Source organism: Chinchilla lanigera, unplaced genomic scaffold (genome assembly GCF_000276665.1).
Source record: "Chinchilla lanigera isolate Chin_1 unplaced genomic scaffold, ChiLan1.0 scaffold00095, whole genome shotgun sequence".
In the NCBI taxonomy this organism is placed as follows: Eukaryota; Metazoa; Chordata; class Mammalia; order Rodentia; family Chinchillidae; genus Chinchilla; species Chinchilla lanigera.
The window spans coordinates 7744901-7888509 of NW_004955496.1; the positions used below are offsets into that span (position 1 = coordinate 7744901).

Below are 143609 nucleotides of genomic sequence, written 5' to 3' on the forward strand. Positions count from 1 at the left end.
TTTGCATATATTTATTTAGTTTTTACTCTTAAAGCAAAATGTAGATGTTTTTAACAGGTTTATATAGAATTATCAATTTTTTATTGACAAGAATTAAAGGAAATCTTTAGAACTCTTATAAATTTAGGAAACAGTGTTAATGACCACACATAGACTTATTACCCAATACAAGTGTAAAGTGTGTCTCATTTATACAGTAACAAAATGCTTATTCGATTAAAGGCAATAGATATAGATCAAGCTTTTAAGAGTAAGACAAAATTTAAAGATATGTCAAAATATTTGACCACTTTGTTTAGCTTTTAAATATAGTGTAAAAGGAAGCACTTATTTGTTACTTTGCATGTACTAGACTTTTCTCTTTTAAGAGTAGGAAAATTTATTGGAGAAAAGGAATGGGGAATAGGATAGCCCTGAGAGACGGGAGGGGTCCCAAATGGGTTGACCTAAACTTTTGTTGTCTTAACTCCATATAAACTTAACTTTAAAGCTTAACACCACAGTCTCTTGATTTTTCTTATGTATGGGTAATGCCAGATATGTAGGTTGAGTCATAAACTACAACAATAGCTATTTAATAACCAATCATAAACTGATTTTTGAAAACATTTTACAGGCCAACACTTAATCTTTTTAAAACAAATTTTTCTTAGTAACCAAAAGCCTAACAATGAAAGATATAAAAACTTGGTAAAATATAGAACCTTTGCTGTTTATGTAGTTTTTAAAATTTTACCAAGAGCATCCTGATCAGAAAACCTTACTCCTAGCTGTCCTGGCTTTCTTCACAACAGCCTACCCTGTGTCCTCTAGGGGTTCTTTTATCTGTTTTTTTCCTCTTTTTCTCTGCCAAAGCTCATTCTGCAGAGCCAGTTTCTCCCCAACTCTTCACTTCTACTTTTTCAAATAAACTTTGTCACAAAGGATACCTCTTTTTGTACGCCCCATCTGTGTTGCCAAGTAAGATGTGATGGGCTGGGTCTGAGGGTCCACAAGCTGAAATATGGAATTTAACCCACCCTTTTAAATTTATATGCAGTTTTGCTGATTCTTCAAGGAAAAATAATTTTCAAAATGCGTCAGTAAATGAGGTGTGAGAAGGTTTTATCTGTGGGAGATACAGGATGCACTCAAGAGTGGAAGGCAGGTGCTCAGAGAAATGAGGCACCTAATTACTGTTATATTTGTTCTGTTCCCTTGCTTTAGTTTTCTTCTTTAAGACTGCCATTGTAAAAAGAAAAAAAAAAAAAAAGACTGCTATTGTACTTATGGTACTTATGTTGGGTCTTCTTTATCTTCAGTGTTTTGTCACTTTCACTTTTTAGTCCTTTTACTTCTTTTGAAAGTGTTAAAATTTCCAGCCTATTTCTCTTAAAGTAGTACCTATTATTTTTATAACCCTTATTTCTACTAGTTTGATCTTCCTTTCAGTGGATTTTTTTCTTTGATTTTTGATTCTTTCCCTGAGATCTGTCTCTTAACTTCTGTACAGTTTCTGGGACTGTTACAATTTTTTTTTAATAATTTTGATTTATGGTATCCTTTCATGTTATGTATCATCTCTTAAAGTATTTTAAGCTTGTTTTAAAGTATTATAGCGTTCATCTGTTAGCAGCTTTTTATACTGTGTATTCATTGTCTTTAGAGATATTTCTTTTTTCCTTATAACTGGCATGATATATGATAAAAATACAGTGAATGTTAACATTTAAAAACTTTTTTACAGTAATAGACACATTGCCGTTCATCTCTCTCACAGTCCTCCATCTCACTTTGCACTTACTTATCCCATCTTTCTTGCCACTTTTTGAAGCAGTTCGAACAAGTCTTCTTTTGTCAGTGTTTGTTATGGCAGCTTCATGTCCTGGGTTAATTCCAAGTATTTACTGTTCATGCCAGGTCAGGTAACTAAGGTGGAAGAGGACACAGCCAATGTTTTTACAAGCCTGCCTTTTTTTTTTTTTAATGTATGTGGTGCTGGAGATCAAACCCAAGGCCTTGTGCGTGCAAGGCAAGAGCTCTACCACTGAGCCATATCCCCAGCCCCAAGCCTGCCTTTTTGTCAGAGAGTACGCGGCAGCAGCATTCACTGTGGTTCTGAACACATTTCGTGAAGATTCTCATGAAAAGATTTCTAGGACTGCTCCAGAAGGTAGCAAGAATGATAGGATAAGTATGTTCAGAGGTAAGGGGAGGATCATGAGGTTTCCTGGCAATGTGACTTTTACTGTAATAAATTTTAAAAATTTAAACATTCACTGTATATTTTGATTGTACTTTATATTAGATTTGACCGGTACCATTTTCTTTTTCTCATTTTTGTGTGATACTGATTTAGTTGGCCTTTCTCAATACACAGAGACCTTTCTGTCCATGTGTAATGTGTAAGATTGTACACCTTGCTGTATGAGATCTCATTCTCTTTCTTCACTTTATTTGGAGTTTCTCTTCTCTGTCTTTTTTGGTTGTGCCTGCAACCAAAGTACTTAGACTTGAATAAAAAAAAAAAAAGGCAGGCTTGTAAAAAAATCGGCTGTGTCCTCTTCCACCTTAGTTACCTGACCTGCATGAACAGTAAATACTTGGTTGCAGGCACAACCAAATATCGTATCTCTTCAGCATGGGTCTTGTTCCCAGCAGGTTCTGCTTAGCACAGCACTGTCTGGAAGAGAGTGTGGATTAGCTCTGGGAGTCCATGGTAACCCGAGAACGTGTTCTGTAGTGACCCACCGGTGTGTGCTTGTGCTGTTCACACGTTCTCCTCAGCATTGCCTGTGGTGCTAGAGGGTCCCTGCCGGGTGTTGTGGGTGTTTTTCTGCTCTGTGGGCTGGCAAATTCCTCTTCGTGTCCTCTGCTGCTTGTCACACAGATGCTGATACTACGCAGGCCCTATTTTCTTGTGTTTGGGGATTTTGTGCGTGGAGTTTTGATGTTGCTACTTACTTGCTCTGACTTTATGAAGGAATTTGGAGAAATTTAAAGCTTAAGCTGCTATCACAGAATTCACATAGCACTTTTCAAGTTTAAATACTGTGAACACCATGCTGGTTTCCATTGCAATTGCATTAAATTTGACTAAATTTAATGCTAAAAGTTGACTATATATGTTACATTTCTCTTGTTCACAGCTAGCAGATTGTTTTCTGTATCATCTACAGCTAGATTGCTATAAAAACTAAATTTCCTCTGTCTTTGATGGCCTCTTAAATTCATTAGCCAGAGAAAATGTATGGTAGAAAGAAATTTATATAAATAATAAATACCTGCATGTTTGTAAATTTGTCAGCAGCGTTGTTGAAATTTTTAAATATGTTTAAAATAGCTTTATTGAGATATAATTCACATATCATACAATTCTTTCTGCATTTTTAAGTGCCAGGAATTGGACCAGGGCTTTGTACATGCCAGCCAAGCACTGTACCACTGAGCTGCTACTCCAGCCCTGATTCTCTCATTTCAAGTGTACAATCAGTGGGGTTTGAGTACATTTGCAGATTCACACAGCAGTTCTGACAGGTGTATAGTGGTTCTGCACTCTAGTTACAGAGAGGGCTCTAACCCTGTACCCTTGGCTATGGCCACAGTTAATCCTGCTAACTGTAGATTTACCCTTCATTCTGGACCGGTTACTTTTCTGCTTACATAACTCTATTTCATGTAAACAGAATCATGTAGCATATGGTCCTTTGTGACTAGCTACTTTTCTTTGGCATAATGTTGCCACAGTTCATCCATGCTTAGCATTATCACTATTCAGGTTTTTAAAATTGTGTCATGTATTTAGTTCTTTTGAGACAGGGTTGCATGTAGTGCAGGCTGGCCTTGGACTTGCCTGTATACACCAGGCTGGCCTCGAACTCACAGTGATCCTCCTGCCTCAGCCTCCCAAGTGCTGGGATTGCTTGAATTTATTTTTAAATTAAATTTCTAATTTGTCTCTTATTTTCAGTAATACTCTGTGGTTTGGATAATTCATGTTTTACTTACCTATTAATTAGTTGGTGGATATTTGTTTCCTTTTTATCATGAATAATGTGGCTGTTAATGTTCATGAATCAGTTTTCGTATGTTCATTTGTTGTGGGTATTTACCTTGGAATGAGATTGCTGGTCATGTGATAACTATATGTTAAATCTTTTAAGTAACCACCTAATAATTTTCTGAAGCAGAGCAGTGTTTCACATTATCACAGGCAGTGTATCAGGGCACCAGTTTCTTTGTGTGTTTGCCAACACTTTCATTGACTGTCTTTGACTACCACCACATTGCTACTAGGTATGAAATGGTATTTTGTGGTTTCGGTTTTCATTTCAGATATTCAGTAACTATTTCATGTGCTTGTTGGCCGTTTGTCCATCTCTCTCAGAGAATGCTTATTCAGATTCTTTGCCCATGTTTGTTTGTATTGTTTTTGTTCTTCTTCTTCAGACAATAAAAGGTAGGGAGTGGTTCTTGTTGTGGTACCTAAGCTGACCTCAAACTCCTGGGCTCAAGTGATCCTCCTGCTTCAGCCTCCTGAGTAGCTAGGAGTATGGTGTGCTTGGCTCTTTGTCCATGTTTTAAAATTGGATTTTTATCCTTTTCATTATTACATCATGAGAGTGGATATGTCTCTTTTACCAGATGTATATCATTACTATATATCATTCTGTGCATTGTATTTTCAATCTATAGCCAGTAGCTTTTAAAGTGCAAAAGTTTTATTTTAAAGTCAGATTTCTCTGCCTTTGTTCTTTGTACTTTCGTTGTCATGTTTAAGAATGTTTTTGCCAAACCAAGGTCACTAAAATTTACTCTTGTCTTTTCATATTAGAGTTTTATACTTTTAGCTCTTTATTTCAGTGTATGCTTCATTTTGAGTTAATTTTTAAATATCGTGTGATGAGGGATATGAACTTTTTGTTTTTGTCTTTTTGAGTCAGGGTCTCGCTATGCAGTTCAGGCTGGCCTTGAGCTGACTTTGTAACCCATACTGGTCTTGAACTTGCAACGATCCTCCTGCCTCAGCCTCCTGAGTGCTGGAATTACAGGCATGCACCATCATGTCTGGCTGACATAGTTTCTGAGATACAGTATTTTCATTTTTTTCTTTCCTCCCTTCTTTCCTCCTTCTATCTCTTTCTTTCTCTTTCTTCCCTCCCTCTCTCCTTCCCTTCTCTTTCTTTCCTTCTTTCTTTTGCGGGCCTTGAACTCACTATGTAGCCCAGGCTGACCTCTGCTTCAGGCTCCTGGGTGCTGGGGATTACAGGCATGCACCACCATCCTGGCCATTTTTATTCAAGTCTAAGATTTTTGAAACGTGAGTTGTCTAGGTTGGTGTTTTTCCTTTTTAACTCACTTGAGATTGTTTTTAGTTTCATTTGTATAATTGATTTCTTACTTGTAAATACTGTGCTCGTAGAGTGTGATGCTTGTGACATAAGTTCAGTGAGAGTTAAAGTAACTTCATGGTCGAGTGTTGTCCTTTTTCATCTCTTGCGAACCTATAAAAGATGAATACTCACCAATTGGATGTAATGTTACATTTCTTAGATCAGGCTTCAGACGTTATCCTTTATGATTATTTTTAAATCTCTTATGTTGCTAATTGCAGTGTGTTAAAACTTCTTCCCAAAGCCAATGTGCATGCCTGTTGTCTCATCTGTACAGAAGGCTGAGGCAGGAGGAGCGCTCAATTCCAGGAGTTTATGGCTAGCCTAGACAACATAATGAGACCTCAAGCCAAAAACAGAAACAAGATAAGCAGAAATACTGCCAAGATAGTGGACTTTTTCTTTGCTTTCCCTTTTTAGTTCTGTTAACTTTATGTTTTAGTTTTTAATATTGAAAGTTTCAAGCAGTATGAAGGAAAGAAAACAGCATAGTCCCCCGCCTGCACCTGTAAGTGCTCTGCATGTCTGTGGCCCTTTATTTCCTGCCTTCCCTCTGCTCCGGGCCATGGCAGAGGGGTAGCCCCTCTGTTTCACGGCTCATGCCCGCACACCCTGCAGCCTGTTGGTAGCACTGTCCCTATGTCTGTCCAAAGCATGCGCATTGTAATGTCCTCTGGGCGGGTCTTCCATTGAACACTTACGTTTGCTTGAAGATGCTTTTGTCTCTGGTACTTTCTGAGAAGTTCTTGCAGGATGCAGGTTGACAGTTAACTTTTTTCTGACATTTTCAAGACTGTGTTTCAGTGTCTTTTGGCTCTGGTTGTTGCTGTGAGAAATAAGAAGTTCTCATTTCTGTTTCTTGTGGGTAGTCTTACTGGCTGGCTGCTTTAAAGACTATCTCATTTTCTTTGGTTTTCTGCAGTTTCACTATGATATGACTAGTAAAAGTATGTCATAAGTCCTTGGATGGTAGTAATTTTGAGCATTTTGAGGTTTTTTTTTCCCATTGTTTTGGTTTTTGGTTTTTTGAGACACAGTCTCGCTTTATAGTACAGGCTGGCCTTGAACTGTGTAGCCCAGGCTGGCCTTGAACTCATTGCAATCCTCCTGCCTCAGCCTTCCCAGTGCTGGGGTTACAGGTGTGTGCCATCATGCCCGGCTTTGAGTTAAACTCTGCACTTTTTACTCCAAAATGGTGAATAATGTTCTCTAAGTAGCTGAGTACGTAAGTGAATGCTTGCTGCTTATGAAGGGCCCATGGTAGATCAGGATTTGCATATGTCTGTTCATGTCAAGAGACATGGTATCTTCTCTTCTGCAGCACTGTTGGAAGTGATTATGAAGAACGGAAGCACTGCTGGAAGCAGCCCGCACTGCCGGAAGCCTGCAGGGGGTGGGGAGCAGAGCAAAGCCAGCTGCACTAAGGATGGCGCATCTGGGGGTGCCGAGAGCGGGAAGGGCTACACCCGTGACCAGGTGGAGGGCGTTCTCAGGTAGGATCTCCGTCCAAGTGGCTTCTAGGGGAATTTTGTCAAAAAAAGTGTTTAAAATAAGACAGATATGGAGGAATTAACTCTGGATGTTTAAAAAAAAAATTTTTTTTTTTTCCAGAACTGAGGATTGAACCCCAGGCCTTTGTATGAAGCTGAATCCCCAGCCCTTTCTATTTTTTTTTATTTTGAGACAGGGTCTGAGTTGCTCAATTGCCTGGGCTGGATTAGAACTTGATCTCTGCAGAGTGCTGGGGATACAGGTGTGCAGCACCATGCCGGGGTTGTGTCTTTGTCAGGTCTTTGTGTTGGTATTGAGTCGGGGAGGGCTTGTGCATACCAGTGTGGGTGTGTTTCTGCAGTGCCCAGAGTTCCTGGCTTTGGTGGGATGTGCCCAGGCTACAATGAAGGGCGGTAGTGGTGTAGGGGTTTCGTGTGCACTGAACACGGGGGTTGTGTTGCGGCTTCACCTTTTCATGGAGTGGAGGCGAGTTGGTCTCCTGAGGAGCAGCTGAGGTTGAAGCTGACTTGTAGTGCTGAAGAGCACCCAAGTGGGAAGGTTGCTGAGTGAGATTGAGGGCCCAGTCACGATGGAGATCCTGGGGTCCTTGCGGCTGGAGGAACTAATTCAGCAAAGAGTCTGCCCAGCCCTGAATGCTGTCAGCTGCTGCAGCTGGGCACAGGGTTTGACTAGGTGCCAAAGGGGTGGCCAGGAGGAAGCAGCATCTGGGAGGCTCCAAGGTGCATCCCAGGCTCAGGGCTCTGACGCCCACAGCTGGGCGTCAGAGATTGCACCAGGTGTGAGACCAGCATGTGAGTGGAGTGGTTGTTGAGGTCAGAGAAGAGGTAAAAAGACACTAACCTTGTTGGTTGATAAGTGTTGGGTGAGATTACAAAAGATACAAATAAGTGATTGGATAATTTTATGAAGAAAGTACAGGATCTGAGTCACAGTTTTAATAAAGAGTTGGAGAGTGTGAAAAAGAAACAAGCAGAAATCTGCTGCACTCTGGGAGGCTGAGGCAGGAGGATTCCAGGTTCAAGCCCAGCCTGGGCAACTTAGTCAGACCCTGTGTCAAAAAAAAGAAAAACGAAAAACTGAAAAATGTTGGCAAAGGATGTGATCAGTCATAAGGTAGACTGTCAGAATTTGTGGATAAGGTTAATGTAGTAGATCCTTTACTCAGTGATACTCAGAAAACAGTAAGAGACAACTAGAAAGACCTAAGGATTAGGGTTAGGAAGAGAAACTCTAATAGCATACAAATTTACTCATTGAAGTCATTGTGAAACATTTCTAAATTTAGGGAATGAGATGGATACCCAGGTAAGGAAGGCATTTGGAATCTCGCTTAGACATAAGCAGAAGGGAGCTTCTCCAGGACACATCATAGTCAAGTGACAAATTCAGAATAAGGAGAGAGTGCTGAATACTATCACAGAAGAAAGCCAAATAATTTAAAACAATAAACCTATCAAAATAATAAAATTCTTAGCACAAACTTCGAAGGCCCAGAGAGTTTGGAGTGAAGTTTTTTAAGCCCTAAAAGAAAAAAGTTGCTATCCCAGTATCTTGCGGGATTATTCTTCAAAGTTGACGGAAATAAGGACCTTCCACAACAAAGAGAAACTAAAGAAATTCATGACCACCAAACCAGCATTGCAGAAATTACTTAAGAAAATCCTAAACAGCAAGGCCAGCGTCAATGAAGAGCCCAAAGGAAAGAATATGTCTAACTGCAAAAGTAGTTAAACTAAAGGAATCAGGGCTCAAAAAATAACACAGTGACAGGAACTAGTAAACACCTTTCAGCAGTCAGCCCCAAAATAAATGATCTTAACTCCCTAATCAAAAGCTGTGGACTGATAGACTGAGTCAGCAAAGAGGACCCAATGACATGTTGTCTGCAGGAGACACACCTCATCGCAGACTGAACCGGAGAGTGAAGAGAGCAATGCTGCAGGCCGCTGGGTCCTGCAAGCCAGCAGGAACAGCTGTTCTAATTGGTGACAAAGCTGACTTCAACTCAGCACATCAGAAGAGACAAAGAAAGGCTACTACGTACTGGTGAAGGGAACAGTAATAATTATAAATAGATGTGCACTCAATGTGAACATACCCAGTTTCACAAAACTAAAATTATAGGTAGACACCAATACAAGTGAGGGGGCTTTAATAATCTATCATCACAAATTGGCTGTTGAACCAGAACAACAACAAAAAAATCAACAGAGGAGTATCAGAGTTGAACCACATTATTGAACAGAGGGATTTACAGATACCTTTTAAAAGGAGAATACATACTCTCAGCAGCCCGTGAAACTTTCTCTTAAACAGATTGCATTTTAGGCCATAAAGCATGTCTGAATAAGTACAAAAGACCTGAAATAATCTCTTGCATCCTACCGTAATGGAATGAAAGTAGAAATCAATAGCAGAAGAAACCAGAAATTAAACAAACAGGACATTGAATAATACATTCTTTACAATGTACCTCTATACTTGCTTTGTTTGTTTGATTGCTTGTTTTGAGACAGGTCTCACTATGTAGCATAGGCTGGCCTTAAACTCGCTTATGTAGCCCAGGCTGGCCTTGAATTCGCGGCAAACCTCCTGCCTCAGCGTCCTGAGTGCTGGGATTACAGGCATGTGCTGTCACCCAGCAGAACTTGCCTTTTTGAATGTAGCTCCTCACTTAACCTCCAGTTTCATCCCTTTTCCTGTAGATGATACAGTTTTGTTCTTGGTGGCTGGACAGTGTGCTCCCTGAGACCTGTGAGTGATGTGGTGATTCTCTCCTGTGCCGCAGTCCTGGCATCGTGACCATGGTGTGATGTGCTGAGGTTCTTTCTGGTCTGTTTGGGGTTCCAGGTGCCTTCTGAACCAGCATATCTGTAGCTTTCCAAAAGTTTTTGCAGATTTTTTAGTGATTAATTCCTAAATTTGGTCATTTAATTGTATGTCAGTGTTCCCGGATGTTCTGTTCATAATTTCATAAAACATGGTTTTATCCTTAGAGAATGTGTTTTTTTTCAATAAGGACTGGTGAAATATCAGACATAGGTGCATAAAGCTAGTAAAATTGAAGGACATACTTTTAAAGGTGTTTATTATAAAAGCGTCCACATAAACATAAAATTAAAGAACTACCCGAGGAGCCCCCACATCCCAGTACCTGGCATCAGCCATTATCAACATTCAGTCAGTCTTGTTTCTGTTCCTCACCATCCGCATCTGTACACGCTCCATGTATTCTACCTACTCTGTCAGAGTTGTTTGAAGCAGTGTGGTGGTGCGTGCACGCCTGTAATTTTGACACTAGGGAGGCTGAGGCAGGAGAATCACTGAGTTCAAGGACAGCATGGGCTGCATAGTTTAAAACCAGCCTGAACTACCTGGTGAGATCCTGTCTCAAAAAAAAATTTTTTTTGAAGCAAATACAGCACTTCATTTAATATGCAGTGTGTGTTTGGATTTTTCTAATTTTCTTAAAAAAGTTTCTGTATTAGGGGATAAATTACATCAATTTGATTAATATTTCTTACATTTTCTTTTATTGTATCACAAGCTCCCTACCCCTTTTTTCCTTGATATATTGTTGTACAAATAGGGTCACTAGGTTGAGTTTCTGTTATACTGGATTTGGTCGTTTTCATCCTCATTCTATTTTATCCTGTTGCTGGGCATGGTGGCACACGCCTGTAATCCCAGCACTCGGGAGGCTGAGGCAGGAGGATCCTCGGGAGTTCAAGACCAGCCTGGGCTACAAAGTGAGCTCAAGGCCAGCCTGAATTGCATAGTGAGACCCTGTTTCAAAAAGACAAAAAAAAAAAAATTATCCTGTTTTATCATGTGTATTTCTTACAAATTTAAAAAAAGTCTAGATTTTTGACTAGAAAAAAAATTGGTAAGGGACCCAAATTAGAGATTGATTCCCTGAGTCAATTTTAGTGTCTTTTTATTAAATACACATATTTTTTCTTCTGGGAACTAATTATGATTGGAATATTCTTTCAAGAGAATCTCTGTATTATTCACAATCCTTACAGGTCATTGTCCTCTCAAAGAGTCGCCTAGCTGACTTGTGGAGTGCTCTCTCCGTTTGTCCTTGCAGGTATTGCTATAGTGAGGGTGCAGATCAGCAACAGACACTGCTGTGTGTTTTTGTTCTGTTACCTATACACAAGGGGCTTTTCTCAAGAAAGCACGTTACCTTGTTGATGAGCAGGGCTGCGCAAACAAACTGCCCAGTAAGGGTTTGGCTCAATGGGAGAAGCCATGCAGCAGCACCACGTTCACTGCATAAGTAGAAGCCTGCTAGCAGGAAGCTGGAGAAATTGTGTGATTTTAAAAACTGATATTCTGTAGAACTGAACTCTATTTGTTGTCTTTGAGTTGGAATGTATTAAAAAATAATTGAGGAAACTGTTGTCATAGCCTCACTTGAAGAAGTTTCTAATGCTTCACTGAGAAAAGGCCTGTCTCGTATTTTAAGAACACAGAAATGAGTGTGAAGTTGTTAACTGGGTGGTTACTATTTTTATCGCCTAGGAGTGTCCCAGGGACAGCTGGTGACTTGTCTGAATTGGGAGGATTTGAACTGAAGATACAATGTAACCTGCATGTCTTTTTTTTTCAGACAAGGTCTCACTGGTTACCTTGCTTGACCAGGTTGGCTTGAAGTTATCATCCTGCCCCAGCCTCCTTAGTAACTGGGTTCCAGGTCTTTAAATAAAAGGAAGATAAATCATTTTACTAAATGTAAAAATCCTTTGTCTCAGAACTATTTCCCTAAACATCAGTTAACTTTTGGGTCTGTTTAAATAGTCAGCCATCGTCCTTCCTCTCCTACCCACTGTGCTTTTCGTTTTGTTTTTTTGAGACAAGATCTTGCCATGAACCCAGGCTAGCCTTGAACTCCTTGCGATCCTCTTGCCTTAGCCTCCTGAGTGCTGAGACTACAGGCTTGTGCCACCACGCCTGACCTGCTGTGCTTCTCTGTCATGAGGCTACTACCAGGGCTGGACTGCTTGCTCTTCCATTATTGAGTTCCAGATGTGTCTCTTTGGCTTTGCTGTATAACATCCCTTTCTGTGATGAGTTTCCCCTGTTGTCTACTATTTTGTTGTAAAGATAAGAGGTTGGTGTAGGTTGGTGGTTGTGCCCAAGCTTGAGGGGCTGTCTGCTGGTGGCCTTCTTGCTGGCCGAGCCCCACAGCAGCACAGCGCATCACACAGCAAGAGACAAGGAGAAGAGAGTCCGTATCTTCTTTCAGAAATTTCTTGGTAAGGCTGAGGCAGGCTTGACTCTTTGGGAAGGAGCAGACTGTGCAGTATGTGACAGGTGCGTACACCGGGGCTGTAGGGTATGATGAGTGGCTGTGGATTGAATTAGAGATGTGTGGTGATTTCTCACTCACGTGTGGCCTCCTCGATGAATGAATGTGTTTGAAGCATGACTTAAAATCTGTAGTCTTTAGCTTGTCCATGAGGGGTGATGACTTTATAGCTGTCTGCTGTCTTTTCAAGATTTTTCCCTCTAAGGTGTCACAAAAAACTCTGAGCAGGGAAGACGTGGCAGAGCGGGAGCATCTAAGAATTAGTGAAGTGACTGTTTTTCCTATCTGGTCTTCTTTCTCTCTGCCAGTTCTGAGCACTCTGAAGTAAGCTAGCGCATGGAGGATTCTGGTTTGCCTTCCCTGTATTATCTAGTAACCCTGTCCTAAGCCGCTCGTCTTTTATGCTCAGGAAATATCTGTGAACCACTTTTAGAGGCTTAATCTGGAATAGTAACATCTGTCCAGTCAAGTAAAATAGTAATGGCTTTGGGATTGTTCGCTGTTCAGTTCATCACTGCTTTTCTGCATTCAGATAATGCCTGCTCTGTGCTCACATCTGGTGCTTGTCTCATGGTCTGTATTTAGTTCTCTTCTATTTCAAATTAATTTTGATGTCCCTGCATATCCTCATCATGGCATTCATCACCTTGGGTCTGAACATGTCTTACTGTGTCTTCCCTCAGCCTGGAGCCATCATCTGTCCAACACACATGGTAAACAGCACACAGTTCTGCCTTCAGAGAGCCTGCAATCCAGGAGAGTAATCAGACAACTAAACTGGCTGTCCGTAAGGGAGGAGGCTTACGTTTAGAGGGCTTTGGAAGTATACAAGAGAGGCTTTGGGCTTGGATGGAAAGAGGAGCTAAGCTGAGGTCTGAAGAAGTTGTAGCAGCCAGCTGGCAAACCAGGAGCATCGGCACACACCTCAGAGGGAAGGGGGTGTGTCAGTCCTGATCGTAGGAAGGGAATGGAGAGGGGTGCTGCCACTGTGGGCTGACAGCTCCCTGTCGAGTTCTGAGACAGCAGGGTGCTCAAATCAGATGAGCAGAGGTTTGAATCCTTATTACTTTGAGGCTTCCTGATCACCGTGTTTAAAATGGCAGCTCTGTTCTCAATTCTGTTCTCTGTTGATTTTTTTTATTCACCATTGCAGCATCTGAAACAGTGCCTAGCAGAAAGACAGTAAACTACTGTTGAAGAAATAAGTTCCAATTCCCATTTGTTATTGGTCATGTGACTTTAGGCAATTTATGTAAGCATTCAGAGCCTTGATTTCCTAGTTGGTCAAACAGCAATAAAACCTACCCAGTAAGGAGTGAATGAGTGCTTTGTATAAAATAATCAGCAAGATCAAGTCTGCAGTTCTCTATGTGAAGTCTTTGTGACCAGATATAGTTTGGTATTTGGAATTCTCCATCTTTAGAAAGTTGATATTATTAGACATGATCGCCATTAACTTAGCAGGGTCTAGGGCAGCAAACCATAACCAAGCAGTAGGATTTGGGCAGCAAAATAAACTCAAAAAAAAATGGATTAAGTGAAGACCATGATAGCTTTGTTTCCTTTTGGGCCAGATTTTACCTTTGAAAGCTCAAGTTGGGTTTTAGAATAACTCATTTTTCAGAGCTTTCTGGGTGCTGAGCACGATATGGGCTTGCAGAGCTCTGCCCGATGCAGTTGGTACTCTGTCAGTGCTGCTGTCCCTTGTACTTAGTTCTCTTTTACAGTCACCTGTGTCTAACCATCTCACAGAGAGAGGCTCTAACGGTGAGGATTTCTGTTTTGTTTGCTGTTCTGTTTCAGGTGCTACAAGAATACTGGGGCATAGTTGATGTTCACTGTTTCTGACTGAATAAATGTCATGTTGTTAAAATAAAACTGATTTGTGTTCATGTTTTTTTAAAGTACCTAAAGTAGCAAAAAATTCAATTTTAATTAATTGTTACTAGTTTTAGCTGGGCATGGTGGCACACACCTGTTATCCCAGAACTCTGGGAGGCTGAGGCAGGAGGATCAAAAGTTTGAGTCCAGCCTGGGCAACATAGTGAGATCCTGTCTCAAAAATTAAAACTATAAAAATAAAAGGGCTGGAAATAAAGGTCAGTGCAAAGGCCCTAGGTTCAATCCCCAGTCCTTAGGGGAAAAACAAACAAACAAACAAAGCTAAATTTTGAAAGATGGTATAATGAATTTTTGTTGATGTGATTATAAGAAAATTCTGTACATTTCTACAGTCTTATATAATTCTTTCACTTTTTCCTTCTAGTTCATATAACAAATAGTGAATGCTTCCATCATGAAAGGAGAGCTAAGGCTCATTCATTCCAAAAATATTTCCTGAGCATCTATCCTGTACCAAGCACTATGATGGCTCAGGTTCAGTACTTAAAAAGAAAACTGTTAGATTATTTCACCTGTCTCCACTCTTGTTATCAGGATGCCAAGCCATGATTCACTACTAAGGCCACAAAGTTCAGTGCTGTAAACAGTGCTGAGACTGCTGGGAGTGAACCTAAAGGCTCTTGGGGCACCATGTTTCTGCCATTCGGGGACGCCCTGCACCATGGCTTCTATGATGCCAGGGTAGGAGGCTGTGGCAGAAGTTGGCATCCTAGAGAACTTCCTGTTCTCTGCTCCATTTGGAATAGTTTTCTGTTCCTAATATATTTTAAATCCTCTAGGCTTAACTCTGTTTCATCTTTAAAGTACAAATGGAGATTGGGTTTAATAAACATCTTTGGGTCCTATATTATATTTTATTATACTTTTTTATAAAGGACCTGGGATCTTGCAAAGAATGACTCAGATAAATACCCATTCACAAAATGGTGCTAAGTTAATTTGTCTTGACATTTAAACCATTGGGTATTGGAATAGTGCTGCATACACTAAACTGTTGCTTTGGTACTCAGTTGGATCAACATTATATAAGAATTCTTAGCTCTGACATGCTCTTGAGAAATTTTTGAAATTTTCAGTCACTTACGAGTATTGTTTCCATTTGCCATGTTAGTTACAGTGAATGTGCTGTCCTTCATCTGCAGTTCCTGTGGGCTTTGCTTGACTCCTCAGTAGTTGTGATAAATTGCACGAAGGACCTTCCTCGTGGCTTACTCTCTTAGACTGGGAAAAGGCTGGAGGAGTGGTCTGCAACCACAGCACAGTAAGGCAAGCTACCCTGAAAGGAGGAGCTGGCATTCAGTTTTGAAAAAACAGTCCACAGATAGTTCATTATACTATTCTGAAAAATTAAAAAGTAAAGATGTTCCGTGCCATTCTTCCTTGAAATTTACACAACATGCTTTCTGTTTACAGCATAAACAAATGTAAAAATTACTACGAAGTACTTGGAGTTACAAAAGACGCAGGTGATGAAGATTTGAAAAAAGCTTACCGAAAGCTTGCTTTGAAGTTTCATCCAGACAAAAACCTCGCACCTGGAGCAACAGATGCATTTAAAAGTAAACTTTTTTTAAAGTAAATTCTTTAAAGCTGCTTTACTAAGCTCTTTTTAGAATTCATTTTGCAAGGTTTTGAAATACTAAATTCTGCCTTTGGAGTGGTGCATTTAAAAACCAGTATGCGCAAGAGCCTATGAAGTCCTTTAAAATTTTAGTACTAACATGTTTTGTCCAGACCCAGACCAGTGCTTTTGGCTTCACGCAAGCAGCTGCCTGTTTGATGGTCTTACATCTCTGTTCTAGGGACTCTTCCTGCATGCTGTCTCCCACTGAGAAGTGTGGGTTGATGATGTTGCATGATTCCTAGCATGTTCTGTCTGCTTCTAAGTCACACTAAAAGTACAGTTTTTTTGAGGTTTTTTGCTAGAGACTGTATAGAACTGGGATGTTAGAATAGCAGTCTGCCAGGGTTCTTTTTATATTTCTGTTAAACCTGGCCACTTTTGCATTTTTCACATGTAATTCTGACTAGCGTGATGTTTTTTTCTTTTTAAAAGTTGGTTTCTTTTCTCCTGCCTAATACTCATTTTTCTTTATTTTCTTTCTCAGTATTCTTTTAGTCTTTTGCCACTTAATAAATAAATGTTGGAGAACTCATCTTATAACTTCATATTTTGTTATAATTTATTTGTAATACTTCTAGTTCAGAGTAGAACACTTAGCTTTGTGATTGGTTGTTCCTGTGAATCAGACACTCATACCGGCTGTGCAAAGCACTGGGGTCTTGAAATAGAACAGGAACAACACACTCACTTTAATACTGTTTCAGAAAGATAGACTGAATTGGTCCCACATACAAATAATATTAAAATTGTTTACAAAATGTTTTTGTTTCTTGGAGGAAGTTGCCAAGCAGTATACATTTGGGAATTCCTAATGTATTCCAGTAACAGTACTGTCAAAGCAGTTCTGGTGAATGAAGGTAAAATACCACCTTTGACAGTGACAGCTTTTTCAGTTCCTTAATGAAAAGTGACACATTTAAAGTACAGAAAAGCTACCTTATCCAAAAACATGGACTTACAAATCACATTGCTGTCAGTTCATCATTTTGAGAAACGCTTCTAGAAAACAGGGCCATTATTTTTTGTCTTTCAGTACACAAATCCAGAATCTAACAAAACTGACACATGTAATAGCACTTAAGTAAATTTCTAATTTATTATTCAAAAAGTTAGGACATTCTGGTAAAATTTTTCAGATAGAATAAATATATTTAATTTGTTTCATTGCCAGTATATAACTTCTATGAAGAATTATAAACTTCAATGAATGCAAAATGTTTTTCATGTGTGCAGTCACAAAGTTACTTGTCTTGGGATAATCCTAAGTGTATGCATGTAGACTGATGTCGCTGCATTTCTAAGAGGGGAGCAGTGTTTGTGTCTCCTCAGGAAGCCAGCTGGACGCTCTGTGGGGTTTCACAAAGGTGGTTGTATATGGTATGGTACATTTCAGAGATTCATGCTCTGCTTTGCAGAATGAGAAACAGCGCTTACCAGTCTGCTAGAAGGTGATTTATCTCTCTCAGAGAGGCTCACATTACTCAATACACAAGAGAGTGTCTGTAATCAGAATGCCTGTTTATTAGTCCCAAAGAGGACTAGAATTGGGAATTGGTTGATGAGCCCATTCTTCATTGAGTGGAAACTAAATAGAAAACCCAGGTTGTAATCACAGACACTTGGTGAGCAAGTGCAGTGGGAAAATCTTGCAGCGAGTGTCATCACACAGAAGGGCAGGTTTCATTCTTGCAGCACACAGCATGTTTTTCATACTTTCTGAATCATTTCGTATTTAACCAATTTTTCTTGTGTTTATCTCTAAGCACTGTTAATATTTTGGTCTTTTATACAAAAGGTGAAAAGTATAGATTGATTATAATTACTGAGTCATTATTTTATAGAAAATGGAAACCACTTGCTTTTTATTTTCTCCAAGAATACAAAAGGAAGAGGTAACTGGTTTAGGGAATTAAATTAGATAGATGTTTCCTATGTGTGTTTATAGTTTTAAAAATAAAAGATTACATTCAAGGACAGTGAACTAAATGTTGCTATTTCCTCTTTTGGGATTATAAGTTTTTCAAAGCAGGAAAAATTATATTTACATATAGAGTAACTTCCACAATATATCTAAGCACATTTAAAAATATTCTAATGAAACGGCTCCCTTCCGTTCCTGTCAGCATAGGTGACACTAAAGTACCAGGGTGGGATGCAGCTCAGATGGAGAGCTGGCCTCGCATGCATAGTGGCTAGGCTTGATCCTCAGCTCCACAAAAACAGACAAAGAAACAAACGAACCAGCAGTTACATCATCTTCACAGCGTTTCAGAGTGAGTGGTACCATGCCTGTGGGCATGGCTATGCAGGTGGTAGAGACCAGCAGTTTGTTTGTGGATAAGGTACTGTGCCTATGTTAGGTCTGCTAGTTAAATATTAACATCTAGAGTTTAGGTCTAAGAAAAAAGGAGTTCTATATTTTGGCCTTGTTCTTACAGAGAAATGGCAGGGAAACAAGTTGATTTATCCCTTCCTCATAGACCTTATAATTCATAAAGGGGACTCAAATTTCACACAAAACATTTGGAATATAGTAATCCCTAACATCTAACAAACATTTTGTAGTTTTTCATTCCTGTTTTTTAATTTAATACTTACTTACTAAAAATTGAAGGCATCAAGGGACCAATGTCATCCTCAGTTGAGACTCAGATCAACTGACCCAGTTTCTCCTAAAAGATTGACTGTAACCCAATACCCAAACATAGAAGAATGTCTGGGAACAAAGTAAAATAGAAGCGGTAGCAGTAAGATCAGAGTCAGTGGAGAGGCCATCACAGGGCAGGTGCGAGTGAGACTTCTCCAGAGGTGAGGGTGATTGCTTGCTGAAAGGAAAAGAGGGTACTGGAAGCTTGGAAGTGGAGATGAGCAGTGGCTTCAAAGTCAGCAGGGTTCCACTTTCAGGAGGGCAGAATAGGCACACTGTGCCTCTTTATTCCTCCTACTAAGTATAACTGAGAAACCTGAACATTATATAGTGAACAAGTAAGATGAATATCAGAAGACTCTGCAAGGTGGAAAAAAAGGGTGGACTGGTTATGGGTTAGGTACCTCGGAACAACATGGTAGAATGAGTTGTTTATGCAGTTTATTTTTGTTTTGCCTAACGTACTCCAGATTAGGTGGTGGAGGAGCAGGCAACCCAAAACACCAGTGGCACAAACAAAATGAAAAGTCTGTTTTCTTTAGCTAAACAACCAGGAAAGGGACAGCCTAAAAAAAAAAACAGAAAAATAATTGCTACTCTGCTGCAGTGAAATACTACAGACCCAAATTGGCCTCACCTTGACCCATCCCAGCAAAGGCTCCAGAGAGAGCCTGGACTGCCCAACCCTCTGTGTAAAGAGAGGGTTGGATTTTTAAGAAAGGTTCCTTCCTTTTTTCTTCCCTTTTCACTCTTTCTCCCCTGTCACAGTGTCAGAGGAGATAATGTGGGGAGCCTAGACTTCTTCCCCAACCTGGAGATTACAGAGATGACTGCTCTCCTCACTAGAGGGGCCTGGTGAAGCATTAGGCCCTTTGCCACCACCCAAGGTGACAAACTCCTGTCTGTAGTGTTGGTGCACCTCCACAGAGCCGTCCCTTCTAGCCTGGGAATTGTAAGTGCAGTCCTGAGGGGAAGCTGGGAATCTCATCTCTGCCCAGGAATAATGAGAGTCTCCTACTCCTGCTTGATCGTCACCAAAGTCCAAGGAGAAAACCTGAACTGCTGTTTGTACTGGAAGTGATGAGGTACTCTGCCCCCTTACTCTATTAGAGAGGTGTCGCAGGAAAAAAATTAAAACAGAAGGTTTAAATAAGGCCCAGAATCTCATGATAGTCCAGATAAGTTTCAATTGAAAATTACTTGCCGTTTTTGCAAGAGCTAGGAACTTCTCAAGCTGAATTGAAAAAGTCAATCAATAGATGCCCATATGACAGAAAATTTAGAATTGCTTAGCAAAGATTTTTTAAAGTAACTATCATAAAAACGACTCAATGAGCAAGTATGGATATGCTGGAAACTAAAAAATAAGATTCTCAGCAAAGAAAGAGAAAGCCTGAACAAAAAAAATAGAAGCTATTAAGGACAAAATGGAAATTTTACAACTAAAACTTTTAAAAATGTAAAGCAGCAAAGGCAAATCATGCTTAACCTACAGAGCAAAAGCAGTTTGAATTATGGGAAGTTCATGTCAGAAATGATGGCAGCAGAAGAAAGTTGCATATTTTTCAGATACTGAAGTAAAAGAAACCATCAACCCACAATCTTCTACTTGGCAAAGATACACCTTAAGGAGAAGGAAAAAAATCAAACATTTTAAGATAAAGGAAAAATAAGAAAGTTTGTCATTAGTGAACATGCCCTAAAAGAGTAGCTGAAGGAGGTTCTCTCAGCAAAAGGAAACAATAAGAGAGTGAATCTTAAAATGGTACCATGGTCTCATTTGTGCCCACCTCCCCGACATGGGTACGTTGAATCCTCATTGCCAATGTGAGGGATCCTTGGATGGGAGACACCATCAGGCACCAAGAAGCAAGCCCTCCTCAGACACCAGGCTCTCAGGGCTTTGGTTCCAGATTTCAGAATTATAAGAAATACAGTTCTATTTATAAACTACCCAGTTTGTGGGTACAATATATTTGATTTTCTTCTTGAACTTCTAAATTATGGTTGACATTTGAAGCAAAAATTGTAACTCTGGCTGATGTGGCTCTAAACTAATGTTAACGAAATATATAAGGCAATTACACTACAAATGTGGGAATATAACAAGAAGTAAAGGGAGTAAGGATTCTGTACTTCAGCTGTGAAGATGATGTCAAAATAATATCAATAGGCTGTCATAAGTTATGTATATATAATGTAATACCTAGAGCAACTACTAAAGAGATATTCAGAAAACACTATAGATAAACCAAACTGGAGTTCTAAAAAGTGGTTCAAATAAATTACAGGAACTTAGGAAAAGGAATACAAATGAAAAGAGGGAAAGAGTGTAAATGCAGAAATAAACTCTTACCCATAATTATATTAAATGTAAACGATCTAAATATAACAGTTTGAGATTAGGTTGATAGTGATATAAGACACAATTTCATTGCATGTTGTTTGCAAGAAAATTACCTCATTTATAACAGTACAGAGAGGCTTAAAAGTAAAGATAATAAAAACTGTATGTGAGATATGATTAAAAAAATATAGATAATCCTTATTTATGACCCAACTCTTGAATGACTGTTCAGTCACCACTGAGGTGCACTGTTCAGGCTTATGACTCATCTTTTTTTGTTTGTTTTTGATAAAATTCTGTACATCTTGTTTATAGATCTTCAATGTCTTTCTTGTACAGTATGCCTTTTTTATACAGTACCATAATTTTTGCTGATTGTACAGTACTGTAGTTTTATGTTCTTAAAGTACTTCACATAAGAGTTACGCAAATAAAGGCAAAGTCATCAAGTTGGAGTTTCCTTTGACCATTCCTTTGTTCTTAATATTGTAGTGTACACACTATATACTGTTTCTCATTTAGTCACCAATTCATTTAATGATATAAGTAGCAGGACCATATCTTGGTCATCAAAGTAGGAGTGTCTGTGGTGTCTGTACTTTTTAAAAAGTAGTATAATAAAAGGTACATTTCTATTAATCTCCATCAGAATACTGGCTTGAAACTATACCATTTTTAAATTTATTTATTTATTTATTTATTTTTAATTTTTTTGAGACAGGGTCTTGCTATGTAGTCCATGCTGACCTTGAACTCACTATGTAGTCCAGCCTGGCCTTGAACTCACTATGTAGTCCAGGTTGGCCTGCAACTCTCAGTGATCTTGTGTCAGCCTCTAGAGTGCTGGGATTACAGACTACCTGTGTCCCATCGTTCTTGCCACTTTGTTTTATTTGTTTTGTTTTTTGAGACAGGGTCGTCTGTGTAATCCAGGCTGATCTTGAACTCACTGTGCAGCCCAGGCTGGCCTCAAACTCATGGCAATCGCCCTGCCTTAGCCTCCCGAGTGATGAGATTATAGGTGTGCACTACCGTGCCTGGCCCTTGGCACTTTGTAAAGCAGTTCTGAAAGTCCTTGTTAGTGAGTTCCTTTAGTTGCACTGTTGTAGTTGCTTTAATGTCCTGAATTGATTCAAAACATGTACTTGTCATAGTCATTTGACTTTGTGGAAGAGGCAGAAATTGCACGTGGCCAGATCCGGTGAATGAGGTGGATGAGGACGCAGGGTTGTGGTTTTACAAGCTTGCCTTTCCGTTGGATGGCACTCAGCAGCATCATTCACTGTGTTAGATCACACCTTGCAAAGACAGGAAAGAAGACTTCTAGAACTGCTTCCAAATATACTAATGGTAATGGAATAAGTGTGTCTGAAGTGAGGGGGGAGTGTTTCGAGGTAGATTAATTGCAATATGTCTTTTACTATAATAAATTTTTAAAATATAAACATTTACCCTTTATTTTGATCACCTCTTGTATCATGTAAACATTAATTAAAAGAAAGTAGGAGTTCCAGTATTAAAGTAGATTTTAGAGTAAAACGTTAATCAGAGAAATACATTATGATAAAAGAGTCAATCTGCCAAGAAGACATAATGTAAATGTGTATGCCCCCAAATACAAAACTGCAAAATATGTAAAGAAAACCTCGATAGAACTAGGAGGAGAAGAAGACACATTCATAGTTGTAGTATCAGTTTCCTATCGCAGAGACAAAATGCCTGATACCCACAACTTGAAGGAAGAAAGGTTTATTTTGGCTCAATTTCAGCGGGTCCAACCCATGTGTGCTCACCTTGCTTCAGAGCAGAAAAGGCCTGGCGAGGAAAGGCTTCTGGACCCACGGCAGCCAGGAAGCAGAGAGGGAGAGTAGAGCTGGGGATGAGAATGCACCCTTCCAGGTCAGCTCCCAGCAACCCAGTTCTGCTGAGCGGGTCCCGCCTCTCGACAGCACACTCGGCTATGAATCCTCAGTGGATTAATCAACGGGTTGATCAGTGTCCCACTGAATCCAGTCACTTTCCAAAAGCCCCACTTCTGAACTATCTAAACAGCATTCTGCCCCAGCCCCTAAAAGGCTTATGTCCATCTCAGTATGCAAAGTATATTTAGTCCATCTCTGAGAATCACCAGAGTTTCAACATTCTCAGTAGTGCTGGAAAATACAAGTCCAAAGTCTCTGAGCCTCTGAGCCTGTTGTCAGAACCAGTGGCTCATGGGCCACAGTGAGCTGTCTGTATCATTGGAAGCTCTGAAAGGCTAGCATCACTGCCCTAAGCAAACTCTCAGCTGTGAGCCACTATAAAAAGAAAAAAAGAACATTATTTTTCAGTGTACAATGGCATAAAGTAAACGTTCCCATTCCAAAAGGGAGGAATAGTGGGATAGAAAGGAATTGGGCCAGAAGGAAACTCAGCAGGGCAAACAGAACCCTACTGCTCCATGTCCAGCACCCAGCATATGTGGTGAGATAGAAATTCCTGGCTTCAAGGCAGAAGGAAGTGGCATGGTGTAAGGGCATGGATAAGAGCTGCTCAGCTGTGACAGTCAGGAAGCGGAGAAAGAGAATGGAGGCCCAGAGAGACCCACGCCTAACAGCACACTCAGCTGTGAGCTCGTCAGAGCACCCGCCAGTCCACTGTTGAGCAGTGCCCCATGACCAGTCACTCTGCAGGAGCCTCACCTCCGGACACAAGTGTTTCTGGGGAACATTTTATTAGATCGAAACCATAACAAAAATTATAGTTGGAGACCTCAGTGCCTCTCAATAATTGATGGATAATTTAAAAATTAGCCAGCATGTAGACCTAAATATTGCTATCACCCAACATGATCCTATTTATAAAGCACCTAACAATAGCTGATACTCTTTTTCAAGTGTCCTTTGAACATAGCAAGGTAAACTTTTTTCAGTCATAAAATAATCTCCAGTAATTTAAAATACTGAGGTTATATGAGTGTTCTCTGGTCCCAGTAGAGTCAAAGTAAAAATAACAAAAATAATAGGAAAATGTCACATTACTTGGAAACAATAACACATTTCTAAGTCTGTGGGTCAAAGAAGAAGTTTGAAAGGGACTGTAAAAAATGTGTTGAGCTGAATAAAAATAAAAATACAACACAACACTCCCAAAGAAAGCAGTGCTCCCAAAGAAATCTCCAAGCTCAAATGCTTTTTCTGGAAAATTCTAACAAACTTCTAAAGAAGAATTAAAAGCAGTTCTAAGTAATTTCTCCCCACCCAAAATAGAAGAGAAACATTCCTCAGCCAGGCATGGTGGCTCATAGCTGTAATCCCAGTGCTCAAGAGGCTGAGGCAGGAGGATCACCAAGAGTTTGAGGCCAGCCTGAACTACACAGTGAGAGCTGTCTAAACAAAATGAAAAAAAACCTAAAAATATTTCTCAGTTCATTTTATCCTACCATCAAAACCAAACACATTACAAAAGGAGAAATCTAAAGGCCAGAATCATTTCTGGAGTAAACACAAGTATACTTAACAAAATATGAGAATGTTGCAATATATTAAAAAAAGTGTATACCCTACCCAAATTCCAAGACTTGTCTGAGGTGGTTCTGAATATTAGTACAACAAGTATATAAGGCAATTGAATTTTGTTCACCAATTGGATATTCGTGTAATCCATTGTATTAATGGGCCAAAGAAGGCAGAAGCCCATGATTATATCAATCAGTGCAGTAAGAGCTTTTGAAAAATTTTAGCACTCATTCATGATAAAACTGTTAGAAAAATAGGAATAGAAGGAAACTGCCTCATCTTGATAAAGAGGAATGATAGAGCGAGGAGTGATGGCGCACATCTGTGATCCTAGCACTTGGGAGGCTGAGGCAGGAGGATCCATGTGTATTTGAAGCCAGCATGAACTACGTAGTGAGACCCCATCTCAAAAAAGAAGTAATGACAGAATACTTACAACTAGTGTTATATTTAATGATGAAAGACTAGATTAAGAAAGAACAAAGCAAAAATCTCCCCTCAAACTCAATGCTGAAAGTTACAGCCACTGGCTTAAGGTGAGAAAAAGAAATACAAGGTACATAGAGAAGAGAGGAAAATTCCTACCCTATGGAATCTACAGCAGTCTAATAAGTGAATTCCATAAGATTGCAGGACATAAAATACACATACAAAAATCAAGTCCATGTCTCTATATTAGCAATAAACATATAGACACTGAAATTAAAAACACATTAACATTTACTATAATTAAAAAACAAATTTAACAATAGTTTTGAAAAACTTCTGTACATTTATTAGTGTATATTTTACAGAATAATGCATATTTTGTCATTTTCATACGTACCTTTAGCACAGTTTGGTTGTATAAGATTTTTATGCCAACAGCTACACAATGCGACAAAAACATCAGAAAAGATATAAATGAATGGAGCAAAATACTGTACATCATTACAAGAGCTCATAATGAGGATGTCAGGTCACAACTGGATGAAATGCAGATTTAGCAATTGCCGTCCTAACCCTAGTGAGACTTACAGTTTCATTCTAAAATGTGTATGAAAGGCAGAGGACCCTCGGTAGCTATACAGTATTAGAACAGTGGGAATAATCAGTGGCTTGAGGCCTTGATGCGAAGCTATAGTAATCCAAAGTGTGGTTTTGGCTGAGGCACAGACGTTCAGACCAACAGAACAGGACAGGGAATCCAGGAATAGACCCATTGGACTGCGCTCAATTCACCTTTGGTACTGAGGATTGCTCCCTGAGCCTTTGTACTGAGTTGCATCCCCAGCACCCTCGCCCACACACTTTTTTTCTTAATTTTACATTTTGAGAAACGGCCTTGCAGAGTCACTAGTTGCCCACTGGACTCAAGCTTGCCTCAGCCTTCCAGACTGCTTGAATTATAAGCATGCCCCACTATGCCCAGCTTACTCAAGTGATTTTTAACAAAGGTGCAAAAGTAATTCAAGGGGGCTGGGGATTTAGCTCAGCAGCAAAAGCGCCTGCCTGGCAAGTGCAAGGTCGTGAGTTCGGTTCCTGGTACCAGAGGAAAAAAAAAAGCAATTCAATAGGGAAAAACAGCCATTTCAAAAATTGATTTTAGTGTAATTGGATACTGATGGGCAAAAGTAACTAACCAAAGTCTCATGCTTTATCTAATTTTATTTTCTTTTAAAAAAAAACTCTCAAAATGGATCACATGTAGATATACAAAAATGACACTTTTAACTTTTAGAAAAAAATCAGGGAACAAATCTTTAGGGTGTAGGGTTAGGCAATTACTTCTTAAGATCTAATGTCATTTCATAGAAGGAAAAGTTGGTAAGTTTGAAGTTTGCTGTACTCTTTTGAGAGGATGAAAAGCCAAGCTACAGGATGAGAAAATATTTGCCAACCACATATATGACAAAGGACTAACATCTTGAGTACAGAAAAAACTCTTAAAACTTGAAAGAGTCAAAGATACTTCATGAAGATGATACACAGATGGCAAGGAGGCACCTAGAAAGATTTCCAGTATCCTTCATTAGCCATTAGGGAAATTCACAGTGGAGCTAAGATGCAATACCACTACCCATGTATCCTAATGCCTAGAGAAATAAGGTCACCTCTGAGCCCTGTTGTGGAGGCAAAGCTTGGTGTGCTCTGCCTTGTCAATGGAGCATCCAACTGTACAATGTAGCGATGCACTCCAGGACATTTATCCCAGAGAAATGAAAGTTGATGCTTACATATAGACCATTTTGTTTGTAATGGCTCAAAACTAGAAACACCCAAGTGTGGTAGAATGATGAATGGTTAAGGAAACAATGCACTGTCCACACCCTGGCAGACTACTCAGTCATCCCGTAGCTGACCTCCTGACATAGGTCGGCCTGCAGCAGTCTCTGAGCGGTGCTGACTGGGAAAGTCAAGTTTCCACTCATATCCCATGACCCCATTCCAGTATTACTCAATTTATATATATTTGAAACAACAGAATTACCAAAATGGAGAATAGTTGTCAGTGGTTAGGGACAGGTGCTGGGGAAGTGAGAGTTCTGAAAGGGCAGTGTAAAGTGGTGAAAATCTTCCACTTCCGGACTCTATCTGTCTGTTTGGAATGTTGTACTATAACCTTCTGTGATACTACCATTGGGGAAAGTTAGGTAAAAAGATCTCTGTATTGTTACAATTGTATGTGATTCTATAGTTGCCTCAAAATTTAAAAAAAAAAAAATTAAGGAAAAATGGATGAGGTAGAAGGCATTTTTGGTGAGATAAGTGACAGGTATTGTGTAAGTCTTTTGAACACCAAAATTAAAAGTTGGATTTAAGTCTTTAGATTACAAGAAACTACAAAAAAAAGAAAGAGCTGGGTGTGGTGTCACATGCCTGTAATCCCAGCACTTGGGAGGCTGAGGCAAGTTCACGACCAGCCAGTGCTACAGAGTGAGCTCAAGGCCAGCCTGAACTGCATAGTGAGACTTTTCTCAAAAAGACAAAAAAAAAAAAAAAAAATCCTGACTGCAGCTATAACACAAAACAAATGGATAGAAAATTACTCTGTTTACAACACACTGAGTAAATTGTTTTACAGATAATATTATATATAGCTTGTGATAGTCTTTCAGCAATGTAAAATATCTTTGTGCTTGGAAATTAATTGGAAATTAATTAGTTTTAAAGAAAGAAAGCCTTAAAATAGAATTGAGTTGCCTGTACATTAATGCTTTTAAAAGTAATCACATTACAAAACTACATGAAATAGCCTAGTTTATTGATGTTAAACCCTAAAACTGATCCTATCACAGGAACCACAACTTCAGCACAGAATGATAGGCTTTTTTTAAAAAAAGATACAAGTTAATGCCGTGGTATTGCTTGTAAGTACATTTTCTTGATCTCTGCTTATAGTTTCCCATTGAAATAACATTGTAAATAGTGGCTATATTTCTAAGTCACAGATCTTTTGAGAATCTGAAGAACATTTGAGACCATATATCCTCAGGTAGATGAACCACCTACCATATGTTTTCAAAGAACAAGATTCACAAACCACTTGAAAGCTGTCATCTCTGAATTCCAATTTTAGAGAAGTCTCATCAGAAGTTCCAGTTTATCTGTATATAATTAAATTCAGTGTAATGTGTAATCTTCTAACACCAAGTACTTAACGATCATCTGTTTGCTTGGATAGTACCTATGGCGCCCATCACGTGGAATCAAAAAAGGATTTTTAAAAATATCCCATATTCGTTACAAGAGCCTTATAGTCTAGTTTAAGATGTAAGCTGTATTTATGAAATAATAAATTATTAGAAGTTCAGAAACAAGGCAGTTTCTGCTTTTAGATGGAGGGTATTACAGCTTTTATACATCGCTCAAGAGGACATTCTCATAGCCAGTTGTGCCAAGCTCCTTTGGATATGGGACTAAGAAGAAATAAGCTTCTTTATGAATAAATATCATAAAATAACAAAGTGAGATAGGTAAACTGAGGACATGTGTCATTAAAAAACTAATTCAGACTTTATGACGGACCCAGCATAATAGAGGGAAAACAGACACAGTCCGTACTTCCATGCAGCTTACTGTCTTAAGCAGAGTAAATGTTGCAGAACTAGAACAGCTCACTGTGGCACTGGTATGCAAATCTAGGTTTTATGGTAGGTGCATGGAATAGTAGGGTATATTTATTGTGCCAAGTTACTTAGCCATTTTGAGCCTCAGTTCTCAGCTGTGGACTGGGGATATTAACAGATCATGTGATAAGATATTGCATGCAAAATTAGTAGGAACACCATAGATTATTGGTTATTAGTTTGAACAATCTTGGTGAATTAGGATCTCCAAGCAGAAGTTTTAATGGATAGAGCACAGTATTAAGAAAGAATAGATGGACATTCCTTTCTCTTGAGATGGTAGGACTTGCCTGATCAGGGTAAAAAGTTGCACTGACAAATAATATGTGCAACTGCAGTTCACATCTTTTTAAATGTGCAGTTGACATCTTTTTAAAAATTGTCACTATTTTATAATTTTCTTGATTAGTTTCAAATGATTTTTTAAGTGATAATAGAGAGCAATCTTGTAGAAAATAGAAACTTTGCTCACTGACTTCTACTCATTACCTTACAGAGATTGGAAATGCTTATGCTGTTTTAAGTAATCCAGAGAAACGAAAACAGTATGACCTCACTGGCAGTGAAGAGCAAGCTTGTAATAACCAGAGCAATGGCAGGTTCAACTTCCACAGAGGTTGTGAGGCGGACATAACCCCAGAAGACCTGTTCAATATATTTTTTGGTGGTGGATTTCCTTCAGGTACTTTCATATTAATTAAATACCACATTTTGTGCCGGTAAAAAGACCCTTGCTCCTGTTGACTCTTTAGAGATACCTTTCCTTTTTCCCTTGTACTTCTCACTGGTTAGGGTCCTGCTGTGCCTTCCCTGGAAGCGAGGAGAAAAGTGATAGTGTTGTTACTTTTTCTGTAGTTTACCCTTTTCTAGAACATGTTTTAATTAAAAAATAGTTGAAGCACACAGATATTCTGTATTTTACCTAACACTGAAGAAAGGAAGTCTAAGCTGGAAATCCAGTGCTATGTCTTAGGTAAATAAATGCTGCTACAATCATGTGACCTCCCCTACACCCAGATGGCTGATAGGGGTTCTCCAATCCTTGTAAACATTTTATTAACGACACTGGTTTGTTTGTTTTTTAATTAATGACACTCTTGATTGCTTTTTCAGATAGATGTGGAAGTCCTCGTGTTTCTAATGAAATAGTGAAAAATCTCACTTATAGTTAATAAAGTTTTGGGATTCTCTTGTTATATTAAGAAAGATATAATTACTTGCACTAGGCTATCACAGCAGTAATGCAGTGACATCCCTGAATGACTTGCATGGTACCAGCATCAGTAGCTTTTAAATCGACGTGCATTTACTGTGACTATTATAAACACCCATACTGTGTTTATAAGTAATTTTCTTTGGGAGTAGCACCTCTACAGTAGTTAAGATTATAGTCCCAGGCTTTACTTAAGGTAGTGAGTTACACATGCTGTTCAAAGTTAGGAGGATCTTTATGAATGAGAATACAATTTGGCCTAGGGGCCCTTCCTGAATATTAATGAGGATTGCAATCATTGATGGGACATAATGTATAATCCTTGAAGGAAAGAGGATATATAATGTAAATTAATGATTGAAACTGTAATCTGAGCTATGATGTATTCAAATACATAATTATCATAAAAATTATTAAAACTAGTGATTTTGACAGAGAGTATGCTAGGAACAATCAGAAATCTTCCAGGCAATAGTGAATCATTTTTTTTCTGATGATTGCTCTGCTGTCCTTTGCTTGTTATAACATAGCTTACTTTGTCAGTAGTGACCATTTTTGGTTTGTCAGCTTACCTGAAATCGAATATCCATCAGCAAGAGAATGTTTGAATAAATTGTAGTCCACCCATACTGTGGTATAATAGATAGCTTTACAAAATGAACTAGAGTGCTATCTTTTGATTTTTAGAGATGTTTGTGATTGATCTAAGTGCAGAAAGCAAAGCTGCAGATGAAGCACGGAAGGTTTGTAAGCACAGGAAAGGCCTCTGTGTGTGCAGTGCTGCCGAGGCACTCTCAAGTCTCCCCAAGGGAGGAACTGTACCTTGCTGAAAAGGACAGCATGTCCAGGAGGCATCATCCTCTGTCTGTCCACCTTTCCCACTCAGAGAGGACAGTTAACATTCACTACTTAAAGTGCACATCTGTTATTTTAATAATTTGTTAAAAGTGTTAAAGAAAACGCAACTTTTCTGACCACAGTTACTCCCCCAACTTAACCTTGCTTTTAATTTTGATTTGTAGGTAGCGTACATTCATTTTCAAATGGCCGAGCTGGTTATAGCCATCAACATCAGCATCGACATAGTGGACATGAAAGAGAAGAAGAAAGAGGAGACGTATGTTTATGTTATGATTAGAAATCACAGCATGTTAGCTTTCAGCCCACAAAAAAGTTACAGTTGTCTAAAGCGGGGGACAAGTTGTTTTAGGACTAATGAGCTTCCTTTAGCAGTGGAGACTAGAAACCCCTTAAGGATGGGAGGTACAGATCACTGAGGAGGGCTGGGCAGCATGACAGGAGATTTGGTATTCTGGATTCTAGTGAAGACACACCTGTACTCTGTGTGTGTTGAGGTACTTTTTAATCCTAAAATGAGAGAATACTGAAATTTTAAATTAGAAGTAATGTTGCTTTGTTCTAACATGGTGGGTACTCACTTGCTGTAGGCATGAGGTGGAAAGACAGCGAGAAAGGGTGCTAGACTAGAAATTAGAAGGTTGGGCTTCTCCTCACCCCACCTCCCACCTCCCACCTCCGACCTCCCACCTCCCAGCCAGCAGAAAGCAGCATGACAAGGGTGGCACATTGGTAGCTTCTCTGATACTGGAGAGGACGACCTCCGAGTGTGCAGAACAGGGTCTGCTTGCAGAAGGGCTCTCAAGTCAGTCAGGCAGCGTGCCTGGAACCCTGCACTCTTAGGAGCTACCTCAGGAGCCTGGCAGGCAGATTTGAGAGCACTGAACTGACTGGATGATCCCAGTCTCCCCTTCTTGTGTCTAAAAATATATGACAACTATTGCATTATTGACAGTTGTGGTTATATTACAATTTATTATTCTTTGATGATTTTTTTATAGGGAGGTTTTTCTGTGTTTATCCAGCTGATGCCCATAATTGTATTGATCCTCGTGTCATTATTAAGCCACTTGATGGTGTCTAATCCTCCTTATTCTTTATATCCCAGATCGTAAGTAGCTAAGTGAAGTTTTATAAAAATTAATTGTTGCTGTTCCTTGTCTAGCTTCCTTTAAAGGGCCTGTACTCTTTTATACTTTTAAATGCCAAATCTTTTAGTAGGTGTGTGCCAAATTTAAAAATCTCTTAATTTTTAAAACAGCTACATAGTGATAAATGTGTTTTATGTTATTACTTTATATTTTCTGCTTGTGTAAGGACAGAAATGCTATATTTGAACTTGAATTTAATGTGGTAGGTATTGTATTGACATTAAAGACAAAAACTACTTTAAAAGACAAAAGTACTTTAATGACTAAAAGGATAATAATTGATCTTACACAGCTTTGTGTCATTAAGTGGGAAATGACTTCACTGAGAGGTCAGGACATAAAGGAAATTTAATGCAACAACTTTAAGACAGTGCACATGAAGGAAACTGTAAAATCATATTGGCAATGATTTTACAGTATTAAAAACAGCATTCCCTAAAGTTAGCATAAATTTTTATTTTTTCCAAATAAAATTTTTATTAGCTAAAAATTGAGAGAACTTTTGAACATACTTATATTAAAAGTATGTTTTTTAATGACCTGAAATTCTGGTTTTAAGCAATTTGAGACAATGTAAATATTACTAACTTTTTAATTATTTTTATCTTGTACCTTAGTTTGTGGTAGAATATTAAAAAGTCTAACTTTAACTAAAAATAATCATGCATCTTTTTCACAGTGGATCAGGGCAAACTATTAAAATGCAGACAGAAAACTTGGGAGTGGTTTATTATGTCAACAAGGACTTTAAAAATGAATACAAAGGAATGTTACTACAAAAGGTAGAAAAGAGTGTGGAAGAAGATTATGTGACTAATATTCGAAATAATTGCTGGAAAGAAAGACAACAAAGTAAGTTGGTCAAATGTTAAGCTTATTCGTAGTCTTTGGCATTGATTACTGTAGACTTCTCTCCTCAGCGGATGTTCTGGAATTATGTGGGATGCAATCAAAGCTCAGGCCTTCTTACAGCCAGCCTCTTTCTGAGGCTTCCTCCCTCCCGCATGGATTTAGCCAGTCACCGACAGGAAATATTTAGAGGGAAATAGTGTTTGTCCTGAAAATGTACAGACTTTTTTTCTCTTTTTCTTGTCAGGGTTCTCCAAACAGTGCAGTAAAACAACTAACAGCATATGTAATATTAGTATAACTAATACATAGCTAGAATATACCAAACACTATGCCTTTTTATGTAAGGTATTTAAACATCATGGGATTTCTTTTTAATCCTAGGAGGCCCTCGGGCCAATGTCTTGTGGCTCCTGAGGGATATCTGTAATAGATTTTATGTGCATGTGGTCTCACAGCAGATGGCACATAGTAAGGACTTAGAGAACTATCAGGTAGTTCTACAGCTATCATAGTAAGGACTTAATGACTCCTGTGTCACTGCTGGCATTAGCATGTATTTGGTTGATAAGTGAATATCATGGTTAAAGTGCAAGCTCTAGAATTGCCACACAAGGTCCTGACTCTAAGGATACATTGCCTAAATTTCAGTTCCCTTGTCACTAAAACGTAGATCATGACAGAGAATATGTGGAAACTGGATGTGGTGGCACATGCCTGTAATCCTAGCATTTGGAAGGCTGAGGCAGGAGGATCGCCAGAAGCTCAGGGCCAGCCTTGGGCTACAAAGGGAGTTCAAGGCCAGCCTGGACTACATAGCCAGATCCTGCCTCAGGAAAAACCAAACCAAACCCAGATACTAAGCACTTAGATGTCTTATGCTAGAAGTATTCAATATTAGTATTTATTATAATTATGATTTTTAATTGCAGTCTGGGCAAGTGTTTTTGTTTGGGATGATCTAGTTTAATACTTCAGCTATCTGGCAAGGTCAGTATTAATAGATTTCATGGACCCTTTGAACCTGCTCTGTTCATACAGCAGGTTATCCACAATTAAATTGTACACGTGTATGTGTCTTTTAAAGTTTCTACCACAAATTTTCATTGTTTTTAATCATTCATGTACAAAATAGCTTGCTTACATTACAAAATATCAGTGAAACCAAAGACACAGTTCTTTGAGACTAAAGGAGAGGAAAGAGCGGAGAGCAGAGCGTCATCCCTCATTGGCTCCTTACAGGGAGCGGGGCGGGGAGCCCGTCACAGCCTCACCCAGACCCAGGCGGTGAGTGACATGAGCAGTGAGCCCACTAGGCAGACCTCTACCTGACAGTTCTCTAAAAGACTGTGCATATTTGAGGGAAACATGACTATATATTAGGAATGTAAAGTCAATATCTGCACCTCATCCTCAACTCTGCAAACATAACAATAGTAACAGTCTTGCTTAGGGATAGAGAGCTAGAACAATTGGTAAAAAATGTGGAGAACAGTCAAACATGGTAAAGAATTTTAGGGTGTTCATTGTGTTATTCTTAATTTTTGTGTAGTTTTGAAATTTTTCAAAATAAAGTTCAACAAATTCAGTACTTCTCTGGGATAGGGTCATGAAGGGTCACTTCATGTGTCAGTGCATTGACTGGATATTTTCTCTGTGGGTTAGGGTGTGATTTTCCCCTTTTATCTTCTTTGTTGTGCTGGAGATTGAACCAAGGGCATTGCACCGCTAGGGAAGTTCTAAATCACTGAGCTACACCTCCTAGCCCTGAAATTATCTTGTTTCATAAATTAAAGTTATAAAATGATAGTTGATCAATGCATATTCTTTTGCCAGGGTTTTTCTGTTTTGGAGTTACTTCTAACATTCCCTAATGTATAGACTAGAAAATCAGTGGTTTATAAAGTTACAAGCAGTAATTTGAAATACATGAATGGAAAGTCAGGGTAAGAATTGCACAATAGGATTTGGACCTAGACTCTGATTTATTAGCAGTGTGAACCTTGGTTTATTAACACTAAGATTTTGGAGTCACTGGCAAATGTATTTTTACAAGTGCATTATTTGTAAGTAAAAGTGTAGAGTAATATTGATTAAATTGTTAATCCTAGCCCAAAAGATTGAATAAAGATGGTTTCTGGAGATGGAATACTACACTTTTACCTGTGAGTAAATTTTAAACGTGGTCCTGACTGACACATATAAACCAGATGGCTTCTCCTTTGGCCATTGTTTTCTAGAAAGTAACTTATTCTTTCCTTTTTTCATTTTCTTCTCTAAGTACCCCCACCCTTTAGAAGTGTTAGTAAACAGTAGAAGGCCTTCTAAACTTCCCTAAAGAGTTGGGGTTGTTCGTTTGATTTTTCTTCTTTTGAGACAGCATCTCCCTATGCAGTTCAGGCTGGCCTTGAACTCACTGTGTAGCCCAGGCCAGCTTGAACTCACAGTGGTCCTCGTGCTTCAGCCTCCCAAGTGCTGGGTTTACAGGTAAATATGCACCGTCACACCCACCTAAGAGTTGTTTTTTGTTTTTTTGGAGGTTTTTGTGTGTGTGTGTCTTTTTGAGACAGGTTTCACTATGCAGTTCAGGCTGGCCTTGAGCTCACTTTGTAGCCTAGGCTGGTTTTGAACTTGCAAAGATCTTCCTGCCTCAGCCTCCCAAGTGCTGCGATTACAGGCATGCACCACTATACTGCTAAGAGTTTTGATTTATACTCCATGTATTTCTTTTAGTAACTAAAGGAAGCCTGAAAGGTGCTTCTTTGCAGAATAACACTGTTATGATTGCATAGCAAGTATTTTCCTGTGTTCCTTCAGAAACTATAGATAGACAGATATAGAGTAATGTCATTTTTCAAAGTTCAGATAAACTCAGACCAATATTTTAAATTTTTATATTTAAGTTGGGGATTTTCTGAAACCTTAACAAAAAATTGCAGCAGGCTCATCCCTGGTAGCATGACTAGCATATGGTACTGTAGGGTAGAAGGCTGAGGTGATGCTTCAGAGCACTGACTTTTAAACCACTGGCTCAGGAGCTAAGGAGAAGGGTTCTAGTGTGAGTTGACAGATTCTACCCTGGCTTCTTCTCTGTGTTTGTTTTATATGTGCTGCTTCAAGTAACATTTTCACGTAAAGAGAAGGTTTTCTAGCTAGGAGTGGTGGTACAGGCCTTTAATCTTAGCTACTTGAGAGGCTGAGGCAGGAGGGCAGGAAATTTAGGCTGGCCTGGGCAGCTGAATGAGATCCTGTCTCAAGAAAGGGTTGGGATGCTGCTCAGTGGTGAGCGCTTGCTTGTTCAGTGTTTACAAAGCCCCGAGTTACCCAAGAGTCTTTTAGACGTAGGACTTGGGTTTCTTTTCTTTTTTAAAAGTCACTTAACAGAAATACACTGAAGATCTTCTATGAAGCATCATTTGAATTTAAACAGCTAGGTGATATAAAAGATTATTTATGTAGCAAAATATTTTCGTTAACAGAAACAGATATGCAGTATGCCGCAAAGGTATACCGAGACGATCGCCTCCGGAGGAAGGCGGATGCCCTGAGCATGGACAACTGTAAGGAACTGGAGCGGCTGACCAGTCTGTACAAAGGAGGCTGAGCGGCTTGCGTCTGTGCCTGTTAGCACACTCCTGATCTCTTCTGTAAATTTAGTTTCATCACAAGAGCTGAAGAAAAGATTTGATATGAGAAACTGAACTGAATAGTTGGTTTCTGAAATCTTGGGCTGTTTCTGACCTCCTGGTTCCTTTAAACAGTAAGAACTGAAAACTAAACTTAATATTTTAGTTGTGCTTCTACAGTTACTTTCATTTTAAAAGCTTATATGATTCCTAACTAAAAATGTCTTGAGAAGGGATTATCACACCTGTAGCGATTTCTACTTTTAGTAATTCTCCATTTGTCCCTTGTCATGTAAATATTTATGGAATGAACATTTTGTGTACATACAGGTTATTGCCTTTTTATTTAAGTTATTTTAGTGTTTAGCTCAATGACACACTTCTTTTAAGGTGATGGAATAAAGGTTGTGTGACACAATTATGTTTTCCCTATCAGGTCAAGTATGTAGAGTTTAAACAATGAAACTTTTTCAAATGGAAAAAGAAAACAAAAACCAAAAACTATTTAAGTTTCTGTAAACTCTTATAGACTTATCAACTTAGAAGGAATTAATATTTTTAATATTTGCTATTATATTCCAAAATATGTACTGAGATAAATGAACTGGTGTAGAATATCAGTTTGCTATTTAGTTTATTGCATTGCTAAGCCATATGTAGAAATGAAATGCTATACTGATAAAAAAGAAAATATGAGGAAATGGCTATAAATATTAAATTAAGAGGGTCTTCAGTAGTAAATTATAGTTATGCATTTGCAATCCTAATAATTAAAAGAACCGAAGTGTTCATTTATATGTCTTGGAAGGCTGCTAGTATTTATGAAGAAGACACCTAATTGTCTACCCATAGAAATTTGCATTTTCTTAGTGATCATTTAAACAGGATCCAAAGGTAGATAGATTCTTCTACAAACAATAAGAAAAATTATTAAGTACAGCTTTGTGCCTTTTAACCCTACTGCCAACTCCTAAATGTATACATAGGTTCCCGTTCATTTATTGATCAGGATCTGTTTGGCCACATGCAACAGTGAGCAGAAATAGAGCAGCAGGTAGAATAGTGAATGATATAGCAAGTCATGCGATAAAAATCCTAAGACACAATCTCTTCACCTTTGAGTAACTCAATTAATCCTGTAGGAATAAGCTCCTTATAATTAAATCCTTAATATAAATTAGAAAAACAGCAGCTGGAAATTGAAGTTTTTGGTGCCTATGAGTATGGAATTATTTGATTTCTAGTCTTCTGTGCTAGTAATATTTTAATGATTTTGCTTCAACCCAGTGGAACATGAACATAATTTTGGCAGTTCTTCTGTGAGCAGGGTAGAGTGGTTTTGTTACTTTTGTTTAAGGATGGGGGGTGTGGTTGATTTATAACACCTGTCAAATAAAATTGCTGACAATGTTCTCTTGTATCCTCTTCCTAAATAAATATGTAAAAACACCTAATTGAATTCAAGGTTAAAATAAACATATTGTCATAGGAATCCTGAAAGCTTAACCAATTTCTTTTGGAAATGTGACCTTTACAAGAAAAGTAATGCTTCAAATAAGCTTTAAATATTTTTTTGAGCCTGTAGAAAAGGTTTTTTTAAAATGTCATAGCATTCTAATTAATTATGAAAGTTCATATATATCAAAAGATTTATAAAAACTTGAAAAATTCATCTGTTTATTTTTCCAATTTTAGTAGGAAATTTTCACTATTATGGTTAATTCTTACGTGAACTAAACCTTTCTGTTCACTGATTCTTTTTTCCCTTAAATCCCTGCTTTAAAAGGATAGGTGAAATTATCAAATTAAGTGAAGTTATGCCAGGCATGGTGGCCCACGCCTGTAATCCCAGCACTTGGGAGGCTGAGGCAGGAGGATCATTGTGAGTTCCAGGACAGCCTGGGCTACAAAGTGAGTTCAAGACCAGCCTGAACTACATGGTGAGACCCTATCTCAAAAAGACAAAAAAAAAGTGAAGTTACATGTTATAAAGCCAGACGTGGCTTTTGGACAGTGTTATATTTCAGGTTTATTCCTGCATTCCATTACATTTCATAATTTGTTAGGAAAATATGTTTGATAAAATAAAATTTTCAAACACCTGTGAGAAAGGATTGATTTGAGTGACTGACAATTTGAGGCATGTAGACAGTATGCAAGTAAAGATTGAGTTCTTCATGTCCCCTATAACGTGGTGCAAAGGTAGGGACCGTCTTGTACTTTAGGTCAGTTGTACACAGTGATAAGACTTCAACTATCTTAGGTGTAAGATTTTCATATTTATTACCCTTTCATGATTAAAAATCCCAAGATTTTGCCGTTTTCTTTTTTAGCTACATGAGCTTTCAACCTCACCTGATGATTTTATTTCCTACCTAAAGGGCTTTGGCTTCAACTAGCTTCTCTTAACTGGTATTTTGGAAATTTGACAGCAGTCATATTTATTCAAGCTTTGTATGTTTTATCCCTTTTTATGTTCACACACAGACACCGTTGTTCTAGTGAAGGTTTGGGGGAATGGAAATAGTACCTTTTTCCTTTTTTGAAAGTTTCTTAGTTTCTTAATGACTGGTGCTAGTCATTTAGTCATCTGTAAGCCTTGGAACTTACTTTGATCAAATAAATTGAATTCTTGACAATGAGAAATTTTAAGCTATCCATCCCATAAGTAATTAAGTGAAAATAACATATTTTGGGAACAGATTGTCTTTGGCTGCTTGTTTCATAATCATTACATGCATATTCACTGTTTACAAAGACTTGGTGGAGAAAGGTCAAGTCCTAGAAGCATCTCCATGCTTTGCAGTACTCTGCTGTGTATCAGTTCAGGTGTCAGCAGGAACAGGAATGTGGAGTACTGGCCCTTAAGTTTAATTGCACTTTTATGCTTCATTTTGCTTTCTGATAAATCTTCTTTTGCAGTAGATATAGAATGAAATTATCATTTGATTTCCCTTCTGTTGGATCTGTGATATTTTCAAATGCAGTTATTTAACACCTATGACATGCTAATGTTAGTTAATGTATTTCTACATATTTCATTTAAAAATATCTTCTGCCTTGTTTAGACAGTGGAATATTTCTGGATGGATGTAAGGACCAAAGGAGCCACTTTTCTAGTTAAGCAAGTATTATGGCAAAGGACCAAATGATTTAAGAGTGCATAGATTTGCCTCGTTGTGAAGTGTGGACTTGGTGGGTTCAGTACCACCTGTATTACCATTGATCTTCACACTGAGTGAAGCAACCTAGAAGGGAATTTAATAAATCACTTTTTTCCCTTATCTGAATAGAAAAAATAATAAAAATGAACAATCAATTTGAATTTTAATCTTCACTAAGTAGCTGAGAAATCTTGTCTATTGGACATGTTAGACTACTGCCTAGTTAAAATGCCTAACATTCTGCAAAAACCAATGAAGAAGAAAAAAGTAGGGACGAGGGATATAGCTCAGTGGCACAGAGCCTGCCTGTCAAATGCAAGGTCCTGAGTTCAGTTCCCAGTACCAAAAAAAAAAGAAAGAAAGAAAAATACTCAGGCAGTAATTTCAAAATTTTGCTAAGTTCTGATTTTCATTTACAAACAAGTGGATAGAATGTCGCTGTTCAAAGAATTCTTGCACCAATCTGGCAGGCAACACAGTCCTAGAATTCAGGCTTCATTTTGGTTTCATTGCTATTAAAAACTACTTTCATATAAATGGTAAAATTTTTCCTCAAAACATATTCCTTATATTAAGGATTATGTAATGAAATTTTTGTAAATTCCCTGTGTGTAACGTTTTCCTGTTGGTATGTGATCCTTTTCATTTGATTTGATTATTTGCTGGTGTTGGGGCCAATAGATCTGTGAATATTCTGTGGATGTGTACAAGTGTAAGTATACATATGCATTTTTTCCAGCTAATACCTCAGATGTGTGATTATTTAATATGTACCACACTATGTTTGCACAGAGCAGGGCTTCCATTAGCAATGGATATTTTTATTTCCAAATTTGAAAATCAGTCCACAGAATTTCATTGGTGTGAATTCTTTCTGTTGATCTTTGTTTTAATATACATTCCTATTTAAGGCCCACACTTCAAAAGTAACTGTGTCTTTCTAAGTCTGGCAATCTGGAACTACATAAGGGTAAGAAGTGTTTCTGGGAGTGTCTTAGTTCATAAATGACTAAGAATTTGATGACTGGCTGTGCAGATAGTGAGCTGTGGAGCAGATGCCACCTGGCAGGCAGGCAGTGGATGAGTGTTGTCCATGTCCACTGGAGTTCAGCCTCCCACTCACAAGCACTGTGCGAACAGTGGCACTGGGGTGTTCCAGCCATTACTTTTGAGAGGATTGTTTTTGAGTTAGATGACTATAATGATTAGAAGAAAAAAGTTGATATTGTATAATTCATTTGCATTAAGAAATGCTTCTTACCTTTTTCTTTTTGGTTTTTAAATTGCATTGTAAGACTCTGTCCATTTAAAGTTTAGTTTTAGTTTACATGTTTTAAAAAGCTACAGGAAATTTTCAAGGCGTGATGGAATTTTAATGGAAGCCTTGTATAAGCTAAATGAAGTGAAACATAAAGGAGATCTTACTTTGTCTATAGTGCATTCAAGATTATATAATTAGGTTTAAAAATGAAATGTCTGATTTGTAAACTAACGTTATATCAGAGTTATATAAAATAAAATTTCCTGTGTGAGAACTCTTAAAGAAAATGCATTTGATTTTTAATGAATGTTCTGAATGATTTATGATGAATTTTTGTCTTTCAGTCTCTGTACTTTATCTTAATATATTAATAAAAAGGTTTGTTCTCACTGTAAAAGTTTTATTGTATTGTATATTCATGATATTTTTATTCTTTCTTTTATTCAGCCATTCAACAAATGTGTAAGTGCCTGCCATATTCCAAGTAATGCAATGCGCTTGTACTGGGAATGAATCACTGAACAAGACAAAAACTCTTAGGAAGTTTACATCTAGCAAACAAAGTAAATGTCAAGTAAATAACTAGTTACAATTTTGACAACTGAGACAAAATTACAAGGTGCATTGAGAGTATAGATCTAGGAGACCTACGCTATTCTGGAAGGGTTGGGAAAGGTTTCCCTGAGAAACTGAGCTTAAGCTGAAACCCAAAAGATTAGCAGGAGTAAGGTGAACCCTAGGGAAATATTTCAGACAGAGTGGCCAAACTGGTCGTTGTAAAAACTATGGAAGTGAAAACACATAATCCTAGCGTAAGGATCCCAAGGTGGGTAAGAGAACAAAACTAGGAGCCAGGTCCTCATAAGATCATATGTACCCACAGTGATAACACTGTATGTTATCCTGTCAGTGGTCAGAACCCAACTGGGTGTGGTGGTGCATACTGGTGATCTCAGTTTTGGGGACACTGAGGCAGGACAATCGAGTTCAAGGCCAGCCTGGGTTACATATTGAATTCAAGGTGTGCCTGGATTATGTAACATAAAGACCCCCTCTCAAAGTAAAAATATTTAAGATTTTTAAGGGAAGAGTTACATGATGAAATTTAGGTTTTTAAAATACCATTTAAGTTGCTGTTTGAAGAATAGAGGGCAGAAGTGAAAGTTTAGAAAGATAAGTTATTGTCAAAGGAGAGATGATCATGGCATGGACCAGGTCAGGGCTATAGTGAAAGATATAGTGAATGATCTTCAGAGACATTCAGAACGTAGACTCACGATCTCTTTGGATTGGATTTTGGTATGTGGTAGCAGCAATTAAAAACCAGGCTAAAGATTTCCAAAAATTTGGTTATGAAAAGGAAAAAAGGTTAGTAGCTGAAAGAGAATATGATTTCTACAGAAGGCTTTTTTTCAGTTATTGTTTATTACATGAGAGCCCTTACTAATTTTTTTATATAGATGGAAAGAAGCAACAATGAAAGATGGTAAAAACAGAGATGACAGCATTGAACCCCTGATGTATCCAAAGGACATATAGATCCCTTCGCAGATATGTAAAAATTACTTTGACCAAGAGACACTAACAGCATTCTTTGAAAAAGGAATGGACAGAGGATTGATTTAAGTACAGGCAGATTTGTCTTTAGTGAGGTGCAATTTTCTGGTCTCCAGTTATTGACCTCTGCAGTTTATATAAGTGAGGGAACAGGGAAAGAATAAAGAACAAAAGCTTAGAATGAAGGTAATTTGAAGGAATCATTTTCACAGCTAACAAAAAAAGGATTTTTATGGTTCTCTAGTTGGTGACAGATTTACAGTGTTTAGTTATGTGAATTTTCTGCATACCCAGCAGCTGGGCCTGAGCACAGGGGAAGTTAAAAGTCATGTTGGTGAAGTCATCAATTGGGTTATGATAGAGAATCCTGATTAGAATGCGTTCACAAGCAAAACAATGATATATTGGGCTCACATTATAAACTGTCAGCTTTATCATTGACTATTGGTATTGTACAAAAGGTTTGTGAGCAAGTAGTAATACGCATTGTTTTAGCAAGTACTGTATGCTGTTATTCATTTGTGCTGTAGTCTGCCCAAAGGTCTGTGTCATAAAGGTATGGTCCTCGCCACAGTCCTTTTGGTAGGTGGGTACAATGGGATATCATCATGTCACCAGATATCATTTAAAGGGGATTGATGGACCCCGGTCTCTTACTTTCTCTTTTTGCTTCCTGTTCATAAGGCCCCTAGTTTTGCTTTACACATGCCCAAAGTAATGGGAACAATTCATCATGGAATGAAACTTATAAAACTGAGCCAAAATAAACCTTTTTCCTTTATAAGTTGACTTTCATATTTGTTCAACTGATGGAAAGTTACAGGGGCTGCTGATTGGTCTTGCTGTACAGAAACAATCGTTCAATCAGGAAGTAAAAAAATATAAACGCAAAAATCATTGTTAGGGTGACGCATGGAAGGAAAAATAGCAAATATGATTCATGAAGGTTAGAACCATGGCGTGAATAGGGACATTAGGGGAGTGGTTTGGTTAAGATTTAATGCATGTCTTTATAGCTTTTTAATTAGAGCTAACAGGAAGAAATATATGAAGATATCCAACCTCCAATGATTCGAAAATGATAAACAGAACACCCAGAAAAGTACATGCTTACACATTCTCACGGCATCTTGGAAAAACAGTGAAAACAGGCAAGAAATGCCATCATTTTAAGAGGACAGGGTAGTGAATGGGGACCTGTGACAAGTAATGTATAGTCCTAGAGGTAACAAACATAAGGGACTACAGGGCTCTGCCTGCCGCCTTGGTACCACCAGTGGTACATGCATGACTGTCCCATCCTCACGGCTTGTATCACTGTTGGTAGAGTGGTAATGTCTGGGACAGTCATGTATGTACCACTGGTGGTTCAAGCTGCACAGCAGCGAGACATAAATTAGACCCCCATCGTGAACATGCTAAAAAAGCAGTAAGCTGTAATTTACATTTTCATCCTATCAAAAGATAGCCATAGGAAAATAATTCTTCAGTGTTTTGGATTAGAATTAGTTCCTTTTGCACTCTTTAGGGATTGGAAACTAAGATCAGAGTAAAGATTCCACAGATCTCATCTTTCAAGAGATTTTACTGGTTCAAACAAAGATTCTTAAGAAATCTGCAACAAAAGCCATGAACTTCAGGTGAGTCCATCCATCCCCCTAAGGATTTTCGACTGCTCCTGGACTCTAGAGCCTAAAGGCTCAACACTGCAGGACATCCTAGGATGGATGCATAGAGAAGCTCCATGACAAACAAAAATGGCCCGGTGAAGGTGAGGACTCCCAGAAGCCAAACCCTGTTGTCCTCCTGCTCCCTCCAGCAGTAGGCACTCCTCGAATGCGCAAACAAGGCACCAACCAAAACCGGCACTGGAAATCCTCACACCGCAAGGTGCGCATCTGGCCTAGCGAAGAAAGGCGCTGACGCCCGCACTTGCTGAGCAGCGGCTGGCAGTGTACGCAGCTCCTGCGCCTATGCAGCTACATCCGTAGACCAGAAAAGGTTGGAAACTCTAGGCTGGGGGTTCGGATTACAGATAGTCCGATTTGTGCTGTTCCATCAAACACAACCGCCTCAAATATCTTCATTAGCAAGAAAAGAGTGAAGTAAACATCCCCCCTCAACGCAAACTGCGCCGGTGACACTCAGGCACGACAAGGAACGGCGCGCAGGCGTAGGAGGAGCGGTACGCAGGCGCAGGAGGCTCGGAGCCTAGTAAGCACTGGAAGGAGGCAGTCACGACGGGGCAACGTGAGGCAGGACGCGCAGGCGCAGCAGGTAGCTGCGCTCGCTCTTTCCGCCCGGTCCCCCGGAAGTCCCTCTCACTCCCTGTCATGGGTTTAGCAAGAGCTTCCGGAAGCGCAGATCCGGTCGCTGGTTAGGTGACGGCGCTGGCCGAGTAAACTGTGTTTGAAGCTGTTGCTGGAGGGCCGTGGGAGACAGTCGGACAACGGAGAAGGGCAGGTAGTAGGAGCCTCCTCTCCTGGTGTCCGGGCGCGGGCGATGGGGTGGTGAGTCTGAGGGAGAGGTTGTGTGTTCCAGGCGGGTCACGACCTATAGTGGCTGGGCGGGGCGCGGCCGGCCCGCACTCATGGCGGCTTTGTGTTGCAGGCGCCGAGGCCCGAGCTGCGCGCCATGGCGGACGTGAGTTGCCCTAGCCCCGGGGACGGGCTGTCGGCGGAGGGGTTCCCGGCGGGGTCGTCAGGGGGCCGTCGGGGTGGAGTCCAGGTCCCTACAGAAGCCGAGGGCACCGGGTCATTGCGGCGAACTGAGGGCTCCCGCAGACGGCTTCGACTGGTGGCGGGGAGCGAACGGTCGGCGGGCTTGAGCGGCGGGACCGGGAGGTGCGGGATGTCAGGCGTTAGGTCCCGCCGGGTAGAGAGAGCGTACTTGGCCACTGTGCCACCTGCGACATCCCCAGGTGAAGCCTGACCCGGCACCCTCATCCTTACGGAGGGCCTGGGACTTAGGGAAGTGAGCTTGCAGAGGATCGGGGACGAGGCGGGAGGCCGTGGGTCTGAGCGGTCTGCACCCTCCCCGGCGCGCACCGCGCCTCCGGCAGTAGGACCCGGAAGGTCGGATATGAGGACAGACGTGTTTCTGTGTCCCGTTTCCAAGCACAGTAATGAACCAGGTAGCTCTCTGACTATTCCTACTCAGTAGACAGTGAAGTGGAAGCTGAGAGGTTTCCTTGCTCCAGCTGTAGGACTGGCATCAAAATCAGAAATGCAGCGGTAAGACACCAGCAAGAGAAGTTCAGCGTGAGGACTTGAGGTCCCTGAAAGGTGGGAAGGACAGGTCTGCAAAAGCAGTGCAAGGCATATTATTTTGTAATGTTCTTTTTCAGGACTTAAAGCGGTTCCTATATAAGAAGTTACCAAGGTAAAATTTAATGCTGTGGAATAAATTCTGCATGCCATGTTAATTTTATGATATGTTTTGCTTCCCCCTTTTTTTAGACTAATATTACGCCAGTTTGTTATCACTTTAAGTAGTTAGCATAATCCTCATCATGACTAGCGATGTCCTTTGAGTTTGCAGATGATGACCTGAGTCCTGAACAAGTCTGTGACTAACTTTTAGTAGGTGTTGGGGGCCAGAGCTCAGATTTCTTGCCACTTTTGAGTTCTATTAAATAAACTGTCATACCAGTTGGGTGGATTATACTTGGAAATTTTTATAGTCACTTTAAGGGGAAAAATCCTAAGAACTTGGCTTTACTTTTATTTTGTTATTAAAACCAAATTGCTCAGTCTACATAACCCAAGAGGCTCAGACAGTAGTTCATACATGAAAAGTCATAAGGCTTTTTGCCTATGCATTGTCCATTCGGTATAGCATTATATGTAACTTAAGCCCTTGTATTAAGGTTAACAAACTTCCTTTTAGATATTTAGATTATAAAACTTGCATTTAATTTCATGTAAAATGAGGTCTTCAACAAGTGCCTTCTTCTACACTCACAATTATACCAGAATTCATGAGAGTTTAGGGAATGAGAGAGGAATATGACTGGAGCCATTCATTATCACATTCTAGAATAAAGTGAATAATCTTTGAGGTCATACAGTAGAATATGTGGCGAGATCCTTTTTTCTTACCTGCCAAGTCTGAAATCAAAAGGCTTTGGATGTCAGGTTTTATATTTAGGAAACAAAACTTGTTTGGATTTTATTTTGAATTGTTTGCCATGACCTATTCTCTCTTGCCTTTAACTATTTGATTACAGTTTACTGCAAGTTGGTAACTATTTTCTGGCTTTGAGTTTATCTGTTATATTTTTCTTTTGTGTTCAGGTGTTAAATAATTTTTACCACTTCATGTTAATGAAATGCTTAAATTCATCTGTAGTCTCTTCTGTTGGCAAATTAGAGACAAGTCACTGATACTGTTCCAACTAATGATTATCAGTACAGGAAATCCTATGGTTGCATGCTAATACAGGATTATAGCAGTTAGTAAACAAGCTGGCACTGTGCAAAGAAATTTTAGAAATCAGTAGAAAAAAATAATTATTTTGTGATTTTTCTGGTTTTTCTTTTTAGAACATTAGGACTTTTTATTGTTAGTTACAAGTATTTAGAGAAATGATACCAAATATTAAAATGAGATTGCTTATTATGCTAATTTAAAACATCAGTAATAACTGAGAATTAAAGTGTTTTACTTCTTTGCAAAAAAAACTTACCAAGAGTAGTTTGAACAGTGTTTAACTGCTTTCTCCATATAACTTAGTATAAGGAGCAGGTCGTTTTCATACACCTTGCTGAATTGTCATAATCCATTCTGAATTGGGATCAGCTTTCCACATTTTAATCCTTCACATTTTCCAGTGCTGGGAAGTATCTGAGATTTCCTTTGATTTGAGATTTTTTTTATCAGTGTCACCTTCTCTGGGATATTTTCATCACAGCCACTTTGTTCACTTACGACAGGGGAGTCACTATCACCTGAGCACTTCTGGGTTGTGAAACTAGAGTTTCACATATTCTACGTAGGACCTCAAAGATTATTCACTAAAATCACTTTACTAAACCTAGTGTATCCACCTAGAAGTGCTATTAGTTTATAATCTTGTTTTAACTGTTACCATCTCTTGCTGAAGGAACAACAAAAAAGTTGTATTTAATGTTCTCAAGTTGTAAAGCCACCATTAAGATGCTCACATTCCCCTGAAGATTTAATAAGTAAATAAAGCAGTAATTAATTCAAATTACATGGTGTATGATTATTAGTAAAAGAATTATTTCAGCTGGTGAAGGTCTTGCTTTGATAAATTGGTGTACTCTGAAAGTCATGCTGTGTGATACTGGATAAGTGAAACTATGTAAAATTGTTTTGTTTTAAGCAGGGAAGGTTTAATAGCTCATAGGTTGTAGAAGTTTCACTTCATAGTTGGCTGGCTCCAAGGCACAGTGGCATGGGTGAAGGGCATAGCAAAGGAGTAACGATCCACGGCCAATTAGGGAAGGCAGAAGGCAGCAAGTGACAAGCAAAGACTCCTTTTTTTTTTTCTTTTTTTTTTTTTAGTACTTTTTTGGGGGGTACTTTTTATTTATTTTTGTCATTTTGAGACAGGATCTCACTGTGCAGTTCAGGCTGGCCTTGAACTCACTTTGTAACCCATGCTGGCCTCAGACTCGCAGAGATCCTCCTGTCTCAGCCTCCCAAGTGCTGGGATTACAGGCTTGGGGGGTACATTCTAGATATACCTAATGGTAACATTCATCATAGGAAATTTCAACCTGTATATGATATATCATGCTGCTGTTTTTTTCCCTATTCCTTTCCCTTTCAACCACTCTTCGCCTCCTTATTTACAAAAGCTTTGTTTCCATTTTTTTCTTTTTATTCTTTTTTCTTCTTCTTTCTTCCTTTCCCCCTGCCCCTTCCTGTGTTCCCATTCTTATTTGAACATTTTCTTCCCATTTCCCCATATCTATTACTATACGTTTTGGTTCATATTTACACTTTCATTTTCTCACACCAGAGAAACGATGTGATATTTAAACATGCACGTCCAGTTTATCCATTTAGCTACATATATCTCAAGCTTATCCTTCTTGGTGGCAGAGTAGTGCTCCATTGCATTTTAAAAAAACCCATGTCTTCATTCATTAGTTGATGGACATTTGAGAATGTTTCCAAGATTTAGCTATGTACAAACTGGACTGCTATAAACGTGGGTATGCATATATGACTGCGGTGTGATTTTTTTTTTTAATGCTTTTGGGAAGATATCAAAAAGGGAATAGCTGAGTGAAATGGAACCTCTAGTTTTAGATTTTTTTAACCTATAGTTTTAGGGTTTTAGATTTTTGATGATTTGCACAGTGGTTGCTCCAGTCTACCCTCCCACTAACAGTGCAGAAGAGATCTTGTTTCTCCACAGCCCCACCCACATTTGTTATTGGTTGATTTCTTGGTAACAGCCATCCTTTCTGGAATGAGGTAGGATCTAAGCATTGTTATGATTTGCATTTCTTGAATGACCAGTGCTGTTGAACATTTTTTCGTATGTTTCCTTGCCGTTTTTATTTCTTTTTTTGTTTCTTTTTTTTTGAGACAGGGTCTCACTATGCAGTTCAAACTGGTCTTGAGCTCACTTTGTAGCCCAGGCTGGTCTCGAACTTGCAACGATCCTCCTGCCTCAGCCTCCTGAGTGCTGGAATTACAGGCATGTACCAGCATGCCCAGCTCCATTTTTACTTCTTCATCTGAGAAATGTCTGTTCATTTCAGATACCCATTTATGGTTTGGGTCTTTAAATTTGAAGGGTCTGATTTTTTTTTTTAAGTTCTTTATATATTCTAGATAGTAGTCCTTTGAAGAATTGCTGGCAAAAAATTTTCCCACACTGGGGTTGTCTCTACTCTATAGATAGTTTTTTTAAAAATACAAGGTCCCAGTTGTTGATTCTTTGTGATATTTGCTGTGCAACTTGGGTTTTGTTCATACATAAAGTTTTTGCCTATGCCAATGTCTTCAAGAGTTCTACTTACTGTATCTTACAGCAGATTTAGGACTTCTGTTTTACTAATTTAGTTTTGTTGTGTTTTTTTGGTACCGGAAATCAAACTCAGGACCTTGTGCTTGCCAGCCAGGCACTTGTGCCGCTGAGCTACATCCCTGGCTGTGTTTTAATAATTTAGATCGTCTGTCTATTTCAAGTTTAGTTTAGTGCATAGTGAGAGATATGGCTCTAGTGTACTCTTTGGCCAGTTTTTCCTGCACCATTTATTAAAGAGGCTATTTTTCTTTCAGTGAAGGTGTTTGGTTCCTTTGTGAAAGGTAAGGTAATTGTGTTGGTTTGGGGGATATTTTGCAAGGGGAACAGTATAATACAGGACACATATTTTATAAGATTATTTATAATAGTCGCCCAAAGAATGATATACAAAAGAGTGCAGGAAATCTGTCCATACACTAAGACCAAGGAAAGTAGCCGAGGGCCTGGATCCCACGGAAATGTCGTACATAAGTCCAGCTGAAGACCTAGACCTTATAACAGTGCCTTGCACAAGTACAACTGGAGGTCTGGAGCCCGTAACAATATCTCATGCAGGCCCATTTTATGGATCTGCACTGGGAAGGCCCAAAGGTCAGTGGTAGAATCTAGGAAGTCTGTGCCAGCTGGATGAAGGATCTGTGCTAGCAGGCTGATGGATCTACAGTGGAGCAGGAAGTGACATGCAAAGAAAGAATTAGAGCTCCTCTGAAAAGTACCACAACCGTCTTCAGCAACAGTGAGGGCCTGAGCTCCTCCAGTGGCGAACACAGCTGAGTTCCTGTTAGGAAAGCAAGAAAGCCAGTGCAGCAGGCTTCTCCATCTTCCCCTCTGGAGACAGGAAGTGATGCTCAAAGTAAGGACTAGAGCTTCCCCAAGGTGAACCGAAGCTATTCTTAGTGCCAGCAAGGTCCCAAGCTCCTTGGAGGATGAAAACAGCCAAGCTCATCAGGAGAGCCAGCATGACAAGCTCCTCCAGAGGAACCAACAGCTCCCTCCCTACAGCTCCTACCAGCTCCCAACAGCCTAACTTCTTCTCCAGTTCTGTGTCCTAGGCTGCTGGACACAATCTTCAGGTGGACCTCCTACACCCAGCACCAGCACACTTACTCAGTTCAGCTGGAAGGGGTTATAAGTTGACCACCAGTTGTCAATCCACCACAGTAGTTGAGTGTGTTTATAGTTGTTTCTTGATCTTCTAATATGTTCCCATGATCCTCAGGTCTGTTTTTGCTAGCACCATGCTGTTGTTTTTTTCTTTTTTAAATCACAGTAGCTTTGTAAAATACTTTCAAGTCAGGGATTGTGATACCCCCTGCCTTGCCTTTGTTGCCTAGGATTGATTTTGCTATTTTAGGTCTCTTCTGGTTTTTTTCTTTAATTATGTGAGATTACACTATTGGTATTTTGATTGGGATTGCATTAAATCTGTATAGTAATTTTGGAAGTATGGTCATTTTCACTATATTGGTTCTTCCTACCCAAGAATAAGGGATATCGTTCCATTTTCTGATAGCCTTTTCAATCTCCTTTTTCAGAGTACTGCAGTTTTCATTGTAAAAGTTTTTTTACTTCCTTAGATTTATTCCTAGGTATTTCATTTTTTTGGATGCTAATGTGAAAGGTGTAGTTGCTCTAATTTCTCTCTTAGTGAGTTATTTGTGTACAGGAGTACTATTGATTTTTGAGCAAAGTATACTAATGATATTTTGATCAGTATTGCATTAAGTCTGTATAACAATTTTGGGAGTATGGCCATTTTTATTATGTTGGTTCTTCCTACCCAAGAGCAAGGAATATCTTTCCATTTTCTGATATACTCTTCCATCTCCTTTTTCAGAGTATTGTAATTTTCAATACATAGATCTTTTACTTGCTTTGTTAGATTGGTTCCTAAGTATTTCTTTTGGTTTTTTTTTTTTGGATGCTATTGTGGAAGGTGTTTTTTCCCTCTGTTTGTACAGGAATGTTACTGATTTTTATTTTATTTTATTTTATTTATTTTATTCTGTCTTTTTGAGACAGGGTCTTGCTATGCAGTTCAGGCCTACCTTGAGCTCACTTTTTTAGCCCAGGCTGACCTCAAACTCGCAACGATCCTCTTGCCTCTCAGCCTCCCAAGTGCTGGGATTACAGGCTTGAGCCACCATGCCCGGCTTTGATTTTTGAATATTGACTTTGTTTTTGTTTGTTTTTTATTTTGTTTTGTTTTGTTTTGTTTTTGTCTTTTTGAGACAGGGTTTTGCTGTGTACTTCCTACTGGACTTGCACTTACTTTGTAGCCAAGGCTGGCCTCGAACTCACAGCGATCCTCCTGCCTCAGCTGCTCCAGTGTGAATATTAACTTTGTATCCAGCTACACTACTTAATTTGGTTAATAAATCTAGAAGTCTTTTGGTGAAGTTTTTGGGGTCTTCTGTATAGAATATCATGTTGTCAGCAAATACAATTTAACTTCTTCCTTTTCTATCCTTGTTCCTTTTGTTTCGTTCTCTTTTCTAATTATTCTGGCTGTTTCCTGAACTGTATTGATTAAGAGTGGTGACAGTGGACATCTTTGTCATGTTCCTGATTTTAGAGTAAAAACTTTTTGTTTTTGTCCATTTAGTATGATATTAGCTGTTGGTTTGTCATAGGTGGCTTTTATTAGATTGAGATAAAGACCCTCTATTCCAATTTTCTGTAGGATTTTTATCATGAATGGGTGTTGGACTTCGTCTAATGCTTTTTCTGCACCTATTGAGATACTCATATGGTTTTAGTCTTTGGCTCTGTTGATATGGTATATTACATTTATTGATTTGCATATGTTCAACCATCCCTGCCTCCCTGGGATGAATTCTTCTTAGTCATGGTATATAATCTTCTTGATGATTTGCTGCATTGTTTGCCAGTATGTTACTGAGGATTTTTGTGTCTGTGTTCGTTAGGGAGATTGGCCTGTAGTTCTCTTTTTTGATTGGCTCCTTTCCTGGTTTTGGTGTCAGGATAATGCTTATTTCAAGGAATGATTTTGGGAGTGTTGCTTCCCTTTCAATTTCATTAAAGAGTTTGAGAAATAGCTGCATTAGATCTTCTAAGTTTCATGTATAATTGAGCAGTGAATTTGTCAGGGGCTGGGCTTTTTGGTAGTTTTTTTGGCGGGGGGCTTGTTTGTTTGTTTTTTGAGACAGAATTTCAGTATGTAGTTCTGGCTTTGAACTCACAGTGATCCTTATGCCTTAGCCTCCACAGTCTGGGATTTCAGGTGTGTGCCACTGTATGCAACTGTTAGTATATTTTTAAGGATTTTTATATCTTTTGAATTCAGCTTTGGTAATTAATATATTTCTAGTAATCTGTCCTTTCTGTGTTTTCTATCTTAATAGAACACAAATTCTTTTGGTTTTTGTTTTGTTTTTTTCCCGGTACCGGGAATCGAACTCATGACCTTACACTTGCCAGGAAGGTGCTGTGCCGCTGAGCTAAACCCCCAGCCCCCAGAACACAAATTCTTAAAGTAGGTATTGATCAAGTTCTGGATTTTTGCAGGATCTATTGTTTTCACCCTTTTCATTCTTGAATCTCCTGATCCGTAGTCAGATGCGTTACCCATTTCACCACTGGCCCTATGCTACTGATTCCATGGATTTGAGTCTTTTCTTTCCTTTTTAGCTAAGGTTGGCTAAAGACTTGAGATTTTTTTTTTTAAACTTTCAAAGAACCAACTCTGATTCGTTGATTCTTTGTCTTGTTTTCTTAGTCTACACTGCATGTATCTGTGCTCTGATTTTATAAGTTCCTCCCATGTGCAAGATTTGGGCTTGACTTGCTCTTTTCTGGAAGCTTGAGGTTCAAAATGAGGTTGTTTATTTGAGTTCAGTCTGTTTTTCTGATGTGGGAGTTCACCACTATAAATTTCCCACGTAGGACTGCTTTCATTGCATCCCATAAGTTCCCCGCTATGTTGTATTGGTATTACTGTTTAATTGTAGAAACTAATTTCTTCTTTAATTTCACCTGTGATCCATTGGATGTTCAGGAGAGTGTTATTTAATTTCCATGTGTTTATGAAGTTTTTGTGGTTTCTTTTGCCATTGATTTCCAATTTTGTTGCACTATGGTCTGATAATACGCATGGGATAATTTCAGTTCCCTTGCATTTACTTAAGCATGTTCTGTGGGCTAGTATATGGTCTATTTTGAAGAATGTCCTGTGTGCAGCTAAGAAGAATGTGTATTCTGATGTATGGGATGGAAAACCCTATAAACATCTACTAAGTCCATTTGTTCAAAAGTTTAGTTCAGTTCTGATGTTTCTTCATTAATTTTTTTATCTAGTTGATATGTCTTGTTTGTTGTGGTGGGGTATTAAGGTCCCCCATTACAATTGTATTAGTATTTATTTGACTTTTCAAGTCTGTTAATACTTGCTTTATGTAGTTGGGAGCCCTGGTATGTGGTGCATGTATATTTATGATTGTTATCTCTTCATCTTGGATTGTTTCCTTTACAACAATATAATGACCTTCTTTTTCTCTCTGAAACAGTCTTTGCTTGAAGTCCACTTTGTCTGAAAATAGAATAGCTAGCTTTGCTTTTTTCAGGTTCCTGTCACATGGAGTATTGTTTTCCATCCTTTGACTTTCAGTCCATGAATTTCATTTTGAATTAAATGTTTCTTGTGTGCAGCACATTGTTGGGTCTTGCTTCTTGATCCATTTTGCTAGTCTGTTTCTTTTGATTGGTGAATTGAAACTATTAACATTGGTGGTTGTAACTGATATGTATTGAATTATCTTGTCATGTTATTTTCCTGTTGGTTGCTTTTCTCTCCTCTCTGTTTGTTTGCCTTGCTTGGTGGATTCATTCTTTTGGAGATTATGGAGTTGTACTCTGTATGTCAAATTTTTTTTCCTGCCAAGGAAGTGTTTGCCGTGATGCTTGTGAACAGATTTTTTTGTCATATGCACTATCTCCTGCATTTTCATTGACTCTGATCAGTCTTACATTGTTCTGCTTTGCATGATCTAGAAGCTGCTGGATTGATTCGTCATGGTTCCTTGCTATTTTTAGGAAATTTTCGTGATCAATAACTACAATCCTGTCTTCTGTATCTGAGATGCTATCTTTATGTTGTGTCATTATGGTTTTATGTAAGAAAATCTAAAGCAAACCAGAAAATTTTATGTAGTAAGTATGCTGTCAGTATTGTGATTTTACCCTTAGGGAAGAAAATTTAAAAGAAATTTTAAAAAAAATAGAGAAATTGTGGAAGAGATCAGAAGCAAGACTGGAGGACAAAGGATGATTACTCAAAACTTCAGGAAATTTGTGAGGAAGACTAGAGGGAAATGGAAGAATAAAAATAACTGAATAACAATAAAAGGATGGGAAATAATGTTTATCCTTATGTAACAAAAGAACAGATAATCAAGAGAAAAAGAAAACAAAATAAAATAAAGAAGAAAAATGTCTGCTTAACAGGATGTCTCTGCTGTCATTGGTAGACTGAGTGGGCAGACTGAGCCCAGGTCCTTGTTACTTAATTCCAGCAAGATAGCCATAGTGCCTGGATGTCCCCCCAAAGCCTCATGTGGTCCTGAGGGGTGGACCTTTCAGAGGCAGCTGAATCTAGAGTTCGTGATTGGTTCATTGTCTGTTGCTAGGATTGGAAGTGTGAGTGCTACCCCCTCCCTAGGGCAGGTAGCCTGCATACACTCTAAGGGAGGAAAAGAGGCTTGCTTCCTCCCTTTTGTTCTTGCTACTTTTGTTGTCTTCTGCTGCCATGATCTGTGACCCTTGTGCCATGCCTCCCTGTTTTGGAGCCAGCTGACTGTGGACTGAAACCTCTACAAACTGTGAGCTAAATAAACCTTTCCCCCTTTAAAGTTTGGGTGTCGAGTATATTGTCCCAGCAAGGAGAGAAAAGTAATTAATACATGGATAATCCTAGGAAGCCTGTACCTTTAATTCTACTGAAGTCCAGCCTAGTTTCTGAGTGTGAGGCTGGATCCTGATTCAGCCTACAGCACTAGCAGTCTGTGTGCCTCCTGCTGGCTTAAACTCAAAACCCTGCTGCATGAACTCGGCTCCTTGGCCTCCTGCTGACTTGAACTCAGTTCTGTCTCATCCCAACACGAGGAGCCAGTCTGTAGCTGCTCTGAGTTCTGTACTCAGTTGGCCCCTCTCCAAGTTGGCTACTGGCCAACTTGGAGTCACTGTAGTCCACTGCTCCATTCCACTGGTATGTTTCTCTATGGAGGCCTCTGGGGTCGCCAGTAATTACCATGTGTCTGCAGGTTAGAGCTGCCCCTCCCATGCAGAGTCAAGGCTCAGGGAGAAAGTGCCACATGGTACCTCCTTCTGTGTTGAAGTCTCTCTCTTTGCTCTCTCTGTGGACTTCAATTCAGGCTTCAGCTCCTTACTGTGTCCTGGGGAACCATTTCTTTCCTTTTTCTCTTTACATGGCTGTATTCCGCTGTCTGGACAGCAGATTTCAGAGAGGGTGTTTCTGCTGTTCACCATTGTATCATCTTACCTGTAAAATAGTTCAAGAATAACTCAGAATGTGTTCATTGTATTACTGCATAACTCTAGTGGTGTTCAGAATAGCTGAAAAGTAAATACCTAATTCTTTGAATTCTGACATCTTTAATCTTTTAAACAAAGGGAATTATCACTAGTAGTGCTCGTCAAAGAGATGCATTCAATTTAAAGTATGTGGAAAACACAGTAGAAATCTTTCCATAATGGCAAGATGCTGTGTCCAGCACAGCTCTCAAAATTCTCAGGGGGAAGAGTGGTGGAAGCTGAAGAAATAAAGACAAGAGTCATAAAACAGAAAGCTGAGGTCAGGTGGAGCCCTCTCTGGATGGGAGAAAAGGAACTGCTCAATGACCAACCACAGTGAATTTATACATTCAGCAGGTTGATGTCATGTGACACCCTTCTGCCTAGCAACCTGATTTGCTTCTGATTTATTGCTCGATGTATAGGTGGATACAGGCATCCTAGCCTCTCAACAACCAAGCCAGACAGATACTAACAGAAAGTATCTTTTTAAAATTTTTCTGTTAAAGATTTTTGTGTTTGCATTTTAAAAACTAGTGAATAAGAGAGGCCTCAGGCTTTAATAATCTCAGCTTTTTATGTTTTGATTTTGAGATTGGTGTGTTTATTTGTTTTGAGACCATCTTCCTGTGTAGTGCAGATATGCCTTAAACTTACCTGTAGCCCAGGCAGGCCTCAAACTTGCCCTGATTCTCCTGCCTTAGCCTCCCAAGTGTTGGGATTACAGGTGTGTGCACCATGCCTGGTTTTACATTTTAAAATAACCAAATATTTCATAGTGCATGAAAAAGCAAATATTTCATGATTTATAAAAAAGCTAATTATGGTGTCTTCGGGTTAGGCCTGCTGGGTCCTAGAGGTTGAACCCTGGCTCTGTGGTGCTGAGCATGTCCTCCATAGTTCCACCACCTTGTTGCACCCAGTCCCAGGATGAGGATATCTATGATTACTCATGGTACATTTGTTTTTTAGACTAAAAGTGGTTATTTTAGAAGGCCTTAAAGTTTTGTAGAATATTTCATATAATTTATATATAAAAATACAGTATGCTAATTAATCCATTATTTTTATTTTACAGTAAAATTTTTTTATATTACCTTTGTCTACTGTGAATAAAATTGAACAGAACTTTTATATTTGTGACCTGGTTTCTGAAAGTGGGTAAAGGGTGTAATTATTCTACTTTGGAGGACTTCTGTGTCTGAATTTACAGTCTCTTCAGAAGAAAATCCTTTTATTTCTACCTCTCCTTTGGTGCATTAGTTACTATTTAGTTACTGTGGAATTTAGAAAAAAAAAACAAGCTCCATTGGAGGCATACATTCCTAACAATTCTGCAGGGCTCTTTCTGTTGTTAATTTGCTTGTGTTTTGGGTAGGTGATGTAACCATTATCCGCAACACTCAAGGTGCAAAAGTCAGCAGATGCCAGAGTCATCTTCTGGTCATGCCCTCTGTTACAGTTACCTGCCAGAGGCAGTGCTGTCTCCAGAGAGGCTTTTATATGCCCAGCATAAACATGAGTGTGCTTATACATGCAGACTCAGTTACATGTTTTGTTACATCACCTGTTTCTGCATATTCTGTTCAAAACTGCTTATTTTTTCCCTTAACAAAATAACTTTCAAGAAGTCCCTCTAGGTCATGAAGACCTTCCTCTTTTTTGTGTCTTCAGAGTCTGTTCTAATTGTTCACTTTCCTTTGTAGAGAGTTGGGGCTGTAATCTCTTTCTATTTGAAGTGATATTGATAACTGCACAAAGTGATCATGTGTACAGTAACCTGTAGGATTCTTTCTTATATAACGAAGTTCTTTTTTTTTTTTTTTTTTGGTTTGGTACTGGGAATAGAACTCAGGACCTTGTGCTTGCCTGGCAGGCACCTGTGCTGCTGAGCTATATCACCAGCCCCCTATAACGAAGTTCTTGATGTACAAGAATATATTTTACTTAGTAATCTTTTGTTAACTTTCTGGAATATATTTTAATTCATCTGTGTATCAGTCAGGGTTTTACTAGAGAAACAGATATAACACAAACGTATAAATTACAAGATTGGCTTATGACAGTCAGCCACAGAATTGGATGAGGAAGCTTGCAGAGAGTGTCTACACACTTGAGACTGAAGGATTCAGACCAAGGTCTGGAGTTCACTGCAGTGTTCCATGGAGGTCTGTATCAGGAGACCTATGGGTCTGAGACAGAAGGCTGTAGGATCCAAGGCAGAAGCCTAAGAGTGCACTGGAAGCCAGGAGACAACGTCTAAGCTGAAGGCAAAGACGAGCTCCTCGGAAGAATTGAAGCCCCTCTGTCCTTCCTCATTTGCCTTTTATATCATCTAGGTGATGAGCCACCCTAGGGTGACTCCTCTACACCCTAAGGTATAGAATTGCTGAGCCAATTTAGTTAAGCTTCTAAACTTCTCAAGTTGACATAATCAGTCAACCACTACAATAGGTAATTTCAGGATTGAATGACAGTAGGAAAGTAGTATGAAATAGTAAGTCTTTTGTACCTAATTGTTTCATCATTCTTTTTTATAATGTGAGGAATCAGCTAATTTTGTTTATAACATTTTTTCATTTCAATTTCAATAAAAAATTTGGACTTAAAAGTTTTTTAGAATAGGATTTTGCAAAATATAATTTCACTTAGGTTAATGAGAGTATATTTCATTCCTCACTTAAAACATTAAGTCTAATACAGTGGAATGGGTACTTCTAGGTTATAGTTGGAGCATTAAAAATATCTGAGTTGCACTTTACAGATTTTGTAATATAGTTACAGGGCAGTAGGTTTTGTGTTATAGTTTCAAAAGATTTTGTTTGTTGAAAGTTTGGTGCTGTCTCCACATTATGATTTTTAACATACTACTTTTGTGCTGTAGAACGTGTCTGTCTTAACTGCTAATTCCCAGATGCTTAAACTGCAGTGATAAATTACATCATCGTCAGTATGCATAATTGACACCATTGTATTAATTAGTCATCTTTTTGAATGTTAGCTCTGTACTAGTTTATGTTTTACAAGTGTTATTTTATTAAATTTCACAATAGCTGAACAAGTACAATTATTCTCATTTTCAGATTGTTAAACTGAAGTTTACCAGGGTTTTACAGTGGGCTAAAGGTAGTGTAAGCAGCAGAGCTGGACTGGAACTCAAGCCACTCTGGAGCTGTGACTTTGACTCCTCTGCTTACTGCCTCTTGTGTAGGCTGGGCTGAGTGCGGCCTTCATTCTCTCCACCCTGTTGGGTCAGCCTAGAATGGTCTCTGTTCTTCAGTTACCGTGTGCTGTACCATCTCAGTTGAACGACCCTTCTCAGTCACCAGCACCTTCTGTGCCATGAGTGTGGGCTTTGCTGTCCCCTGGGGATCCCCTGGGATGCTTGCCATAGGTCTTAGCTGTTGTTAATATGACATTTTATTAGGAACCTCTTGGCTTAGTTGTGAGCTTCTAGAAGTCAATGACTGCTTGTTTTTGCCTATGATATTTCATAATGTATTCAGTACCAGGTTAAGGCACTCAGTACTGGAAAGAATGAGAGAAAGGGAAAAGATTCTCTTTTTGTGACTAACCACTGCTCATAACCTTTTTTGCTTGTGCATATCATGGACTGATACTACATTAGCAGTTTTAGTGAAAAATAAGCTATTTTAGATGCTTACCAAAAATTGTATGAATTTGTAAAAATTATAATGATGTCAGTAATTCACATTGAATTTCTGGAAGTGTTGGCAAACATAACAGGGAACAAGGTATCAAAAATTGAACTCAGTGTTTTTTCAGAAATACCCTTAAGAATTATCATTATCATTTCCAGGTATATATTTTGAAAAAGAAATTTTTATAATATTTAATTTTCCTTCTTTCCAGTGTTGAAGGGCTCCATGCTATTGTTGTATCCGATAGAGATGGAGTACCTGTTATTAAAGGTAAAGCTTCATACTTAAATGCAAATCTCATGTTTGCTTTTTACTAAAAATGTATGTATTTTAACTTCTGAGTAATGCAGAAGGCAAATACATAAAACTTATTTGAGCAGATTGACAAGAGACCCTCATTTGTGTTAGCAGAATGATTTATATGTGTGTGCACATATGTTTCAGTCAGTGTTGCTGTAGGTTTTAGAACAACACCCTGAATTAGTCACTTTCCATTGCTGAGACACAGTTCCTGACACCTGCAATTTAGGGTGAGGGTTTGGTCCAAGCTTGGCTGGTTCCAGGGCAGAACAGGATGGTGGAATGTCTGCTGTGTAGGAATGCTGCTCACATCCTGGCCTGTCATCTTACATTCCTGATATCTACCTTAAGATACAGATTAATCAGTATATTTTTGTAAATAGTATTCTGGTTATCTGAGACCCATCCTAGGACAAAATAATGAAGAAACCTAAGAATCTTTGCTTTCATAACATGCACAGTAGTACTGTTATAGACATTAATTATCCTGCAGCTGGCTACATTTTTGTGGTACTTGAGTAGTAAGGTGACAGTGTAAATAATTAAAATAGTAAAAGTGAGAGCCAGCATTTCTTCCTTTAGTTACGATCACTGAATTTCTGATAGAGCAATTTTCCCATGTAAATTGATGAGACCTGATTAGTGGCTTGGTTTTAGTATTGAACTTAACTTTTATGATCAATTTTTTATGGGTTTCTTCTTTTTTTTTTTTTTGGTGCCGGGAACCAAACTCATGACCTAGTGCTTGCCAGGCAGGTGCTGTGCCACTGAGCTATATCCCCAACCCCAGGTTTCTATTTTTTAAAAAGGTGCCATAAACATTCTCTCTCCATATCCACTATGGATTTTTTACTTTCTCTTCCAGTGGCCAATGACAATGCCCCGGAGCATGCTTTGAGGCCTGGCTTCTTGTCTACTTTTGCCCTGGCAACAGACCAAGGAAGCAAACTGGGACTTTCAAAAAATAAAAGCATCATCTGTTACTACAATACCTACCAGGTTGGTCCATGGTTATCAAATGGTTTGCTGATGCTGTGCTTTTTGTGTTTCATGTAAAAGACCTGGTGTTAGGATTCTGTGTTTGCTTTTAAGGGCATGAAAGTTTTTAAGTTCTTAGCTTTTAAATTGGTTATGTTAAAACTAGTAATGTTCTTTACATTGTTATACCAGGGAATAAGTACTATGGAGGAATATTTAAAAGACTTAAAAATAAAACACATCTTAAAAATTATATCACTGTTAACTCCAGTAGATGGTGCCGTTGACTAACCAACTGATTTCTCAGCCTACAGTTTTTGTTGTTGTGATAGGTAGATGAAAGTCACATAAGTTACTTACATTTGTCGTAGTTGCTCATCCTTTCATTTTGTTTGAAGTACCTGTGTAAAGAGTGAGGTTACTGTCTGTGGGAAGAGAATTTCATCAATATGAATGAGGTTGAAGCTACATGTTTTAAAGGTGATTAAAGATAATGTAAATTTAAAATGACTTAAATTGCAGTGATAGCAAGAGGAGAAGTTACAAAGGGGAAACTGTGCAGCTCTCCTTTGTCCACGGGGGACTCAGCCCAAGGACCAAGGGTATCTGTAACTGCAGAGCAGTGAGGCTCATGTGCACAGACTTAGGATAAGGTTAACGTATGAAGTAGGCATAGAAAGAAATAATGATGGCTGGACATGGTGGCACATGCCTGTAATGTCAGCCCTTGGAAGGCTGATACAGGTGGGTCGCCTCAAGTTCAAGGCCACCCTGGGCTACATAGTTCAAGGCCAGCCTACACTACAAAGTGAGATGCTGTCTCAAAAAACAAAATAAAACAAGAAAACAGTGATGACATGCTGTAGATCTTAGCAACCTTAGCATATGACTTTTTCTTTTTTTATTGAGAACTATTATCTTTTCACCTAGAGGAAGCTCTGTATGCTTTTCTTTGGCATATTCTAAATTGCCAGCATCACTCCTTGGCTTTGGGCCATTATTAAGAAAAATAAGGGCCACTTAATTAAAGCCAAACACTGCAGTAGTATGGCAGTCTGTCTGATAAGTGGGGTGGTTAGTGGGTGACTTAACAGCTAGTGGGTGACTAATGTAGGTGGTAGCTTGTATAGTGTGGGGGTCCTTGGGCAGAGGGTGATCCTGTCCAGAGTGGACTAGCATAGCTTAGCAACCCATCATGTCATTAGACTGGTGAGCAATTTAAAACTGAGGGATTGTTTATTTCTGGAATTTTCTGTGTTAATATTTTTAAACTATGATTGAGCTTGAGTAACTGAATCCTTAGAAAGCAAAACCACAGATAAGGGCAACGACATTATGGTACTTGAATGACATAGAAATTTCCACTATTTTCCATTGAATTGCCAACTGTTTATTGAACCTGTAATGGGACACATGGGCTTTAGAAATAAAAAGATGAAGACATATTTCCACCTTGAAGACTTTCAGGCTAAGTGGTGTTATTGTCTCTAAGATAGGTCTGTTTATGAAGCCCTTTTCTCTTAGCTCCTTCATATTCCATGATGTAATACCAGGGTGTTATGCTAATAACATTGACCGTTTAAAAATTTTTGAAAGATTAAATATTTCTGTTGAGTTATATTACCTTTTCACAGTATATCATTGTATTTGATCTTACTTTCTTTGCAGGTAGTTCAGTTCAATCGTTTACCTTTGGTGGTGAGTTTCATAGCAAGCAGTAATGCCAATACAGGTGTGTTTTAATTACAACTTTTAATTCTTTATATCACCATATCTGTGCAGTATAGATGAGAGGTTTATTTTATTTTTTTTTTGTTTTGTTTTTTTTCTGGTACCGGGAATGGAACTCATGACCTTGTGCTTGCCAGGCAGGCGCTGTGCCACTGAGCTAAATCCCCAGCCCCTAGATGAGAGGTTTAGATTTGATGATCTGTTAGGTCTCTTCTATTTCTAAACATTTTGAAGTTCTCAAATACTATGTAAAAATACTTCGCCTTGTGGGATAGTTGATGTCAGTATTTTAAGTGTACTAAACGCCAGTTTTTATGTCAGCAGTCATCACATACCAAATCATCAGTTCTTATATATTGTGATAATGTACAAACTTAGATTTTAATGCTTTTCCTTGAGACTACAGATACTTTTAATATTCCATAAAACAGAGGAAGATATTTGTGTGAACAGAAAATAAGCACCAAGGCACCTAACCTTCCCTTTGGTAAACTAAGAAGCAAGATGTATAATTTCTAAATGCTTTTGTCTCTCAGATTCATTATTGACCATCAGTTTGAACAATGTGAATGTGTTTTCTATTATACCATTCATCTTTAAAGTATTTTTTTTTCCATGTGAAATACACTGCTATTCTTTGGTTTTATTAAACTTACAAAATAAACTTCTAATTTCCTTTGCTCAATATTGAAGCAGCCTATTTACCTCTTTTGATATAATGTGCAAATTTGTTCAGGAAGAAAAAAATGTACTTTCTTTTGTGAAAATCATGTGAATGATTTGGAGTTAATGCAAATTTGGAAACCAGGTATAAATTAAGGGTTTTTTTTCCTTTAAAATTTCAGTGACTAACTATGATGCATATAATTCATTTTATATGTACCTACACAGATTTTTTTCATCCATCTGCTTAATAGTTGATGATGAAAATGTGCTATTCAAAAACATTTTGCTGTGTGGGATAGTATGATGTCAATATTTTAAGTGTTCTAAGCTTCAATTTCAGTATCACAGTAGTGCAAATGGAATTTTTGGTTACTTTATTCAGAATTATGGTATTTAGTTTTAGTTATCGTTTACTTTTTAGTAACTAGATTTTAGACAAGAGTGAATTTTTTGTTATCAAAAGTGAATTTAAGTTAATAAAATTTAAGAATATTTTTCTAACAATATAATTTTTTAAATCTTTTTGTTTTAGGACTGATTGTCAGCTTAGAAAAGGAACTTGCTCCATTATTTGAAGAACTGATAAAAGTTGTGGAAGTTTCTTAATCTTAACTGTGGTTTCAGTGTGCACCTTGTTCTCATTGTAACAACACAGTATCAATCCAGCAATCTTTAGACCACAGTCATCCTTTTATCCAGGTACTCAAAAAAGGGCCCTCTTTCCACCTCCTACTAAAGAAAGAACCTACAGACAGATGGTTGCATTTTCTTGTATAAGCTCTTTTCTTGTTTAGTGAGATCAGAGGCAACCACAGAAGTGGTTCTGTCTACACAGCTCCCATGGAGTTAGTCTGGTGTCCAGGTTAGGGTGAGAGCCTCCTCGTGGGTCTGAATCACAGCAGCACATAATCCAGGCGAGGCGCCGTGCTCGCCTTGTACAGCACTCCTGGGCCTTTGCGTGTCAGGAACAAATGAGGGCATCTTTTTCTTCAGATTATGCTTTATTTCTTTAAATTGAGTGTAAGGCTTAGTAAAAGTAATAAAATCAGTACAATCACTAACTTTCCTTTGTACATATTATTTGGCAATGTGGGTGAATATTACTAATTGATTTGGTTCTCAGAGGATGCTGCTCTTTAATAAAAGAAAAATTATACCATATGTTTTTTCTTCCTATTCTGCTTTCTATAACCAATCAGTGTTTTAATGTTTATGTGTTCTTTATAAAATTTAAATATGATTTTAAACTGAATTGTTTCCAATATAAGGATGTATGTAAACATGATAGTATAGCCATTTTTTTCATACATGAGTATGAATAAAGTAATTTTTTAAAAATACAGTTTGAGCAATATGTAAGTCTTTTTTTACCCACATTTGTTCCAAAAGCTTATGAAGAACATAATTAAGTGAACTGCTGTTTCCACCCCATGAGTCACTGAGGATGTTTCTTCTGGGTACTGGTTTCGGTTGGAGATTTTTTTTGCCTATTACTGTCTCGCAGAAAATGAACCTCATCCATGACAGAAATACCTCAGTTCTTGAGCGTGCCTTTGTAGATTCAGGAATGCTGCCCATCACTCACGTCGTCCTTTTCTCCTTAATTCTTTGACATCTTGTCATTCATGTAAGTCAGTACATAGGCATTGAACACCTGGGCCTGTCAGTCACCAGGGCCACCACTGTGCAGTACTGAGAAGCCCCGCTCAGTGACAGTGCTGTGAGGAAGCTGTACAGGCAGGTCCTGTAGAGTCACAGCAGGGGCCCTGAACCTCATGAGAACAAAGCTGCATGGGAAGCAAAGAGCGATTTACCTGCAGAGTGCTGTACACAGCTAATTGCTGTGACCTAATGAAATACTAGACATTCCTGTAAAATACGGGATTCTTGTTATCTAAATTATTACTTAATGGCCATGAAATCTTTTCCAGTGAAATGATATGTGAAACAAGGTCTCCTACAAATGAAGTGGCCCTATTTTTATTTGCAGGTAATAATTATGTGTCTAAAAATGCAGAAAAAAACTATAATAATCAGAGATAAATAATCTTTGCATTTCCAGTATTGGTACTATTCTGTTTTGATCTGAGGGGCAAAATAAATTATTCTACAGTCCATCTGGAAAAATTGGCATACATAAAAGTTGCTAAAAACTGTAGAAGGTAGTATAAAACCATGTGTACAACCCAGAAACTGACTCTTCTAGGTCATACAAATGAAATACAACATAAGGATGACAGCTTAAGTTAATGGGGAAGGACTATCTGATAGTGGTAGTATAATTTATTCTAATAAATTGTTATACCCCTTAAATACAACAAGTCAGTCACTATCAAGCTTTCTTATACACGTGACCTTTGGTCTAGCAGTTCTAGCATTTTTATTTTTTGAAGTTTTTCTTGGGAATAGGAAGAGCTCCCAGCTTTCCAGGAGGGGCTGAGTTGGTGACCACAAGGCCCCTTAGTCAGAGCTAACTATAGACAGCGCAGGAATTGTTCAGCTGTTTAGAGCCACCTATGCCATGGCGCTCGGTGTCTTTAAAATGGCCAGTAGGAACTCAGGCTCTTTAACCAAGTTCCTAGGCATGTAAGGTTTAAAGGCAATGGGTTTTAGAGAAAAACTGGTTATTTTGCATTTCAAGTTCACAGATGCTGGAGTATAGTAGGGCATGGCTGCAACTCCCTGTAGTAAGTAGTGGGTAGTGTTCCATGTTGCCTGAGGAAATCTATCCTTGATCCAAAGCCCCAATTCACTGCCTGTCTTTATTTTAATTCTTGTCAATATTGCTAATTACCCAACTCTTTTTTTGTTTGTTTGTTTTTTTGTTTTTTTCCAGTACCGGGAATCGAACTCACGACTTGAGCTTGCCAGGCAGGTGCTGCGCTGCTGAGCTAAATCCCCAGCCCCATTACCCAACTCTTGCAGGCCCTCTGTTGCTGGGTGCCTTATTCATAAGCTTAACTCTTTAATTTCTCCCACTCCCCAAGAAGTAGCCCTTATTGCCTTTGGGAGGAGTGAAGATTGGATCTAACTTCAAGCTAAGAAGGGTTGGTATAGGAAACAGCAGTCCAGAGGGCTTTTTCCAGAGAGTTAATGTAAGGGGCTTGGATAGAAGTCGTGTTGGGGTTTAGTAGTTACATGTGGACTCTTCAGAGAGTCAGTCTAGTGGATCTTGATAAAAGGATTTTGCCATGTTCATTGTTGGCTCTATCTGCATGACCATTTGGAGTTTGACATAAGCAGCTTTAGCTCGAGTCATCAGTGTAAGGTGTTTCTCTAAGTCTGCATCTTTGACGGCCTGTACGCTCAGTTAATCTCAGACCTCAGTGTGACCTCCAGTGATGTTAGACAAACCGAGCTCGTGGTCATTCTCAACCAAGTCAAGGAATGAAATCGAAAACTGAAAGAGTTTTTATTGGAAATAAGAATGGCTTCTGGATTTCTAGATGATGTCCACATCGCTGACCACACCTGCCTTTCCCTCAGATGCATCTCTTCTGGAAAGGCTTCCTGATCCTTCTACCCGAGAATCAGTTGAATCTGTTGTACCTGGTGTGTGGCCCACAAACTGGGCCCTTCTGCATGCAGCATGTTAACAGGATACTCACAGAAGGTAGGAGTTAGTGCCTAGAAACTGACAGCATTCCAGCCAGGCGTGGAGGTGCACGCCTATAATCCCAGCGCTCTGGAGGCTGAGGCAGGAGCATCACCAGTTCAGCTTGGGCAACTTAACAAGTTCCAGGGCGGCCTAAACTATGTGGTGAAGCCCTGTCTCAATCAATCAGTAAACTTATACCAGTTTGATATAACTTGAATCTGATAAAAAATTGGGGTTGTAGTTTTTTTGCTGTTCTGAGGGTCAAACCTAGGGTGCTGGACCATTGAGCCCCATCCTCAGCCCTCTTAATTTTTTTCACATTTTTCATTTTATAAAAAAAATTTTATAACAAAGTAGAGAATAACAATCCACTGTGTGTGAGACACTCTTCCTAAATTCTCCAGGCTGCCCTCAAACTCCTGGTCCGCCTACCTCAGCCTCCTGAGCACCTGGGATGATAGGCCTATGCCACCATACCCAGCATGATACTATATTTTCAATTTCATTTTTCTAATCATCTCAAAATGGAATTTTTCGAAATCTCAATCTGTAAGATTTTTTTTTTTTTGTCTTTTTGAGACAGGGTCTCGCTTTGCAGTTCAGGCTAGCTTTGAGCTCACTTTGTAGCCCAGGCTGGTCTCGAATTCACAGTGATCCTCCTGCTTCAGCCTCCCGAGTGCAGGGATTACAAGCATGTGCCACCCTGCCCTGCTAGATCAGTTATTTTTAAGAAAGTGCATCTGATCACCACTGATGGTTTTAGAAACTGCACAAAGTCACAGCCAGGCCCCCATGCCCACTGAGCACAGGGGTCCTACACTGAGTCCCTAGCTGGGGCTGCAGCTCTGAAATAGCTCCGGGAGAGCATGGGACAGGGACAGCACGCAGGAGAGGTCAGGAAGGCAGAGCCCCCTTGTGTGGCCACGGCCGCTGAGGAAGCTGTACTCAACCTGACTCCACTTCCCTAGGCACTGAGGCTCTGTGGACAGCACCTACCCCTGCAGAGGCCTGGCAGAGCCTCCAGCTCCCTTCAGCCCTGGTGCAGCATCCCCTGCAGTAGATGAGGACCGTGCCCAGGCCCCATCCCTTGGGGTGCAGGTGGAGCTCGGCTGGTCCTAGGGACCCTGGGGAACAGTGTGTGTTAGCTGTAGCCTCCAGCAGCCTGCAGCTCTGTTTTGAGCAAGGCCCCATCACCACCTCACACCTGCCCTGCCTCCTGTCGCACCCTGCACTGCCTGAGTGTCCATCATCTTCCACCCCTGCATGGCCCGGCTCTTCACTGGGCTGACGCATCATTGTAGTTGTATTTCCCCTAAGTCACAAATTCTGAAACACATTTTAATAACAAAATAATACACAGCAAAGTCATATTCTTTTTAATAACAAAACCAAAGACTATAAATAAACATGTTTTGCAAAAAGTTAAAGCAGTATTACATACACAGAGAAACACCCTTGTTTCTAAGAAAACCAAACCACACACTTTAGTGAGGGCACAGTGGCGACTTCTGACTGCAAGCCTGACGCAGCACATTTTCACTTGAGATTGACCTTATCCTGTGTAAGACAGACACAAAGCTTATTAAATGTGCTGTAACCTCAACCTCCGATGTCTGTCCAGCCAGGACTCACATAACAAGATGCCCCTTTGGACCACAAGCACAGCGCTACAGCTTTGCACCATGCTCATTTTCTGGTTCTTCAGCTATTTCTGTTCCCCTTCAAGCGTCTATCTCAGCGAGCAGTGTTAATAAAGATAACAGAAGGAGCAAGGACCTGTGGATGTCCTCTGGATACCTGTATCTCATTACTGTTTCATTCCTCTTGTTTCAGTGTGAAGCTGCACTTTGACATTATATATGACATGGGGATTTAGTGTTACTCCCTGAGTGGCAATATAAGCCGTTCTTTAATAAGGTGCAGAGTGCTTAGAGGGTGAATCCTGCACAGCTCCTTCTACGGGTGGGATTGTTAGAACACGCTCTTGGAGAAGTATCCTTCAGCACAGCTGCAGAAATGTCTGCTAAAGGTGCCTTAGTGCTTACAGATGCCCTATGATATAGTTACAACAGTAATAGTTGTAGTTACTATTGTTTTTTTTTTTTTTTTTTTTTTTTTTTTTTCTGGTTTTTCTCCGGTACCAGGAACCGAACTCACGACCTTGCGCTTGCCAGGCAGGCGCTTTTGCCGCTGAGCTAAATCCCCAGCCCCTGTAGTTACTATTGTTAAACTACAAGTTACTTTTTATTACCCTTCCTCCTTATATTTTCTTTTTCAGACATTTCCCCCAAAATGGTTACAAGAGATGTTTTAAAGATTGCACCTTCATTTCCCTTTGTTGTCTTACCCATAGGACATTCCTTGATAGTTTTATTAGAAGAAAAGGACCACTAAATCTCTAAGACTTTTAAAAGGAGAAATAATCATGGCAAACATTTTACATTTTTGGTTTTGGAAACTTTTGTATAAAGAAAAAGCAACTCATGACCCCTCCTTCAAGTCTGCCATGCTTGCTACTGGATTTGCATTGTGAGGAGTATCTGTCCTAAGTCTCCTGGAACCTTGTGATCACAGCACAGCTGGAGGCTGGGAACTTGACCAGGCAATTCAGAAGGGGGCCCGGATGACAGTGTCTGCGGCCTGGGATGCCTTGGGGATGCTGTCCTTTCCCTGTGTGTCCTGAGCCAGCAGACCCGGGCGGGGGCAGCAGCAGCAGCAGCAGCGGTGGTGTTATGGAGGAAGTGGGGTTCCATGGGTCTGCAGCCACACAACATGGGTCCCAGGCCGCAGCTGCTCCCCTCGGCTGTTGCCTAAGCCTGCCAGGGATCCGTGTCAGGCAGGCAGCACCTCACCCTGCTCGCGGATCGGTGCTCTTTGGCAGAAAGGCCTACTGAAAGATGAATGACCGGGATCGGATAGTGCCATCTCCCTGGTTGAGCTGTCTCCTTATTTGTGACTGTAATAAAACACATGTGCATCTGTTAGTGATTTAAGAGACTGAACTCTGAAATATTAAATAATATCCACTGATTAGTAAGGAAGCCATGCAACTATAAGCTAATTATCACCCCCAGTTCTAATCTGATTTTTGTATTTTTCTCAGGAGACGTCATAAAGGGGTTTCCAACACGTGCAATTGGGGAACTGATCTAATACAGTAAACCATAAAATTTAATACTCTTCAATAAATCAAAAGGTAGACACATATTGATGTGGAAAATTGTTTGTAATATATTAAGTGAAATAAGCAGGCAAAGAACACCTGAATATTTTTTTTTTCAGCCAATTTCTTATTAGTACATGTTTGCATTCATCATGGGGAGCTGGTACATGTACATGTCACGTGTTTGTCCTGTGTTCTTCCCCTTCTCCCATTCCCTCCTCTCCCTTCTTCCCTAGATCCCTTTCCCGTCTGCAAGAGGTCTCCCTCCCTGTTTCTTGATGATTGCCATTCTTTCTGGAGTAAGATAGAATCTCAGTGTTGTTTTAATTTGCATTTCTTGACTGGCCAGAGGTTGAATATTTTTTCATATACTGCCCATTTGTACTTTTTCTGAGAAGTATCCATTCACTGCTCTGATCTTTACAATTTCTTTCCTTAATTTCAGAATTAGATTGCTCTTGTTTTTTAGGACCTTGAGATGGCTCATTAGACTATTTATTTGAGATTGCCCAATTATTTTAATGTGTGCATTCATAGCTATAAACTTCCCTCTAAGAGCTGCTTTCACTGTGTCCTATAGGTTTTGGCATGTTGTGCTTCCACTGTCATTTGATTCTAGGAATTTTTTAATCTCTTCCCTGACTTCGTCTGTGATCTATTGATTATTCATAATGTGCTGTTTAGTCTCCATGTGTTTGTATAATTTCTGTGGTTTATTTTGCTTTTGCTTTCTAATTTCATTCCACTATGATCCAATAGCATGCAGGGGATTATTTCAATTCTTTCATATTTATTTAAGCATATATATTTGTTTAAGCCATATATGGCCTAAGACAAAGTCTATTTTGGAAAAAGTTCTGTGGATGCTGAGAAAAATGTGTATTCCAATATTGTTGGGTGAAACACTTCTGTAGATATGTCCATTTATTCCCTGGTGCGGTTTAACTCCAATATTTGTTGTTTGTCTGGTTGACCTGATTGAGAGTGGTATGTTGAAGCCACCCACTATGACTATATTTGTATCTATCTCTCCTTTTATGTCCTGTAATTTTTGTTTTATGGAGTTTACTGTGCCAACATTCTATATGTAGTTATTTATAATTGTTATCTCTTCCTATTGAATTACTCATTTTTTCAGTATGGAATGACCATCTTCATCTCTTCTGACCATTTTTGGCTTGAAATTTGCTGTGCCTAAGAATAAGATAGATATTCTTGCTTACTTTCAGGTTCCAGTTGTATAGAGTATCATTTTCTATCTTTTCACTTTTAGTCTCTGAACTTTCTTTTGAATGAGATGTCTCTTGCAGGCAGTATAGGGTTGTATTTTGTTTTTCAATCAAATTTGACAGTATGTGTCTTTAGATTAGGGAGTTCAGGCTATTGACATTGACAGTTATTATTATAAGGTATTTTCTGAATCTTCTCATTGCATTATTGTACTAGTGCTGATTCCCTTACTTATTTATTTTTGTTGAATTGTTCTCCCAGCTAGATGTATACTTTCCTCTGGGCTCTTTGGTCCTCCTGGCCTCTCTGTTTCTGTTTAGGATTCCCTTGAGTATTTTCTGTAGGGCTGGTTTAGTGGTCATGTATTTCTTTAGGACTTTTTTGTTATGGGAAGTCTTTACTTTGTCAGTTTTGAAGGTTCATTTTGTAGGATATAGAAATCTTGGTTGACAGTTATGTTCTTCTAGGGCTTTCAAAACTTTGCTTCAATCTCTCCTGGCCTTTAAGATTTGTACTGAGAAATCCACTGTAATTCTGTGAGCTCACCTTTATGAGTAACTTGCTGCTTCTCTAACAGCTTTCAATATATTCTCCTTTTGTTGAATTTGTGGAATTTTTTGTATGATGTATTATGGAGAGGTTCTTTTCTGGTCATGGCTGTTTCGGGTTCCATATGCTTGTTGTACTTGAATATTGAGTTGTTTCCTTAGATTTGGGAAATTTTCTGCTATGATTTTAGTGAATAAATTATTTTGTACCTTTAGAGTCATCTTTTAATTTTTCCTTTTTTGTATAATTCTGATTTTTTTTTTTGAGTTATCTAACAGCTATTGGATCCAGCTTGCATGGTGACATCATTTTTAGGGTATGACTGAGTTTATGATCTACTGCATCCACTTTGTCTTTAATTTCTGACATTCTGTCTTTATATTGGCTGAATCTGCTAGTCATGCTTTCCATTGACTTTTTCATACCATGTATTTCTGCTTGCTTTTCATAATTTCTAATTCTCTACCACATGGTCATTCTTATTTTATTTTGTTTTGTCTAACTCATGTAGTTTGTTTCTTTAAACTCATGGAACATTTTATTAGTAAAATCTTTTCTCTGTTAAATAAAACGTTCAAGCTCATATCTTTTAAAGTTGCTTATGTGCTTCCTCTTTGAGTTCTTCAAACATTCTATTTGTCTTTTGCATTTTTTGCCTGTAACTTCCACTTCAGTGTCTGCAAGATCAGCTTTGGAGGGGGCTGCTTCGGAGCATCTTATTGCCTTGCTTTCTCATATGTCTATTGTTTTGGGGCTGCAGGTTGAAGATCAGTTAGGGTAAAGAAACTCTGTCCTTTTAGTTAGACTCTGTCTCCCTTGATGTGTTCTTATGTTTGGGTGTTTGCACTGCTTTTCAGTCCCCACAGCGTATTTTTTGAGGGTCTTCGAAGTGTCTGAGCTGCTTCTGGGGCTTGTGTTTACAGAGACAGCACCTCCTCTCTAAGAGCTGGAGTTAGCATTCCAAACTGTTTTGCTCTTTGTCATGTGTTGTCTTCAGTTTCTTCAGTTGCTCTGTGATTTCTACTTTTCCTGTCAATTCTTTCATGATTTCTGGAGCTGTTCTTTTTCTCTTTGCTAAGCTATTTTCCAGGTATGTAGATTCCATGTCCTGGAGAGACTGACATGCTGTTGATCCACTCTGAATTTTGTTTTTAAATATTATTTGTATGAGGAATCTATAAGTGTGTACATTTAATTTCTTTTTACTTTAATTTTTCTGTGTATGTGTTATTTAATTATAAAACAGAAAATGAGAATCATATCTAGCAAGGTTTCATATGGGAAAGTATGTCCTCCCTGAACGTCAAATACATTGGAACCCTCTCAGAATAAGTGGTATATTAATTTGCATTTCAAACTGAAAAGATGACTGAGAACAAAGGTCTCAGTATCTAGAAAGGAATATTCAACAAAATTCAGAGCTTCCTTTCTTTCTTTGAGGAGGAAGAGTGTGTTGCAGATGGAACCCAAGACCCCCTACCACTGAGCGTCGTCCCCAGACCTAAGAGTCTCCATTTTGAGGAAGTACCTATATATCAGATAATTTCACCAAAAAAAAAAACTAAGAAAAAGATGTTTTGCTTTTGAAAACATCAAGGGTTTCACAGTGCCCAGCCATGTTTGGATGTGTTTGACTGTCATCCTCAGGATCCACAGATGAAGCCTGGTCCCCAGGTGGGGTATTGGCAGGTGATTTCAGAGGTTGTTTGCTGGAGGTCCTTTGGTGATGAGGTGCTGACCCAGAAGGGATGCTGGTTTCCCAGAGTGCACACTCAAGAAAGTATGTTGAAATCTTAAGCCTGACTGGCTGATTTGCTGTCTGAATTCTGGCTTGAGAATGTGACTTGTCCATCTTGAGCGTCCTTTTCCCACCATGAGGTCCTCACCAGACCTAGGCTAGCACTGCCGCTATGCAGTTGAACCTTGCAGCAACTAGATAAACTTCTTTTCTTCATAAGCAGCCTGCCTCAGGTGTTTTGTTATAGCAATAGAAATCAACTAATATATGGTATTTATAGATTTTAGTAACCATTAGGGACAAATTCTTGCCTAGCAACTAACTTTCAAACACATCCAAAAAGTATTTGAGGTGGTAAAGAGATATAAACACTGTGCATTCCTCCTGTCAGATCACAAAAAGCAGAGCAAATCAACCACCTGGGCCTTTGAGTCGTACAAAGTGCTGCTTGCTCTGGAAAATAAGCTGAGTTCTCCTGGCAAACATTCTTCCCTAACAGTTTAAAGGCTTTCAACTGAAGGAATCTGTCTGTTTTCATCTGTGGTGCGTTCTGGCCCCAGTCCCCACTCCAGACAATGTGAACCAACCTGTACACCTTCAAGGAGGACTGGCAGGTGCTTGGGCCAGAGGCTGGGAGCTAAACACCCAGCCATTCTGTCTTTTTACAATACTGTCTCCAACCCTCTTCATGTCCCAAAAGAATGAATAGACTACTCTCCAAAGTGGTCTAACTCCCCAGAAATATGTCAGACTATCAGCATGTTATTTCTCAAGACCAGACATTTGAAGACATGACTCACCAATTTCCATCGCAATATCTTGATCCATTCATCAGCTTCTACTCCTGTCTTCGCACAGAGATAAAAAGTCCTGAATGGAAATACTAAGCTGACAAGACAAGAGAAAGAATGTAAGATGCTCCAGATGAATGGAACACTAGTTAGAGTGTCCCAAGGGAGAAACATTTAAGAAGTCTACGGGTAAGTAGTAACTTGAAGAACTGGCATATACAGTAAACTGTAGAAATGTCTAGGAAATCAAGACTCATGTTACTATAAGCAAGATTTATATTCTGTAGTGAGATTTTGGGAAGAAAAGAACCTGTACAGGAACCTCCTGTGTTCTTTATGAATATGTCTTAGGCTGAGGACAACACTTACATGTTCACTCAGCTGAACTCAACTCAGAACTTGAGCTATGTTTCAAAGACTACACAAGAAGAGAAGAAAGTTTTCTGAAAGAACTCACTTGTGTTTGCTTCCTTGAGGACAAGTGTGCCTTCTGTGGATGCAGGCAGACACTAACCGAGACAATAAAGCTCCTCAGCTATTACTTGGCACATTTCTGGCCATGGAAAGAAAATGAACTTTCCTACTGGAGTGAAGGTTCTTAGTACCATGTCACCTGATCTCTGATTACAGGTCAAAGTCATGAATGATGAGGTCAGAAACAGCTCATGTCCTGAACATTTTTCTGTGCTTACAGTTCTGATGCAAAACACTAAGTTTTTTTCCTTTCCTGAAAAAAATCCCTTAACTAAAACTCTGAAGTTCAGAAGGTTTTCTGTTATCCTAAAGCCTAAGCAGCACATTTGTTGGCCCCAGTCAATGTTGGATAGAGAAGCAGAAGTCCTGTGTTGGGGAGGTGAAACCTCGAGTTAGAGGCACAAGGGCGAGGAGCCCAAGCAGGTAGTGAAGAGAGCTGGCGTGCCCCACGCTGCAGTTTCTGCAGGGGTTGCCACCAGGAGCTCCTGGGAGACACTGTTCGCTGTCTATTAACACAGGTAAATCTCCCTTTCGTGTTAACAGAATCCCAGGCAAGAGCCATGAAGTGGCTAAGCCACTACCACTGTCCCATCCTCTTTGCTCCTGGGGACAGCACTGTCAGTCGTGGCCAGCAGGACACGGAAAATCCATAGGGGCTCCAGGAAACACTGGCTTTCCTGACAAGGAACGGGCTTGTCCAGCACCTTCCCTACGTCTTCATGCCTGTGGACACCCAGGGCCTGAGCTGGGAGAGGAGCAGCCACTTGGACCTGAGCAGCCAGGAGGGGAGATGTTGGGTGGCCCTGGCAGGGAGCCCCTGGCTCTGGGCTCCCTGTCCTGTGAGAAAGATGAAAGTCTGCAGCTCACAAGGCACCTCCATGCGAGTGTCAAGAGGATACTGTGTTGGCTGATAGAGAACTAATGCAGATTTCCTCAGGTGTAGTAATGACACCTTGTTCTACAGCTAATGCTGACATTAGGAAAGACTCAGATAGACATGATGTTCGCAACCCACTTTCACTCAATGAGAAAGCAACGGGGAGCCATAAAGACAAAATATGGCAACACACGGGAGCACCTAAGTGAGGAGTATTTGTCTTCCAACTTGTCTACACCTGATAGACTAAAGTAACACTTGGGAAATTTGTCACGGCTTTCCCAAAACACTTCACTTCTCCCAGTCAGAAGGGTTTCACAGTGTACTGATAATGTTTGAACAAAGCCCTTTCGTGCCATCTGCCAGAAATTGTAGCAATATAAATCAGCCATGATTGGAGTAAAAAACTTATAACTAAAATGGGGAGGGGCTCAGAGAGATAAAGCTCTCTGTAAATGGCGGAGTGTGTGTCCTGCTCGTGCGGTGTGCAGCCTGACTCCAGCCCCACCTTCCTGTGTCACATGCCACTGAAGCACCACTAACATGCTGGCCCTGTGCAGCAGTGAAGTCCACGTCCCTCAGATCGTGCATGTGTAGACACTAAGACATGCAGCTTTAGCCTGAGCCAAAAAAAGTAGATGGCAAGGTTTTAAAAGCATTTCTTTTACAAAGTCAACTTACCAAAAACAGTTTACCCTTTCCTGCGAATAATCAAATTGGACGGCAGAACATTCTGTGAGGTCTAGGATCCGAATTGGTTCTGGTGACTGAAAGAGGAAAAAAGCAACCTATGTCATCCTAAAAGGAACATATAAATCCATCTGTCATCTGTGCCCCGACAAGTCTTCCACTATGTGAAACTGTCACTCTTCCATCAGTTGGAGGCCTGGAACTGGAAAAGCTTAGTAAGGGAGGTCACAACTGCAGCTGTGGGAATCAGCCTTCAGGACACCGAGCACTGGGACATTGCCTTCATCAGGTCACATGGGATGGAGGTGGACGTAACACATGGGAAGGTGTCCTTTTCTCTTACCTATTCCAGCTTTTACCTTCTCAGAGATTTTGTATAAGGAAAGTGATAAGAAATAAAATACTTTATGTTGGCATAGTAAAACAGGCATGGGTGATAGATATATTTTTAAGAAAGGGGGGAATTGCTACAGAAAGATAGTTAATACATTATGGTAAAAGAAAATGAATTCCCCTAAACAGAAGGAATTAGGAGTCCTGGAGAGGTGCAGTTTAGTGAGCTTCAGGGAGATACATCTCATTTTAGAAAATGAATTCTGCTCATATTAAGAATTAGAAACTCATATCTCCAGTAATATATTGTTTCAAGGGGACATAAGGAAAGTCCAATTTTAAAGGCAGATGTGGCCTGTAAGAAAATGTGATATGTATACACAATGGAGTACTACTCAGCCATAAAGAGCGATAAACTTGAGTCATTTGTAGGAAAATGGATGCAGCTTGAGACCTCAATGTTAAGTGAAATAAATCAGATACAGAAGGTTAAATATTGCATGATTTCTATGAGAACTCCAAAGTATGAATAAAGAGCAAAATAAAATATAGGTAACAGGAAACAGGGAGATCAATCATTTATAAATGGGGAGGCGACCGAGAGATGGAGGGAGGGGGATGGGCAAGAGAAGGGAGAGAAAAAGAACTGAGATGTGTTATGTATACACACCAACCCGCTCATTATGTACTGCAAACATATGCTAATAAAAAATTTTAAATTTTTTTTTAAAAAACAGATGCTCCTTTCATCTAGAGAGCTGATTTTAAGGTGAAAATGCAGAATCACATTCCTCACCATCTGATCTTTGAAGTATTTCAGTTCGTTTCTGTGCAGAGTGAACCATCTTGTTTTCCAGGTCTGAGAAAAAAACATTAAAACACACAGGTTATGAATACAAGAACACAGTATTTGAACGAGGTGATTTGTTTTGGAAGTATGTAAAAGATTAGACAAAATAAGTCAGAAAATATTTCTTTTCAAATTTCAAGATATGTACAAAATTTAAAATGATTCCATACATTAAGTTTATAATGGTAACAGAAATACTGTTAATTAGCTCATTTAAACAAATAAAAAGATACAGTCTATCATAAAAATTCAAGATGATTTATAACAAATTACTATAATTTCTACTTTGCTAGCTCTATAATAAAAATAGACGTCACTTCTGAGCACCTACTGGGAGCTACAAACTCTACTTGGAAATATGTTTTTATATATTTATTTATATACATTCTTGGAAGTACATTTATTGTTTATTTATATTTACATTTACGTTATAGCTGGTCCTCACATAACAATACCAAATATTACTTTTGTCTTACAAATACATCCAAGCACACTGTCTTCTAACCCTTGCCAGAGACCCCACGGTGCATGGCACAAACAGTTGCCTGTGTCACCTTCTCGGTGCCAGCAGAGCCTGATCTACCCTGGGGCAGTGTACCAGTGTGAGGGGTGTTGGGGATCTGAGCTCAAATCCGCTGTGAAAGTGAGTGCTGCCTGCCCTGGGAGCACCCAGTGTGGTGGGAACTGGGATACCTGATCTAGCTGGGACTCAAGGGTGGCGAGCACACTGGCCCAGGCACAGCAAGGCATGGACAGCTGGGAGGTGTCACAGCCGCGGAGATGGAGCCCCGGGGACAGCTGGGGAGAGGGGTGGCTGAACACACTCGGCTTGCAAAATCCCACAGCATGTTTTCCTCAGGATATTATAGCTTCATCTTATTAGCATCAAGGATGTTCCCAGCTGACCTGTAAGCAAACCTTTTACACAATCCTGACCTCTTTGTTTAAAAGGGAAAAAGCACAGCACAGACGGCTCTCAGGCAGACTCGCTGCCCTGGGCTTCAGCCTTCCCTAACTGCACACATGTTCTTACTGCTGCCAGCGCCTGCAGAGCTCTGCCCAAGATTCAGTCACACTGCTTTCCCGGGTTCTGACGAAGCATCATAAAAGCGACTCTTGAAATAAACACATTTTCTGAGTGGGTCGAAATGAGTTGGCAGCAAGGCTTTTAACAAAAACACCGTCCACTGGAGAACAAAGAACTGCTTCTCCGGCTGTGGAGAAATGCTCACTGCTCACCTTGACCAGGCCGCCCTGCTTGGTGAGGTAGCCCTCCTTGGTGCCCAGCTGCAAGAGAAAGAAGCCCCGTGAGTCCAGCAGAGTCACAGCACAACACCTGCCTGCCTGCTCTCATCCTACTTTAAAAGGGACAGCAAGGGGGCCTCAACTTTTCCAGGGTCGGCTCTGTTCTTCACCTGGCCCTGTCCATGGGTCCTCGGCTGTCCTTCTGCACTGATGGCCTTGACCAAAGGGCTCCCTGCTGACCACAGCGAGCGGCCTACAGACAGTGGACCATGCCACCCTTCTAAGTCTGTGTTTGTGAAAGTTCTGTGTGTGAGCGGCAGCTGGACAGATGCAGCCATGTCACAAATGTCCAGGCCAACACATCTCAGCCGCCTGTCCACAGCCCTGCATCCTCGACCCAACAAACCACAGGCAGAGAGTTTTGGAAAAAGCTATTGTGAAGACATGTAGATGCGTTCTTGTCACTGCACCTTAACGCAGCCCAGTCATGAATTACACCACCCTGACAGAACATCGAGTGTCATACGTCCCCTAGAGAGAGACTGGACAGGCTGTGCCCAGGGACCTGGGTATCTCAGGATTGGTACTGCCGGGGCCTGAGCCTCCTGCCCCGCAGACACCAGGGTGCTCTGTGTTTGGAAAGCTGGATTCAGGGAATGGAAAGGATTCTGTGACCTTGGGGTGTCCCAGAGCTGCACTGGGCAACATGCTCTGCGTGTTTCCAGCGGGTCCTCAGAAGGAGCAGCCCCTGCCCTTCCTAGCACACATGTGCTCAGAATCCAGATTCTACACAGAGTGCAGATTCATCCACATCTCACGTAGCCAAGGGGACTTGAGGGCTGTGACCAGTTTTTCTAAACAATCTCAGCAGCAGGACCTCTGGGGACAAGGAGGCTGTGTGAAGAGAGTGTCTTGCAATAAGAAGCCTAAGTCAAGAGGTACATGATCTCATAAACTTCTGAAGAGACCAAATTGCAGGTAGGATGTTTTATTCTGATATGATCTCATAATATGCCTTACATTGGTAAGAAAAAAAAGAATGAAAACTGGGAAATGACTTGGATGACGTTAGGTTCTTGTCCTGGGAGTTTCCAGTGTGTTTCTTCCTGAGGTGAATGCTCTCTACCAGTAAAAAGAGGAACCAGTGCCACCACATGGAGAATCCGGGCAGGAAGTGGCACAGCTGTCCACACGGAGCTCTGGGTATAAACGTCAGGCACCTCCCAGAGGCTCATGTCAACAAGGCTGATCTGGTGACCAATATCACAAATCAGCCTCATTATTCTGATGCTGAAGAATTGAATTTAGGTATCAAATAATGACAATGGCAACATTATCACACTGGATTGCTGAGGTTAATGTCTATAGAGAAGCAATAATTCAGAGCATTTATAATACAAAAGCCCTGGTAGAATTATTCACTGAGGAGAAACGCTCTCCATTGGCAGTACACTACAGGTTAGTGTTAGGGATTTTGTATGGTTCTGATGCCTGGCAGCTTATGAGAGGGAAGAGCAGAGAACACTCATTTTATCCAGGATCTCAGGATGTAAGAAATGAAATAATTAGATACAGATTCATCTTCTTCTTTTGTTTGTGGTACTGGAAATCAAACTCACAACCTCACACTTAGCCAGGCAGCTGCTGTGCCGCTGAGCTATATCCCCAGCCCTGAGATTCATCTTCTAAAAATGTATGTATGATTGGTAACAAGAAAAACATTGGTAAGAGCCCAGGTTGGAGCCTCCCTGGCTGCTGCTGCCTTTGCCATGGCTGAAAGCTTGTAGTAAAGGAGGTGAGGAGTGTGAGAGGTCATCTGCATGGACAGCACCAGTGACAGTGACAGGGGTGGTGGCAGCAGGGCAGTGGCAGGGATGGGGCAGGAGGTGGCTCTGCTCAAGGACAGGGTACTGGGGTAGCAGGGCCTGGGGCTGGTGTGAGCCAAGCTGGGCAGCAGGCAGCAGGCTGGGGGCACGAGGCAGGAGCAGCAACTGGAGCCCACTCCATTCAGTCGGTCCAGGAGCACACGCGATGGGGTAATGGAGGCTGTGAGCCTCACAAAAATGGGAAGGGAAACCCAAAATGAGCCGTGTGGCACTGGACTAGCATAGGGGTATTGTGAGCCAAGGAGGTGTGGACAGAGGGACAAATAGAAAGGTGGATGAGTCCATAGATAGGTAGATCAGTAGATTGATAGGTAGACAGACAGACAGGCATAACACAGGCATATGTATGGGCCCCTATGCAGCTGCATGGATATTTTCTCTGACCCTGTTCACTAATTGGGTGGGACATGACATCCCAGTAAAAATAAGTATACAGTCTCAGGTGCTAATGTCTAAAGTGCCACTTTGCAGAAAAAAAGAGCATAGATGATTCCAGAATTGGGCAAAGGAAAATACGAGAAAGCACAGAGCATCTTGTTCCATCGGAAAGTAAGGACATTATCAAAGCATTCAGGGCCCACAGGGACACAGCAGCCATGTTGCACAGCCAAGTCTGTGAAATTTTGAAGAATCAAAATAAGTAATGATAGTCCTGGTTGTAACCCACTAGTACAAAAATAAAAGAGTGGATCAGTGTTGACGATAACAAGCTTTTCCTTGCTGTAGATGACAATAAATACACATAAAGGAACAGGAGAATCGGAGGCTGTTTGCAGCAATCATGGTAAGGACCAAAACGGTGAAGAGAACTCTATCAGCGCCAACACTGGTGGGCAAAGGTCCACGAGGAGCAGGACACTTATGAAGTCTCCTGGAGCTTCTCCAAGCACTTATGAAGTGGCACTGTGGCACAAGACCCACAGTGGAGAAGGCTGGCACGGGAGACACCGCCCTGGGACAAACTGCAACCAGACCAGGACCAGAAGAGGCCCAGATGGACACCTGGGCTTCTTGAGCCCCACATCAGGTCTGCTCAGGACCTACTGCCGGATGAGCCAAGGCTGAGGAAAGGCCACTCAGTAAGCATCTTGGACCTGAGGAAGGGCCAGAGCATGGGGTCAGGAGAGACTAAGGTGGGGTCCCTGGGAGGTGGCCCAGAGGCAGCACAGGAAGTGTGAACTGTGGAGGGGAGTGTGCTTTCTGCTTCTCAAACAAGGATATCGTGGGGACACTGGTGAAACCCGAGGGATCTATGGGTAAGGCGTGAATAGCTCAGGGCTAATTTCTGACTGAGCACAGTGTAGCTGCCTGGAAAACGTTCTGGTTTGGAGGAAAACAGACCCCAGTGTCAGAGTGAGCACAGCAGGAGGCCGGCAACTCTCAGGTGGCTCAGGAAAAAGAAGTTTTTCATGCTATTACTCTGTAAAATTGAAATTTTAAAAAATAAGAATAGAATGCAAAAACGTAATTGAGGGTTTTCTAAGTAAATTGATTGGTTCAAATAATGGACTGCTGGGAAATTTGCTTCATGGTGTTTTAGAAAACTATGTAATAACACAGACAATGTTCACCATGCATCATTAGTGAACACAGAGCTCATTCTATGTACATCACTGTGCATATGGTGGAAGCTTGTTGTGTATTATACGTCACACATACAAACATGGAAGAACAACGGGAACTGAGGGGCACTTCAAAGACAGAACATTGGGAAATGCCCCCGTGTCAGGGCAGCGTGCAAGAACAGACACTGAGCCTGTGTCAGAGATCAGAGATGGACAGGGAAGGTGCTCCACAAGCAAAGGAAATGGTTTCAGAAGAAAACTGTCAAATACACAAAAGGAAGTTAAGACAGCTCACATTTTCAATGTGAAAATTTCTGCATTGGGAATTTGAAGTAGATGAGTGCACTGAATCTCTCCCAGTGTAAATGCTTGGTGTTCCCATTCGACGTGTTCAAAACTGAGTCCTTTCTCCTGTCCCCAGCCCCTCCTGCAGCCCTCGGCAGGCGCTGGCCTCTGTACCTGCTGCTCTTCTTTCTGTGACCACACCCAGCCCGGCAGCGCCTTTCTTCCGCCCCGAGATGCGCCCTGGTGCCAACCAGTCCTTGCCCTTCCTTCCTCCTCTTTCGGCAGCTTCTGTCCCCAGCTGTCCCGAAGCCTGCTGTGGGCCCCATCCCACTCACCACCCAGCAGTGAGAAGGAACTTCTTCAACACTGAAAACCTAAACAAAGTGTGCTCTTCAAACCCACTTGTAGTTTCTCATCCACAACCACACAGACACCCCTTTTTGTGCTCTAGGAGCTTCTTCTGCGTTGTGTAAAGTGGGTACAATCGCCTTTTTATTAATTCAGCACCACACACCTTAGTGTCTGGAGTGCATGGCCCGTGCTGAGAGCCTTGGAGGTAGAAACCTTTACACAGCGATCAACACCAGGGAACCCGCGACAGCGTTTCCAGATGTTTAGAAGGGAACAGTTTGCTTGCTGTCGCTCCCTTCTTTCCTCTCCTTCCCTACATGTCCCTAAGCGTGAGTGACCACACAGTGACGGGACATCCCAGTTCCTGAGGACGCCAGGAGGTCGCCGCAAGAGGGCGCTCCGGGTCGGGTCGGGCCGGGGGTCATAGAGCCAGGGCGGCCTGAGATGAAGGCGGGAGCTCCCAGGAGCCGCCCGAGGGGGCCACATAGTGAGTTCAAGGCCAGCGTGAACTGCGTAGTAAAACCCTGCCTCGAAATAAAAACAAAACAAAAACAAAAGCAGAAGAGAAACGTGCACACTGAATCCCTGCCGCCAGGCAGGTCTGGAGGCAGCACGGGGAGGGAGGACTTGAGGCTGGGACTGCTGGGCTGCACCCCACTCTCTGTCCAGTCCATAGATTGCATGGCACGGGGAGCACTCAGGCCCTGGCCTCACGCTGGACCCCACCCGTGTCCGGGAACCCTGGGAAGCCCTGTGGCCTGGCTCCTCACACAGCCGCGGCTGTCCTGTGCTGCAGAACGTTTAGCTGCTGCGCCACTCTGCCTCTGGGGCCAAGTTTCACAGCTTCTCATGTTTCTTTGTCTCAGAGTGAGCCTGATGTCTGTGGTTACAAACCCACTCTTATTTTTTATTTTATTTTAAAGAGAAAAAAACAAAAACAAAATAACTAAAACAAAGACAATTTAAAAAACACAAAAACTATAAAAACGATACAGAATTTCAAAACAAGATGATACAAAATCAACAATGGTTGGTGTATACTTATTGTTATCTTCAAAGTAGTTGCTCACATTACCAGGTATAGGTATGCAAGATTGAGCAAACAAACATTAAATGTTCCTTTCGATAAATCAATAGAAACTAGTAGTACAATTATCTTAGCTGTCATGTGTGTATATTTCCCTTCCTTCTTTCTTTTCTTCTTTCCCTCATTAACTTTCCCTTTCACAATATCTATTGTACCTTTTAGTTTCATTTATTCTTTCAGGTTCTTACACGAGGGAGACAATATGGTGTTTACACATGGGGGTCAGATTTATTTCGCTTATGAGTATGGTCTCCAGTTGCATTCATTTACTTATAACAGCCTCGACTCTTATCTTTCTTCATAGCTGAGTAATACTCCATTGTATAAAACCACCACATTTTTCTTATCCTTTCCTCATTTGATGGGCTGTTTCCAAGATTTAGCTATGACAAATTGTGCTGCTAAAAACATGGGTGCACATATATTGCTGTGGTCTGATGTTTCTAATCCTTTTGAGAAAGTACACAGAAGGGGAATATCTGGGTTGAATGGGACCTCTAATCCTAGTTTACTGAGGAATCTCCACACTGACTTCCAAAGTGGTTGCACCAGTCTAGAGTCATCCTTCGCTATATTACGGTTCACTCATTGTGGCTTCAATTTATTGTGAGTTTTTAAAAAAAGTTTATCTAATTCTGTATCATAGAGTTTTTGCTATATCACAGGATTTTGCAGTATATAGGTATTTATACAACATTATGATTTTAATTATTTTTGCCTAAAATTTTTTTTAAAATATAAAAATGTTAATTCAAACATATTAAAAGAATATTGTCGAAATAAAATACTGTGCAGTATGTATTTTATCAGTGGATAAATAACGAACTGTACACAATGGAAATACAAGTATTCCACTACTGCCAGCCTGAGCCCAGCAGAGCCACTTGGCTGGAGGAGGGGACCCGCACAGGGTGGGCGCTGCATATAGGCTAGGACGCACGTCGCTGCCCCAGCCTCCGCCCATGCTACGGGCCGGCCTGGGTGAGGCGGGCAGTGCAGGCCAGGTGTTGGGCTTGGCTGCGGCTGGGCTGGGTCTTATGCACCCTGCTCCCCCGCCCGCTCCTGCCTTCTATTCCCACCTGCCCTGTCCTCCCCTCCTGCCCTTGGAGCTGAGACACCGATTCACCCAGGTGTCCCAGGCACTGTACCAGCTGGAAGCGGAGGCTTTGGAAAGAAGAGTCTCCCCGGAAAGGCGTGCAGGCAGGCGTGCAGGCGAGCAAGGGTTTATAGGAGTGTGGGAAGGGTTTATAAAGCCTTAAAATACATATAAATAATAAAATAAATATAACACCGCTACTTCGTGGATTTTCACCTATTGGGGGGGTGCTCCTCTGGAATGTAACTGCCGTGATAGGTAAGAGATCACTCACTGTACATTGCCATCAACAGTGGAGAAGAGTTCCTTTTTCCCCATAGCCCCTCCAGCATTCGCTGTTGGTTGATTTTTTTGATGGTAGCCATTCGTACTGGGATGAGATGAAATCTCAGTGTTTTAATTTGCATCTCTAAATGACCAATGATGTTGAACATTTTTCATGTATTTATTTGCCATTTATATTTCTTCATCTGAGAAGTGCATAGTCATCTCAGATGCCCAATTTGGGATTGGGTCTTTGAATTTGGGAGGGAGGTTGAGCTTTTTCAGTTCTTTCTATATTCTAGATATATGTCCTTTGTCTGAGGGACAGTTAGCTAAAATGTTTTCCCATTCTGTGGATTGTCTTTTCACTCTATTGGTGATTTCTTTTGAACTACAAAAGCTTTTTAATAGGATGGGATCCCAGTTGTTGATTCTTTGAAGTGTTTTCTGTACAGTGTGTGTTTTGTTCATGAAGGCTGTGTCTACCTCTGTGTGTTCAAGATTTTGACCTACTTTCTCTTCCAGTAGATTTAGTGTTTCTGCTTTAATATTTAAATCTTTGGTCACTTTGACTTTAGTTTAGTGCATGATGATAGGCATGGGTCTAGTTTTAGTCCTTGGTATGTAGAGAGCCAGTTTTTTCAGCACCATTTATTAAAGAAGCTATCTTTCTTCCAGTGAACATGTTTGACCCCTTTGTCAAACATAAGGTAGCTGAGTGTGTTCGATGCTTTACATAGAAGACCCCCAAAAACTCCACCAAAAGACTTCTGGAGTTAGTAACTAAATTCAGTTGCATGGCTGGATACAAAGTCAGTACTCAAAAATCAACAGCATTCTTGTACACAAACAACAAACTTACTGAGAGAGAAATTGGGGAGACCACACCCTTCACAATAGCATCCAAAAAAATGAAATACTTAGGAATCAATCTAAAGAGAAAGTAAAAGATTTACTTATTGAAAATTACTGTACTCTGTAAAAGGAGACTGAAGAGGATATCAGAAAATGGAAAGATATCCCTTGCTCATGGATAGGAAGAATGAACATAGTGAAAATGGCCATACTCCCAAAATTGTTATACAGATTTAATGCAATCCCGATACCATTAGCATACCTCACAGATCTAGAGAAAATACTTCTAAAATTCATATGGAACCAGAAGAGACCTAGAATAGCAAGGGCAATCCTGGGCAACAAAAACAAGTCAGGAGGCATCACAATCCCTGACTGGAAATTATGCTACAAAATTACTGTAATAAAATCAGCATGGTACTCGCAACAAAATAGACCTAAAGACTATTGGAACAGATTAGAAGATGCAGACACAACTATGGACCAACTTTTAAAGCATGTGTGTGGAGTAACAACCACAGAAGATAGAAATAATGTCTCCCTCCAGACCAGAGCACAGACATGGTTGGCATCGACTATGAAAGATTAGGATCAGCTGGGCACAGTGGTGCATGCTTGCAATCCAGCACTCGGGGAGATTGGAGCAGGAGGATCACAAGTTCAAGTGTGGCCCAGGCAACTTAGTGCCTTAGCAAGACCTCATGTCAAAATAAAATATTAAAAGGTGGACTGTGTAGCTCAGTGTAAAGGCTCTGGGTTCGCTCCCCAGTACTCAAAAAAAAAATTAGGTTCCCAAAAAATTTGGGTTCCTCTCCTCCAACACAACCCTTGAACGTTGCCCTCTGGGAGCCAGAACACCGCTAGGGACGCAGCCTATGCGCCACATTCTGAGGCCTGCTCCTACTGTGACAACCTGTGTGGCCCCTGACCGGAAGTCTTCTGGTAGGCAAGCTGATAGGGCTGTCTGTGGGTGAGGCCCCTGACTGACTGTCCCTGTTTTTGGCAGCAAGCTGGCGGTGTCCCAAAGCACAGCGATGGCCAGACACTTGTGCATGCCACTCAAGAGGCCCACCCCACACCATTCCCAGAGGGCCCACTTCCCTGGCCTAGTAGTCCTCACTGCACTGCCCTGCCCACCTGAACGCTCAGGAGCCCCAGGCGGGGTGGGTGCACACTGTCCCTGTCTGCAGCCCATCCACACCACCCTTCCAGAGTCTCTGCTCAAATGTTGCCACCAGGCCATCTTGAGAGGGAGCTTGACACACCAGCTTCCAAGGGTTGATGATACTACCCTGGAAGCACAGTGGTGTGTGCACACACATGTGCATGCATTTGTGTGTGTGTGTGTGTGTGTGTGTGTGTGTGTGTGTGTGTGTATGCCTGTGCCCAAGCTCTGAATCTTTCTGATTTACCCTGGAGCAGAAGACCCAAGTCACAGCTTTGAGCACTGTGTCTTCTCTAAGTTTTGTGTCCCAAGCTAGAATTCTCCTGTGCACAAATTGACTTTAACTCTCCCTGTGCTTGGATAGAGGCAAAGCCTGCGGTCAGAGTGTCAGTCACTTACGGAGGGCGCAGTAGGCATGAGGTCGCTCTCTGTCCTCCCTGTCTGCATCGCCGTGTGGACCCGGACGGACTCATAGATGGCTGGCTCCTCCACATCCTTGGGATAGGGGTGTTTGAGCACGATCAGGGTGCCTGCATGAAGATAGAAGGTGTCAGTGCGCTGAAGGGGACGGGTAGCTGCTGCAGGCTCACAGCCCTGTGCATTTGCTCTTTCATGCCCAGCATTTGTGGAGTGGAACCTTAGCCGGACACTGGGGCAGTGACAAGTCCTTTGTCCTTGTGCTTGCAGCATAACTGGATGCAGTCACCTGAATGACCGTGTGAGATCCATGGCCATCAAGAGAACACAGCCCGAGGACAGGACCTGGGCGGGGACACCTGGGGTCACTTCACCCAAAGGCAGCCTGGCCTGGACCTTGCACAGTGGCCCTGGAGAGGCACCTGGGCTGGAGGACCCAGGCCCTGTGCTCCTTCCTTGGACTGGAGAGTAAGCCGCAGCCCTGTGGGGCTCACAGCATGGGACACCCCCCGCCCACGCTCTGCCCCCATGCCAAGGAAACAGAAGGGAGCTTTGCTCTTTCTCCTGAGCACAGGGTGCAGGGCTGAGCTCCCCATCACGGCCTCCACCTCCACATCCATCTCCAGGAGGAGCTCCTCCCCTCCATCAGTGAATCAGAAACTAGAAACTGTGCCTACAAGAAGAGTAAGCACGAGGGGTTTTCCTCCTTGATATAGTTCCTGCCTTTTATTTCATGAGAGTGTTTGCTACAGCAGGTCCAGGGCTGCATTTGATGTGGTGGAAAAGTAAGAACTCAGTCAGTCAGTCAGTCAGTCAGTCAGTCAGTCTGTCAGCATACACCCCAGGGCTCTGCCAGGCGTTCATGTGGGCAAGAACAGTAGCAAACGTAAGCAACCTGCTCTTCAGGAAAATGTGCCTCCTAGGTCGGGAACCAGAACTGTGTCAAGGAGCATTCAGTTGTAAGGAAGAATAATGGAATAATGGAATGAGGCACAAGAGGACCATGGGGAGTGTGGACTTCTCAAATGCAGTTTGAGAAGTCCTAGGGAGCAGAGGCCTGTCTCTGACAGACTTGCACTAGGTGAATGAATCTGCACACGATGCTCTACGTGGCGTGAACGCACAGGGCCCGGGTTATGACTATGAACCTGAAGCAGGCTGCTGCTAGCCAAACCCCCCGACCAGGGGGGGCCTCTGAGAGGCACAGGGCTCTGCAAGCTCTGCGGCCACGGCAGCTGCTGGGTCCAACCAGGCACCTCTTGGAGTCTAAGCCCAAGGGACAGTGGCCCTGGGCAGATCCCAGACACACTGAGGAGCTTAATGGCTGGCTGTGGCTCACCCAAGACCTGGGCCCCCTGATGCTGCCTTCTCAGGCTGCTGAAGCCTTGAGGAGATAGTGTGAGGAGAGGAGATAACGGGAGCTAGTATTTCCTCTTGGGACAGAGCGTTTTCAAATAGCAATGACTGCTCTGCTGAGGACATGGACTAAAATGCTAAGTTACAATAGACCCAGGCGCCACGTTCTGGTGTCACTTGGCCACCAGCAGTGACACAGCTCTGAGCGGGAGGAGAGGGGCGAAGCCCTTCTGGGCAGCCCAGAAGTCAAGGGTGCTTTCAAATCCCAAGTCTTGTCTTCAGAGTCAGTGCTGAGTGCTCCTGGTTTTCCCTGACGTACCATGAAGATGACCCTTCAGACGACCCTGGGGACAGACCTGCTGGCATTACCAGCAGCGCCAACATTCCTGCCTCTCAGGGTAAACAGCTGCAGAGCTGGTGGCTCAGGACAACTCTGCTGTGGCATCGTGCAGCCCTGGAGGTTGCAGTCTGGCCTGGGCTGCTCTCATCTAACTGGGTGTGAGCAGGGCCGCTCTCCTCTGCGTGTCCTGGTGGGGGCAGCCCGCACTTGGACATGTGGCACTTTCCTCCCACCTTTGAAGCCCATGCCGGGACTTCCCTCTGGTTCTCCTGCTTTGCCTTGACTGTTACCCTAGAAACGCTGTGAGCACCATGGCTCTGGCTAGGCGGTGTGTTAGTGTCCTCCCCAAGGCCTCTCACCCCGGCCTTCTCCCCATCTGCAACCCTAATGCCCTTTTGCTGTACAACATCTGCGGGTGCAGGTTGATTTGTTTGAGGCTCATAGCTACAGTCTCTGGGGGACAGGTGTGTGGCAGAGGTCACCAGCAGGCCACCACGCTTCCCTTTCTGAGAGCCCCTTCTGAGCAGGCCTGGGGTCAGCTTTGTCTTTGTTTACCTCCTGATGGCTAAGAACCTCTGACAGACGAAGGCCTAAGGAGGAATGAATGAACAAATGGATGAATGAGTGCCACAGCAGTTCAAGTCCAGCTCAAGTCCGGCCTGGGGCATGGACAGGGGACAGGATGACCTCAGGCCTGACTCTTCAAGTCTGGTCTGAAGGGGGAAATCTAGATTCAATCTGAAACCTCTTCTCCAATGTAACCCAAGTTAGGCTGGGAGACCAGAGTGACTGCAGATGTGATCGGTTAAGCTGCACAGCCCAGCAGGAGGCCAGACTGATGGGTGATGGAAACAGAAGCGACCTGTAAAGGGGGAGCGCCCAGGGAAAGGCATCTGTGCCTCGAGGAAAAGCCAATTCCGTCTTGGCACAGTTGCCAGGTGACCTCGACCACCTTTTGGGAGAGACAGTCCCAGCCCAGGACACAAAGATGGAGCCTGGGCCCTGGCCCCCCACCATGGCCTGAACCCCAAGCTCCAGCACTCCAGTTCCCTACCTGCCTGCACACAGCTGCTTCTGTGGAGAAAAGGCCACCAACTCGTGTGTGCACTGCTGGAGTGGACAGTCAGTTCCTGCCTTTGACAGGAACCTGGACTCAGAAATGCTCTGTGCAGGAACATTTTGAGATGAGCAGAAGTGGACCGTGATTTTTCAATGCACCTGAAGCCTGCGGGTTGTCATGGTTACCAAGCTGCTTCTTTATCTTCACTGGGTTGTTTGCTTGCTTTTAAATTCTGGGAGGATGTATTCATACATTCATCCTGTGCACATATTTTTGTTTTTGATTCAGTGAACCAGGGTCAGTTTCTGTATTTGCAATCAAAAGAAACACCTTTAATGCAGCCACTGAAGATTCATAATCTCCACATGGCCCTAGGATGTCAGTGGGGCCCCAGCGAGGAATTCTGGGAGAGAGGCATTCACACCAGTGAGCTCCAGGAGCTGGAGAAAGGCTGAGAGGAAGCAGCGGTGGGAGAAGAAGAGGAAGGTGGAGCATCAGTGCTCCAGCCTCGGAAATGGGGCCGCATGCGAGTTTCAGTTCAGCTTCTGAGTTGCATGAAGGCAGCAGTTTCCTGCCTCTGCCCAAAGCCCGGTTTCACCTGTGCCTCTGAGGGGCCCACTTTTTTGAAGAGCAGGGCTAGCCCAAGGCAGGCACCCCACGGCTGCAGCTGGACAGATGTTCATGACTCCACTTGCCAAGGTGCTGAGGACACCGGGGATGACCACCTGTGCTCGACAGGAACCAAGGAAGGAGGAAGTGGGGCTCTGTGGTGGCTGAGAGTGGGGTGCATGTGGCTTCCAGTGGGGGACTCTGTTGAACGTTTCCTTGAGGCCAGGGGTTGGCGCTGGCTCTCCTCCCCAAGAGTACTGAAAGGGGCTGGGACCACATGGCTCCACTTCTGCTCTGCATCACAGTCACTCATGGAGCCCAAGGCTGGTCAGTGCCCAGCACCTATTTGTTAAGGTGGAGACCACACTGTCCACATTTCCTCACTGCCCTCAGGCTCAGAAAACAAGTCTGCAGCTGCCCCACTGGCTCGGTCTCCTCTTGATGTGGGAAGCAGCTTTCTTGCGGCACCTCTGAGAACATCCACCTCTGCCTTCTCTGTTGCCAGCAGCTCTGCAGATGGACTCTAAGCCCCGCCCATTCCCCCCCCCCCAGAGCTCCAGGATTTAGTTTCCAGCCTCCCAGGGGAAACTGAGTCTCACAGTGCAACTGAGTCTGCTGTCATCCACATCTACCCAAAGAGGGAGCAGCCCAGCGGCCAGGACAGGCGATGGCTCTAATATCCAGTCGGGCTGAGGGCAGGGAGGAAATAGGCAGCGAGATGGGAAGCTGTGATTTTACACCATCATCTCAAGATGCAGTGTCACCTGAGCACCTTCCACTTAGGCCCGTTTCGCCTCATGTGCCCCTCCTAAACCCTGAGAGGCTTGAATATGTCCTCAAGGCCATATATTTGGGCTGTGTTTAACTCAGACCTGCAAACCTATGAATTTCAGGGACTTCCACCGTTAAAGAGACAGGACCATTGGGAACCATGTTGCTAAATTCAAGCACCTGCAGACAGTTGGCATTTCATCTGTGCTGGCCGAGCCTGGTCCTGGGTTAGCCCATGACGAGCGACTGCCCTTAGGAAACAGACACCAAGCAAATGACAAACAGTACAAATCCCCAGTCATCATCTTGGGGCACCAGTGACCATGTAAATACCCCAGTCCACATCGACACCCTGAGACCACACGTGTACCCTGGAGACACCACGCTGTGCCTCACCACCAGTGCGTGGAACCTTCCTGAGTCTGTCCTTCTTTGATTCTGCTTTATAAACCTGTCTGCATCTCTCACTGAGCCAATCTGAAATTCTTTTTTGGATAAGAGTCAGGAACCCAGCCCAGGGCACATGGAGGTTGCCATGTCCTCCCTGGGGGACCTTGCCTGGGTCCCTTCTGTGGCAGGGTCACTCTCTTTGGAGTGGTCCTTGGTTCCACCCCCAATATGAATCCACTGTGGACTGGCCTGAGATCTGAGAAGGATGTCACCATCTTCTGATGAGCACATATTCTGGTCCCTAAAGGACAGTTCATGACAGCAAAGTGCTTCTGGCTCTTGCCTGGAGCCTGATAGACTTCATTATAGTCACAACCACAGAGCTCATGGCCTACTGAGCACCATGCCAAATGCCTCAATTCAGTCACCATAACAAGACATCATAGCACAAACTCTAAGCATCCACTCACCTATATGAGAGCATGAAACCAAGCTCAGAGCGGTCTATAACTTGACTGAGGATGCAGAGCTGGCAAAGCGGGAACTCCAGGGTCATTCATAGAGTCACATGGAAGTCTCCGGGGTATGTGAAAAGCCACGCTCTCCGTGGGTGAGAGTTCACACACACACACAAACCGGGTCTGCAAACACGGACCCACCAGGAGATGTGAGGCCTTGCTCTCGCCTTTCACACCAGGCCTGTTTCTTCCACTGTGAAGGAGAATTGAAATGGCCCCAGCTTCCCCCAGCTCTACTGGCCTGGAGCTCTGGTTAAATCTGCTGAGCCAAGTCAGGGAGGAGCAATGCCAGGAAGCCTGGCTCCACACTGCACAGCTCCTTGTGAACACACGGTCCTGTCTCTGCCTCCACAGTTGCCCACACCTGATGCGTGCTTAGCCTTAGACATCACTCCACCACCCTGCACGTCAAAACAAAAACAGAAGTGGAAATTTGGCATTTATGAGGGTGCTGTTTATATAGGAGTTTATATAGGAGACATCACTCCACCTCCCATTAAGCCACGCAGGCTTAATGGGCTCTCTGGACAGCCATGCACGTGTTGGGCCTGCGTGTTTGATGGCCGATGTCCTCTAGTGTGCTTTCCTCAAAGTAATTCTGTGACTTGGTCAGAAGAGTGACAATAGAGAGACACATACTAAGCCACTCTACTGTGCAGAGGATGAGGGTGGGCTGGGCCTGGCTTGTGCTCCAGTGTCCCACAAGCTGTCACAGTGCAGAGTGGATTCCACTCAGACAAAGCTACAGAGGCCCCATGGTTCCACGATCTAAGCCCTGTGCAGTCACAGCAACCCAGCTGCAAGCGGCAAGAGGAGCTCAGCCCGGTGCCCGGATGTGCAGCCTGGGAAATAACTTAAACCACTAGCACACTATTTCCCCATGGAAGGGGAGACCACACACAGCGCTGGGCATCTGAGGAGTGTAATCTGGTATCTCTGAGGACATTGGATGCAGGTCTGGAACTCAGCCGACACCCACAATGGCCATTCCATCCCTCACTTGTCTCCTTTTCTTTTTCAAACATATCTCATCTGCAAACTAGGAGCTTCCACCTTCACCACACATGAGCTAAAGAAGCAATTCCTGGCTGTGGCTTGGCAGCATTCTGAGTGGTCACTCATTTGCAGAAGTGCCACATAGTTCTTAAATTAAGATGGATTTGACTCATTTTAAAATGCTACCTGAGAAACATGGCTGGTGTCACAAAAGAAAGTAGTAATAACTGTAGCCACTGTGAAAAATTGGGAATCCCCATGTCAAAACAAAAACAGAAGTGGAAATTTGGCATTTATGAGGGTGCTGTTTATATAGGATCTTCAGACCTGACAGGCAGCTGCCCTAACGGGCAAACACACATGTTAGACGTGGACAGAGTTCCCTGCAGTCACCACACCATGGGGCAAGTTGTACAGGACAATTTCACATAACCAAGTATTGCAATGCGAACAGAAGATAATGCTTGTTCTAACAGTGTTTGTTTTTTAAATAGGGTTTTACTATGCAGTCAGTGCTGGCCTTGAACTCATTATGGAGTCCAGACTGGCCTCAACTCTCGGCAATCCTCCTGCCTCAGCCTTTAGAGTGCTGGGATTATATGCACATGCCACCATGTCCGGCTTACTTTCACCATCTCAAGAGCAAAGATTTTCCTATGACCCAGAATAAGTATTCTGGTTTCATACTTGTTATGGCTTGTGTCTAGATGTCCCTGCAAAGCCTCATGTAGTTGTGGGTGGGGACTCTTCAGAGGTGGCTGGATCTAGAATGTGTGATGCTGAGATTAAGGGTGTGTGATTAGTAAATTAGTCCGATGCTTGGTTTGGCATAGTTCTGGCTAGGTTTAAGGGTGTGATTGTTATGCCCACCCTAGGGCAAGTAACCTGCATACAATATAAGGGGTGAGGAGAGGCTTGTCTTGTCCTTTGCATGCTTTGGTACCTTCCACTGCCATGAACTGTTACCCTTCTGCCATGTGCCACCCTGCCTTGAAGCCAGCCGAGTATGGACTGAAACCTCCACAGACTGTGAGCTAAATAAACCTTTTCTCTTTTAACTTTGGGTATCAGGTATTTCGTCTCATCAATGGGAAAAAGTTACTATAATAATACTGGCAACAGAATATACAACTGGCAGACAAAGAGTGAGCCTTTGGTTATTTGGCCATGCTCACTGTGGCCACAGAGTGAGGCCTGGCCTGGCCCTGGCTGGTCAGAGTGGCCAGAAGTATCCAGTGTTACTCCTTTTCACTCTGGTAGTCTGGTAGGAGGCTGAGGCAGCACCTCCTCATGGGGTGGATTAGTCTTGCCATGGTGGTTTAGTCAAACATGAACCATGAGAAGGACCTATGTTCATCTTAGCATGCACAGGAGATCCTCTGCTCCAGCACTCCTGGTCACTGCAAGCCAATGCCAGGAGCCAGTTCTAAAATTACCAAGAGAAAGGACTATTTTGAGAACATTCACCATAACCTGCAGGCCCCAGCAGTGACTCTGAGAGCCTGGCGTGACATCTACTGTGACCCAGCACATTATCTTATTTCCTGAGACACTGGCTTCCCCGGGGACCGGAATGCTGATCTGTCACGCACTCTGCTCTGGGCCCTCATTTGGCCGGGACAGATAAGAGGAGCACGAGATCAGAATCTAAATGCAAGGGCTGAAGCCAGGGAGTCCGGCACAGGACCGGCAGCATCAGTGCCTGGAGCGGTGTCCAGGCAGCAGCGAGCTCATTGCTGGAGAGTGAGAACAGGGAGAGGCAGAGGGCAGCAAGACCATCCTACTCCTGAGTTCTCCTGGGATGCATAAAATAGCCATTATAGTAATATGTGAGAAGTTTTGGTTTTGGAGAAATTACTGTTAAAGCCCAGATCATAAATCTTTACAACCCTGCTTGCGCTAATCGGAAGCCTTCTTCAGTCAAAATCAGGTATTTTCAGGAAAGTTGTCCGCGTGCCAATACTCTGGAGGAGCCTTCAGTGACCCACTGGTCTGGGGCTGGACCAGGTAAGGATGGTCCAACTAGAACATGCAACCCTGACTTCAGTTTCAACTACTCTGAACTCTGTCAGTGGGCACAGAAGGTCCCTTTCCTGGTCCCTGAGGAGCTCCAGGAAGGAGCCTGGGACTGATAAGAGCGACTGAAATAGAGTCCAGGAAGAGAGTTCCAAACAGGGAACTGAAGGGAAGGTAGAAAGGAACTGTGGTGGGTTTGGAGGTCCCCTTGTAGTCATCCGTGCATCCATTATTCATCACCCCAAGAGGCCCCCCTGGACCAGGGCCTGCAGGGGGAAAGAAGAATAAGAATCCAGGTGGTCAAGGCAAAGCCCTGGTTTCAAAAATCTCTTCATTTCCAGTGACTCAGAACTGAATGAAATCCAAAGTGGGGCTGGACAGAAGTTGGAGCTAACCGGGCAGTGAAGGGCTTGGGACTGTGAAATGCGTGGCACGGCCAAGGCAACAATGGCCAATCTAACCCTCCCTGCCATTGTGTATGAGACCAACTACTGGCTAAGCAGGGAAGTAATTTTGGGGGCTGACTGAGAGAATTTTCACTTAAAAAAAGATTATAGCTTCAATTTTACAGTTGAGAATATTCTATCATAAAGCTGGTGTTATTGGTACAAAGCAAAACAACCATGCTATACTTTCCACTGACTTTTTCTCTGTTAGATACCATATGATTCTGTATGACTGGGGTCTACCCAGGCCACACGAGGAGAGGAAAGGCACAGCCGATGATGGCATCTCTTCCCTCCACACTAAAGTTAGCAGAAAGCCCACCAGAGGTGTACCAAGAAAACAAGCAATAGCAACTCATGCTAACAGGCGTGCTATGAAGTGCAAGTTCCCTGGGGGCTGAGGTTCTTGGACCTGCTCAGTCTTCCATTAACTGAGCTTTATCAACATTTATTAAATGGACAACCTGGGTAACTCTGGTTCCAGGACAGTGTGTGCCACGCTTTGGACTTAGAAGGACCCTCGCAGGCCTGTGTGTTCACACCTTGGCCCTTTTAGGCAGCAAGGGAAGCTTTAGGAGCTGAGGGCTAGCAGGTGAAGGAAGTTAGGTCACAGACCATCCTCTGGACCAGTTTTCCTGCCCTCTCTTTGCTTTCTGGCTGCCTAAGGTAAACAACTTCCCCACTACACACTCCTGCCACAGCCCAGCGGCAGTGGGGCCAAAGACCATGGACCAGAGCCTCTGAAATCTCAAGGCAAAAAGACCATTTCTCCTTATGAGCTGACCATCTCAGGTTTGCTTATAGTGATGGAGAGCTAACGAACACAGTGTCTTACTCACTTTCTTGCTAGTAGAGCAAACTACTTGATACCTGCAACATACAGGGAAGGTTTATTTGGATTCACAGTTACAGTCCATGGTCTGTCAGCATGGTCGAGGGGCCTAGCAGATGAAAGCTGCTCACTTCCTGGCAGCCAGGAAGTGGAGAGAAGGGAGGAGCCAGGAAGGAGGTAGACGCTCCCCATTCCTTCCCCCAGTGTCCTCCTCTTCCAAGCAGGCCCACTTCGTAAGAGCACATTCAGCTCTGAATTCAGCCACTCGTGAATAGCATCTGCTGTGAATCACCTTCCAAAAGCCCCACCTCTGGACAGATGAGGCTTTCAGGGGAAAAACCTGGATCTAAACCATAACATTCTGGCCCCCAAAAGATTTATGCTCATTTCATAATGCAAAATGAATTTAGTCCATCTCTGAGAGTCGCCAAAGTCGACAGTTTCAGCATTGCTGAAAAGTCGAAGTCCAAAGTTTCCTCTGAGACTGAAGGCAAACTCTTAACTATGAGCCCCTGTAAAATTTTAAAAGTTGAACATTACCAACATACAGTGGTGCACAGATGGGTCATACTTATGTGGGTGATGGGTTGACTGGTTCTTGTGTCACAAGAGCTGCTTGATGGACTCTCCCCCATGTCCCATCTCTTACCACATGACACCCTCCCTGACCCAGCAGAGAATCAGTCGATGCTGAGCAAAGCCAGCACCATGCTCTTGGGCTTTCAGAACTATGAACTAAATAAGCACTTTATTTGTATAAACCAGTCAGCCCTAGGTATTAAGTTATAGCAACAGAAAATGGACAAGGACAGCTTACCTGTTTCACTTCCAATTAAAGGCTGGTTTGCAAAATGCTTGACAAAATCCTTTAGAGATGAGTATTCATTAAATCCAAATTTAAATGAATATCCACTGTATTCAACATGAAAGTGCTTAACAGAATCTTTGGCTCTGAAAGGGAAAAAGAAGTGCTTAATGTGATTTAACTTTGTTTTTGAGTCAGTGTCTCTCTGTTCTTCAGGATTACCTTGAACTCACTATGTAGCTCAAGCTGGCCTTGGACTCAGCAGTCCTCCTGCCTCAGCTTCCAGAGTGCTGGGATTAAAGGTTTACAAATTACTCCAGTCCACTCCGTTCAGACTTCGGAGGTGGAAAGTGTGAGGTGATCAGCCCATGTTGATTTAAACCCCAGTGTGGTTTGGAAACATGCTCTTTGCAGGGGAATGAATCCTGGAGGCCCCAGCCTGGAGCCAGGTAAATGCAGGTGTTTGATCTTGGTCTTTACACTCTGGTGTTCAGAGAAACGCTTTCTTAGCAGCTCTGTGCCCCATCAGAGAAAGGAGAGGAAAAACAACCCAGAATAAACAAGCTGTGGGTGATGGCTGAGAAGGAGGGTCAGACAGCAGAGGGGACAGTGACACTGCCCAGTGCTGTGGATGCTCCTGTAAGATCCTGAGAGACCTGTGTGCCTCCACCAGGATGGCCACCTGGTGAGCATAGCTTGAGGTTGAAGAGTGGCAGGGGAAACCCTGGGAGTCCTCCCTCCCCAGGAGGCCACAGGGCCAGGCAGATTCCCTGCCTGTCCCAGAACCCAGCCAAGTCGGAGTGAGAGGCTGGTGAGCAGCAGTCCCTCCCTAACTGTCACCCGTTGAGAACGCTGGCTGCAGAGGCACCAAGCCTGGACGTCACCTGGATGGCACCGTCATCATCTCACCTCTGGGGAATGAACTCAGAAAAGAAGCCACCCTCACAAGAACAAGTTCAGCTGCCTGCTTGGCCTTGCAACTGTGGACTCTGCAGCCACAGCTGGACCTGGCCTCTGAAGGACAGAGGACACAAGCTGTGCACTGGAGTTGGGCTCAGATGCTTTCTCAGCCAAGGGAGGCGAGGCACACTCCTCCCTGCTTCTCTGGCTTTGGCTCCTCCCAGCAGATGGGGAGCAGGGGCTGTCTTTAGGTTTTGGGGATGGCGAGGCACCTGAGAGGGGAGGATGGGTCAGCAGGTAGCAGTGAACCTTGGGCCCCCCTTCCACACCTACCGCACAGACAGGGAGTACTGGCCCGGTTGCTCGTGGCTGTCTCTCAGGAGGTAGCTGCCATCACGCCCGTTGGACAGGAGCAGGGCCTCTGCTGCATGCCGCGTGAGGTCACCATGGTACCACCTGGAGGGAGGACAGCACTTTCACTGGGGCTGTGGATGTCCCCCAGGCTTCCCTTCCAGAGCACTTCACGGGGCTCCAGGCCCAGCCCTGGGGGAGAGTGTGGTCACCAGCTGCGGCTCCCTGGGGTTAAGTCTCCACTACCTTAGCATCGGGTCCAAGGCCCTGAGTAATGTGACTCCAGCTGGATGCCTGGGACAGGAAGTCAGGTTGAGACCCTGCTCCGGAGCAGCCTCCTGGGCTTGGACAGTGCCAGGCCAGGCAAGGCTGGGCAGAACCTTCCTTATGGCCAGGGAGGGGCCCTCGCTGACACCTAACACCTGCTGGGCACCCTGGACGTAATTTCAGGCTTCTGTGGGTGAAGCCGCCTGTGTGGGCAGGGCTGGGGCCCTTCCCTGGGAATAGAAAGCTTTCAAACATCTACTCCAGAATGGGTCCTGAGAATAGGCTTTGGCCAGTTTTCTCCCTTCTTCTGGTCTCTGTTATGTTTCCTTTCACAGGTCTGGGGCCATTTCACAGGAAAGCACTGAGCCATGATCATGTGTGAAAGGAAACGACTTGCAAAAATCTCTTTGCACACTGAGTGCAGGTCCATCTGGGATTGATTCAAACTTACAAAAGTCTGAAGAGCCAAGAACGTCCCGAGGAGAGTCAGATTGATCTTTGTGTTTTAGAACTGATCATTGTGCTTTAGAAAGGTAACACACATGCACATGCCTGTAATCCCAGCACTCTGGGAGGCTGAGGCAGGAGAACAGCAAGTTCAAGCCCAGGCCAGGCAGTTTAGTGAGACCCTCTCAAATAGGCAACAAAACAAAAGAGGTGCCTGAGGGTGCATGAATGGTGCAGGAGGACTCTCATTTCCAAATCACTCTTTTTTTTTTTTACACAAAAGAGAGAAAAACAATGATACAGTGTTTTAAAACAAGATAATAGATTAACAATGGTTAATATATTGCCTATTATTATCTTCAAAGTAGTTGCTCAGATTACAAGACATAGGCATGAAAGATTAATCAAACAATGTCCAAATCACTCTTGCACACAAGTCTGAGCTCCCAATGGCTTTCCTTCCCAGAGCGCTTTAAGGAGCACCTCCTCCTAGGCTGAATGAAGACCCAGAGACCTGGGGAGTCCTGGCAGGGCGCGTCCCCCTCCGACTGGGATAGCCACACCTGCTCCACACCATTGAAGCTACACACAGGTGACCTGGGTGGGTTCCCATAGTGACCCCTCCCCTCCCCAAGCACTGCTTCAACTGTGGGACCTGCAAAGGGAGCAGGAAGGGAGGAGCCCAGGCTCCCTGAAAGCAGCTGATGCCCAGTCAGGAAGACAGGTGGCACTGGGACTGTGCCAGAGGGGTGGACATGGGGGTGGGCATGGGGACAGACACAGGGGAAGACATGGAGAGGTGGGCATGGGGAGGTGCTCAAGGCGCACAGGCCGGGCCAGTCCCCCGGGGAGCCTGCCCTAGTCATACCTCCTGATACTCAAGCTGCTCTTCAATGTGTATTTTTTCTGATTATAAAGCACATAGAGAAAATGTGAAACATACATATAAGAAACAGCGCATGAAAGCCCTTCATGGAACAGAAATGGTAAACTTCCTACTCACAGCCTCACTAATGATGGGGGGATGTAAACGAAAACTACAGCGTGTGTTTTTCTTTATCCACCGGCTCAGGAGCATAGAGAAATGAGACAGTAGGAAGTATTGAGGAATTTGGGGGTGACGGGGCTGCCATCTACAGTCAGGGGAGGGGTTGGAGGACGCTGGGCACCCGGAGATGAAATCCCACTTGTGGCGCCCACTGGGGATGCACCAGCGTGGATGGAGGGACAGAGGCATCCACTGTGGAGACTCCTGTGAGAGGGAACATTTGGAGCTGAGAAATGCTGCACATCACAGAATGGAGAACAATAACTTAATTTCATGACATAATGTTGAAACACCCCTCTAACTTTCTGCTATACTTTTGCTGTAGTCTGATCATTTCTTTGCATAAGTACAACTGAGTAATATAATTTTCCAGGGACAAAAATTCAGTGTTTCATCTAAAACACTTTTTAAACTATTGAAAAAATACAATGTAGAAGTGCCAGTTTCTTTCTCATAGTGTGATACTGGTCAAGAAGCTTTTAGGATTGCTGGTAGCTTGGGTCCTCCGTCAGGCTTCTTTCCTACGTGAGCTGTGAGGGTCCACTCGGTGTTAGCCACTGAGCATGGGGAGGGACTGTAAACCCTGTCCTAGTGATGTTCCCTCACTGCGGGCTTCAGTCTGCGTGGAGGACACCTGAAGCTGAACTTTGCTGGCTTCACCGAAAGCCTGCTGCTGATGGTCACAAAAGCTATATATGTTCTTCATTTTTAAAAAAATTGAACAAAAATGCTTAACTTTGTAGATAAAAGCCATGTATTATTCCTTACTACAAAGAAAATCATAGCCAGCAGCTTGACCTATAATCTTTTCCATTTCTGTAGTGTTTATACTATTCTGTGACTCCAAGATTTGCTTCTGGTCTTCCCCTACCTGTTTCCAGGGATGGGCAGCTCACTCTGCCCTCCCTGACCGCTGGGCAGAAACCTGCAGGCACCGGTGCTGCTCCCCACTGTGTCAGCTCAGCAGGGCCCCCAGGGCTTCTGGTGGACTCGGTGGATGGTGTACAGGATGCAGAACATCCACTCATCTCTCTCCATCCTTCCCAGCTTCACTTCTGTGACAGCGCTTGGGCCCTTTACCGCCCAGCACCCTCAGACCCTCCGACTGCTGCCCATGCTTTCCACCTGGGCTCCATAGAGCCAGGCAGGGCCGCCTCTTGCCCTGGTGGCTGAGCACACCGCAGCCCCAGCTGCTCTGGGTTCTTCACAGTCATGTCCCTGGCTGATACACCTGGGCCTGCTCTTGACTGAAGCTCCCGTCAGGCCCCTGTAAAGGGTGGTGCTTCAGAGGAAGTGTTATGAGAAACCAACTGACCGCTGGGAAATGCCAAACTGGCACCACCTTGGGCCTTTCCTGATGGGAGGACAGCTGCCTCTTTGTCTTCCCCAGCCGTCCAGCTGCCTGGCCACCTCCAAGCTGGAGGACCCACACATGGTGCAGGTCGGTGTCCTCATCTATCAGTGATGGGGGAGGCCTGTGCTCCTGTCTGGAACACCGTGCTCTGCACGTGGAGATCTTTCAGCTTCTGCAGATGAGAACCACAGCCTCTGCTAAACTACACGGTACATTAAGAATAAGCCAGACACCGTGTTAGGTGCTAGGGATCTGTGTTTGTGCCAGCTGCAATAAAGTTGATTTTCCTGAAGCTAAAAAAAGAAAACAAAAGTTTGGTCTTTCTTTCCCTGAAGAAATGGAAAAAAGCAGGAAACTACTCTTTCTAGTCATATTCTACTTTTTTTCCCAAGGCCTACACCATTCACCAGCAAGGCTCAAGGTTAAAAAGTCCACAGAGCAGAGACAACCGGGCTTCCAGAGAACCTTCACACTGGGCTTCAAGCCATCAGACTGTGCAGATGTCAGAGGATGTGGCTGTGTTCCTGCTGCTCCGAGCCCTGGAGCCCACCAGAAGCTGCTCCACACATCCAGAGCTCTGAGGTTTCCTTCCCAGTGGGTTTTATTATCTTAACCACTTGCTAATTTAAAAGTCGGATCACATTTGCTTCGTTCTTTGGAGGTGAGCCTTTCAGACTTTCCGAACTGACTCAGTACAAAATGTATCTTAGATCATTCTCTACGTTCACAGACACACACACAAGCCAGAAAACTACACAAACAGTGTTCATCCTCCCCGGTGCGATTTAGCTGGCTTTCTACTTATTGTGAATAGACACAGATGTGATCCACTGAATTCACGACGAGAGCACAAACAGGCTGCACATGGTATTTGGAAAGCACGATAGGGCTGGCGGAGCTCCTTGTTCCCTGCTTGTGGGAGCTCCAGGCTGGGCCTCGCATGGCTAGGAATAGCAGTCACCAGGGTCTTGCTAGAAATGTAGCTCTGGGGCCACCCCAGCCTGCCAAGCCTGGTAATTGCAAAATGGCTTAGACTGCGAGAATGTAATGGGCCCTGGTGGATCTGTCTCCATCTAGGTGGAGACCCTGGCATGGCCTCACTGTCCTGATCACCAGGGTGCTGGGCCTTGTGTCAACTCTGAAGAGCTCGCCATCCTGAGCATGGTGGTTAGGCCACTGCAGCCGCCTGGCTGTGCCCACCTCATCCCTGTTCCTGTGCTCCCTGCGGTGGTGCCAGGTGCTTCCCGGTGTGGGAGAGGAAGCTCTCAGCCCTTCATGTCATCTGAAACCCTGGGCTGGGGATAGGGAGCTATCTCATTTAGCTCAAGTAGTTCCTTGCTGCAATGTGCATTACAGTTGGGCTCTATCTAACAAGAGAAGTCACGTTATCTTTCCACTGACCAAGGCGGTGGCCCCTGCCCAGCAGAGGAAACTAGCAAAGCCTTTGCAAAGGGACAGGGAAGTCTGCATGAGCCTCAGACAGGCAGTGGCCAAGAGGAGATTCTGCTCTGGCCAGCAGGGAGCGTCCAGGGTAGGGATGAGAAGGCACTGGCTTTGCTTGCTGCTGGTCAGAGAACGCCCACATTCACACTGCCACCAGCCAGGAGAAGCATGCGCCTGCTGTGCAGCTTTGGGAAACAGACTCGAATGACGACACGTGGCTGTGTGAACATCTCAGCCTCCCATGGGTTACAGGTGGGTCCCGAGTTTCCGGTGGGTGTTAAGGTGCAGCCCAAGGAAAAAGTACTGGGGAGAGAAGAAAATCTGGGGGCTGGAGGCCAGGACTCACACCTGGTCTTGAAGGTGCATGAAAAGTGAGGCCAGAAGTTCTGGGGCACAGAAACACAGAGAGAGAGATTTGGACATTCAGTGACACAGAGTGGCACAATAGCCGGAGAAATAAAAGACATCCAGCTGTGGACAGAGTGATGGGAGATAGAGACAAAGGCCCACCACTCAAAGACAGCCAGCAGCACTCAGACAGGGACACCCAAGGGTGCTGCAGGACACAGGAGCACCCATATGACACCAGGAAGAAGACACAGAGGATCCCAGAGCTGACACTTGGAGAGGGACTGAGGGACTGACAGGAGGTGCATCTCATCCCCGGGGGTCCCACAGATACCTGCCCCCAGGTTGGGGTGCGGGAAGCACTGGAATTGACATCCTGTGTCTGAGAGCTAGGAGCTGAGTAGGGTTGGGTTCTCAGAAGCCCAGAGTGTATAGTCCTTTCTCCTGTCCATACTTCTTGAAGGGCTGGCTTGGGGTTAATTATCTTGAGCTGTGGCTGCCAGGAGTGACCACCATTGTGGGTCAGTACAGAAGACAGACAGGGCTGCCTTGAGGAAGCTATATTTGTAGGGGACATGGTCCCGGACACAAGGGAATATGGAAAACACAGGCAGACCTGTTTCATCAGCTGTCTCTTTTTCGTTCCATGGTTTATGTCCCCCCGCCTCTATTGACAGCACAGGGATGAAAGGTGAGTGTGGGTGATGAGCATGTCACCAGGTGCACGGCAGGGACTGTGGCTGTGTCTGCTCAACTTGGGCAACTCAACCAACACTTGATGACCACTCTTTGTCAAGCTGTGGACTTCGATGAACAAGACAGATGAAGAGCTTACAGCTCTGCTCCTAAGGAGCTCTTTCAAAAGCAGAGAGGAGCCAGGTAGCCAGACTCCTTTACTTTGGAGGACTGATATCTGTGAAATGATTACCTGTTGAGTCAACCCACACTGATACACAGTATGACAAAAAAATCCAGTGAATATTTAAATAAAAATTTTTGCTACAGTAGAAGACACACTGTTATGAGTCCCCCTCAAGTTACTCCCCCTTGCTTGGAATACACAGATACCATCATTCTTGACACTTTCTGCTGCAGTTCTGGAGTCCTCTTTCCTGAGGGTCTTTATGTCCTGAAGCCATTCAAACATTGAGCTTTCATGGTTATTTTGGTTTGGGGGAAGAACTAGGAGTCACAGGGTGCCACATCCAGTGAATAAGGTAGATGAGGACACAGTGTTATGTTTTCATGAGCCTGACTCTCTCACAGATGGCACAAGGCAACAGCATTCACTGTATTTTTGTCACACCTTGCAAAGACACTCATGAAAGAGGACCTGCAGAACTGCTACAGAAAGTGTCAAGAACAATGGGATGAGTGTGTTTGAAAGGAGGACGCATGCTGAGGGTTGTCAATGGCAGTGTATCTGTCACTGTGCTAAGTTTCTTATGCAGGAATCCAGCCTATCTTTTGCTCATCTCTCATAAGCTACAGGTGGTCAGAACAGCTGAAACAGTAACATGAGGCCCAAACTGCCTGAGACATTCACAATGGTGATGCAAAGGAAAAGCAAAGAATATGAGACATTAAAGTTTACAGAATGTGTTGGGTTCCATTTTGAACACCGTTTTTTTTTTTTTTTTTTGGTACCGGGAATCAAACTCTAGACCTTGCACTTGCCAGGCAGGCGCTTGTGCCCCTGAGCTATATCTTTAGCCCTTGAGTTTCATTTTGAAAAATACACAAATGCAGCAGAACTAGTTTTACTTGGATGTGTGTCACTGCTGACGTTTAACACAAGGGAGTTACTGGATTCTGCCCCTGCTCCTTCCGCACTGCTCCAGGTCACCATGGATTTCTCAGTTACCACTCTGTGAGCCATCTAATTAGTCACTGTCACCCACCATACCTGGCTACCCAGCTCATTCACCTAACAACCAGACCTGGTGACCATGAGACCCACATTCCTCCTTTCAGAGGTCCCACACCACACAGTGACCACGCCTGCCCCAGCACTCTGGGGTCTGGGCCAACCTGAGCTTCAGAATTTAACATGGGCCACAGGCTACTGGACCACACCAGCTAGGAGAAAGACAGAAGAAGAGGCAAGGGGAAATGCTGCCTGCAACCAGGAGCTAAACCATGTGTACTCAGAGTCTCAATTCTCATACACACACACACATGCACACACACACATGCATGCACATGTATGCATCCGTGTGTGTGACTACAAAAATATTTTTACAAGACTTGAAAAAGTTGGAGCAGTATATCTTAGGTGGTAGAACATGGCTGATATCTTTGGTGCTTTTTCTTTATTTCCCCAATTTTCAACCAAAATAGATATATTTCTATGCCTTTTAATTGTTTATTATGAGTAACTTGAGACAGACAGGAAAGTAGGAAATAGTACAAATGCTCATAGAAGCAATGCCTGAGCTTAAGTAATACCCATACTTCAGGTGATTGGTGGTGGACCCAGGGCCTGGGGGTCTGAGGCCACTCGAGCTTTTAGAAATTCTCACACCCTATCTCCCCGCATTCACTCCTTCATGGGTGCCTTTTTCTGCAGAGAATGCCACCTTTCCTGGCTGAACTATGAGTATCCTGGGCTCCCAGGCCCTTCCCCAGATCAGTGTTCTCTGCTGCCTCAGTGCCTCTGTGACTGCCCCACTGCCTTGTGTGAGGCCCCACTTAGCCAGTGCACTCATGAATGAGAACTTGGTGGAGCAGGCGGAAGAGGAGCAGGACACACAGCCTGGGCGAGCAAGCTGAGGGAGACCTGGGAGCTCCACGCACCGGTGTCACTCTGCCCGACAACAGGGTGTGGCAAACGAGGAAGAGTGTCCTGCTCTTTCCTTGGGTGCTGCCTCTGTGCAGAGCTCCCCTTGAACGTCTGCCCTTATGCTTTGCTCACCCTGCTTAATTTCTCTGGTCCAGAGAATGGAATCCATGCACGGTGCAGGGAGGCTGGTTAACTGGGATATTGCCTGCTGTGTGAGTCCAGGCACTGTGTGTGGAATGCAGACAGCCATGCCTTTGGTATGAGCTGTGCTGCTCTATAGTAATCATAGAACTTTCTTTTCTTCCCTCAGTTCACACAACCACTGAGAATTTGTATCAGTTTAATAAAAAGAGAAGTTTGACGAAATTCAGGAAGTTACGCCAGTGGTTGGGGCTCTGAATCTGAATGCGTGCAAACTCAGGCTTTTTCTCTTTTTCTTTCTCTTTTACTGCCCTGGGGGCTAGGGTCCGTGCACCGGAGAGAAGTGCGTGTTTACAGAGCTGTGCCCCAGCCCAGGACGGTACAGTGGCTCTATCCAAGTGACATTGCCACTCCTCTTGGCAATGTGGGAGTTCTGTGAGAGCTGTACACACAGGACCTGGACAGAGCTGGTCACAGCCAGCATGCAGCGCCTGCCCCGAGGCTGCCTTGAACGAGCCTGTGCAAGCACTGTGCAGGCAGGGAGCCTGGTGGTGCCTCTCCTGGACACAGCATCTTTGACAGTGCAGGCTGAGTGACCGCACAGGTGCCAATGGCCTGGTGTCTGTGTGAGAGCAGCCAGCAGCGCCTGCTTCCCCTGTCCACACACCGGACCCTGCTGCTGCTCTGCCTCCCATCCCCAGCTCCACAGCAAAGGACACTGCGCCTCAGCTTTGGGAACATGGATGTGCTTAGGCAAAAGCTAGCAGGTGCTTTTGGACTGGCTCTCTATAAATACAACACGAAAGTATGTCTGACTCCCTTCCGTCTTACCTCCCTCCCTTTCTTCCTTTTTGCTGTACTGGGCATTGAATGCTTTACCCTGAACTACAGCCCCATTATTTCTCCCTCCCTCCCTCTTTCTAAGGCTGGGCTTGAATTTACAATCCTCCTGCCTCGGTTTCCCAGATTGCTGGGATTACAGATGTCTGGCGCTATCACATTTGGCAGAATTTCTTGATTTAGATACCTTGGAGAATAATAGTCCTGTACTCTGAGCAAGAGATGTGTGTCCTGGACAGGCAAATGACAAGTGCACTGCAGTTCAGGTTCAGGTTCTGCCCTGACAGACAGAACTTACATCCTCTAGAGCCTGAAGAGACACAGGGACCCAAGAGCTGAGACTAGTACTCTCTAATTTAACCAGTACACAAGCTGCTTATATCTATCAAGATATAAGAACTTCCTAACTATTCAAGATATAAGAACTATTTCTAACTATTCTAATAACCTACTAAAATCACTTGAAATAAAGTCATTAAGATCAGCCATGTTTTACCCTCAATCACATTAGATTATTTTGTCTTTATGGAGCTTTTAAAAAACTAAATTGGGCAGGAAGTTTGGTATAGGTCAGACCTCACCAGTGAGTTGGATGTTCAAGGAACAAGCTTCATTCATACTCAAAACCATGCCAGAGGCATCAAGTCCTTGCCAAGATTTCCCAAATTATTACACATAAAAATCAGAACAGCAGTGCTCTCAAGGGGAAGGTGCTGGCTCAAACTGATTACTAAAGATTCAGTTTGCAAGGTAGGTGTAACAACTTCTGTAGTTTAAAGTTTTCCATTCCTTGGTGGAGGCCAGAAAATACTAGGAAAACAGACAAATTCTGGAAATTAGGGAAGGCCAGTGAGCATACATAAATAGGGGAGCGGAAAAGGTTCTAAACCTGAAACTTTGTGATACTGTATCATTCCTTAAAGTGACAAAAAGGTATGAATGCTACATGTGAAATGGGTTAATTTCATGCTCTGCAAATATACATTAGTGAAGATGTTAACCAAAATTCCTCAAACGAACAAACAAGATGTCAACATTTGCTAATGGTTTTGAGAGTTGGGTATACACCCAGCAGACTTACAAGAGTAAGAAAGCCTCCAGCCCCCTATGTGTTTAGTAATGCATTCTGGGTGGTGACCAAATCTCAGGCACACTGTAGAATCGAGTGGGGGCTTATAAGAAAGCCTCACCCATAGATGCGGATGTTCAGGTGTAGTGTGGATAGGGCAGAGGGATTCTTCATACTGCTGGGTTTTCTAGCACAAAGCATGATGTGGTATTTGGTAGTCACCCACGGCTGTGGAGTAGACCTATGTGTTGCATACCTTTTGGGGTTCTGAGACAAAGAAGTCTGATTTCAGGGTTCACTGCTGTTGGTGGCTCAGGGATGTCTGCTCTTTACAGGGAGAGATGTGTGGGGCGCATGGAGGGGGCACCACCCCGGGCACAGAGTGCTGTCTTGTTCATCATTGCCACCTGAGTGTGTGCCCATGGGACTCCTGCTGCGACCGGGCTTAGGGGAATTCTTGAAGGGCCAGAAAAATTCTTTCCTGTTTCTCTGCTCTTCTAGGTTTCTAACTACAGATAACTGAGAAGATTGAAGACAAAATACACATAGCCTTGAGCTTAATGATTCAGCAAAGCTCTGGTCAAGAGCCCAAGTCATTTCTAGGGTGTGTGCTGTCTGGGTGTCCCAGAAGGAGGCTCAGTGCAGAGGCATGAGGCTGGGGTGTGGCTCGACCAGCAGGAACACTGGGGTCTACCCCACACCTCCCCCACACAGGCAGCAAAGACAGATTCTAGGGCACTGAGTCCCTAAGGAGGGGTTTGCCCTTGAACCTCCCAGCAGTCAATCTGATTTGCAGCATAAAGGCACTGTTCAGCTCCAAGACCCAGTGCTAAAATCCAGGGGTTGGAATTCCTGAGGGGTCTCCAGGGAGAGGTACTTGCTGCCCCAGCACCACGTCTTGGTTCAGTTTCCTCTGGTTAAGAGCACATCTCCTGGCAGCCCAGTGTTCTTGCAATGTGTGACAGAAAGACCACCCTGCAGACCCGTTTGGTGCCATGTCTTGGGTGGAGGGCACTGTGAGCTCCTTATTTACGAAGGCTTGAGTGCACTGGGAAGGACAGGTGTCACTACCTGCCCAGCCGGTGCTCCCAGTGCGTTGGGGAGGCCAGTTTCTCTGGAATGCCTGGTCCTCTTTGTGTAATGATGGCTTCTTTCACCAGAGGCCCTGACGGTGCTGTCATTCATGGCAGTCTTAAAGACAGGGGTCTAAAGACCCCCATCGGAACTGTCTGACGGCTGGTGTTCGGAGGCTTGTAGTCACTCCTCCAACTGTACCACAGGAAGGAGCCCCAGGCCACACCAGAAGGAAGGAACTAGAGGCAAAACTGGTGCGGAAACTTCCTCCTTTGTTCCCATCTGAGAAGGTCTCTTTGCTTTCCTTTACCTCATGGCACAAACTCTGACCACCCATTCATCAGTGAGGGTATGCTGGGCAACCCCAGCACAGGTCCCGACAGAGGATATCTATCATCTGATTTCTGTCCCATTTTCTCCATCTGCTGGTTCTCACAGCTGATAGAATGACCTGTGCTTTTACAATGGAATTAGCCCCGGAAGAAAGACACCAAGGCAGCAAGACAGAACAGAGTGGCCAGTCCAGAAGATGGGAGTGTGGAAAAAGGAAAGGTCTGGAAAATCACCGGCCATAGCAAGCTCTGTGGGGGTGTGGGGTGAGGTCCCCTCAAAAGGGGCCGGGGCTTCTGTGCTCTTACCCCAGGTCCTGGAGCAGCTCGCCATCCCTGTCCGGTCGACTCCACAGGTCTGAGGGCACCCGGGCACTCATGCTTGCTCCCAGAGGCTCTGCTCTGCCCATCCGCCTGTTGGCTTTGCTCCCGGCCAGGTGCAGGGGAAGGGAGGGCCGGTTTAGCTGTCTTCACTCTCCCAGAGCCTGTCTGGCTGGGAGTCCCCAGCCAGCAAGGAAGTGAAACCTGGACTCCTCCCACAGCCCACAGCCGCCCGCCCTGGCCCGGGCCCCATACAAGAGCTGTCAGCCAGGAAATATGCACACTGAGGCCGCCCACTCTGCTTACCAAGGGCTCTTGCTGTCAGAGGATGCAGAGAGCCACCACCTGGACCTGGACACTGCCCGGATGCTGCCCAAAGTGCCCCTTTGAAGATCCTGTGTCCCATCACAAACACAGGAGCAAGGAGGAGCTTCTGCACCCAGAGCACCTGCAGGGTGAAGAAATTGGGCCCAAGCCCCTAGCTCGTCCTTCAGTTTGCTTCCCAGCCCTGTCTCAGGGGTCTCCACGGCCATCCAAGATTCCCAGCACAGCGGAGGCTCAGGCTGAGACAGTGCTGTCCTTCCTGGAGGAGGGACTAGGGAGGAGAAGATCAGGTGTCCTGTGCCCACCTGATGGAGCTCCACCCCCTGGCCTCTGCTATGTGTCCAGAATCCCCTGTGGAGGAGGGCCTCACCTGTCCCATTGTTCTTCAGGGAGTGCCTGTGACTCTGAACCTGGGAGTGGAGCCCTGTGCAACAGGGCGTGAGGAAGAGCTTGCTGGGAGGTGCGCCCATTCCTCTCCCTAACTCTACAGACCAAGGGTCCCCAGGGTGACCTGAGAGGGCTTCTTTGCTGGTGGCTCAAGGCTCAGCTGCCCTGGCCCAGAGCTCCTCAAGGTGGACAGGACTGTGCTACAGGAGCCCACCCGTCAAGCCTGGCCTTGGGGCCTCAGCCCACACCTGCTTCGGTCTGTCCCCAGGTCCTTCCCTCAACTCTGCCTCTGGCTAAGCAGGAGAGGCAGCTGGGGGGGGGGCGAGCTCCGACTGCGCAGCGAGGAGCTGAGGGGGCACGGAGCAGAAGCTGGGCAGGCCACGAGAGGCACAGCCTGGGCACCAATTTCCTCTTCCTGCTTGGTAGCCCTTTGTTCAGTGCTTCAATTTCTCCTTTGTTCCCGTTTTAGCAAATTCTGTTTTTTAAATTTTCTTCACTGGTTTTGGGGGTGGGGGAGCAGCAGCATTTGCCTAGAGGACCTCTTCTGACCTTGTCATCCTTCCGAACCTCTCCCTTCTCCCTCTGCTCTCCAAGCTATGGCCTCCTCCTCCCCCACGTAAAGCTTCGATCTGTCACTCATTCCCTGTTCCGAGCGGCACGTGTGCGCATGCGGGGTGTCCGCCGCAACCCAACCCCGGGCTTCACAGCACACTGGGAGGTCAGCAGGTGCTTGGTGCCGTGCTGCACACCCAACCGTCCAGATGTTATGTTTTCAGTACTTCCCCAAACCTCCCCAAGCTATATTTTTAAAAACCTTCCTAATTTGTTTACTTATTTCACTGCTCTGTCTTCAGTGCCGTTGGTTCACAGTACTGAATCTTTTCCGCACTGGCCCTGACAGAAGCGGACACAATCAAGCTAGTTTTAACAACTTGGGAAAATTTCATTCTTTGTTAAATTATACACTACTATATTTATTTATATCTAATGCAACATATTTTTAAGCAAAATATATTTGCATATGCATACATATATACTTAAGTGAGAATATATACTTTATTTTTTTTACACGTGTTCTGGAATGCTATGTACGGATGAAACCCAATGCCTCCTGGGGACTGAGGCCTGTATTTAGGCAAGTGTGCTCGCCCAAGCCTCACCCCCAGCCTTTATTTATCAGCTACCCAGGCTCTGGTATGTTACAGTGGTCCAAACTGGTGAAGAATCGTGGTTTCCTGCATGACTTAAAATCCTGAAAGAATAAGCTCAGGAGACCCATGGCCTAAGCCCCCAGATACTCAGTAAATATTTCGTAAAGATTTTTCAAAATTAATTTTATTGGTACATTTTTGACATAGATAATGATCACATTCATCCGGGAATTTGTACCTGTATATATTATATCTTAATTCTTTCTTTCCCGTTCACTTCCCTTCCCTTCAGTCCTTCCCCTCTCCATTTATAAAACTTTGTTTCTGTTGTTTTTCTTCAATTAAAACAAAGTTCTTAAATCCCTGTGCCCTTCCTTCCCTCCTCCGCTCTTGTTCCCCTTCTCATTTAAACAGGTTCTTCCTACTTCCCAGCATCTATCCTCCATTTTGCTCCTGATTTACCCTTTGAGTTTCTCACACAAGAGAAATAATGCAGTATTTAATCTTGGGTTCAATTTATTTCACTTAAAAGTATGGTCCCAAGAGGCACCCATTTACCTAAAAATGTCTCAAGTTTATCCTTCTTTCTGGCAGAGCAGTGCTCCACTGTGTATAAAAACCACATTTGCATTATCTCATTCATGTGTTGATGGGCATGTGGGCTCTTTCCAAGATTTAGCTATTACAAATTGTGCTGCTATAAACATGGATGTGCATATGTCCCTGTGGTATGATGCTTTTAACTCTTTCAGGAAGATACCTAAAAGGAGAATAGCTGGGTCAAATAGACCCTCTAGTCCTCATTTTTTGAGGAATATCTACACTGATTTCCACAGTGTTTGTACCAGTCTGCACTCTCACTAAGAATGGAGAAGTGTTCCTTTTCCCCCACAGCCTCACCAGCATTTGTTGTTGTTGATTTCTTGATGGTAGCCATTCTTTCTGGGGTGAGACGGAATGTCAGTGTTGTTTTAAGTTGCATTTCTCAAATGACCAGTGAGCAGTTTTTCATATATTTATTTGCTGTTTGTATTTCTTCATCTGAGAAATGTCCACTGCTTTCAGATGCCCATTTATGGATTGGGTCTTTAAATCTGGAGGGTCTGATTTTTTTAAGTTCTTTATATATTCTAGATATTAGTTGTTTGTCTGAGGAGTAGCTGGTTAAATTTTGTCCCATACTGTGGGTTGTCTTTTCACTCTATTGGTCATTTCTTTTGCTATGCAAAAACTTTTTAGTAAGATGAGACCCCAATTCATTCTTTGTAAAGATTTCAATCACTGAGAAATGCAAGACAGTTGAGTGGAGAGGCCAGCTGCTCCAGTGGATGTACAAGTGGTGGTGAGAGGCGCTGTGAGCCTTTGGAGTCATACCTGGTCACAGGCCTCTGCATCTGGTCACCCCACTGTTTTGGCAGCTGTCCTCACCACTGTTTGGGTTCATTCTGCCCAAGAGCACTGGCTCTTGGGCCAGTGCATTTGGGTCCTGTGGGATACAGACCTGTTCTCAGTCTCTGGCATGTGCTCTTCTTCACTACTCCATGTGGAACTCCACAACCACCTCGTTCTCTATCCACACCAATAACAGATTGGCACCAAATGGCTGCAGCCAATACTCAGTGTATGTTTGTGTTGGAGTGCCTTTCTAGGGATAGTTATTTGTCTCCTGTGCATTGTTCTTATTTATCTCCAGGTCTCTGTGCCTACTCACTCTGAGGGTATAGAGTGGGAACATGAGTAGTTTGGAGGTTCACAGGTTGGAGGTGACTCACCTTTTGAAATGAGAGTTATAGGCGCATACAGACAAGATGAACACACTACCTGCAGGGAGCTGGGTGGGGCTGGGTGGAAATTCCTTGCATTCTCTCTCGACCTCTCCCTAGGTCCCACTGTGGTGTTATGTGGTGTTATGGGTTAGATCGAGAATGTCTCCCAAGAGCCTCATTTGTACCTAGGCAGGGCTGTTGGAAGAAGACTGGAGGTGGGGGCGCTAAGCTGCCCTGCTGTTAGGAGTTGGTAAGAAAACGTGGCTACCGGGGGGTGTGACCTGGAAGGGTGCGTATTCCTCCCTGCTCCTCCCTTCTCTCACTGCTTCATGGTGGCCATGAGGTGAGCTGCTTTCCTCTGCCCAGCCCTTCTGCTGTGCCATATCTGTGTTTAACTCTGCTGAACATGGACTGAGACCTCTGAACCATAAGCCAAAATAAACCTCTCCTCTTTTTAAGTTGTAGAAGTTGGGTATTTTGTCCCAACAAAAAGGAAAGTGACTAAGGCAGGAGGGGGTCATATCAGACTCCTTCCCTACTTCGAATATATTCTTTCAGTGACGATTTTTAAGCAGAGAATTCTGGTGAATTCCTCAGACCATCAGTCATGGGTGCCTATGTCTAAATCCCAACATCAAACATGTTTTAAAATCCTGTGCAAAAGGAGGAGTGAGTCTAATAGGGCAAGAAATAGGGTAGGAGGCTGAAGAATGAGGTCTTTGTACTCTGCAGTGATTCTGCAGGTCTAGAACAATGCAAGACCACTTCCCAGAAGCTATGTGTCCATGTCATCCCCTTGCTTCTTCCCCAAGGTTCACAAGAATAAAGATCAGATTGAGTTTGGTTTGGTAAAAAGTAAATGTACTCTTAGGCACCTTCCCTGTGCTCTGCAGGACAACACCTTCAATTTCCTGACTCAGTGCAAAGTTGGCCTCTTCTTGGGGTATGTTTTCTTTTGTGTCTTGAGTTAGGTGACTTTCTGTGCTGCTACACATCTCTCCTCCTGTGATGTACATTGCCCTGTCTTGATTACAATATTTTTGCACTGTATTGACATACAACACCTTTTCTGTGATGTGTTCCTCAAGATGGGACTTTGTTGGACTGAAAGGGCACCATTCAACCTCCGTCACCCACAAAAGATCCCTTGCACTTGTTTTCAGAATATATATTTTGAATACTGCTTTTGTTTAGCTTTACGTGAGATTCTATGAAATATTTCTTTATCTTGTGGCAATTTGTATCATCTGTCTCTATCCATGCATCTGCTTCCCACACTCTTCTGTTCTGCTCTGTGTCTTGTCTACTTCCCACCAAGAGGAGGGCTAGATTTCCCTCCTCTGCATCAACCCTGGCATCCACTACTTCCCTGCAAAGTGTGGGGAGGCCACCTTGTTTGAAGTTCAGAGCTGGGTCAGAGGAGCGCTTTTCACTCTGTTATGCTCTCCCGGGATGGCCCCTCTCTGGGACTCCCCCTGGAGTTCCCTTCTGGAAGCTTGGGTGACCCAAGAAACCAGGCCTTGTGGAGTATTCCTGTGTACTGTGTTGAAGTCTCTGATGAACCCTGCTCAGACCTCCTAACTGGGGACTGCACTGGCCAGATTGTTGCTGCCACTCAGGCATCCTCTCTTCCCCTGAATCCAAACCACATGCACAGAGTCAAATGTTTGCTGTCTTATGCCAGTTTGGGGGTCTGTTGCCCTGTAATAGGCAGCTAAAGCACTTATCAAATGAATCATTGCCTAGACCAATGGTGGTGAAGCTATCGCACACATGTGTCAATGGGCATGCAGAGCCCCCTCTGTTGGCACAAGAGACCAATTGCCCCAGCATTTCTCCAGCAGCTGAGCATTGGATAACAGCACACAAAGGGGCTATGTGCACGCTTGGAAAGGAATAGTGGCACCAGGCAATGATGTCATGAGTAGTTTGTGCACTCAGTCTCTAAAAAGTTTGCGATCACTGACCTAGACTGTGGGCTCCAGGAGGCAGAAAGTTTGGAGCTTTGAATACTTGATCTGTGATCATTATATTTCTCTATACCAACTTGGCTGGACTACAGACTGCCCAGATATTTGATGAAACACTGTTCTGGATGTTTCTGTAATAGTGTTTTTCAATAAGATGAACACTTGCATCAGAATAAAGCAGATCTTCATAATATGGGTCAGTCTTCTGAAGATTTTAGCAGAACAGAAGGACGAGCCTTGCCAAGTAGGATTATTCTCCAGGAGATGACTTCAGACTTCACCGGCAACACCAGTGCTTCCTGACTCTACAGCAGGCAGCCTCCAGACTCTAGACTTTGGACCTCTTGGCCTCCAGCCTTCCAGGCTCCTGCAGTATTGGACTTGCCAGCCTCCATAACTGAACCAGCCAACTTCCCATCATAAATCAGTCAATCTATCTATCTATCTATCTATCTATCTATCTATCTATATCTATCTATCTACCTACCTAACCTAACCATCCACTGTCATCTCTATCTTGTCAATCTATCTCAATGTACACATCTCTTTGGCTCTGTTTCTTTGGAGAACTTGACCAGTATAATTTCCATAGGATTTGAAACAGTGACCGTCAGTAGGGGGTCAGTCTTGTCCTCCACTGTGACATTTTGGGTGTCACAACTTGGCATGTCATGTATAGTACAACTGAGCTTCTTTTTAGCACATAGGATGGTCCCCACATGAGGAAATACCAGAAGGGCTTGTCTGGTTTTCCTCAAGCACATTTTCCCTCATTCCAAGACTATTTTAAAAACAATGATACCATAAATTCATTGAGGGTAACTGTGTAAAGTCACTTGTCTAAAGAGAGTGCTGAAATGAAACCAAAAGCCAGCTCTTTCCAGAAGTAACTGGGGAGGATCTGAGGCCAGGACTGAGGTGCTGCTTCTTTTAAGAGAGGCCTGGGAGTGAGTGAATACAAGTCAAGGAACATCAGCCTGCGGCATGAGGACCACCATTCATCTGTGTCCACCGTGGATCCTGTGTCCAAACCTTTTGCTGGTGTCCATCGTTTCCTCAGGAAGCCAAGCAATGGGTTTTTGGTGATATTTCCAACAGGTAGTGTTGAAACAACAGAAGCTTTGCCCTTGAGTAAGAGTAACCCTCTATAGTTATGAAGAAACAGCTCTCTCTCTTAGCAGTAGGTTATAACAGTATTTTTCAAAAGAAGAAATAACTAATACATCTGACTGGATCAGGATTTACAAATAGGTAAGAGGCTCTGGAAAGTCTAGTAAGAGAAATACTTGACCAGCAAGAGGAAATTTATCTAGGATCCCTCCCAATTATATCTACGAATTACATACAGTATATTCATGGTACAGAACAGATATTATTATTATTTTTTTAATAAATGAGGAAGTTGGAACTCAGAAGTGTTAAAGAACTTGCTAGTAATTAGCAGCACCAGGAAGAGAATTTATGCGTCAACCAAACATAATCAGGACACTTCTGGAACCTGCAGCCACCTGCCATAGCTGCCCCTCCTGTTAGAGGCCTACCCAAAGCAAGAAGAAGAAAAAAGTTTTTCCAATCTCCAGTCTCCCAGTTGCCAAATTCTTTCTGGGAGGCCACTGACAAGTGAATCAGCAAAATGTAGTCTGTGGGCTTCCAGCCCTTGCACTGGAAAAGTGAGGAAAGGCCGGGGGGGAGCTGTGGACAGGTGAGTACCTGACCCAGGACTTTCCATCCTAGGTTCTGCTGCCCATCTTCACTTTCTCCTGTGTTGGTCAGGGTGTGCTGAAGTTTTACTTCTGGTGACCTAAGGGTTAATCATCCAATACCGGGGAAATGTCTTTCTTATTCCCATACTGTCTAGCACGTTTGTTTGGGCCAATGGGGACAACTTGCCAACATAGTCCTTTAAAAGCCAAGCTGACACTGCCTGCGTCATCCTTAACACATGAGTTTCTAAGTGGTTCTGAGTTTCATAAATCCAGTCCGCAGAAGTTTTTATGAGTCAGGCCAATAAGAGACACATGTAAATATTCACATTTCTCCCAGGGCAGCTCATTCGTACGGCTAGACCCCGCTGCACGAGGGGCTGAGAAATGTGACTGGGCTGATGCCAGGAAGAGAGGAGGGGACTCTGGGTCTCTTAATGGTGTCTGCCAGCTCCCATGCACATGAAGACTTGGGGAACTTCAAATCAGTCCCTCAAGCACAGAGTAGAGGGGTCAGAGATGAGTTTATGTAAAAAACAGTTGGAAGTTTTGATTGTTTTTTGTTCACTATGAAACATTAGTGAAATCCGACAGACAGAAGACTGGGGACATTGTAGGTAACCTGAGCAGAAACAAATAGCACCAACAGTTCAGAGTCCATCTGATTCTCCGAGGCTGTGGCTTGGTTGTTGTATTTCTTTACACAACTGCTTCAGAGGAGCAATGCGTGTCAGGTGCAGCAGTGTTTGTACAGCGTTTGGATCACATGTAGGTGTGGCTGTGCTTTACATGCACCTGGTATCTAGATCTGCAGGGGGCTTTGTTAGTAGGTAATGCAAATGGATGAAGTGGTGCTATGCTCCCCTCCACCACACCTTTATATTTTCAATTTAAGACATTTTGTCTTAAAAAGGTACAAATATGTGCATTCGGGGTCAGTCTGACAAGTGCTGCTTGTGTTGGTGGACTGAGGCACCATCTGTGTGGAAAGGACATAATGGATCGATGTCACAGATTGTGACAGATTGTGAAAGCACAGACCAAAGTAAAACCAGCTCTGCTGGGAAATGTGTTTATCACTGACAGTGTTTGGAACTGCTGGTTTCTAGGATTATGAAAACAGACAGACATCTCTCAATCTCATTATTGCTTTTCAGTTCTTACTGTGTAAACTCTTCCTACTGACATTTGTGGGTCACTGAGGAAGAAATACCTGCTTTCATTTGGAGGAAAGTTATCCTAAAGTACTTTTCATTCTTTTTAACTGGAGCTAATGCAACTGTTTTGAAGCTCTCCCACACATACGGGTGGATGGGGTGGGAAACGAACACCTGCCCAGGCTTCTTCTGTGGCTGGGGAGGGGGATCCCCGCATCTGAACCAGTGAGCTGCTTTCCTTCCTGACTCCAGTGGCACCACAGTCAGCAAACTCTGCTGTCTTTTCATAAAGCAATGCTGTTAAATTCAATAACAAAATTCATTTATAATAGTATGTGTGTGTAGTACGTAAAGTTTACATGCATCTTAAGGAGTAGGTCCATGTACATAACACAGACCAATCCTTTTTTAATTCCCTTCCACTTCCTACCCACCTCCCTCCCTCTGTCTCTAAATCCTCTTGTCCCATTTTCATTATTATTGTTTCTAGTTCATATTTGTTACATATAGTGTTTGTATTCATTGTGGCGATTTCCCACATACATAGAACACATCTTACCTTTTTACCTTCCCTTTCCCTCCCCCCCCCCTTGCTCTTGGTCTCCTGGTCCCTTCCCATTTACAAACGATCTATCTCTCTGCTTCCTTCTATCCATCTTATGTTTTGTTGTTTATTTGCACTTTGCCTTACACAAGTGAGAGCTACCTTAGAAATTTATTGCAATCAATGCTCACATCAAGAAAACAGAGTGAGCTCAGATAAATAACCTAATGAGGAACCTCAAGATACTTGAGAAACAACAACAGTTCAAGTACAAAACAAAACTAAGAAGGGATATCATAAAGAGCAGAGCAGAAATTAATGAAATTGAGAATAAAAAATATAAAGAATCAACAAATTGAAGAGCTCCTTCAATTGGTCCTTTAAAAGAATAAACAAAATAGATAAACCCTTAGCCAAACTCACCAAAAGAGAGAAAAGACCCATGCTAATGCAATTAGAAATGAGAAAGGTGAAATCGTAACAGACAACACAGAAATCAAGAAGATACAGTAAAAACTACTTCCATTTTTTTTTTTTACCTGTTACTGTCTTTGATTATTTAATCAATCTTACATTCTTATGTCTGCTGGACTGAGCAACCTAGTTGAAGATAACAGTATATAATGTAGCAACCATTGTTAATTCCTATCATTTTGTTTTGAGGTGAGGTATTGTTTTTGTTGTTTTTGTGTTGTTTTAATTTTGTTTTTGTTGTTGTTAGTTTTTTTAATCTTTAAAATAAAAAATAGGAAAAAAATTATATTCCAACCACTTGGAAAACCTTGAGGAAATGGATAGGTTCTCATATAAATTACCAAAACTAACCCAAGAAGACACAAAAAATGTTGAGCAGCCCAATAAACAGCATGAAATTAAGGAAATCATTAAAAAAAAAACTTATCAATTAAAAACATCCCAGGACCTCATGGTTTCACTGCTGTGTTCTCCAAAACCCTTAAGGACCAGTACTCCTCACCGATACTGCTCAAACTCTTCAATGCAGCTGAAAGGGATGTTTCTACACTCATTTCTGGAAGCCAGCATCATTCTGAGCCAAAAACCAGACAAAGACACAACTGAAAAAGAAAACCACAGGCCAATCTCCTCAGTGAATATAGATGTAAAGATCTTCAGCGCTTTTTTAAAAATCACAACATGCTCTGTTTTTCTTGCAAATCTGAAGCTCAGCTCTAGGTTATTTGCCTCCTTGGAGCCTGCATGTGACAGACTGTGCAAGAGCACACCCAGGCCTGTGTGCCTCTGAAGGACCCTGAGAGCACAGCGAGCACACATTTCTGCAACAGTGTTGCAGACAGCATCATTACAGAAAGTGCGCTCTCGCCACCCGCTGGCCCTAGTCTGTCGGTCAGCGATGCATCCTCCTCTGACCCCGCCCAGGCGGACCCCGCCATGAGGATGCGGCCGCGAGGGGGCAGCCGAGCCACCCAGCCGGTGACCAGCTACCCAGTACCCTCCAGGGCATACAGTTCCTCAACCATGGAGCTGGATGATGTCAGATCTACCCTGCACACATGGAATACACCATGCCAACCTTTAAATGATGCAGCTCTTTTCCCTTTAACACTTTGAGATCTCAGCTAAAAGAATTTAAATGACTATGGTGTGAATCTGACATTCCTATTTTATTCCTAAAGAATGACTATTGTCCCTGCAAATGCAGTATATTTTAAGGACTTGCTTTTTTCTTAATCTGTTTAGTGAAGGTGAACCTTCACATCACTTCAAGTCTTACTAAACATGGAGTATAGGCAATAACAAGCCTACTAATGCAGAATTCTGGCATTTAATGGTGGCAGGGAACAGGGTCCTTGGAACTGCAATGGAAACAGTTTGGGACTAGGTTCCTCTTTACAGGGAAAACCCTCCAGCCATGACAACAGTTTTAAAGTAGATTTTGTCAGGGTTCCTTGCTGGCCCATGGTCTGAGATTTTTCTGTTAAACATGGAAATCTGGGGTCTTTGGCATTTTAAATACTTTACAAGTGGTTAAAGAGAAGTTTCTCTTAACCCATAAGGGTTTTCTTGTTTTGCTTTTGGTCTCTGTGCAGGAAGGCACTACAAAAGTGACACCCCCATAATGTCAGGTGAGAGGTGAAGAGGAGAAAGGGCAGAATTAAGAGCTAGAAGAGGTTTGCAGGAAGGGCACTGTAACGGGAGCAGGGAAATGGAGAGAGGACTGACTAGATGGTGGCACCAAGGGCAGAGATGGATGTGCGGAAGCAAAAGGATGGACCCTCCTCAAGGGAAGAATCTGCACATGTGGGGGCAAAAAGAAAAGCTTCAGGAGAACCTGGAGGGGGGACTTTGATTCAGCACCCAGAGAGCCAAGGGTGGAGACCAAGTTCAGGGGTGAAAGCAGGCCCTCCCAGGGTGATCTGAAGGCTACCAGCATGGTACTGAGGGTAGAACTCTGGACATCACAGTGCCTAGCAGTGCTCTGCCCTGAGCCTGGGGGATCACCATGGAATCTGAGTCTTTGAAGGTTTCCTGGGTTTGCCTGGGCTGGGAAGGCAGTGTAGGAGCCTGCAGATCCCTGGGCATGAGGATGGGCATGTGGGCTCCAGGAACTGGTGTGAGGTGTTGGCCTAGAAACCAAGCCCTGGGGACCTAGCCAGAGGTGTGTGCTCATCCCAGCTGCCTCATCCACACCAAAGACTGCTCAGCTGCTGGAGCCAGGGGCAGGGGAGCTGGGAGCTCAAGGGAGGAAGGGCTGCATCTCTCATCTCTTCCCTCGGAGCCTCGCATGCCTGCCTCTGTGAAAGGTGCTGCAGCTCAGGGCCCTGCTGATGCAGCACATAGCAGCTCCATGGGACCCTCTTGGGGGCGGGAACTTTTCCTTAGCTCTGAGAACCTGCCGTTCCAGAGGGTCTTGAACTTGATCTAGGCTCAGAGATCACAAGGGGAGCCAGGCTGATGGTGCAGGCATGTGAAAGGGATGGGATGGACTCTAGGGGTAATGAGGAGGGTCTCTCAGGGTAAGGATGCCAGCCTCAAGGCCAGGAAGTCTGGCAGAGGGCATGGCTGTTCCTGGGCACATATCCTGGGACCTTGCTGACCCTCCAGCCAGCTTTTATGTCCCAGAAGGGAAGAGCACAGTTATTTCTTCCCAAGTGATTTCCTTCAACCGCTGAGGTCATCTTTTCCTTTAATTATTAGAAATAAAAATAATTATTCCAGGTCCCCATCCCACATGCCATGGCAAATGCAGCAATGGATAATCCAGTGCCGTCTCCATGAATCGTGGGGCACATATGCAATGCTTTTTACCTCTCAACTTCCAGCAGCCACTGAAATCCAGGTCACTGCTGAGATGCACTCTCCTCACCTACACCAACCAGCTCTACTCTATCAAAGCTTCACCAAAGACTTGCTGATGGCAGACTTTCCCCAAGTGCTTGGTAGTGGGAGGAAGCCCACACTATGGTACAGCTTAGAGAAAATTCACTGCTGCAGCCCAGACCCCTGGAGCTCATTTTCATCTTCAGCACTGCCCAGAGCATTGCCTGACCATTAGCCTCCCCCTACCGTGGGACAGGCATCCTTTCCTCTTGACTGTTGCCCTCTTGGCAGCTCTAGAGCTGAGGTGGCACTTGAAGGGAACGTTCTCATCTGCCAGGTGGGTGACACTGATGACCTTGAAGCAGAGGCAGACCCCCAGGTGACAGCTGTCTCATTCTGTGGTGCTGTCTGCAGTGGCATTACAGTTTGGAGACCTGAGGCAGAGGCGGCCAGAGAACATAACAGCAGAGCTGTAGAGAAGGCCTGAGGGTCCTCATGGGTTCCTGTCCCTACAGGGACTTCTGGACACACCTGGCCACAGGGAGGGAAATAGCTGCACCTGCATCCAGAGGAGCAAACAGTGACTCTAGACTGACGGGCCCTGGGAATTTTCATCTAAACCTGCTAAGGAATGGAATGAGGTATAGTTGTGGGGGCCCATGCATCTTGTCTCCATCTCCAGAATATCTCTGGGAGCTTCTTAAACTTTAATTTGCACGTTTGTCATGTGGGAGATTGTCAGAGTGGACTCTCAGGTAGGAGGTGGGGCCTCAAGTCCTCAAGGATAACTAGGTACCCTCAGGGGTGAAAGTGCCCTCAGGGATAAAGATGCGCTGAGGATAAAGGCCAGTGGGCCCTAGCACTCTGATGCGCTAGCATAAGCAACATGTGCTCCCCCTGTGTTCCCCTGGTTCCACCTTCACAAATGAGAGCAAACCACAGGCGCTTTCAGACAAGGGGGCAACTGTTGGTGGGAGACTACAGGCTTTGTGCTGGAGAGGGAAAAAGACCACAAAGGAGCGGAGAGGGGGCCACCCGAAGGCTCCTTATTGGATGTCTAGAGATCCACCTTGTCCTCCTTGGGCCAGCACAATAGCAAAATGCAAACATGTGCCCTGCACAGAGTCCTTCGAGGCCCAGCTGTCTGTATCTCCTCAGTGCAGCACCCTGAGGTCGATGACCCCATGTAAACGGACTCACTGCACATTCCCAGAGGCTTCAGACTCCAGACTTAAACTTGTAATTATAGAGTGAAGGGTTGGACTGATTTCAGACAACAAACCGGGATTATTTGGGAGTCTCTTAAGTGCCCCTCACTAGAGGGACCGAGGATGGTCCTGTGAGTACCTTCACCTTCCTGCCAGGCCCTTGAGCATCCCAAGAAACAGAACCTACATCAGGACACTCCTTTGCCCCAGGATTCAGCTGCCCCAGACTCAGTGACCTTTGTGTATCACCCTTGCTGGCTGGAGGCTGCCACCTCCTAGCTCTTTCTGCAGAGCCCTTGGCTGGGGTATGGAAGAGCTTCAACAGCTGGGGAACAGAATTCACACACTCAAGTCTGCAGCCCTGCTTCTGGAGACCTAAGTGTCACAGAGGAAAACTTTTTAAAGCTGGGTTTGAAGGGAAGAAGGCCACAAAGGAGTCTACTTGGACTGAGGGGAAACCAGTCAAACAGAAATGGGACAAACTAGTGGCTGTGTGTGCACACTGGGGATTGTGTTTGAATCTGAAGACACAGCCCGGGAACCCCCGCCGGCCCTGCCTTCTCTGAGTCTCTCTGGGAAAGCTGTCTGCGGGCTTTGTGGCCAGGAAGCCCAGTGTGTGGCCGCGTCTTTGGAGAACCATTTGTTGCAAATGTTTCCCTCGGGTGTCAGAGCCCACTGGACAGCAGACAGCTGTTAGGCTGGAGCAGAGGAAGATGTTCAGAACACACCTTGGGCTCAATTGCTTCTCCCAATCTTCATTTTTCTTGGGATGGCTCCGATGCACATGAGTAAATGAAAACTTTACAAAGAGCTGTGTGCTTTTCTCCTGTTCCTGTTCTGTGCTCACCCCAGCAGGAAACACTGTGAGATAGAGAGGGGGCGGGACAGGTGTGTCTGTGTTTCCTGATTTTGAGGAAAGGGGAAAGTGCGTGTGAGAATATAAAGACCACGAGCCACAGCCAGTTCCTCAGAGCTGGCTCCAGCAAGAACCCTGCCTTCATCCACTCCCCTTCTGCTGAAGAAGATTCATTTCACTTTACTTTGGAGTCTAAAAAAAAAGTAACCCACCAAAGCAGAGGACATCTGAGATGCCAGCTAAGAATAGAGTCACCCTCTATATCTCTGGTAGTTGTAAGTTATTCTGTACGAGTTATCTCATGTCATGTCTGCCATTTATAAAACCAACACTGCCCAGAATAACCTATATCTAATCCTGTACGCTGAAGTATATTTTGTAAAAGTATTTGAGGTGCAGTAATTGGTATTGTGCAGTGTTCAAGATGATCTGTTAGGTGCTCAGTGGTCACCACGGGCCAAGGCCACAGCCGAACATTTCCCTTCAGACCATCACAACCCTTGTACGAGGGTGCCTGTGTGCCTCCTTCTGATGTTTGTATGTGGAAACGGGAGCAAGGAGTGGAGCCCTGGTTCCAGCAGGACTCTGCTTGGCTCTGTGGCCCTTACTGTTCTTCTCTTCCACCCCAGTGTCAGGGCAGGAGACAGCAGGGGTTCTGGGAGTGCAGCAGGGACCACATCCCAGACTCACTGTGTGCATGGGTGATCCCAGCTGAGACTCCCAACTCTGAGTGTCAGACTCAGACAGTCCCATCCCTGACCTGGGGAATGAGATGTAGACTCCTCAGGGTCTCCGAGTCTTGCGCTTCTCTTGCATACAATAAAGGACTAGTTCAATAGGTGCCTATAAGAGAGATTTTAAAAGATAAAGAAAGAAAGATCTGCTTGCAAAGCCACTCCCCGGCAGTGCAGGGAATACCTGAGAACAGCCACTGCTTCTTCCTCCTGCTCACAGAGACCCCTTTTCACTCTGCCTTTTAAAACCACAGTGTGATCAATGCTTGCAGTTAGACTAATTAATTGTTTATTTTTGGAAGCAAGTAGAGAGAACCGTGTGACCCACGGTGGTGATTAAGTGAAGTGAGAACGTGGTGTGGTGTGGGGCGGGCGTCTGGGAGCTGGCTGTCTTCCAGATGGCACCGCTATATTTAGCAGGCTGAAAGTTCTCCCCTGCAACCAAGCCCGAGGCCGCAGTCTGGTTCCCTGAGTTTCCTGAGTGGCCTCACCTTCTGAACCCGGCCCTGCCATTGCTCTGTAAGGGAATTCAGAGGGCAGGTAATTCGATCCCGGGGACTTGGCATGACCATCTATAGAATGGAGCGATTTGTGGACACCTGCTGCGGAGCGGAATGGCTAACTCCTGGAAATAACTTTGGAGATCTGTTTATGTTACCAGAGTCTTCCAGTCCCAGGAGCATGGGAAGCCACGTTTGGCACTTTTCCCCTGAGCATGTGTCAGATTTAGACAAGGAGAGGCCTGGGTCAGAATCAGCCAGATGAGGCCCAGGGAAAAGAGCCCTGGCTTGAAATGGGTCAGAGGCTATGAGAGGGGCTGAACCTCATACCTTGATGCCCCATGGAGCCCTTGCTACAGGGGTTTGCACCTCAGGATGCCAAAATTGCCTCAGACCATTCCCATTAGTGGCAAGAAGGCCAATAATCTTGCCTTTCTACAAAGAATGCTGTTGTTTGGTTCCTGCATGTTCAAGATGTTTGGTTTTAGGACCAAATACACTGGTTAAACTCAGTCTGATTAAAAGATTTTCTTTGCTATACATTTCCTCCTTTCCCTTATAAGAGAAACAGTCACAGAAAACCCCCAGTTTTGTGGAAACTACCTAAAACTCCACATCAGGAGTTGAAAATTTCTTCCTTTCAGATGGCTTTTTCCTCTTCCCCAAACTGAAGGTGATTTATACAAGAAAGGAATTGAGACTCCTACTCAGAATGTTTTGCAAGGTATGTGCTGTAAGTGGGGCTCCAAATCAAACACACACACACAAACACACACACCCACACACACACCTGCCAGGAGTCTTCACTGTGAATGCTGCCAATAATCAGTGTCATCATGAAATGTCAATTCATCAACATGCTGTCACAGTGTAACTTTTTTTTTCAGTCTTTTTGAGATGGAGGCTGGCTATGCAGTTCAGGCTGGCCTTGAGCTCACTTTGTAGCCCACTGGTCTTGAACTTGCAGTGATCCTCTTGCTTCAGCCTCCCGAGTGCTGGGATTACAGGCGTGTGCCACCATGCCTGGCTTTACAGTAACTGTAAACGTACAGAAACCACATGTCTGCATATCAAACCTGTGTTATATTTTTATTTTTTATAATTCAAGAATGTTTTATGAAGGTATTTTAGATGCAGTAAGCTCAAGGCAAGTGCTAGTATCTAATTTGTTCGAGATTACCTAGATGCTAGGTATTTTAATAACCAAAATCTTTTTAAAGTGTCCAACAATGAATCATAATAATTTGGAAATGTGAGAGGGCATTAGCTTTGCTCTAGGGGAATGTGCAGCAATTCAGCATGCTTTCCACGTAACTGTCCGCACCCAGCTACTCTCCGGTCAGCCAAGCAGCCTGAGGGCTGGTGTGAGTGCCAGTGCCACAGTGTGCGGGGGGAGGGGGGGCATCTCGCAGAGCTGCCCAAGCTTACGAGTGACAGTCCGGGATCTTTGGCGAGGAGGACGTCTTAGGGTTGGATGCAGGGAAGCGCCACCTACAGGACACCAAGTGCAGGTAATGATAGAGATGGGGCAGTGGTGGCCAGAGTTAAAGTAAATGTGGCTCACTCTGTGCCGAGAGGTGAAGCCTTGGCCTCCCGGGGAAAGCTGGGACTGCAGCCTTCCTGGTTCATGCCACGTCATGCCTTCACCCTGCTGAAGCTTTCTACAAGCACTGATCTCAGAACAGTCTCCATCGTCATGGCTCCAATTGGGAAGATTCCGAACAGCCTTAGTTTTCCCTCAGGTTAACTGTCCAAACAAATGACCCCAACAAACAAATGTCACCCCAGATGTTGGCAGTGTGAGACACTGAAATTCTGGAAGAGGCCTCCAGCCAGCCGCAGCCCTCATCCCTGTAGGGTGATTCGCACATCGAGGCCCTTTGGCATCAGATGTGTCCTCAGTGTCTTCCCTGTTCCCTCCTCCTTGCTGAGAGCTGCCTCTGTTCCCGTGACTGGGCTTCTGCTTGGGCACAGAGGAAGGTCAGCAGCGTGGGTTTCCCTCCTGCAGGTGGACTGCTGGCTGTCCTGTCCCATGGGTGCTGGGAGTCTGGGGGAGCAGCCTCGGAGCCTCAGGGGCAGCCTCTCCTCTGCACTGAGGTCTGTGCCGCTCACCTCTTCTCAGTTGTTCTCACAGCTTCAGAGAGGTCCCCACCGCCCATTCCAAGAATGTGGTGGTGATTTCTGCTCTTAACAGCCTGGAAGGAGCCTCAGTTTGCCACTCGCATCCCTGCAGAGCACCAACTATGCTTGAGCTCTGTGTGCCCCGCACAAAATGTTCACTAACTCTTTACTATTTAAGCACGCAAGACAGTATATGTCCTAGTCTAGCTGCTCATTTCCTCCTGTTCTAGCTTTGCCCAGCTTTGTGTTTATTTCTATTTTTTTTTCAGTCATGGGGCTTAAACTCTGGCCATCACACCCTCCAGGCAGGCTCTGGGCTACATTCCCATGTTATGTTGGAGCATATCTCTTCCCAGCCCAGCCCAGAGAATATTGTTGGTTCTTCACAACACAGTGAAAAAATATCTCCAAAGAGTCAGCTCAGAAAATTACTCTCAAAATCAATCCCCTCAGCCCTGCCCCTCTTAGCCCTTGGTCTCTAGCTGGCCAAGCTTGGGTTCCACGCATTTCACAGTGTGGAGATTTTACTCTCCAAGGCAACTTGCCGCCATCATTTTGTGTCTTAGTATGGCCTTAAACGTGATGCACAGAGCTGTGGACAGAGTAAGAGCTCACTACACACGGTCAACAGATGGAGAAGTAACAGCAGATAAGTGGCAATCCCACACTGACTTGGCTGGAATTAAACTGCAGCCCAGAGAGATTCAGAGTAACCAGAGCTCAGGGCAAGTGGGCTGGAGTAGCCTTTTCCAGACATCACCCCGTTACTGACCCAGGTTCCCAGCCCAAGCATTATCCTATTACAGCTTTGTGATCCTTCTGGGACAAAGTGCCAGGCTTAGATGTAGCCTGGGCTGTGACAGTTCGTTAAGTACAGGTGTCCTCAGAAGCCATCTGTAAAGAAGACCATTGGGCCACTGTGTGCTCATTAATCCCGAGGGTTGTGGGGAGTTCAGTGTCATTTTAATTCGGTTTGACTAGCAGCAGCTTTGTTTAGACACCTGCTCTTCTGCAGTCTCCAAAGGTAACTGATATCTGTGTGCTCGTACGTGCCCAGACAGGCTTCCAGTTCCAGATAGCAACTAAAATTATCTTTCTTCAGGGATCTATTTGAATCTGACATTTGCTCATTTATTTCCTCCAAAATGTAGCAGAGAAACCAGTACTGTTCTGGGAAGGTTCCCACACAGCCTCTTAATGAACAAGCACACGTCAGGCACGGCGTGTTCAGAGCCCCGTGGGGCCAGTGGAGAAGGAGGAAAGGTGGGGGGCTGGAGCCTGGCATCCCCCATGCAGAGCTGCTTGGGAGGGAGGGCTTACCAGCACCACACTAGTCCTCCTGGCTGCAGGCTTCATCCCCAGCTCCTAATCTTCGCCCTTCCATTTAACTAAAGACAACACCCGTGTGCCTTGAGCCTTCCTTGTTTTATGTAGACCATGTTCCTGCTGCCCCTTTTTCTAAAGTGCTCTGGCCATCTCATCAGCACCACCCAACCTGCACTTTGGGGACTCTTCCTGCTTTGAGGATGTTCATCTGACTTCCTGGCCAGGAGGTGCCTTCTAGGGCTGGAGTCTGCAACATTTTACCTCTCACCATGGCCCCACGGGGCAAATTCTTCTCTGCTGACTGGAAGCCACAAAATCAAGCTGAAGAATGTAGCGTAAACTGAAGCTTGAAGAACTAAAGCAGTTTCTTGAGACTCCCTCAGAGACTAAAAATCAGACTGAATCATTGCCTAAAAGCTACTTCATTAAACACTGCAAATATTACAGCAGGGAATCTCATGCTTATGACAGCTTCCATAATGTGCGGGTAGTTTCTAGCCCAGCATGAGTAATATTCACAGAATCTCAGAGGAAAGGACTTTATCAGCACATGTTTTTAATCCTCTCAGTCACAGGAAAGGAAAGCAGCAGGCCAAAAAATTCTTCAAAAGGGACAGGCTCCACTCAAGGTTCATCCAGAGCTTGAAATAGAATAGGGTTAGGAGCTGGGTTAGGAGCTGCGATTCACCTCACTGAATATTTAAACACATCCTGAGGCTTTGGCAGGCCGTATTTTTTAAACATAAAGTTTCTAACTTTTTCTTGTAAAGTTTAAACTGTGGTTGAACTTTTGAGTGTTAGGAAATGTATTACTATTTATCTTTGTCATCCTACTAAACCCTGTATGGTTTCAGTATTTTCAGGAGCTTCTTTCCCATACAGACGGCCTCTGTAGATTTGCTGGAAGGGAGATGTGTTCATTTGCTACTGCAAGGTGCTGAGAATTCCATTTTTAACTTAGGGTAAAACAAGAAAGATAACTGTCACACTTTAAATCCTACAAAGTACGGATTGATAGAATGATAGAATTTTACTGCTGGGAGAAACTTTGAGAATAGGTGTTAGGGAAACTTTGGACCAGCAAAGAACTTAGATCAATCAGATTTGTATTAGATTTACTGTATAAGAGAAAGGATAATTCGAGGAACCATTGGCAGTTTTGAAGAAGAAAGAATTTCATTCTCTTTTAAAACTTTTTAGGGGTTTTAAATGATACATCACAGTTAAATATGAGGTGATAATTTAACAGAACCAATAAAGTGAACAAATAAAGTTTTACAACCCAGTGCCTGGTCAGCCTTAGGAAAGGGAAGGGTAAAGTTAACATGCAGAGGCTTTTCACTTGGAGATAGGAGGATTTCTTCATGCGGTAATTCACTTATTCATTCAAAAATGATTACCAGTGACATGCTAGGCACTGGAGATAAAGGAGCAAATTAAAGTAAAAAATCTTTGTCCTCAGTGGAACTGATATTCTGAATGGGGGCAGTCAATGGTAAGAGAAACCCAAGACGCACCTTGAGTTAGGAGTAATGTGGGCTCAGACAGCTGGAGATGGGTGGGGGCTGAGAGCAGGGCGTGTGAGCACTGAGTCAGGGAAGACTGTGTCTGATTCAGGCATGCAGGGGAGGAGAAGAGCAGGCAAGGGCACACAAGGGAACAGCATTCGGGGCCAAGGCAGAGAAGACAAGAGTCGTCACAGAAAGGCAGGCAGGACAGAGTGTGACCCATGTGAGGGTGCAGATCTGAACCCCTGCCCCAAGGCTGAGGAGCTGAAGAGTGGGCCCCGCCTGTGATGCGCAGTTGGAGGTGGTATAGCCTGCAGAGGGGATGTGGGGACCCCGGCTCCCCTTCTTCCTTCTGTGCCTAGCAGCTGCCCCAAGGGGAGTGTTCTGTCTCCATGTTCTGCTCGGCAGAAGACCTGGACACTGGAGCAGCTCTCAGAGACCGAAGGCCCTGAAACCATGGGCTGAGGCCACCTCTTTCCTGACGATCTCATCTTGACTTTCTTAGGTGTTTTGTCACACAGTGGAAACCTGACTCACACAGATGGCTAAGTGAGGGAAACTTAGCAAAGCCTGCTTGCTCTGGCTTCTCTGTGACCTTCACTCTCAGAGATGAGACCCTTTCCTTCCAGAGGCAGGAGGTGCCTTTCATGCAGCAGTCGCAGGCCCTGTGGGACAGGGACTGTCAGCAAACAAGTGCTGTGCAGCCTGCTCCAGAGAAGGCAGAGGGCAGGTGAGAGGACTCCCTGCTGTGCTGTTTCCTCAGATGTCAAGGTACCATGTCCAGAACGTCCCAGAGGATAGGCAATGTCTGTGATCCATTCCATGAGAGCTAAGTTTTAATAACACAAATTTATAACCAGCTCAATGGTAAAAATATGCAGAAAATATGGACATGTAATTCACAAACTAAAAAAAGCAATGGTCAACAGGCATTAACCACAGGTGAGGCACCACCTGAATAGTAATCAGAGAGTGAAAATAAATATAAGAAATACTTTTTTCATCAGATTGGCAGAAAATTAAAAGAATGGAATTACAGCATTCTGTAAGTTCTCATTATTTCTGAAGTTGATCTTGAATAGGAATGCTTAACAACTGTGATGCATGTATCTTCTACCTTGGAGTTCGTTTTAGGAATGAAGACTAAATACTTGGAGTGTGAGGAGAAAGGACTTTTGTCCTCTACCCACCCTTGGGTCAGGGTCTGGGTCCCTTTAAATCAGACTAGAAGAGAAGATGAGTGAGGTAAAAGCACACAGAGATTCAGGCCCAAGCATCACTCAGGGTTGGAACTGGGCTTACGGAACACCCTGATCCAGGAGCAGGAGTGACAAAGCCAAGAAAAGGGACTGTGAGTCTTGGAGGTGGCAGTGTGGGAGGCACACAAGTGGGCGACCATGGGAGATAGGAAACAAGGTGGGTGTGGAGCCCTCTCCAGCTAAGCAGGGGCTGGAGCTGTGTCCAGCAACCCTCGATGTCTGTCCTGGCAAGAGTCCTCACCACCAGTGTGCACCCTGCTCCTGGCACACAGGGGAAGCAGAAGGCCATTCTCAGTTGGCTTCAGCTCAAAGTCATCCTGTATCAAAGTGCTGTATTTTCAGGTGGCTTCGTCTGCAACTCTACATAAAAAGTGCATTACAGCACTGCTTGTAATCAGGCTAAGTTGGATGAAATCTAAATATACATCACTTGGAAACTCCTTGCACAAACGATTGCACATGCCCATGTGGCATTCTCTGCAGAATTTAAAACAAAGCATATTGACACAAATACTGAGAAATGAAAAAATAATGCATTTCAGTACTTAACATGATTCTATTTTTGCCACAAACCCAAGCTGTCTATTTTCCCATGAGCATTATAAGAATTTATAGAAAACAGCTATAAGATAGAACCTAATCTTACCACCTATTGGGTGGTAGGTCAGGTGTCTGCAAAGAGGCGGATAAGGATCTTTGGGTTGTAAATCTCTGTGTCCTCTGCACACGAGATTGTAGCCTTGTGTTGCTCAGGGGAGACCAGATAACTACTGACTGGTGACCTTGGCCTACATAGACATAGGCCATCCCTGAGGTCTGTAGTGCAGGACAAGACGTGGGGGTGAAAATTCCAAACCAAAAGAGGGAGAGAGCAAAATGAACGCCACGTGGCGCTGCCCCTCGATGGCACTTTCCAAGGCACACACAGGAGGCCATGCTAGGTCCAGGTCTCATGTGCGAGCCCTGATGGAGCCAGTGTGGACAGCTTCCTCTCGCTGTGCTGCTTGGTTTCTCGGCAAATAGCCCACACTGCTGGTGTAAGACAGCAAGCATAGAAGTTAGAATTAAAATCTTTCTCTACAGTGGCACGGGGAATAAGGAAAAGACATTTCATGAAAGTTTTGAAAAAGTGGTAAGAAAATAGGTCAAGTGAAGAAGATGGGACATGGGGACTTTCCTAGCAGAGGTCTTGAACCAGACACCCCAGAGCACAGGGCTGAGGTCAGTGCCACCCCGGAGCAACAGGGTTTACTTTCTGGCCTGTGATGCGGGAACCGCAGACCTGGGTTTCCATAGCCCCACACTCCTGCCAGGCTCCATCCCTCCTGAGTGCTGCATTTCTTCACCTTTATTTTATGCCTGTCCCAGCCTTGCAGTCACAGACTCTATGTGGATCTCAGTCAGTCACCTCAGGGTTGCAGAGGACAGAGGATACCACCTCCACTGCAATCCAATTCCACCCAGACACCTCTCTGGGTGTGGGGCCTGGGATCGGCTGCTATCACCCACTCACACCACCACGTTTCTGATATGTTTTTTGTCACCTGTGTGGGCCTTGTAGACATTTTAATTTACCCTGATTTAAGAAATTCATGACGAGAAAGATCACAAGGTGTAAGAAGAACAGATTGTCCAGCAGAAGTTGGAGCCAAGGTCGTGGGGTGGTACAGAGAAAAGTTTTATATTCAAAAGTTTTTGTATTTTGAACCAGCTTCCCATACCCTCCGAGGGAATTTACTGAACCTCTCAAAGTCTCAGCTTTCTCCTTTGGAGATGGAGATGAGCGACATTATCTCATATGATCCTTCTAAGGACTGAATGCGATACTGCACAAAGCCGGTATGTTGGTTCCCTCGCCATGGGCAAATGGTGGGCACAGTTATTCTCCAAAGTCTTGGCTCTTCTCTGGAAAACAGGGATGATATGTCCCACAGCTCTCTTGGAAAGGTTAAATATGAACTTTGCCCAAGCTTCTCCTACTTCCAGGCATAAGAGCCAATCAATATGCTGGTTGCCTGATTCTTTCCCAAAATGAGTACAAGAGTTTTATTTTAGAATATATTGTTTGTCCTGATTATGTTAGAACAGGGTTTAACTGTGTTGTGGGACACATTCAAATAAAATCAGAAATGCCAAAAAAGTGACCAGAAACCAAACATTTGGAACCGATTTGAATATTTTTCCAAACAAGAGAAACCACCCAAGTGTATAGAACAGAGACAACAGGGATGCTCCGCTTCCTTCCCGGATCCTACCATGCTAGAAGAAGAAATCAGTTTCATTAAAAATGGGAATTTGTGCAGAGGGAATGACAGATGAAAAAGTTTATCACAAAATGAAAGAAAATGTTAGGACACTTTGGTATGCAGAGTGTACCAAGCAGAGTACGTTAAGGGACTGCCTTGAAAGCAGGAAAAGTAAAGAAAGAAGAAAAATAATGCAAGTCAGGGCTCAGTTCCCACCCAGGAGTGAAGCAGCCCATGTGCTGAAGGTGACCTGAGTGGCTCGCAGGGGAAAGCACTGTCATCCCACACCTCAGCCCCACACTTACCGGAACTGGTGGTAGTAAGTTGAAGCACTCATACCAATGCACCAGCTGGCACAACCAGTGCCTCCTGTAAGCTGCCTGTGGCTGAGGCTAAAGATGCCAGCATTGTCTGATGTGGCAAGACCACTCCTCCTTCGTGGTCACCATCTTCCCAGCCAGCCACCAGACCATTCCTGTTGCCACCTCTGGGTCTGGGTGCAGTGATATTGAAGCACAGTGTGTTTTCCCTCTTTAATCCTCCCATTCAGGCTCTCAGTTCGCAGTCTGGGCCCCAGGTAAGAGCTCATCTCTGATCTGGACATGGCTGGTGTATAGCCTGGACCCCCAGAGAGTCTCTGCTTTCTTTCCTTACAGCTGGATCCTCCTTTCTTTCTCTTCCTGTACCATTTCCTGCCAGCTTCTGACGGGTTCAGGCAATGACTACAGCATGTCTGAAAATCAGGGGCTATTTTTGCCTTTAGGGCAATGAACTTTGAGGTTCGTTTTTACACTGGTTGCTAATTCTCCTTCATGACGAGAATAGCATGCACTAACAAAGAGGAGGACGTTGGGACCACTAGACTCGCGCTCCAGACTGTGTAGCTAGCTTGTCAGGTCAGCTCTTATTTGCACTTTCTGCACCCATGTCGGCATTTGTAAGATAAGGATTCAGTAAGGCTGAAAGCCTCTTTGCAAAAGGCCAGGCGGTGAACATTTCAGGCTCTGTGGTCCACACTTAGCTGTTCTACTGTGGCAAGAAGCAGATAGAAGCAGAGCTGAAAGTGCCTGGCTGTGTTCCAATACTCCCAGGCTGGCTTTGGACCTGCAACTGTCCTGTCTCAGCCTCTAGAGTGTATAGGATGACGGGTGTGCCACCATGCCCAGCTGAAATAGCCATGTCTGTAGGCCAAAGTGGCTGAGTAGAATAATGTTTAATGAGTGGCTCACAACTTCTCTGGCTGACTTCCCACCACCATCCCCTAACTCACTTTACTGGCTGGAACTTGGACCTCCAAATTCTCTACTGGCAGGGTCAGTTTCTACACATCTTTTTTTCCCCTGGTCCTGGTGGACATTTCCTCCAGATCTGCTCCAAGCTGCATCCTGGTGAAATGCTTCCTCTGCAGAGGACAGCCCCACACAATACTGAGGTGCGGGTGGAGGTGAGGGGATGCCATTACGACATGTGGGGTTCCAGGCATCCCATCCACATGGCACAATGAGTGCAGCCTTCTGATCTGAACTGAATGGGATGGGTAACAATGTCACTGGTGAACAGCTGTGTCTGAATTACAGGGTGCTTTGGAGGTGAGAATGGCCAGTGTTTTTATCTGCTAAAAAATATAATTTGACACACTGAGTATTTGTTTAAAAACAATTGGCTTTGAGAATTGAAGGAAAGATTGAATTCAAAATTTATACTTTTAGCCATGATATTAATATCATAATGAATGATTTCAGTAAAGAATTTCTGGACTTTTATCATGGGAAAAAAGCATTTCATAGTATAAATATGCAAATGTTCATTTCCAAGTTTTTGCAATGAGCAAAATCGTTTTTTTCCTGTCACACATAGATCTGCTTAGGTCTGATGAGATCATTCATCTCCCCTGCCCCTCCCACAATAATAGGTTGTTGGCATAGGCAATATCAGTTTAGATCCAAAATGATTCTCACTTACAGTTACAGTAGCTCCATTGTAGAACTATCTATGGTGTGAGGACAGACGCTGGCTGTGGGGAGATGAACAGACTCTTGCTCCTGCAAGGATAGAATGTCCCTGAGAAAGTGGTGCCACCTGGTGGGAAGGGACAGGGCCTGCCGAGGTCGCATAGTCACAGCCCTGGAGTACCTCAGGCACTGCCCATCCATGCATCATCTGGAGCCAGGGCTGCGTGCTGCAGGTAAACCTGTCCTACGTGCTGTGTACGTCAGAGGAGGCCACCAGGGAAGCTTTTCTAGGGCTTCCTCCCAGCTGTGGAAAGGCCATCTTGCTGACTGGTGTGGATCTGGAGCCTTGACCTGGTATGGGACCAGACACACAGCAGCCTGGAAAGGCCCTTTCATAGCTTAAACCCTTTCTCGGGGAGTCGGAACACGGGAGGACACGGGGGGACATGAGGCCCTGTACAAGGGCTGAGGACACTGTGTCCTATATGTGGGGCTTCAGTCCTGGCTGCCAGAGCTGCATGTATGGAGGGCAAGCAGAGGGTCTCAGCCTCTCAGGATCCATGTAAAATCCAGACTTGGTGAGTGCTGTGTTTCTCTTCCCTCCTTCCTGCTTGTTATGGGGCTTGCGGCCCAGCAGGAAGCAAGATGACCTTTCTGAGCTCTCTCATGGTACCTTGCTTTATACAACTGTTTGCCCACCCATATGGGACCACACATATCCACACGGGACCCCATGGGACCACACATATCCCCATTCTCATGTGGCATCTGAAATGTCTGGAGGATCCCTCATTTCCTGTTTTGTTCTCATCCATGCTTCCTCTGACAAGCTCCAGCAATTTCTCTAGGCCTCCACCATGCCCCTTTTTCTAGAGGTTTCTTCACCATTCTGTCTCGCTGATGGGGATCATGGGGTGCTGTTTAACAGTCACTTACTGAGAATTTGTTACCGGCCACACACTGTTGTGAGGATGTTACTTATACTCTGATTTCCATTTCCCCTGTCACCCCTCAAGCTATTTGCTATCATCTCCATCTTCCAGATAAACTGCCGGTGAGGAGGAGCGGTTGGAGACTCAGTCGGTGGTCTGCAGAGCTAGACCTCAGTCTGTGTTCCTTTTGGCCTCGACACCTGGCCCCTACGAATGGGCAACTTTTGCTGTGGGGGCTGCATGTGGCCCACCGTCATTTCTTTTCACTGCCCTTACCATGGGCTGCCACCATTTGCTTCCTTTCAAAATGCGTGAGTATTTGGCTCACGCCAATGCTCAGCTCTTCTGAACTTGCCTCTCGGTTGTGCTTCTGTTGGAGCACATCGCAGTCTCGCATTCTCAGCATGTTCAGAATAGTTTCCCCAGCCCTTTAGAGGGAGGCAAAATAGCTAGTCATTTCCCCCAAGCCCTCCCTGATTTAGATCTTTTCTAGAGTTTGTCCTGTTCCCCCATCACACACCCCTTATGTTAAATTTCAGTTTCATCTATAGTGAGGTGTTAGCCAAACATAATTCCATTTTTGAATGACTTTGAGCAGACCTTCCATATGTCTTTCAAGGGAATCCACAGCTTCTTTACTAATTCATTAGGAAACCATGGGCTATTGCTCAGGGTGCTTCTTCCAACATCCAAAATGGGATTTTGTAATGGTGGATTGAAAGCTAGGCATTTCAGAGTAAAAACATTTTAAAATTTCTTTATCTTCACCTTTAGGATATGAAAGGCTAATTCTGCTGCGGTTTTTCATAGATATTTGCTTTAGGAAAGTCCTGATCTGACAGAGAGAAGGAGGACTCACTGTGGAGGACAGAAGGAAGGACCAGCAGAAGTCTGTATGCAGGTGGCTCCAGGGGAGGACAGACACGGCCACCACCAGCCCTGCTCAGGGCTCTCTCTGTCTCTGTCTGTCTCTGTCTCTGTCCTACCTCTGTCTTGTCTCCTGTCATGAGGTGAGCAGCTCTCCATCACACCCTTTAGTCCTGATCTGGCTAACACTCAAATATATAGACATGAGTGTGTAAATTCTAAGGGTACAGTTTGATGAATCTTTGCAATGTGAATCCCTCCCTGAAACCAACACTGAGGTCAAGAAATAGACCACAACCAGGAGCCCTTATGTCTCCCTTTACCCCTCTTTTTCATTGTTAACCACTCCCCAAATTAACCATTATTATAACATCTCAACCTTAGATTAGTTTCAACAGTATTCCACTTTTGGAAATGGAATCATGGATTATGAACCCCTTGGTTTCTGCCACTTAATGTTATGCTTCTCCATTCTCATTGTTGATGACAATTCACTGCACGGCGTCCACAATTTGTCCATTCTGCTATTGATGGACATTTTGAAGAGCTTCCAGACTTTGGGACATATCTACACATATTTATCTGCTGGAAGGCCGTGGCTAGTTCAAAAATATTGTTAAGATCCAGAGGGTGAACTTCTGTAGATCTCTCCGATGGCAGTGGTGGTACCAGTTTGCAGTGCTATCTGTCATCAACGTCAAGCTTGCCAATACCTGAAATTGTCTGTTTATCACCTTTGAGCCACTATGAGAGGTGGGTAGTGGATCCCATTGCATTTCCCTGGTGACTGATGAAACCGCACATCTCTCCATATGTTTCTTAGCTGTTTGTATGTTGCCTGGCATCGAGTACCATTCACAGTTTTGCTCAACTAAAAACAACCTGATGTTGTTTTGAAATTACATTATAGAGTTGGAAGTTACTTAAATTGCTTCATCAGAGACCATTTAGATTTTGTTTGTCTGGGACACATGATTAGAAAGGCTATCAGGAAAAGGCTAGAGACAATATCAGGTTGCTCTGAAGCAGTCCTTTAGGAAGCCCAGGCTGCCTTTGATATTCTTTCACTCTGCCTGCTGGGTTTTCTCCCTTCTGGCTTCTCTGTGATTTCATAGCCCCCATGAGCCTGCTTATTCTGTGTTCTGGGGAGAGGAGGGTAGAGCAGGAACAGCAGCAGTTTTAATGCTATGTTTTAGTGTTGCTTTTTGCTTTGTTGATAGTGTAAGGGCACACTCATAGAAGAGCAGACTTGTAGGCATATTATAGCAAAATTTAGAAATCAGTTTGTGGTCTGTGACTGTGCTCATGCTGCCTGTCACATAGATAATCAGCCTTGACTATCTACTTCTCTTTGATAATGCTCTGGACCAACTTGACTGTGTCCAGCTTGTGTTTTCCTTAGTTAGAAAAATACATATTGTTTCCAACTTGCTAAAAGAACTTCATGTCTGGGACAGAGTGGCCCAGTCAAGGGCCCATTTAACTCTACTTGCTCCACTCACACCCCCTCCACTCCTTCCCCAAATGTTCTTATGATAAACAATTCCTTTTAAGTAAATCTGCCTGACAACAAATGACTTAATTCATGCAGTCCATATATCCAATCATGTAATAACTTGCTATCAGTTTTGTACTTTCTACTTGCAAACCATATTTAAACTGAACTCAAACCTGACTCTGGGATGGTGATTTGAACCTCTGGGTTCCCCAGCCCACTAGTGTAATAAAAGTTGCCTTCTACCTCCTCGGTACAAAGAATCCTTCATTTGGTTTAATATTGGTTTTTCTGCAACCGTAGGAGCACATTTATGAGATATTAATGTGCAAAGATGGGCTAGCACTAAATTTGAAAGCAGGGGGAAAAGAGGATTTCATTGAATGCTGAGTGAGAAAAATCTGTGTTGGAACAGAAAAAGACTCAATCTTTTGCGGAGTATGTATGAAGGGTGGAGAAAAAGGAGAGTTGTTGTGGATGCTGGGTCCAGCAACTGGCATAGCCAGTTAGAAATTCTCATCCGAAGGGACCTAAGTGATTTTTAAATTTTACTTTTTAAGTTTCTATAAAATACAATTACATCGTTCAAAAATCAAAATAATATAGAAGAATATAGTTTAAAATCTTAGCCTAATTTTGGTCCCTCACTACCTTATTCCACCATCCTTCCTGTAGAAAGTTTCTCACCTCATCTCTTTGGTGTCTTTCTAGTGTTTATTTATGCAAGAGCAAGCCAAAATAAATTTACATTATTGCTCTTCCACCTTCAAAAACTATTTTACTAATGATGCATAAGCTTTAATTTGCAGTTTTTGAGCAGTGAGGAAATCTTCATAGTTTGGTCAAACCTGCTTTTCATTGCTGTTTTCTATGAAGAACAGTTGAATCCTGTCTGCATTGAGGGTTGGGGCAGGACTGGGTTCCTGGATTCCTGGTGGGGTTGACACTGAGTGGAACAGTAGCATGTGTGGGGTTGAGAGATAATTTTTAAGCAAAATACAGCCAGACGTGGATGTGAGCACATAAATCTACCAAGAATTGATAGAAATCTTGGGAAAAGTGTTAGATTTTCCATTCTATGTATACTGGTATTGGAGCCAATTGTATTCAGACCCTTAAGGATTAGTGGATATCTGAATTACACATTCTTACATTGACTATCACATAATCCTTAATTAGTTAACTAACATGCTGGGACTTGGTGATAAGTCATTGTCATTATCACTCTGAGAAGCTCAGATATTTTCTAAACTCAAACAAAGAGACATGCAAAGTTTCTGCAAATGGGAGTGAAATAAACGAAATTATCCGCAGGAGTTTACTGTATTTTGGCCCATGCCAGTAGTCAGGACTGGGAGCAGTGCCTCTGGGGCCAGCCCTACTGGGTGGCCAAGCCAGACTCCCCCGTCCCCTCCTCAGGGAAGCTCAGAACTCAGCATCCCATTTTCATCAGATTAAGAGAGCTTCCAGGCAGGGAAGCAAGGTGGAAGTGAGGATCTATGCTGCTTCATCTTGCAAGTGCTTTAGTAACATAAGGTAGCTTCCCGCCATGTGTCCTGTGTCTTATTCCTGTGAGGTGGGTTCCTGTCGCATGTGCCTTGGACCTGTGAGGTGGGTTCCTGTCATGTGTGCTGTGTCTTGTTCCTGTGAGGTGGGGCCCTGGTGTGCATGCTGTGTTTTATGCACATGGAATGTTTTCTTCATTTGGTCCACCCCCAGGTCTCAGTGACTCTGTATTCAAGTAGAGCCCATTCCACTCTCCTGGTTGCTTTCAGGGTCCTGTGAGAAATCTATTGAAAATCCCGAGTCAGAGTAGACACTCATTTATACTGCTGAGTGTAGCTTTCCTGAATATCCCCCAAAACAGGCTTGAAAATATCCTGTCCATGTCTCTCTAGGAGTACTGCATAGCTCTACATCTATTATGTTACTACATTTACTCAACAACTGCTGTACAGTCCACATCTGCACATCTGTACAGCTCAGTCATTCTGTGCCTGTAGGTTGATGTCCTAACCATGTCATTCAGATGAGGGTACCTAGACTCTACACTTGGACGCTGCTAGCTTATTCCTCATGTGCATGATTAGGATTATTTCTCTGTCTTTCTGCCTTGTCCTCCAATTTCTAGCTAGAGTTTTATTTTTAATAGCCTCTTATCTACTGTATGAGAAGAGGGGTTAACAAACAGAAAAAGACTACACCACATTGAAGACTTGAGATTGAACCCTATCTTTCCTTTTCTATCATCCAGCATTCTCATTTGTCTTTCTTGCCTTGTGTCCCTGCAGAAGGGAGAGAGGCCATTGTCATGATGTCTTCCTTCCCAGGCACCGCTGCAGAGTGTGGGCAGATGGACAGCTTGATGGAGGTGGCACCTGTGGCCTCTGTGTGCCCTGCCCTCTCAGTGCTGATAGGCGATGCGTAGCAGATAACGTTCATCTTCACCACCACTCAGCTAACGCTTCCAGTGTAGGCTCTAACTTCCTGCCATTTTCCATTTTAAATAATTGTACTGAACTTGAGAGATTTGGTATGAACAGAGAGAAATTATGAACTGTATGGAAGATATTTGAGGTGGAAGTTGATGTTTATATAATTTTTCTTCTTAGTGTGCCCTGAATTTCTAGCACTGCAAAAGTCCATAAAGATTGGAATTTCACATGTAAATTTGCTGAACCTTATTTTGCCAATGTTGGCATCATTGTTATTGTTAATTGCTGATGCCAACTAAATGTTCAAATGATCCAGGCACTGCGTGTTATATTTATTAGTTTACCTAATCTTCACCACAGCCCAGCCAGGTAGGTTCTGTGATCCTTTCCTAGCTGAGAGAGCTGAGTCATTGATGGTCTTCTTGGAGACCAGGAGTGCCGAGAGGGCACTGATTTCCATGCAGCCTGGTTGCAGAGCCCTTACCAGGCCCCAAATAAGTTTTCAAAGTGTAATCTGCCAACTTCTTGGCCTCCAAATTATCTGCAAGTTTTATTAAAACACAGATTCCGGAGCAACTTTCTCGATCTGCTGAATCAGAGAGTGTGGGTTGGGATTTTAGCAAGGATTTCCACATCATTCTAATATATGCAAAAGTTTTAGAGCCACTGGATAAAGTAACACACTGCCTAACACTGGCCAGCTTTCAGGAATCATTATATACCTGGTCCTGTATAATTTCTCCCATCACTAGGACTTGACATGTTCTTCTCAAAGGCTCAGCTGTGAAGTCTCCAGTCCCAAACACCGCAGTTTAACTGAGGCAGCAGCACACAGCCTGACTATCCTGGATGAGCTCAGACTTTAGGTTCAGGGCTCCTACAGAAATTTGTGCTTTGTTCCTGAGACCTTACCTTTTAATGGGTCAACTCCCTTTACTTGTCTGGTTTGGAGGAACTTTCTAAGGAGACGCTCTTCTGGCAACAAACCCCAGGATCTATGTGAAGGGACATCTGTCCAGAGTTCCCAGGAATAGTCCCCGAAAGAAAGAATGTCCTCTTCATTCTGTGTACCTACTTTCAGCAAAGTGTTGGCCCATGAAGGTATAATACATGTGACAAAACAATGTACAGTTTGGTTCCAAAGAAAAGAAAATAAAACCAAAACATATCTATGTGTAGCTTTTCTTTTCTTTTTCTTTTTTTTTTTTTTTTCCGGTACTGGGAATCGAACTCACGACCTTGCACTTACCAGGCAGGCACTGTGCCGCTGAGCTAAATCCCCAGCCCCTATGTGTAGCTTTTCTGTTGCAGTGCTAATTCTGTCTCCACTAGTCAAGAAAAACCAAGAGTGGTAAAAGCATCTAAAATAAATACTGAAGAGGTATCTGTATGGGGAGAGATATTAGAATTTTTAACCAAAAGGTAAAGGCTGAAAGCAAAGATAATTTAAATTTTTAATTGTGCAGATTATGATAATTTAGAGTAGAATTCATCTCAGATCAGTGTGCATGCTTACATATCTGACCATATGGTTTTTTGTGAATGTCCCATCTATATTTGCATGCTAAAGTGTTCATAGCAGGAACTAACTGTGTTTTTAAACAT

General features: G+C 43.2%; 3 protein-coding genes and 1 long non-coding RNA gene across 7 annotated transcripts; 3 read left to right on the forward strand and 1 right to left on the reverse strand.

Moving 5' to 3' along the window:
- The first annotated feature begins 1995 nt into the window (after positions 1-1995).
- Dnajb14 (DnaJ (Hsp40) homolog, subfamily B, member 14) lies at positions 1996-37524 on the forward strand. Its single transcript, XM_013505382.1, has 8 exons — positions 1996-2185; positions 6694-6865; positions 15517-15662; positions 28824-29009; positions 30563-30657; positions 31400-31509; positions 32229-32401; positions 35878-37524. Exons 1-8 carry the CDS (start codon positions 2176-2178, stop codon positions 36000-36002), a joined length of 1017 nt encoding a protein of 338 aa, XP_013360836.1. The 5' UTR covers positions 1996-2175; the 3' UTR covers positions 36003-37524.
- A 6785-nt stretch (positions 37525-44309) lies between these two features.
- Positions 44310-64243, forward strand: Lamtor3 (late endosomal/lysosomal adaptor, MAPK and MTOR activator 3). 3 transcript variants are annotated; one of them, XM_013505384.1, is made up of 8 exons: positions 44310-44469; positions 44617-44649; positions 45353-45387; positions 49270-49296; positions 59438-59496; positions 60392-60525; positions 62173-62236; positions 63434-64243. In XM_013505384.1, the coding sequence occupies exons 2-8, from the start codon at positions 44641-44643 to the stop codon at positions 63505-63507; spliced, it is 402 nt and encodes a 133-aa protein (XP_013360838.1). In that variant the 5' UTR covers positions 44310-44469; positions 44617-44640; the 3' UTR covers positions 63508-64243. The 3 variants fall into 3 exon arrangements, with proteins under 3 accessions (XP_013360838.1, XP_005406323.1, XP_013360839.1); XM_005406266.2 differs by lacking the exon at positions 49270-49296 and having other exon boundaries at positions 44311-44469; XM_013505385.1 differs by lacking the exons at positions 44310-44469; positions 44617-44649; positions 45353-45387; positions 49270-49296 and adding an exon at positions 45217-45239.
- A 1516-nt stretch (positions 64244-65759) lies between these two features.
- On the forward strand, positions 65760-69704 carry LOC106146814. The gene is made up of 2 exons (XR_001231398.1): positions 65760-66514; positions 69603-69704. It is a non-coding gene; the product is annotated as an uncharacterized LOC106146814 (long non-coding RNA).
- Positions 68640-110854, reverse strand: Dapp1 (dual adaptor of phosphotyrosine and 3-phosphoinositides). 2 transcript variants are annotated; one of them, XM_005406268.2, is made up of 10 exons: positions 110570-110639; positions 110252-110435; positions 98783-98905; positions 97562-97695; positions 87393-87523; positions 78434-78481; positions 77141-77203; positions 76003-76088; positions 73980-74067; positions 68640-69455 (listed from the first exon to the last, which is right to left on the reverse strand). In XM_005406268.2, the coding sequence occupies exons 2-10, from the start codon at positions 110350-110352 to the stop codon at positions 69387-69389; spliced, it is 843 nt and encodes a 280-aa protein (XP_005406325.1). In that variant the 5' UTR covers positions 110353-110435; positions 110570-110639; the 3' UTR covers positions 68640-69386. The 2 variants fall into 2 exon arrangements, with proteins under 2 accessions (XP_005406325.1, XP_013360837.1); XM_013505383.1 differs by lacking the exon at positions 110252-110435 and having other exon boundaries at positions 110570-110854.
- Positions 110855-143609: the final 32755 nt, after the last annotated feature.

Excerpts from the sequence above, each read along its gene's own strand:
- Dnajb14 (XM_013505382.1), top strand. Across the intron at positions 15,663-28,823 it reads AGCAACAGATGCATTTAAAA|AGATTGGAAATGCTTATGCT; the intron begins GTAAACTTTTTT and ends ATTACCTTACAG. Across the intron at positions 29,010-30,562 it reads TGGTGGTGGATTTCCTTCAG|GTAGCGTACATTCATTTTCA; the intron begins GTACTTTCATAT and ends TTTGATTTGTAG.
- Lamtor3 (XM_013505384.1), top strand. Across the intron at positions 59,497-60,391 it reads TGGAGTACCTGTTATTAAAG|TGGCCAATGACAATGCCCCG; the intron begins GTAAAGCTTCAT and ends TTTCTCTTCCAG. Across the intron at positions 60,526-62,172 it reads GTTACTACAATACCTACCAG|GTAGTTCAGTTCAATCGTTT; the intron begins GTTGGTCCATGG and ends CTTTCTTTGCAG.
- Dapp1 (XM_013505383.1), bottom strand. The coding sequence starts at position 110,796 with ATGGCCGTGGAGACCCCTGAGACAGGGCTGGGAAGCAAACTGAAGGAC. Across the intron at positions 98,906-110,569 it reads TCTGACAGCAAGAGCCCTTG|GTGGTACCATGGTGACCTCA; the intron begins GTAAGCAGAGTG and ends TCCTCCCTCCAG. Across the intron at positions 87,524-97,561 it reads TTTAATTGGAAGTGAAACAG|GCACCCTGATCGTGCTCAAA; the intron begins GTAAGCTGTCCT and ends ATCTTCATGCAG.